This window comes from Nannobrachium achirus, assembly GCF_963921795.1.
Source record: "Nannobrachium achirus genome assembly, chromosome: 14".
Taxonomy (NCBI): Eukaryota; Metazoa; Chordata; class Actinopteri; order Myctophiformes; family Myctophidae; genus Nannobrachium; species Nannobrachium achirus.
In genome coordinates this window covers 23,309,272-23,453,450 of record NC_137821.1, presented here as the reverse complement: position 1 = coordinate 23,453,450, position 144,179 = coordinate 23,309,272, and the positions used below count along the sequence as shown (strand labels likewise).

The 144,179-nt window shown below is 41.9% G+C and overlaps 3 protein-coding genes across 3 annotated transcripts; 1 reads left to right on the top strand and 2 right to left on the bottom strand.

The window, feature by feature from the left end:
- Window positions 1-59,204: 59,204 nt before the first annotated feature.
- On the bottom strand, window positions 59,205-100,595 carry map4k2 (mitogen-activated protein kinase kinase kinase kinase 2). The gene is made up of 32 exons (XM_080742361.1): window positions 100,464-100,595; window positions 95,597-95,654; window positions 95,246-95,336; window positions 92,480-92,544; window positions 91,762-91,817; window positions 88,056-88,103; window positions 87,854-87,896; window positions 87,646-87,718; window positions 86,324-86,455; window positions 85,681-85,743; window positions 85,080-85,161; window positions 80,718-80,834; window positions 76,367-76,448; window positions 71,906-71,964; window positions 71,766-71,815; window positions 71,008-71,046; window positions 70,420-70,453; window positions 69,889-70,057; window positions 68,496-68,665; window positions 67,284-67,325; window positions 66,094-66,178; window positions 65,930-66,009; window positions 64,241-64,301; window positions 64,005-64,128; window positions 62,374-62,435; window positions 61,525-61,628; window positions 61,232-61,409; window positions 60,582-60,650; window positions 60,400-60,486; window positions 59,636-59,706; window positions 59,477-59,532; window positions 59,205-59,327 (listed from the first exon to the last, which is right to left on the bottom strand). Exons 1-32 carry the CDS (start codon window positions 100,554-100,556, stop codon window positions 59,240-59,242), a joined length of 2,631 nt encoding a protein of 876 aa, XP_080598487.1. The 5' UTR covers window positions 100,557-100,595; the 3' UTR covers window positions 59,205-59,239.
- A 1,093-nt stretch (window positions 100,596-101,688) lies between these two features.
- On the bottom strand, window positions 101,689-114,227 carry men1 (multiple endocrine neoplasia I). Its single transcript, XM_080742366.1, has 10 exons — window positions 114,156-114,227; window positions 112,462-112,966; window positions 111,774-111,982; window positions 107,804-107,935; window positions 107,584-107,624; window positions 106,883-106,970; window positions 106,183-106,319; window positions 104,293-104,437; window positions 103,861-104,034; window positions 101,689-103,284 (listed from the first exon to the last, which is right to left on the bottom strand). Exons 2-10 carry the CDS (start codon window positions 112,895-112,897, stop codon window positions 102,754-102,756), a joined length of 1,893 nt encoding a protein of 630 aa, XP_080598492.1. The 5' UTR covers window positions 112,898-112,966; window positions 114,156-114,227; the 3' UTR covers window positions 101,689-102,753.
- Window positions 114,228-115,660: 1,433 nt separating this feature from the next.
- Window positions 115,661-143,567, top strand: rtn3 (reticulon 3). Its single transcript, XM_080742379.1, has 7 exons — window positions 115,661-115,946; window positions 136,290-136,497; window positions 137,887-138,025; window positions 139,141-139,210; window positions 140,637-140,683; window positions 142,176-142,234; window positions 142,602-143,567. Exons 1-7 carry the CDS (start codon window positions 115,856-115,858, stop codon window positions 142,651-142,653), a joined length of 666 nt encoding a protein of 221 aa, XP_080598505.1. The 5' UTR covers window positions 115,661-115,855; the 3' UTR covers window positions 142,654-143,567.
- The last annotated feature ends 612 nt before the right edge of the window (window positions 143,568-144,179 follow it).

Here is a 144,179-nt window from a genome sequence, read left to right as displayed (position 1 = left end):
AATAAAAACATCAATGTGTTCAGCTTACTGTGGCGACGTGTGCTATTACTTTTTACTGCAATCGGCCAAATGGTGGCGCTGTAGGAAAAGCCTTCAAATGTGCAAACTTTGAACAGGTATAGCTCATGCTCTGTTTGAGGTACATCAACCAGATTTTTTTTAAAGTGAAACATTATTTTTTAATAATTCACTGAATATTGCAGTTTTATGCAAATTATTCGTTTGCCTCTAAATCATACATGCAAAGTTACACGTTCATGGCATTTGGCAAAGATGTAGAGGGTTAGTCCAAATATCACTGAAACAAATCTTATTCCAATTGGCCAAAGGGGGGCGCTATACGAAGCGTTTGAAATTTCAAACTTCAAACGGGCATAAGTCATGACTCGTTTTGTTTGAAGACATGCAACTTGCTTACACGCATGATTTGACTCAAGCGGAAGACATCTGTGTCTTTGTTAAGTAAGCTCCGCCCTTAGATTTTCCGCCATTTTGAGCAGTTTGTAAAACGCTTAAACCCGCGTTTATTCTGGAATTTTCGCGTCACGTGCACAAAGCTTTTTTTACATGAACTTTGGACCGATATCTAAAGATCTGTCAGATCGGATATTTTTTTAATTAAAACATGCTTTTTAAATAATTCAATGAATATTGCAGTTTTATGCAAATTATTCTTCTGCCTCTAAATCATACATGCAAAGTAACATGTTCATGGCATTTGGCAAAGATGTAGAGGCTTAGTCCAAATATCACTAAAACCAATCTTACCCCAATTGGCCAAAGGGGGGCGCTATATAATTTTGAGCAGTTTGTGAAACGCTTAAACCCGTTTTTATTCTGGGATTTTTTTTAGCAATTTGCATGAAACATTCTACACACAATCTAAGGAACTTTCTCTAACATGCCTATGAAGTGCACACAAAAAATATATATAAAATAATAATAATAATAAATATAGCTGCAAGCAGCGATAAAGTGGCCAAAAACACCTCAAATCATGAACACAGCCTGCGATGGGTGTGAAATCTTGGCAGGTGGTACAGTCTAGGGGTGGGTCTCAAACAGCCTAACAGCATACTGTAAACACAAGATAGTCAGAAACATGTCCACCTCTCTGTATCAGTCTGTAGTTTCCATCAACTGTACTTCTACTCTACCCAGACGCACAATCAAAACCTTTATTTAAGAGCCTGCATGGTCTCATTGACAGGTCTAACAACCCTTATCAAGAAATGTAGTTACTGAGATACTGTATTTGTTGAGTAAATTGAACCCAATAAAGATTCTCACTCCACTGACTGAGTGTGCAATGTACTGTACAGCAGATAAGTCATATTGTCCTAATCAGAATTCGATTTACATAATTCAATTATAATTACATTAACACAGTTGAATGCTGACAAAACTAAAGCATACATTTCTTTGATGTACTATAGTTGTTGCTGCTGTTACTGATATATTCTCTAATCCGATGCTGAAATGGTCATGAACCGGTTCCCAGTTCCCAGTGAGACTATACCTGAAGGAGGAGAATGATGGGAAATGTTTTGTTGGACGGCCGTGTAAACGCCACGCTGAACTGGATGACCTGCTGCAAGTTCTGCTGGGTAATGTTGAGACTGTGTCCATATTTTTATTGTATTTTTTTATTTTCATTAATTAATATAATGCGGTACTGGATCATACTACTACAGTGTCACACAAAAGTATCAAAAGTGGCTTCAAGCTTCTGCAAGCTTAAAACGCGGCACGAAGAGACGAGTTTTGACACACTGGTTGGGGTACAATGGTTGATGTCATCGTAGGTCCTGTCTAAATAAATCACAAACGCTAAAAGAGTAGGCTAATTATAAATAATGAACACATTTTGGTTTCCACAATGCTGTTATCCTCAACTCTCTTAAATCTTTCATAAATGTGTGTGGGATCATCAGATGAGTGTTTCTCTAGAACTGGCTCGCCTTGAATGGCAGCCATGATGTCCTATAATAAAAACAACAAACTAACATAGACAGCCCAGAAGAACCAAATACAAATAGTTTGTTTTAGCCTGCTTAAAATACCTGACGAATGTGGGGTTTGGCAGTGACATGACAGAACATTAAGACTACTTAAAAGTCAACTTTCTTTGAATTGATAACCAACTTGACAATGTTGTACGCACCTGTGTCACCTCAAGACCTAAGGAGGGATCCACCCAATACCTCCCCAGAGGAGCCTCTTGTTGGGAAAAAAAACAAATAGAGCAGGAGAGGGGAGTTTAGCCTTGGCCAGGAGGAGGAGATGGGCAGTGATTTGGCCACCACTGCCGACCCGGCCATCAGGAGGGTGTGGAGGGTTCACGGGTCGAAACACCTGATGATCGATGGTTACCACCTGAAGACATCAAATTTTCCTGGCCAAGGCTATATTCACCAAACATGAATGGAGGAGAAGCATCGTTAGATGTAATTATAATCATGATCTCAATGGCACTCCAAGGAGATGAAAACAGTTGCATATCAACAAGAGCCATAATACAGTGTAGACAGCTATGCTGTGTATAAAAAATGACATGGAACACAATGTTGACTATATTTAGTCCTTTCCTAAATCATTGCTACAGAGTCACAATGGGCAATTTCTTCAGTTTTTCTTTTTATTTGCAAAAAGTATTTGGGCATACTGTATGAGGGTTCCACCCGACATCTACAAAATACTGGTTCTGATAGTGATAATGGACAGAGGTTTACTGGGAGGAGGAAATGGTCTTGTCTGTCTTACATCTCCAGGTCGGCGTCGTTGAATGAGGAAGAGCTTCTGAGGAAGCTGGGCTGGACTCGAACCGTGACGGGACAAGGTTTAGTGGCTGTTCCAAGCCTGCTACTGTGTGTGCGCGTGTAATTAATTAGTCCTAAATGGTTAGTGACACATTTAGTTTAACACTAAGATGTGTATTGTACCTTTGCCTTTTTGACCCAACCTTGAAATCAAAGGTTTTATGGTCATGCTACATCACAATACCTGGTGGGCTTGATTTCTGTCTATAAAGATGTTACTGGTATATGATTTAAGGTTTGACATGTGACAGTGATAAACTTTAGAATGAACTCATTGACCGGAATCTGACTGCATAATCACTGACACCTTGGGATGTTTAATCCCAGGAACATGTGAAAATGTGTATTCAAATTATGTTACTTGAACAAACTTCATTTCATATTTAAACAATATATCATGGGCGGATGAAGGTTTTTCTTAAACCTATTTTCATGAACTGAAGTTATTGTTCCTATGGATGATGGGGTGGTAAAGTGATATTTTGCTGTGATACTTTGGGGGTGGGGGTGGGGGGGGGGGGTTGCTCATTGTCTACATCAGGGGTAGGAAACCTTAGGCATGGGTGCCAACATTGGCACAGGGGAGGGTGATCAGTGGCACTCTGGCATGAGTGTGAGAGAGATGTTTTTTCTTTTAAAATGAAATATTCAGTTGAATGAAGTCCCCTCACACACAATTTCTACATCCTGCACATAATTCTACATTCATTCAAACTCTCTGAGTGGGGAGGCAGTCTGGGAGATATAGGTTATTACTGTAATGATTCTAATGTCTAATGATCATTACATCCTCATAGCGTAAGTATTTTCTAAAGAAGAAGAAAAAAAATAAGTTGCTGGAAAGGGACTGGAAATCTCTCCTGAAACTGCTACCCCCCGCGACCCGATTCCGAATAAGTGGTTGAAGATGGATGGATGATTTATTCCATTAATAATTTGTTTCTTTTGATACATTTTTGTTAGTCATAAATAGTTAGTGATAGTGATACACATTTAGTTTAACACTAAGATAAGATGTACACAATATTGTGTAGCCTACATTGTTTGACCCAAATCAAAAGTGTTATGGCAAGCTTCATCACAATACCTAATAATTGTGCTCTTTATGGCTGGTATACGATTTAAAGTTTGACATGTGACAGTGACAAACTTTGAATGCACTCATTGACTGGAATCTGACTGCATAATCACTGACACCTTGGGATGTTTAACCTCAGGAACATGTGAGCTTGTCCTGTACATTCAAATTATGTTGCTTGCACAAACTAATTTCATATTTAAGCAATATATCATGTTGGGAATGAAGGCAACCTATTTTCCAAAACTTTATCTCAAATTGTATGTAAAACGGTTTAATTGTGGGCTCGCCTGAAAGGTGAGCACACTTTAGATATTGTCATTGTGGGCTCGCCTGAAAGGACCATTTACGCCACCCCCGCAATATATACATCAAAACGTGCGGCTCAGCCGGGAATGGTGTGCTATTACTTTTCTTTCCGATCCGCATTACCATGGCGACGTAATTGGCAAAAAACGAAAATTACGTTGCCATGGTAACGGATTGACTTGATGATGTCCTATAATAAAAACAACAAACTAACATAGACAGCCCAGAAGAACCAAATACAAATAGTTTGTTTTAGCCTGCTTAAAATACCTGACGAATGTAGGGTTTGGCAGTGACATGACAGAACATTAAGACTACTTAAAAGTCAACTTTCTTTGAATTGATAACCAACTTGACAATGTTGTACGCACCTGTGTCACCTCAAGACCTAAGGAGGGATCCACCCAATACCTCCCCAGAGGAGCCTCTTGTTGGGAAAAAAACAAATAGAGCAGGAGAGGGGAGTTTAGCCTTGGCCAGGAGGAGGAGATGGGCAGTGATTTGGCCACCACTGCCGACCCGGCCATCAGGAGGGTGTGGAGGGTTCACGGGTCGAAACACCTGATGATCGATGGTTACCACCTGAAGACATCAAATTTTCCTGGCCAAGGCTATATTCACCAAACATGAATGGAGGAGAAGCATCGTTAGATGTAATTATAATCATGATCTCAATGGCGCTCCAAGGAGATGAAAACAGTTGCATATCAACAAGAGCCATAATACAGTGTAGACAGCTATGCTGTGTATAAAAAATGACATGGAACACAATGTTGACTATATTTAGTCCTTTCCTAAATCATTGCTACAGAGTCACAATGGGCAATTTCTTCAGTTTTTCTTTTTATTTGCAAAAAGTATTTGGGCATACTGTATGAGGGTTCCACCCGACATCTACAAAATACTGGTTCTGATAGTGATAATGGACAGAGGTTTACTGGGAGGAGGAAATGGTCTTGTCTGTCTTACATCTCCAGGTCGGCGTCGTTGAATGAGGAAGAGCTTCTGAGGAAGCTGGGCTGGACTCGAACCGTGACGGGACAAGGTTTAGTGGCTGTTCCAAGCCTGCTACTGTGTGTGCGCGTGTAATTAATTAGTCCTAAATGGTTAGTGACACATTTAGTTTAACACTAAGATGTGTATTGTACCTTTGCCTTTTTGACCCAACCTTGAAATCAAAGGTTTTATGGTCATGCTACATCACAATACCTGGTGGGCTTGATTTCTGTCTATAAAGATGTTACTGGTATATGATTTAAGGTTTGACATGTGACAGTGATAAACTTTAGAATGAACTCATTGACCGGAATCTGACTGCATAATCACTGACACCTTGGGATGTTTAATCCCAGGAACATGTGAAAATGTGTATTCAAATTATGTTACTTGAACAAACTTCATTTCATATTTAAACAATATATCATGGGCGGATGAAGGTTTTTCTTAAACCTATTTTCATGAACTGAAGTTATTGTTCCTATGGATGATGGGGTGGTAAAGTGATATTTTGCTGTGATACTTTGGGGGTGGGGGTGGGGGGGGGGGGGGGTTGCTCATTGTCTACATCAGGGGTAGGAAACCTTAGGCATGGGTGCCAACATTGGCACAGGGGAGGGTGATCAGTGGCACTCTGGCATGAGTGTGAGAGAGATGTTTTTTCTTTTAAAATGAAATATTCAGTTGAATGAAGTCCCCTCACACACAATTTCTACATCCTGCACATAATTCTACATTCATTCAAACTCTCTGAGTGGGGAGGCAGTCTGGGAGATATAGGTTATTACTGTAATGATTCTAATGTCTAATGATCATTACATCCTCATAGCGTAAGTATTTTCTAAAGAAGAAGAAAAAAAATAAGTTGCTGGAAAGGGACTGGAAATCTCTCCTGAAACTGCTACCCCCCGCGACCCGATTCCGAATAAGTGGTTGAAGATGGATGGATGATTTATTCCATTAATAATTTGTTTCTTTTGATACATTTTTGTTAGTCATAAATAGTTAGTGATAGTGATACACATTTAGTTTAACACTAAGATAAGATGTACACAATATTGTGTAGCCTACATTGTTTGACCCAAATCAAAAGTGTTATGGCAAGCTTCATCACAATACCTAATAATTGTGCTCTTTATGGCTGGTATACGATTTAAAGTTTGACATGTGACAGTGACAAACTTTGAATGCACTCATTGACTGGAATCTGACTGCATAATCACTGACACCTTGGGATGTTTAACCTCAGGAACATGTGAGCTTGTCCTGTACATTCAAATTATGTTGCTTGCACAAACTAATTTCATATTTAAGCAATATATCATGTTGGGAATGAAGGCAACCTATTTTCCAAAACTTTATCTCAAATTGTATGTAAAACGGTTTAATTGTGGGCTCGCCTGAAAGGTGAGCACACTTTAGATATTGTCATTGTGGGCTCGCCTGAAAGGACCATTTACGCCACCCCCGCAATATATACATCAAAACGTGCGGCTCAGCCGGGAATGGTGTGCTATTACTTTTCTTTCCGATCCGCATTACCATGGCGACGTAATTGGCAAAAAACGAAAATTACGTTGCCATGGTAACGGATTGACTTGATGATGTCCTATAATAAAAACAACAAACTAACATAGACAGCCCAGAAGAACCAAATACAAATAGTTTGTTTTAGCCTGCTTAAAATACCTGACGAATGTAGGGTTTGGCAGTGACATGACAGAACATTAAGACTACTTAAAAGTCAACTTTCTTTGAATTGATAACCAACTTGACAATGTTGTACGCACCTGTGTCACCTCAAGACCTAAGGAGGGATCCACCCAATACCTCCCCAGAGGAGCCTCTTGTTGGGAAAAAAACAAATAGAGCAGGAGAGGGGAGTTTAGCCTTGGCCAGGAGGAGGAGATGGGCAGTGATTTGGCCACCACTGCCGACCCGGCCATCAGGAGGGTGTGGAGGGTTCACGGGTCGAAACACCTGATGATCGATGGTTACCACCTGAAGACATCAAATTTTCCTGGCCAAGGCTATATTCACCAAACATGAATGGAGGAGAAGCATCGTTAGATGTAATTATAATCATGATCTCAATGGCGCTCCAAGGAGATGAAAACAGTTGCATATCAACAAGAGCCATAATACAGTGTAGACAGCTATGCTGTGTATAAAAAATGACATGGAACACAATGTTGACTATATTTAGTCCTTTCCTAAATCATTGCTACAGAGTCACAATGGGCAATTTCTTCAGTTTTTCTTTTTATTTGCAAAAAGTATTTGGGCATACTGTATGAGGGTTCCACCCGACATCTACAAAATACTGGTTCTGATAGTGATAATGGACAGAGGTTTACTGGGAGGAGGAAATGGTCTTGTCTGTCTTACATCTCCAGGTCGGCGTCGTTGAATGAGGAAGAGCTTCTGAGGAAGCTGGGCTGGACTCGAACCGTGACGGGACAAGGTTTAGTGGCTGTTCCAAGCCTGCTACTGTGTGTGCGCGTGTAATTAATTAGTCCTAAATGGTTAGTGACACATTTAGTTTAACACTAACATGTGTATTGTACCTTTGCCTTTTTGACCCAACCTTGAAATCAAAGGTTTTATGGTCATGCTACATCACAATACCTGGTGGGCTTGATTTCTGTCTATAAAGATGTTACTGGTATATGATTTAAGGTTTGACATGTGACAGTGATAAACTTTAGAATGAACTCATTGACCGGAATCTGACTGCATAATCACTGACACCTTGGGATGTTTAATCCCAGGAACATGTGAAAATGTGTATTCAAATTATGTTACTTGAACAAACTTCATTTCATATTTAAACAATATATCATGGGCGGATGAAGGTTTTTCTTTAACCTATTTTCATGAACTGAAGTTATTGTTCCTATGGATGATGGGGTGGTAAAGTGATATTTTGCTGTGATACAACTTTGGGGGCGGGGGCGGGGGGGGGGGGGAGGGGTTGCTCATTGTCTACATCAGGGGTAGGAAACCTTAGGCATGGGTGCCAACATTGGCACAGGGGAGGGTGATCAGTGGCACTCTGGCATGAGTGTGAGAGAGAAGTTTTTCCTTTTAAAATGAAATATTCAGTTGAATGAAGTCCCCTCACACACAATTTCTACATCCTGCACATAATTCTACATTCATTCAAACTCTCTGAGTGGGGAGGCAGTCTGGGAGATATAGGTTATTACTGTAATGATTCTAATGTCTAATGATCATTACATCCTCATAGCGTAAGTATTTTCTAAAGAAGAAGAAAAAAAATAAGTTGCTGGAAAGGGACTGGAAATCTCTCCTGAAACTGCTACCCCCCGCGACCCGATTCCGAATAAGTGGTTGAAGATGGATCCATTAATAATTTGTTTCTTTTGATACATTTTTGTTAGTCATAAATGGTTAGTGATAGTGATACACATTTAGTTTAACACTAAGATGTACACAATATTGTGTAGCCTACATTGTTTGACCCAAATCAAAAGTGTTATGGCAAGCTTCATCACAATACCTAATAATTGTGCTCTTTATGGCTGGCATACGATTTAAAGTTTGACATGTGACAGTGACAAACTTTGAATGTACTCATTGACTGGAATCTGACTGCATAATCACTGACACCTTGGGATGTTTAAACTCAGGAACATGTGAGCTTGTCCTGTACATTCAAATTATGTTGCTTGCACAAACTAATTTCATATTTAAGCAATATATCATGTTGGGAATGAAGGCAACCTATTTTCCAAAAGTTTATCTCAAATTGTATGTAAAATGGTTTAATTAATTTGTGGCACACTTTAGATATTGTCATTGTGGGCTCGCCTGAAAGGACCATTTACGCCACCCCCGCAATATATACATCAAAACGTGCGGCTCGGCCGGGAATGGTGTGCTATTACTTTTCTTTCCGATCCGCGTTACCATGGCAACGTTACCATGGCAACTTATAATGTGAAAATGCAAAAAGTCACATTCAAGTATTTTTCTCTCGCAAACCATAAGGGCTACAGTTTCAAAACTTGGAGAGGAGATTCATAATAATTTTAAGAATGAATACAATAATAATTACAACACTCGGCCTCATGGTGGCGCTATAACGGCCCACTTTACGTTTTGCCCCGTAACTCTTGAACCGTAGATCGGAAAATTAAAATGATTTTTTCCCACGCCCATTTGCGCCAGGCTAGATTTTCCGCCATCTTGAATTTTCTCCAAAACACACTTTTTGCTCCTTTTCCTACATATTTTCTTCAAATGTCACAAAAAGTGGTACACATGATCTATGAACCCATGCAATGAACATACTCAAGGGATATTTTGATAGTCCATACCGTTCGTTCGTAACGGGCTTCCAAAGTTAGCGGGAGGGGCCCGTTTTGCAAACAATAGCCATAAATCACAAACAAATCATCGAGTCAACACTGAATTTTAAACACAGGTCGCGGGTGGCATACTCAACGAATCCCCAAAAGCATTTCCACTCGGCCTCATGGTGGCGCTATAACGGCCCACTTGCCTCGTAACTCTTGAACCGTAGGTCGGAAAATTAAAAATATTTTTTCCTTGGATTCCTTGGGTCAAGACGCATCTCCCCATATAGGCCCCGCCCATTTGCGTCAGGATAGATTTTTCGCCATTTTGAATTTTCTCCAAAACACTCTTTTTGCTCCTTTTCTACATATTTTCGTCAAATGTCACAAAAATGGGTACACATGATCTATGAACCCATGCAATGAACATAGTCAAGGGATATTTCGATAGTCCATACCGTTAGTTCGTAACGGGCTGCCAAATTTAGCGGGAGGGGCCCGTTTGGCAAAAAATAGCCATAAATCACAAACAAAAGTCGAGTCAACACTGAATTTTAACCACAGGTCGCGGGTGGCATACTCAACAGATCCCCAAAAGCATTTCCACTTCGACCTATAGGAGGCGTCACAAAAACGCGCCAAACGTAACCGTTTCGTGCCAGAGCGCGTTTTTCAGGGGGAACGACCCTCTCAAAACGAAACACAGACAACTTGGAGGATTGTCTCACCGTCCAAACCGCTACACAAGGTTGCACATTTAGCGAGCTGCAGGCACACTTGCAAAAATTGACTCAATTCTAGTTTAGTATATGGGTTGTCAAAGAAACGTGTTGTACATGCATTGAGTTTCTTTGAATCACTATAGCACTGGTCATGGGCCTGACAGCATCTGACACAAACAGAGAACAGAAGAATAAGCTATTATTAATGCATTCCTTATGTCACATGAAATCACAGCACAGATAATTAAGTGTGCCTGTCATGCAAAGCAATGGCAAAACACTTATTGTAATCCGCCATACTTATATATATATATATATATATATATATATATATATAATGTTCTGACAGAATTTCGGCACGTAATAACTGCTGCACGATTTACGCCACCGCCGCAATACATACATCAAAACGTGCGGCTCGGCCGGGAATGGGGTGCTATTACTTTTCTTTCCGATCCGCGTTACCATTGCGACGTAATTCACAAAAAACGACGCCCACAAACCCCGTTGACTTGGAATGGGGGAAATCTCGGCACGTAATAACTGCCACACGATTTACGCCACCCCTGCAAATACATCAAAATGTGCGGCTCGGCCGGGAATGGTGTGCTATTACTTTTCGGGAGAGTGTTTTCTGCTGGTGTTTCAGTCCGAGTGTATCAAAGGTTTCGTTCGGAAATGCGCACCGGGTGTGTGCTCAGTGTAGTGAGTGCCTATACCTAACCCTAATCCTAACCCTAACCTCAGTAAAACTATATGCCTAAACCCAACCCTAACCCTAACCTCAGTAAAACTATGCTTAAAACTAACCATAACCCTAACCCTAACCAGAACCGGTGCGCATTTCCGAACGCACCCTTTGATACACTCGGACTGAAACACTAGCAGAAAACACTCTCCCATTACTTTTCTTTCCGATCCGCGTTACCATGGCAACGTAATTTGTAAAAAACTAAGCTCAAAACCCCCCATTCTGAAAAAAAAAAACTGAAACTTTGGCCCCACATTACTCTGACATACTTTTGCCTAGCAACGTCACTTAAACTTTAAAATGCACACACAACTTTGGTCTTTTTCCAGCCAATAGGAATGAGCTGTAATTGATTAAGCCCCGCCCCCTCTGTAACAGGAAGTGCCCTTCGCCAAACAGGAAGTGCCTCTACATCTCATGAACCGTTTGTCGTACAGACGCGCGGATGGCGTCATATGACTTCATTAAGAGTCCTTAAGCTTAATTGGTGCTTCCTTCACCAAACAGGAAGTGCCCTTTGCCAAACAGGAAGTGCCTCTTTATCTCATGAACCGTTTGTTGTACAGACGCGTGGGTGGTGTCATATGACTTGATTAAGAGTCCTTAACCTTAATTGGAGCCTATTTCGCCAAACAGGAAGTGCCCCTCACCAAACAGGAAGTGACCCTTTATCTCATGAACCGTTTGTCGTACAGACTTGTGGGTGGTGTCATATGATTTGATTAAGAGTCCTTAACCTTAATTGGGGCCTATTTCACCAAACAGGAAGTGCCCCTCACCAAACAGGAAGTGACCCTTTATCTCATGAACCGTTTGTCGTACAGACTTGTGGTTGGCGTCAAATGACTTGATTAAGAGTCCTTAACCTTAATTGGGGCCTATTTTGCCAAACAGGAAGTGCCTCTATATCTCATGAACCGTTTGTCGCACAGACGCGTGGGTGGTGTCATATGACTTGATTAAGAGTCCTTAAGCTTAATTGATTAAGAGTTCCTTAACCTTAATTGGTGCTTAATTCCTTCGCCAAACAGGAAGATCGTCAACAGGATTACCATGGCCACCCTTCCAGCAGTAGCAACCATAGCCAATGTAATCCAGGATTGGCAGGTTACCAAGTACTGTAGATTTAATCATTTTACGGAAGTGCCAAAGGGCACGTTTTCTTCTGATTGCCGCCTCCGAAGCTATTTGAAGGGACAAGAAGATTGCTTAATTTCACATGGTCCACAAATCTACAGCAACACAATTGATCTGACTGTATCCTCGTTACTGAGGATGTTATTTGAACACATTTGCTCTAAATTCAATGTTTGCATGGCACTAAACCGAATTCAATATTCTATGGCTTAAGGTTAAACTGCATTCAAGTCTGCATGACTCAAGTTAACCTTAAATGCCTTGCGATGGGCCCGCTCTTGGGTACCATTGGGGGGTTTTGCATAGCGCTCGCTGATTTTGCTTAGGAACTGATATTGACATCAGTCATAAAGGATCAGCAAGTAGGCTTAATAAATTAACATCATACTGGAAAATTATGCTGGAAATTAATAACTGGGATTCGTTTTGAATCGAGAATTGATTCTGAATGATGAATCAAAGAATTGGAATCAAATTGGGGGATACCAAAAATATTAACAACCCTAATAATAATCACCATCATCATAAAGAAACTTTGGCAGTAAATCAAAACCAACAGGACAAGGGATAACAGAACACAACATATTGAGACAGTTCTTTCTGTGCCAAGTGCCAAAATGGCCCCAAGGTATTTGTGCCAGGATTTTGTATGTTTTTCTTTACTATGCAATGAAAAAAAATGATTTTTTTTATAAAAGATTTGGTCAATCAGACAAATGGTTCCAGAGATAGAGCTGTTTGAATAAAAAAAATCAAACCTCGGTTCGAAGTGGAGCGGTGAATCTGAGCAGCTACCCCCTTTGTGCACAATAGTGCCCTAGAAGCGCTATGTGTTCTAGATCTGTTTTTGATTCTACGTGTTCTAGATCTATGTTTTTGATTCTATATGTTATAGATCTATGTTTTTGATTCTATGTGTTCTAGATCTATGTTTTTGATTCTATGTGTTCTAGATCTATGTTTTTGATTCTGGGTTCTAGATCTATGTTTTTGATTCTATGTGTTCTAGATCTATGTTTTTGATTCTGTGTTGTAGATCTATGTTTTTGATTCTATATGTTATAGATCTATGTTTTTGATTCTGTGTTCTAGATCTATGTTTTTGATTCTGTGTTCTAGATCTATGTTTTTGATTCTATGTGTTCTAGATCTATGTTTTTGATTCTGTGTTCTAGATCTATGTTTTTGATTATATGTGTTCTAGATCTATGTTTTTGATTCTAGGTGTTCTAGATCTATGTTTTTTATTCTATTTGTTCTATATCTATGTTTTTGATTCTAGGTGTTCTAGATCTATGTTTTTGATTCTATGGGCTCTATTATGATCCAGGTCTTATGCCTTATGCCTTAACTTCTTTGCCTTTTTTTTTATATTTTGAAAAAACATTTTTAAATACTTCAAATGTTGATCTACATCTGCACGTTGTGAGCTTGCAGATCAGCTATTTGAAATATTAAAATAAATATGTCTATATAGTAAAAAAAGGCAAAGAAGTTAAGGGCATAAGACCTGGATCATAATAGAGCCCCAAGTGTTCTATATCTATGTTTTTGATTCTGTGTTCTAGATCTATGTTTTTACATTCTGTGTGTTCTAGATCTGTGTGTGTGTGTGTGTGTGTGTGTGTGTGTGTGTGTGTGTGTGTGTGTGTGTGTGTGTGTGTGTGTGTGTTTGTTTGTGCCTGCACAACAGCGCCCCTCCTTTAACTTGTGTGGCCACTCAAGGTATTGCCAGGCTACGGACATAGCCAGCCACATAGCCACATAGCCAGCCACAGACATACCTGTCTATTGGGAGCGCTTTCACCGCTCCAAAAAGTGTCCATCCACTAGAATGAACACACATTTTCTCAATCAGCTAAACGAGGGAGCCAACACACAAACAGAGAAACGCTGGTCATTTTGACATCTTTTTTATAGCCTTTGATCAAAAGACGTCAAAGACGTCATTGGCACACAGGGCCCATTGAAAAAAGATATGAGACGTCATTGGCATTGAGTGAACCTAGTCTACAACAAACAAGATAAAACCAAAGTCTGTCTGTATATGATGTTTCTAAAGTGAAGAAAGCAGCTAGATAGTGTTGTTAACATAACCCATGTTGGATGTTGAATACTCACAGACTACGAGACAGATGCACAGGACAAGCACAACACCACCTAACTTCATTTTAACTCTGAAGATGCTGTGATGTTGGAACCGGAGCATCTTATGTGGTATAAAGACCTTGGGGCGTGATCCCAGGCCATTGACGCCAATGTATACCCTTCAGGCCAATGTATACCCTTCAGGCCAATGTATACCCTTCAGAAGGGTACCCTTCAGGTATAAATTGGGTGAAATTGTTTGTCATACAAGCTCCATCATTTGCTCTTCCAAGAAAGGCTAAAAGAACAGAAAAACAAAGGAACACAGGTCATATTATGTTGCGTACACAATATGCAAAACGTGCAAACAAAACAAAACTGACCCCACAGCCGAGCTGAACCAAAGTTCGTTACATGGTTAAAACACAAGCAGAAAACAACAGAACTATTCATGAAACAAAACAATTCAAAACAACAAAATAAAAGACAACATCAACAGACAATATGCTTAGCATTACCATGTGGAAAAGTTAAAAACAAATTAGGTAAACTCAATGCTATAAGATGCAATGATGTGGATCGAGGGGCAGACTATAGAATCGAGGGGCCATGGCCATAAAAGAACGGTTACCCTTGGATGTAAGGTTTCACAAGCGCAGAGGTAGGACGGTGCTCTGTGCCGGTATAATGAAATACTATCTGTTGAAAATATTAATTTGAGTATTCTTTTATATGCTGATGATATTGCTCTGATGGCCGAAAATGAGTCAAATCTTCAAAAGATGTTGAACATTGTGTGCTTGTGGTGCAGTAAATGGAGACTTGCCATTAACAGAGAGAAAACACAGATTATACACTTCAGAAGGAAAGCTGAACAGCAGAGTAATCACAATTGTGTGTTTGTAGTAAGGGGATTTTATAAGATATTTGACCAATCTGCGAAGTAAATCGTTACCAAGAAATTTCTTCACCAATGTGTTTCTAAAGGTGTGTAATAATATGTACTAAAAGGTTGAAATTCAACTCCCGGGGGAAACCTCATAAAAAACTGATTTGAGTTTGTGTCCCATTAATTTACTATACAGGAAAACAATACAAAAAATAACTATGCTTTAAGTAGCATGTGAGGGGTCAAACTGGGGGTTTTCCATGATGCTGAATCCATTGCAAGCATTTGTTTTGTATGAAAAACATTCCTTGGGCTAAAAACGGACCCACAAAACGATGGTTTAGTGATGAATCATCACTTTTCACCGTTTTGTAGGGGCCATTTGTAGCCCACGGAATATATAGTAAAGTTATGGTCCTGTCCTGTATAGTAAAGTTAATGGGACACAAACACAAATCATTTTTTTTATGAGGTTTCCCCCGGGAGTTGAATTTCAACCTTTTAGTACATATTATTACACACCTTTAGAAACACATTGGTGAAGAAATTTCTTGGTAACGATTTACTTCGCAGATTTTCTTATGTTCCCCTTACTATTGGGTCAATGTCTTTGAGTTATGTCCCCTCATATAAATATTTGGGTTTTGTTTTTCATGAATTTATGATTTTTTCTGAGGGAAGGAAGGCTGACTCAGCTGGAAGAGCATTAGGTGCCATATTAAGTAAAACAAAACTGTGCCCTGATTTAGGTTTTGCTACATTTACCAAGCTATATGATTGTATGGTTTCTTGTATTTTATTTTATGCAGCAGGTGTATGGGGCTTTGAGGAGGCCACCGAATGTAAAAACATTCAGAGTAGAGCATTGAGGTGTTTTCTCGGGGTGCATAAGTATACCACTAAATTGGCCATTGAAGGTGACACAGGTTGGGAAAGCTGCCTTACAAAGCAGAGGTGTGAAATCATTAGACTGTGGAACCGCCTTACCCAACTGCCAGAAGGGAGGCTTACAAAAATTATATTTAATTGGAATAGAACAGAATAGAACATGGATAAGAGAAGTTTCTTTAATTTTTTCAATTTCTGACTTTCTGATTTCATGAATAATCTCCAATGTAATATAAATATGGTTAAATATAAATTGTCAATACTACACCAGGAGCAATGGAGGGTGGACACTTGTAAAAAAGCAAAGTTAAGAAATTATATCCAATTTAACCGTTGCCCAACGGGCAACGGTTTCTCAAACATTACTTCTGAGACTCCTACATTCAATCCCTCATCGCACACCCTCGGGCACAGGACTAGTATACTGTATTTACAGTACATGATTCACATTGTTTCAGGAAAATCACAATTAAATGTGGCATTTAAAAAGCAGTTCACTAGGAGAAACCAAGCATCAGACAAAAATCACACCCGTGTGAAGTGGAGCTGTGTGTGTGTGTGTGTGTGTGTGTGTGTGTGTGTGTGTGTGTGTGTGTGTGTGTGTGTGTGTGTGTGTGTGGATCATGTGTACCGTTTTTTGTGACATTTGAAGAAAATATGTAGTCAAAGGAGCAAAAAGTGTGTTTTGGAGAAAATTCAAGATGGCGGAAAATCTATCATGGCGCAAATGGGCGTGGCCTATATGGGGAGATGCGTCATGACCCAAGGAATCCAGGGAAAAAATATTTGTAATTTTCCGACCTACGGTTCAAGAGTTACAGGCCAAAACGTAAAGTGGGGTGTTATGGCGCCACCATGCGGCCAAATGACACAATTATTTTTTATTTAATCCTTGAAATCATTATGAACCTCCTCTCCAAGTCTTGAAACTCTAGCCCCTATGGTTTGCGAGAGACAAATAATTGAATGTGAGTTTTTGCGATTCCCATTATAAGTCAATGGGGAAAATTAATTCACTAATAAATTAATATCAATTAAACTATAGAACCTTTCTCTTAGAAAAGTAATAGCCCACGATTCCCGAGTAAGCCGTTCGATTTGACATATGGCGCGAGTGTGTGGTGGCAAAACTGTGGGACTAGTGGCGTGCCGAAGTTTAGGAAGTTCAGGCTACATACAGACACACACACAGACAGACACACAGACAGACAGACCCACACGGCCACGTATAGGGAGCCTGTGCTTCACACAGCTCCAAAAATAGGTTTAGGTTGTTTATCATAAACCCAAGAGTACGGTCATTTATGGGCGCATCGCATGCGTGGCATGGGATGTGCGGCATAAACGGACAAGAATTCAGAGTGCTAATGGTCATCTAAGGTCATCACTACACGCAAGCCCTAACAACATTTAGCTTTTGGTGTATGGTCGTTTATCGGCGTATCGCCACGTTTACTGGAAACTATGCCCGCCGCCATTTCTTCAAATTGGGTTTATATACAGTACCACCGTGGTTGGTAGAGGGGTCAGCTTGATAGGAGATGGGTGAGATGTTGGCACTGGGTGGCATGGCTGGAGTTACCAGTGGCTGGTTAGAGGTGGTTGATTGTCCTCTGCTTGGCCACACCTCCCGAACTTCAGTTGTTCCATCATTAGAAAACAGAAAAAGAAGGAAACAAAGGAAAACAGGTCATATTATGTAATAACATTGTCAAATATACATACCTTAAGTAGGTTGCCTTGGGAGCTAACAATTCCCAATGTGTTGATGTACACAACACATGGAGGGAGAGAGTATGCCCCAGGATACTGGGGAACCAAACCCACCCCTGCAGTGTCAAAGTCACTATTTATTTTCCTGGAAAATAATATAAAATTTTGCAGGAGTACATGTGTGCACTATGGACTCGTTGAACTAACACAAGACACTGGGTGGATGCTTGGAGCTACGAAACTCTGTTCCATGTATGGTCTCATGTCATACAAGCTCCTATCAGTTGCAGTTTGAAGAAACTTGGAAAGAGAGAAAGAGAAAAACATGGACACTGGACAGTGTGAAATATAGTGAAAGCATGATACATACATACATACGGTGCATGGTTGAAATAGCAGCAGATGTAATAACAGATGTACACGAGTGGCATAGTTTAACGCAAATGACAATTAAATGTGGCATTTAAAAAGCAGCAGGTATGATAACAACCATGAATATATACAGTCATACTTTATAGTCATATATATCCTACACAGAAAAAGTAATCGTGGGTGGTGGCCTGTGTCATCACGACAGCCTGGTGACAAGGTGGGCTCAGGCGCTCAGCACTGTTCAACAGTCAGTTGGAGACTGTTCAGAAATCTGGAGGTACGCTATGGCTTTGGAGACATCGGCAGGCGGTATAGAGCTGGCCTGGCCATGAGCCAAAGTTGAAATTAATTATTCATTGATAGAAAACAAAAACATACATGTACATTAAGTAGCCTACAATCTAAATGTTTCAGGTTTAATTATTCGTGTATTCACTATTCAGCTTTTGGGGTGAAGGAGAACTGGATAAATGGATCCGATGAGCCACAGGCACAGGGCTTACAGGAGAGGACTGTGCTCAACTTCATGCCTTCCAGGAGCGCTAATGCAAGCATTGAGTGTAGCCTGCTCTACACACGCACTAGCAGCCGGGGTCTTCATATCACTTCATGACCTTATTATGGCCATGAAGTGTAGTTTTATCAGACGTGTGGCTGCCTTTCCATTAGAGATGGCGTGAGAAGTTCTGTCATCCGTGAGAGACTGAGTAGAACCACCGCTCCTTCACTTGGAAAGGAGCCAACTATGGTTTATCCCTATTAGGCCCGGCACACACCAGAGAAATGTGTGAGTAACGTACACAAGCCCTGCACACACATATATACAGTAGATCCAGTCCTATTTTAAAGCCTGTGTATGCGGGGCTCGCATAGTCCTAGTGTTGCCGGTAACATTGATACGAATTGGATCTTTCCAAATACGCTGTGCGCACACAAATATGCATCCATCCATCCAAATAATGGATGGTTTGTCATCTGGCCTATAGCCATCTGATTCCTCTTTCAATTTCTAGCGCCGAAGTCAAGTGTCTTGTTAAATAAACCTCCTTCCAATAAAGGCCTTGCTGGTTGAGGCAAGTGCTGTTGAACACAGTAGAAGTGGTTTTACTGGTCCTCTTGATGACCACTGGAATGTGCTGGAAAAACAAAGTAGCAAACCTCAAAACTCATCCCTGTCAAGGTCTTTGTTTATCTTCTTGATATATGAGTACGTGTCAGCATTGCTGACTTGTTGAACAGGAACACAAGACACTTGAGCTGGGTGAATGGAACCAAGTATACATCAACAGAAAACAACAAAGAATTACAAAAGGCTGGCATCTCATTAGTCCGGCGTTCGGTTCGGGTCAGGGTTAGAGATAGTGTTAGTAAATGGTGAGAGTTTGAAACATCACGATCTGAAGGTTGTCACTATACATACATACATTTTATGTATGTTTTCAGGTTCTGGGGAACTAACTGGATAACTGTCTGGGACCGCATGGTTCATGGGAGAGGACTGCGTGCCCAGCTTCATGACTTCTGGGAGTGCTAACAAAAGCTACGCTTGGAATGATGCAGAATCCTGCTAGACAGGAACATTACATACTGTACTTGACGCCAAGAGGGATGAAGATTAACTCTATTTAGGACACACCCAATGACATAGCAGCCCCATTGATGTTCAGTTTATATCCAGATAACTTAGAGATTCTCGTCCTTTGATGCTTATCTGTGACCATCATCACACTTGCATATTAACCACTTAAGCTCTGTTTTATAGTTTGTCGTATAATGGTGTCACACTGCGAAAATAATCAATCTAAGCTCTCGCAATTTTCTTTTTAACAATTTTAGGAAATATTTGCCTATAATGATATGTACTAAACGTGGACACCAGGTTAAAAGTGGTTATTAATGTAATTGGTTAATACAGGTTAAAAGTGGTTATTAATGTAAGTGGTTAATACATTTGCTAAAAGATTATGGAAGCTCACCTGAATCAGAATCAACTGAGGTTGTTCTCCTGGCACCAGAGTGCCAGTGAGTTGAGCTCATCTCTGTATCAGACTCATCATTGTTGACATTCTGGCTTATCACTGTTGTATCATCCAACTTTAACATAATCTTATCTTCTACTCAGACCTTTGTGAACACCAGACAGTTTTCAAGTTGCTCGATTCAGAATGTATATATGTGATATTCATTTTTATCAGACAACCCTTTTTATACAAAGTAAACCCATTGTAACTCCATTTTAACCATAGGCCTACAGTATTCATCAAAACACCCATCTTGGTTCTGGTGACACATGCTGCCCTCTTATTACGTGAGGGTGCCATGTTTTTTGTATTACTTTTTTCGTATATTTTATTTACATTTCTTATTGTATTTAGTTTATTTTTATTTTCCAAAAAGACATTACAAATTATATGAAAAAAGTAGTTGAAAAAACATTCCCATCTGTCTATCCAGCCATTTCCTGTCTCTCTCTATTATCACTATGAAATAAAGGCTTGAAAATATAAATACAAATATAAACAACAGGCACAAAATGGAGAAATTAAGTGGCTTTGTCTGAGAGAAATACCCTCTCTCCTTGTGCACTCATATTGACTCATACTCAGTGGAAGCATTTCAACAAAAAAAAGATGATGTAGCTCCATGAATAATGAATGAATAAAACAACACAAATATCATTGCATTTGTTGTGTTTTTATTAAAAACTCATACAGTGCCATCCGGCCACAAGGGGTGCTAGAGTGCCAGAAATTTCTCCATAGACCTTCTTTATAGCTTTCGTCGACCCTCTCCCAACTGGCTTGTGTTTTCACTCCAGTCAATGCTATGGGTGTCGAGAGGAGGAAGCTAGCTGACACGTAGCCAAAATGCTAACCCATTTAGAAGCCCGATCTAAAGCTATTTCAGCCGCAAAAAACTTTCTCTTTGGGTCTGGGGACACAATCCGGAGAAAATCCTGTCTAAAGATGTGATTTAATATTGGAGTGGGCGGCGCGATGCGGCCGTTAGCGCGAATACGGCCCGTGGATGGCCGAGTCTAAGTCCCGGCCAAGGATGGACGTCTAGACCGGGGCTTCTTTGAGGCCTCCGATAAAATAATTCATTTTATTAAATATCCCGGACATGTTCGGGATAGGCACCCTGGAATACGTCGCGCCGCCTACAATGAACATTCGGTGAACATTGGGGGGGGTCTATACTTTATTTTAAACCATTTTCAATGGAATAAATCGTCGGAGCATCTAGCGTCTCTCGTTGGTGAGCGCTGGGCGAGCCGGGACCACCCACGTTGCTCCAAGCAGCTCGGGGTAAGTAAAATAGCAAATAAAAAATTGTTTTTGATCCCGAATATCCCGAACATGTTCGGAATAGGCACTTAAAGGGTTAAGAGGAAGACACCTCAGAGCCAATATCATGGCTTCATTGCTTTTGACAGCGGTCGCTGGGAAGGTTCCTATTCTCTGGATTGTAACCTGCACCGGCGAAACATATGGCCGCTTTCCTGTCGCAGTCACAGACAAATTCTGCACATGGACTGTTGCCATCACCTAAATGACAAAAGAAAAAAAGAAAAGCATTAGGCAGCCACGACTGTCACATACCAGCAATGGCATATTGACAATAAAGTATACATTGGGTTTACAACGAGAGGTCATAGCATGTTGGTCAACCTTGTAGCTGTCAAGTTTGGGTTCCGATTATTTCCACACGGCACATAGAACTTTAACTAATATTCTGTCAATCACATAAAAATTTGTCAAGGGAACATATAGAAATATTGTATATTGTATATTCTGTGGCCTGTTTCCGGTTAGATTTTGTTACAGAGTCTCACTTGCCAATTAACAACAAAATCAAGAATGTCAATAGGCAAAAATACTCACTGGGACAAGTAACAGTCTTGGTGGCCTTATCACATTGGAATTTGTATATTTTTGTATATGGGTTGTCTATGATAGGCCAACATCCAGGGTGTTGCATTGCATCACCATAACACTTGTCATGGACCTGACAGCATCTGACACAAACAGAGAACAAACAGAGGATTAAGCTATTATTAATGCATTCCTTATGTCACATGAAATCACAGCACAAATAATAGGCAATCTCCCGGCTATTTCTCTAGTGTGAGGCAGCTTGATGTTCAAAAAAAATACACCCTCTGGACATGATGCAAGTATTTCGCAGGGACTTACCCGCAAACCCTTGATACTGAGGGCCCTATTTTGATTGTCTTAAAGGGGAGAACCACCCGTTTTCAACATTGAACTATGTCATTAATATACCCTTGAGTTGTTATGTGGAAATAAGAAAAAAAGTCTTCTGTGTTGCCTAGAACTGGAGGATTGATTTTGGGGTTTGGCTTGCGAGGTACACTGTGATGTCATCATCACGGTGTACTTTGACACCACAAGGCCACTGAGCTAGTTACTGTACATAGTACAGTATGTAGTACAGTATAGGGAGCCTTGCCGAGCCATGAGGCCAATAGGGCAGGAGCCCATCTCCTGTTTCTGTGTGAGGCAGGTAAGTACACCCCCATGACACTAGTATGTCGCAGGGACCTACCCAAAATCCAACCCTCGATGCTGAGGGCCAAGCAGGGAGGGAGGCATTGGGTCTCAGGGCAGACACTGTAGTCTCTAATTTGTTAAACTAAGGATTTGTCATAATTCTGTTACTGTATACTATACTGTGCATAGTATGCATGTGCTCCCAAAAACTCATAGCCTACAGAAGATCAGACAACAAATAAATACTTAAAACAACAAGAAAGCAACATACTGTAACACATCTTTGTAACATTTACATTCCCATGCCACCATTAGTTGTCCTTGAGTGCATACCTGTCAAGGTCATCAACAGGCGTACCACCGCCACCCTTCCCACAGAAGCAACCATAGTCACCGAATTTCACGAGTGGCAGGCTATTCGGTATTGTGCATCTAATCATTGACCGGAAGTGCCAAAGCGCACGTTTTCTTCTCCTCGCCGCCTCTGAGGCTATATGGGAGGACAAAGAGAGAGGTGACTGCACTTTGTTAACAAGTCTTTAAATGAGAGATAACAGAACCAACAGACTGAGACAGTTAAAATAAACCTTGTCTACAACAAGGTAAAAACAAAGTCTGTCTGTAACAATGTGTCAGCAAAGTGAACAGAAAGCAGCCAGATAGTACTAACAACATAATCTATGTTGGATGTTGAATACTCACAGACTAGGAGACAGATGCACAGGACAAGCACAACCCCACGCAACTTCATTTTGCAGCTCAAGAGGCTGTCATATGGATCCGGAAACATCTTAATAAAGAGCTTAATTGAGGCGTGGTGCCAGAGTGATGACGCCAATGTAAACATGTGCACATGTGTGTTTTGTGTGTGTGTGTGTGTGTGTGTGTGTGTGTGTGTATGTGTGTGTGTGTGTGTGTGTGTGTGTGTGTGTGTGTGTGTGTGTGTGTGTGTGTGCGCGCGCGTGTGTGTGTGTGTGTGTGTGTGTGTGTGTGTGTGTGTGTGTGTGTGTGTGTGTGTGTGTGTGTGTGTGTGTGTGTGTGTGTGTGTGTGTGCGGTGCACGCATGCGTGTGTATTATGCACGTTTGTGCGTGTACCTATAGCAGCTCTATTATACTTTATAATTTATTTTCTTGCAAATGTCATCTATTTATTTTCCCCCATTGAAACTTGACCTGCTAATAATGTATGTAAATTAGATAAAGTAAGAATAAGGTGTCATAGTGGAGACTTTGACTTCCATTATAAAATGTATTTGAAAAGAGTATTAACATCTGTGTGTGTGTGTGGGGGGGGGGGGGTGATGGTGGAGATACTTATGCCTGCACACGAAATGTGCCTGCGATCTGTTAGGACACACAGACATATGGTACATGTCATAAAGAGCCAGGATTGACCTGGGAACCTGCTGATGATCACAAGTGATGATAGAGAATTGACCATTGGTTATAGTGAGGCAAACCTTTGTCACCATTCAGGACAGGTAGATGTGCTGCTGAAAAACATCAGTTCTCCGGGTAGGGTTGCCAATAGAAATATATCTAATAGATAGATCTATGTTGCCAACTACATGAAATTCAAGCTGTAATAGGCCTAAGGCCAGTTTCATCGTACACGTGTGCACTGTTAAGTCGCTGATGTCATACAAGCTCCTAGCGGTTGCAGTTTCATGAAAGTTGGAAAGAGACAAACAGATAAACATGGACAGTGTGAAATATAGCGATAGCATGATATATATATATATATATATATATATATATATATATATTAGTGCTGTCCGAGTTAACTAAATTAATCGCAATTAACTCACCGTTTTGTTAATCGCGATTAATTATTTTAATCGCAATTAATCGCATATTTACAAACATTGGCTACAATATCGGCTATATTGGCTACAAGGTCCATCCCTGTTGATGTAACAAAAAATACAAAGTAAAAATAAAGCATAAAGGTGGACACAACAGTAATCATATTAAGTCAATTTAGCAGATCCTTATACCCATCAGCTGCAGTCTGTTTAATGCAATACCATTATGATTTATTCAGGTTTTTAATTGATTTCGAATAAAAGATTGACATACTTTTGCATAAATCCAGCAAATATTTCCGCTCCCAAGTTAATAGGGCCACAAAAGACTTGAAAGATATCCCTCTAAGTTACATTGTAACCTGATAAAAGCTGATAACTTATTTGCGATTAATCGCACGATTAACTACATAAATCATGCGATTAATCGCGATTCAAATATTTAATCGTTGGACACCACTAATATATATATATATATATATATATATAGCCTATACGGTGAATATGGATATATATGGGAACTAGACCAGGTCAACCTGGTTGTGCCAGACCCCGGTTCTGCCAACCCTCTGGGCCTATACATTTAATGGTACATTTATAGGCTGTCTGTCCCTTTATAGGCTGTCTGTCCCTCCCTCATGTCATCATCATTTGTGACATCATTGTGACCAAATATAGAGAAAAGTCTACCACCCGACAGACAAAGCAAAAGGTTTTGTCTGTCGGTCTGTCCCTCCCTCATGTCATTGTGATGACATGAAGGCTTTGTCTGTCGGTCTATCCCTCCCTCATGTCATCATCATGTCATCATCATGACCATCTATGGAGAAAAACAGGACAGACCGACATTTGCTTATGTAGGCCTACCCATTTCATGGGTCTGGCAATAACATGCAAGGACTGACAAATACAGAGATCTCCATTTATGGCTTTAAAAGGGACAAGGTCTGACAGACACATGCCCATATATGGGCATATATCAGTCACATCAACGGTGGCATGTAGGTTTCGAATTCTAAACGTGAGGTTCTAGTTTTTTTCACCATTTTAGAAAATGTTTTCCCTATGATATGCCTACATGGACGCCAGCTAAACGTGGTTAATACATTAGCTAAAAGAGTATGTAGCTCACCTGAGAATCAACTTTATTGTCACTGCAAAAAAGTTTTCCTCATTTCAGAATATTTCCAGGAATTGCATGTACCGTAGGAACCCCGAAGCTCCATCATTTGCTGTTCCAAGAAAGGCCAAGAGAATATAAAAAGAAGGAAAATAGGTCATATTATGTTATGTTAAACAAATGTCAAATATACATAAGTAGAGTAAGTTGCCTTGGGAGCTAACAGCTCCAATCATGTGGCTTAAGGACTATTACAGCTTGATGTGCAAGCACTGAACCCCTGGAGTGAGAGTATACCCCAGCTAATAATGATACAGTACACACTATGCAAAACATGCAAACAAAACCCATCCCTGTGTCAAAGTCATCATTATTTTTCCTGACATTTAGGAGTACATGTGCGCACTGTTGACTTGTTGAACATGAATACAAGAACAAGACACTGGGTGGATGGAGCTCAACTCTATTGCACGTTATCATCACATGTCATAAGCTCCTTTGCTATTCCAAGAAAGTTGGAAAGAGAGAAACAAAAAACATACACTGGACAGTGTGAAATATAGCTATATACATGCTATATAAATACTTTGCATGGTTGAAATAGCACCTAGACAAGTGCAATCTGAAGGTCAACAATATTTATCAGCTTTGGGGATGAAGGTGAACTTCATTGGCGGTCGCAATAAATATGTGTGTGTGTGTGTGTGTGTGTGTGTGTGTGTGTGTGTGTGTGTGTGTGTGTGTGTGTGTGTGTGTGTGTGTGTGTGTGTGTGTGTGTGTGTGTGTGTGTGTTGCTTAATGACAGCGTTTGTGGGGAAGGTGATGATGCTCCGGAATGTATTTTGTACGGAAGAAACATTCGACCGCTTTCCTGTCGCAGTCACAGATACATTTATCACATTTACTGTTGCCGTCACCTAGATGACAAAAAATTAAAAACAAGAAGATCATTAGGCAGTGTCACATACCAAAAATAGCAGATCTACAAACTTGTAGATGACAAAGTATAAATCGGGTTTACTACGAGAAGTCATTGCATTTCAAATAGCTTCAGCCAGCTTCTTCAGAAACTTGGTAATGGAGAAACAAATAAGTAAAGAAGACTTCACCGTGGTTAACGTAGTACTTAGTACATAGTACTGTAACTAATATTCTGTCAACAAGTGAATCATGGGAAGAACTCCCTGTTAATGTCATGTGGGTACATAGAAATATTGTCCACAATTTCTAAGCTTATACAGTATGTTCTGTGGCCTGTTTCCAGTTAGATTTAGTTACTTAAGCCCCTTTTCCACTGACATGGCCCAACACCACACCACTCCACACCGCCCACTTGTGCTAGGTTTTCCACTACAAGGACCTGGGTAGAGTGGTGTGAAAGTGGTACTAAACATGGTACTAAAAAGTATCCAATCCAGAGTCTGATTTAGGCCAAACACATCATAATGACTGATCATTCACTGACTTTTCATTTAGACCACCAGCATACAGTATAGTTGTAATACATGATAATAGATTCTATTGTGTTATAACCACTATTATAATCTATTATAGTGTATTATAGTCACAGTTTTATAATCCATTATAGTGTATTATAATTAGGTTAGTTGTAATACAATTTTATATTGTATTATAATCACAGTTAAAAGGGTCAATTTGCTTCTTGCCGATAGGGGTACTTTTGTGTAATGGAAAATGTAGATAATTTAAATGGTGCGGTGTGGTGTGGTGTGGTGCAGTGTAGTGTTGTGTAGTGTGGTGCTAAAGCTGCAGTCAAAAAGGGGCTTTAGATATCACATGCATTTAACAACAAAATCAAAGAGTGTCAATAGGCAAAAATACTCACTGGGACAAGTAACAGTCTTGGCGGCTTTATCACATTTGTATTTGTATAGTTAAGTGTGCCTGCCATGCAATGGCAGAAAAACGTATTAAGTGTGCCTGCCATGCAATGGCAGAAACACTTATTGTACTCGCTCAGGAAAACTTCGGCACGTAACTAGTGCCGCACCATTTACGCCACCCCCGCAATATATACATCAAAACGTGCGGCTCGGCCGGGAATGGTGTGCTATTACTTTTCTTTCCGATCCGCGTTACCATGGTGACGTAATTGGCAAAAAACGAAAATTACGTTGCTATGGTAACGGATTGACTTATAATGGGAAAATGCAAAAAGTCACATTCAAGTATTTTTCTCTCGCAAACCATAAGGGCTACATTTTCAAAACTTGGAGAGGAGATTCATAATAATTTTAAGAATGAATAGAAAAATAATTACATCACTCGGCCTCATGGTGGCGCTATAACGGCCCACTTTACGTTTTTCCCCGTAACTCTTGAACCGTAGATCAGAAAATTAAAATATTTTTTTCCCTGGATTCCTTGGGTCAAGATGCACCATATAGGCCACCCATTTGCGCCAGGCTAGATTTTCCGCCATCTTGAATTTTCTCCAAAACACACTTTTTGCTCCTTTTCCTACATATTTTCTTCAAATGTCACAAATATCGGTACACATGATCTATGAACGCATGCAATGTGTTCTATATCTATGAATCTGTGAAATCTTGCAAGCACATTCCCACTAGGTCAAGGAACAGATGCCACCCTTCTTACATTGGCCTGTTATAGCGCCACGAGCGGGTCAACTTCTACATAACACATTTTTGGAACAAAATGCCTCAAATCAAGCATGCAGCGTCTGATTGCGTCAGTAACGTCAAAGAGAGCACTGCTTGCGATCTTGACATTTTGTACTTTTATAGCCATTGTTTTCTGGCTTGAAGCGAGCCCACAATTGTTTCGAAGGAACAATATTTTCTAGTTTCTTTATCTATCAGACAGTTCTCCTCAAAACTTTGGCACCTTTCTACTCCTACATACTTAGACAGAAAATGAAAATAAAAACATCAATGTGTTCAGCTTACTGTGGCAACGTGTGCTATTACTTTTTACTGCAATCGGCCAAATGGTGGCGCTGTAGGAAAAGCCTTCGAAAGTGCAAACTTTGAACAGGTATAGCTCATGCTCTGTTTGAGGTACATCAACCAGATTTCTTTTAAAGTGAAACATTATTTTTTAATAATTCACTGAATATTGCAGTTTTATGCAAATTATTCTTTTGCCTCTAAGTCTAAATCATACATGCAAAGTTACACGTTCATGGCATTTGGCAAAGATGTAGAGGGTTAATCCAAATATCACTGAAACAAATCTTATTCCAATTGGCCAAAGGGGGGCGCTATACGAAGCGTTTGACATTTCAAACTTCAAACAGGCATAAGTCATGACTCGTTTTGTTTGAAGACATGCAACTTGCTTACATGCATGCTTTGACTCAAGCGGAAGATTAGATTAGATTAGATTAGAGTTTATTTGTCATTGTAACAATACAGTACAGGTACAGGCACAGTTTCATTGTCAACGATCAACTCATTTCCAAAGTACAGTACACATACAAGCACCTTCACAGTACAACGAAATGAATTTGTGCATTTAAGGGTGCACGGCTGCTGCCATTGAACGGCGCTGCCAGACATCTGTGTCTTTGTTAAGTAAGCTCCGCCCATAGATTTTCCGCCATTTTGAGCAGTTTGTAAAACGCTTAAACCCGCGTTTATTCTGGAATTTTCGCGTCACGTGCACAAAACTTTTTTTACAAGAACTTTGGACCGATATCTAAAGATCTGTCAGATCGGATATTTTTTTAATTAAAATACATGCTTTTTTAATAATTCAATGAATATTGCAGTTTTATGCAAATTATTCTTCTGCCTCTAAATCATACATGCAAAGTAACATGTTCATGGCATTTGACAAAGATGTAGAGGCTTAGTCCAAATATCACTAAAACCAATCTTACCCCAATTGGCCAAAGGGGGGCGCTATATCATTTTGAGCAGTTTGTGAAACGCTTAAACCCGTTTTTATTCTGGGATTTTTTTTTAGCAATTTGCATGAAACATTCTACACACAATCTAAGGACCTTTCTCTAACATGCCTATGAAGTGCACACAAAAAAATATATAAAATAATAATAATAATAATAAATATAGCTGCAAGCAGCGATAAAGTGGCCAAAAACACCTCAAATCATGAACACAGCCTGCGATGGGTGTGAAATCTTGGCAGGTGGTACAGTCTAGGGGTGGGTCTCAAACAGCCTAACAGCATACTGTAAACACAAGATAGTCAGAAACATGTCCACCTCTCTGTATCAGTCTGTAGTTTCCATCAACTGTACTTCTACTCTACCCAGACGCACAATCAAAACCTTTATTTAAGAGCCTGCATGGTCTCCTATTGACAGGTCTAACAACCCTTATCAAGAAATGTAGTTACTGAGATACTGTATTTGTTGAGTAAATTGAACCCAAAAAAGATTCTCACTCCACTGACTGAGTGTGCAATGTACTGTACAGCAGATAAGTCATATCGTCCTAATCAGAATTCGATTGACATAATTCAATTATAATTACATTAACACAGTTGAATGCTGACAAAACTAAAGCATGCATTTCTTTGATGTACTATAGTTGTTGCTGCTGTTACTGATATATTCTCTAATCCGATGCTGAAATGGTCATGAACCGTTTCCCAGTTCCCAGTGAGACTATACCTGAAGGAGGAGAATGATGGGAAATGTCTTGTTGGACCTGCTGCAAGTTCTGCTGGGTAATGTTGAGACTGTGTCCATATTTTTATTGTATTTTTTATTTTCATTAATTAATATAATGCGGTACTGGATCATACTACTACAGTGTCACACAAAAGTATCAAAAGTAGCTTCAAGCTTCTGCAAGCTTGAAACGCGGCACGAAGACACGAGTTTTGACACACTGGTTGGGGTACAATGGTTGATGTCATGGTAGGTCCTGTCTAAATAAATCACAAACGCTAAAAGAGTAGGCTAATTATAAATAATGAACACATTTTGGTTTCCACAATGCTGTTATCCTCAACTCTCTTAAATCTTTCATAAATGTGTGTGGGATCATCAGATGAGTGTTTCTCTAGAACTGGCCCGCCTTGAATGGCAGCCATGATGTCCTATAATAAAAACAACAAACTAACATACAGCCCAGAAGAACCAAATACAAATAGTTTGTTTTAGCCTGCTTAAAATACCTGACGAATGTAGGGTTTGGCAGTGACATGACAGAACATTAAGACTACTTAAAAGTCAACTTTCTTTGAATTAATAACCAACTTGACAATGTTGTACGCACCTGTGTCACCTCAAGACCTAAGGAGGGACCCACCCAATACCTCCCCAGAGGAGCCTCTTGTTGGGAAAAAAACAAATAGAGCAGGAGAGGGGAGTTTAGCCTTGGCCAGGAGGAGGAGATGGGCAGTGATTTGGCCACCACTGCCGACCCGGCCATCAGGAGGGTGTGGAGGGTTCACGGGTCGAAACACCTGATGATCGATGGTTACCGCCTGAAGACATCAAATTTTCCTGGCCAAGGCTATATTCACCAAACGTGAATGGAGGAGAAGCATCGTTAGATGTAATTATAATCATAGAACTCTGGGCAACCAGTGACTTCCAGGAAAGTTTGGATGGAAACCGAGGAAGATTGGTGACGCTGGAGAGACAGATGACCACCAGGAAGAGCCTGGCGTGGGTGTATGAGGTTAGCAACCACATGCACTCGCGAGAGGGCACCAACTCAAGCTACAGACATTTATACAGATACCCCCAAAGTCTCCCGAGAGGGGGGAGTATGTGAGACTCAACAATACAAACATAACGGTAACAGCCCTTAACTAATCACAGCTAACGAGATGGCTCACCGAAACAACATCAGCTGGGGAGAAATTGGAAGTAAAGTGTCACTGCGAGAACATCTGCAGGAACAAGCCAGGACCAAGTGTGGAGAAGAGGGGTCACAGGTGCAGCGCACAACTTGGTTGGTGAGTTGGTGAGACGAAGGAGAACTCCAGGCAGGAATAACCTCACAGTACTGGAGAACTCTACGCACCTGTGTCACCTCAAGACCTCAGGAGGGACCCACCCAATACCTCCCCAGAGGAGCCTCTTGTTGGGAAAAAAACAAATGGAGAGGGGAGTTTAGCCTTGGCCTTGCCTTAGGAGATGGGCAGTGATTTGGCCACCACTGCCGACCCGGCCATCAGGAGGGTGTAGCGGAGGGTTCACCGGTCGAAACACCTGATGATCGATGGTTACCCCCTGAAGACATCAAATTTTCCTGGCCAAGGCTACATTCACCAAACGTGAATGGAGAAGAAGCATCGTTAGATGTAATTATAATCATGATCTCAATGGCGCTCCAAGGAGATGAAAACAGTTGCATATCAACAAGAGCCATGATACAGTGTAGACAGCTATGGTGTGTATAAAAAATGACATAGAACACGATGTTGACTATATTTAGTCCTTTCCTAAATCATTGCTACAGAGTCACAATGGGCAATTTCTTCAGTTTTTCTTTTTATTTGCAAAAAGTATTTGGGCATACTGCATGAGGGTTCCACCGGACATCTACAAAATACTGGTTCTGATAGTGATAATGGACAGAGGTTTACTGGGAGGAGGAAATGGTCTTGTCTGTCTTACATCTCCAGGTCGGCGTCGTTGAAGAGAAGAGCTTCTGAGGAGGCTGCGGTGGACTCGAACCGTGACGGGACAAGGTTTAGAGGCTGTTCCAAGCCTGCTACTGTGTGTGCGTGTAATTAATTAGTCCTAAATGGTTAGTGACACATTTAGTTTAACACTAAGATGTGTATTGTACCTTTGCCTTTTTGACCCAACCTTGAAATCAAAGGTTTTATGGTCATGCTACATCACAATACCTGGTGGGCTTGATTTCAGTCTATAAAGATGTTACTGGTATATGATTTAAGGTTTGACATGTGACAGTGATAAACTTTAGAATGAACTCATTGACCGGAATCTGACTGCATAATCACTGACACCTTGGGATGTTTAATCCCAGGAACATGTGAAAATGTGTATTCAAATTATGTTACTTGAACAAACTTCATTTCATATTTAAACAATATATCATGGGCGGATGAAGGTTTTTCTTTAACCTATTTTCATGAACTGAAGTTATTGTTCCTATGGATGATGGGGTGGTAAAGTGATATTTTGATACAACTTTGGGGGCCGGGGGGGGGGGGGGGGAGGGGTTGCTCATTGTCTACATCAGGGGTAGGAAACCTTAGGCATGGGTGCCAACATTGGCACAGGGGAGGGTGATCAGTGGCACTCTGGCATGACAGAGAGAAGTTTTTTCTTTTAAAAAGTCCCCTCACACACAATTTCTACATCCTGTACATAATTCTACATTCATTCAAACTCTCTGAGTGGGGAGGCAGTCTGGGAGATATAGGTTATTACTGTAATGATTCTAATGTCTAATGATCATTACATCCTCATAGCGTAAGTATTTTCTAAAGAAGAAGAAAAAAATTAAGTTGCTGGAAAGGGACTGGAAATCTCTCCTGAAACTGCTACCCCCCGCGACCCGATTCCGAATAAGTGGTTGAAGATGGATGGATGATTTATTCCATTAATAATTTGTTTCTTTTGATACATTTTTGTTAGTCATAAATGGTTAGTGATGGTGATACACATTTAGTTTAACACTAAGATGTACACAATATTGTGTAGCCTACATTGTTTGACCCAAATCAAAAGTGTTATGGCAAGCTTCATCACAATACCTAATAATTGTGCTCTTTATGGCTGGCATACGATTTAAAGTTTGACATGTGACAGTGACAAACTTTGAATGTACTCATTGACTGGAATCTGACTGCATAATCACTGACACCTTGGGATGTTTAAACTCAGGAACATGTGAGCTTGTCCTGTACATTCAAATTATGTTGCTTAAACAAACTAATTTCATATTTAAGCAATATATCATGTTGGGAATGAAGGCAACCTATTTTCCAAAAGTTTATCTCAAATTGTATGTAAAACGGTTTAATTGTGGCACACTTTAGATATTGTCATTGTGGGCTCGCCTGAAAGGACCATTTACGCCACCCCCGCAATATATACATCAAAACGTGCGGCTCGGCCGGGAATGGTGTGCTGTTACTTTTCTTTCTGATCCGCGTTACCATGGCGACGTAATTGGCAAAAAACGAAAATTACGTTGCCATGGTAACGGATTGACTTATAATGTGAAAATGCAAAAAGTCACATTCAAGTATTTTTCTCTCGCAAACCATAAGGGCTACAGTTTCAAAACTTGGAGAGGAGATTCATAATAATTTTAAGAATGAATACAATAATAATTACATCACTCGGCCTCATGGTGGCGCTATAACGGCCCACTTTACGTTTTGCCCCGTAACTCCGTAGATCGGAAAATTAAAATGATTTTTTCCCTGGATTCCTTGGGTCAAGACGCATCTCCCCATATAGGCCACGCCCATTTGCGCCAGGCTAGATTTTCCGCCATCTTGAATTTTCCCCAAAACACACTTTTTGCTCCTTTTCCTACATATTTTCTTCAAATGTCACAAAAAGTGGTACACATGATCTATGAACCCATGCAATGAACATACTCAAGGGATATTTATTTTGATAGTCCATACCGTTCGTTCGTAACGGGCTTCCAAAGTTAGTGGGAGGGGCCCGTTTTGCAAACAATAGCCATAAATCACAAACAAATCATCGAGTCAACACTGAATTTTAAACACAGGTCGCGGGTGGCATACTCAACGAATCCCCAAAAGCATTTCCACTCGGCCTCATGGTGGCGCTATAACGGCCCACTTGCCTCGTAACTCTTGAACCGTAGGTCGGAAAATTAAAAATATTTTTTCCTTGGATTCCTTGGGTCAAGACGCATCTCCCCATATAGGCCCGCCCATTTGCGTCAGGATAGATTTTTCGCCATTTTGAATTTTCTCCAAAACACTATTTTTGCTCCTTTTCTACATATTTTCGTCAAATGTCACAAAAATGGTTACACATGATCTATGAACCCATGCAATGAACATCAAGGGATATTTCGATAGTCCATACCGTTAGTTCGTAACAGGCTGCCAAATTTAGCGGGAGGGGCCCGTTTGGCAAAAAATAGCCATAAATCACAAACAAAAGTTGAGTCAACACTGAATTTTAACCACAGGTCGCGGGTGGCATACTCAACAGATCCCCAAAAGCATTTCCACTTCGACCTATAGGAGGCGTCACAAAAACGCGCCAAACGTAACCGTTTCGTGCCAGAGCGCGTTTTTCAGGGGGAACGACCCTCTCAAAACGAAACACAGACAACTTGGAGGATTGTCTCACCGTCCAAACCGCTACACAAGGTTGCACATTTAGCGAGCTGCAGGCACACTTGCAAAAATTTACTCTGTCAATTCTAGTTTAGTATATGGGTTGTCAAAGAAACGTGTTGTACATGCATTGAGTTTCTTTGAATCACTATAGCACTGGTCATGGGCCTGACAGCATCTGACACAAACAGAGAACAGAAGAATAAGCTATTATTAATGCATTCCTTATGTCACATGAAATCACAGCACAGATAATTAAGTGTGCCTGCCATGCAAAGCAATGGCAAAACACTTATTGTAATCCGCCATACTTTATATATATATATATATATATATATATATATATATAATGTTCTGACAGAATTTCGGCACGTAATAACTGCCGCACGATTTACGCCACCGCCGCAATACATACATCAAAACGTGCGGCTCGGCCGGGAATGGGGTGCTATTACTTTTCTTTCCGATCCGCGTTACCATTGCGACGTAATTCACAAAAAACGACGCCCACAAACCCTGTTGACTTAGAATGGGGGAAATCTCGGCACATAATAACTGCCACACGATTTACGCCACCCCTGCAATATATACATCAAAATGTGCGGCTCGGCCGGGAATGGTGTGCTATTACTTTTCGGGAGAGTGTTTTCTGCTGGTGTTTCAGTCCGAGTGTATCAAATGGTTCGTTCGGAAATGCGCACTGGGTGTGTGCTCAGTGTAATGAGTGCCTATACCTAACCCTAATCCTAACCCTAACCTCAGTAAAACTATATGCCTAAACCCAACCCTAACCCTAACCTCAGTAAAACTATGCCTAAAACTAACCATAACCCTAACCCTAACCAGAACCGGTGCGCATTTCCGAACGCACCCTTTGATACACTCGGACTGAAACACTAGCAGAAAACACTCTCCCATTACTTTTCTTTCCGATCCGCGTTACCATGGCAACGTAATTTGTAAAAAACTAAGCTCAAAACCCCCCATTCTGAAAAAAAAAACTGAAACTTTGGCCCCACATTACTCTGACATACTTTTGCCTAGCAACGTCACTTAAACTTTAAAATGCACACACAACTTTGGTCTTTTTCCGGCCAATAGGAATGAGCTGTAATTGATTAAGCCCCGCCCCCTCTGTAACAGGAAGTGCCCTTCGCCAAACAGGAAGTGCCTCTACATCTCATGAACCGTTTGTCGTACAGACGCGCGGATGGTGTCATATGACTTCATTAAGAGTCCTTAAGCTTAATTGGTGCTTCCTTCACCAAACAGGAAGTGCCCTTTGCCAAACAGGAAGTGCCTCTTTATCTCATGAACCGTTTGTTGTACAGACGCGTGGGTGGTGTCATATGACTTGATTAAGAGTCCTTAACCTTAATTGGAGCCTATTTCGCCAAACAGGAAGTGCCCCTCACCAAACAGGAAGTGACCCTTTATCTCATGAACCGTTTGTCGTACAGACTTGTGGGTGGTGTTAAATGATTTGATTAAGAGTCCTTAACCTTAATTGGGGCCTATTTCACCAAACAGGAAGTGCCTCTCACCAAACAGGAAGTGACCCTTTATCTCATGAACCGTTTGTCGTACAGACTTGTGGTTGGCGTCAAATGACTTGATTAAGAGTCCTTAACCTTAATTGGGGCCTATTTTGCCAAACAGGAAGTTACCCTTTATCTCATAAACCGTTTGTCGTACAGACGCGTTGGTGGTGTCATATGACTTGATTAAGAGTCCTTAACCTTAATTGGTGCTTCCTTTGCCAAACAGGAAGGGCCCTTCGCCAAACAGGAAGTGCCTCTATATCTCATGAACCGTAAAATGATACATTTAATCATTTTACGGAAGTGCCAAAGGGCATGTTTTCTTCTGATTGCCGCCTCCGAAGCTATTTGAAGGGACAAGAAGATTGCTTAATTTCACATGGTCCACAAATCTACAGCAACACAATTGATCTGACTGTATCCTCGTTACTGAGGATGTTATTTGAACACATTTGCTCTAAATTCAATGTTTGCATGGCACTAAACCGAATTCAATATTCTATGGCTTAAGGTTAAACTGCATTCAAGTCTGCATGACTCAAGTTAACCTTAAATACCTTGCGATGGGCCCGCTCTTGGGTACCATTGGGGGGTTTTGCATAGCGCTCGCTGATTTTGCTTAGGAACTGATATTGACATCAGTCATAAAGGATCAGCAAGTAGGCTTAATACATTAACATCATACTGGAAAATTATACTGGAATTTAATAACTGGGATTCGTTTTGAATCGAGAATTGATTCTGAATGATGAATCAAAGAATTGGAATCAAATTGGGGGATACCAAAAATATTAACAACCCTAATAATAATCACCATCATCATAAAGAAACGTTGGCTGTAAATCAAAACCAACAGGACAAGGGATAACAGAACACAACATATTGAGACAGTTCTTTCTGTGCCAAGGGCCAAAATGGCCCCAAGGTATTTGTGCCAGGATTTTGTATGTTTTTCTTTACTATGCAATGAAAAGAAATATATTTTTTTATAAAAGATTTGGTCAATCAGACAAATGGTTCCAGAGATAGAGCTGTTTGAATCAAAAAAATCAAACCTCGGTTCGAAGTGGAGCGGTGAATCTATGTGTTCTAGATCTGTTTTTGATTCTACGTGTTCTAGATCTATGTTTTTGATTCTATATGTTATAGATCTATGTTTTTGATTCTATGTGTTCTAGATCTATGTTTTTGATTATATGTGTTCTAGATCTATGTTTTTGATTCTGGGTTCTAGATCTATGTTTTTGATTCTATGTGTTCTAGATCTATGTTTTTGAGTCTGTGTTGTAGATCTATGTTTTTGATTCTATATGTTATAGATTTATGTTTTTGATTCTATGTGTTCTAGATCTATGTTTTTGATTCTGTGTTCTAGATCTATGTTTTTGATTCTATGTGTTCTAGATCTATGTTTTTGATTCTGTGTTCTAGATCTATGTTTTTGATTCTATGTGTTCTAGATCTATGTTTTTGATTCTAGGTGTTCTAGATCTATGTTTTTTATTCTATTTGTTCTATATCTATGTTTTTGATTCTAGGTGTTCTAGATCTATGTTTTTGATTCTATGGGCTCTATTATGATCCAGGTCGTATGCCTTATGCCTTAAAGTTGTACCATGTAACTTTTTTTATAAAACAAATCTTAAAATGGTCCTAGCTGTTAAATCGCTAAAGTTTTAGAACCCCCACTCCGTTATTTTCAGCTTCTAAAGCCTTCTCTTTATATGTTTTCTATGATCCCTGCCCGGGACCCGTTTTCGCGGAAAAATTGCGTCATCACACTACCGGCCAATCACAGCGAGGGTTATACACTGCCGGCCAATCACAGCGCAGAACATACACTGCCGGGCTCTCTGGTGGGTTTAGGAAACACGCCTTCAGGAAGTACACTGCAGTGTTTACACTGGAGGAGTCTAGCATGTAACTCTCCAACCGCTGCTCGTAGAAGGACACGGGAGACCTCATTGAAAGCGTCTCGGCGAGGCGAGGCGGACGCGGTGGTCTGACGGCCCGGTCCGCGAGCGAAAAACGGACGAAAAAAGCAAACGCGACCGCGGTTTGCTATACTGCTACAGACCACCAGTTGAGCAACTTACACAGTATAGCTTTAACTTCTTTGCCTTTTTGGAGCTGTGTGAAACACAGGCTCCCTATACGTGGCTGTGTGGGTCTGTCTGTCTGTCTGTCTGTCTGTGTGTCCGTATGTAGCCTGAACTTCCTAAACTTCGGCACGCTACTAGTCCCACAGTTTTGCCACCACACACTCGCGCCATATGTCAAATCGACCGGCTTACTCGGGAATGGTGGGCTAGTAACTTGCTAAGAGAAAGGTTCAATAGTTTAATTGATATTAATTTATTAGTGAATTAATTTTCCCCATTGACTTATAATGGGAATCGCAAAAACTCACATTCAATTATTTTTCTCTCGCAAACCATAGGGGCTACAGTTTCAAGACTTGGAGAGGAGGTTCATAATGATTTCAAGGATTAAATAAAAAATAATTGTGTCATTTGGCCTCATGGTGGCGCTATAACAGCCCAGTTTACGTTTTGGCCTATAACTGTTGAACCGTAGGTCGGAAAATTATTTTTACCCTGGATTCCCTGGGTCAAGACGCATCTCCCGATATAGGCCACGCCCATTTGCGCCAGGATAGATTTTCCGCCATCTTGAATTTTCTCCAAAACACACTTTTTGTTCCTTTTCCTACATATTTTCTTCAAATGTCTTAAAAACCGGTACACATGATCTATGAACCTATGCAATGAACATACTCAAGGGATATTGCGATAGTCCATTCCGTTCGTTCGTAACGCGCTTCCAAAGTTAGCGGGAGGGGCCCGTTTTGCAAACAATAGCCATAAATCACAAACAAAAGGTCCAGTCAACACTGAATTTCAACCACAGGTCGGGGGTGGCATACTCAACGAATCCCCAAAAGCATTTCCACTCTGCCTCATGGTGGCGCTATAACGGCCTACTTGTCTCGTAACTCTTGAACCGTAGGTCGAAAAATTAAAATTCTTTTTTCCCTGGATTCCTTGGGTCAAGACGCATCTCCCCATATAGGCCACGCCCATTTGCGTCAGGATAGATTTTCCGCCATCTTGAATTTTCTCCAAAACACACTTTTTGCTCCTTTTCCTACATATTTTCGTCAAATGTCACAAAAATCGGTACACATGATCCTGGGTGACCAGAGAGGTGCTGTTGAGTCTAGCCTGCCCTGAGCATCAACTGCAACACACACACACACACACACACACACACACACACACACACACACACACACACACACACACACAGCTCCACTTCACACGGGTGTGATTTTTTTTTATATTTTGAAAAACATTTTTAAATACTTCAAATGCTGATCTACATCTGCACGTTGTGAGCTTGCAGATCAGCTATTTGAAATATTAAAATAAATATGTCTATATAGTAAAAAAAGGCAAAGAAGTTAAGGCATAAGACCTGGATCATAATAGAGCCCCAAGTGTTCTATATCTATGTTTTTGATTCTGTGTTCTAGATCTATGTTTTTACATTCTGTGTGTTCTAGATCTGTGTGTGTGTGTGTGTGTGTGTGTGTGTGTGTGTGTGTGTGTGTGTGTGTGTGTGTGTGTGTGTGTGTGTGTGTGTGTGTGTGTGTGTTGTGCCTGCACAACAGCGCCCCTCCTTTAACTTGTGTGGCCACTCAAGGTATTGCCAGGCTACGGACATAGCCAGCCACATAGCCACATATAGCCAGCCACAGACATACCTGTCTATTGGGAGCGCTTTCACCGCTCCAAAAAGTGTCCATCCACTAGAATGAACACACATTTTCTCAATCAGCTAAACGAGGGAGCCAACACACAAACAGAGAAAAGCTGGTCATTTTGACATCTTTTTTATAGCCTTTGATCAAAAGACGTCAAAGACGTCATTGGCACACAGGGCCCATTGAAAAAAGACATGAGACGTCATTGGCATTGAGTGAACCTAGTCTACAACAAACAAGATAAAACCAAAGTCTGTCTGTATATGATGTTTCTAAAGTGAAGAAAGCAGCTAGATAGTGTTGTTAACATAACCCATGTTGGATGTTGAATACTCACAGACTAGGAGACAGATGCACAGGACAAGCAAAACACCACCTAACTTCATTTTAACTCTGAAGATGCTGTGATGTTGGAACCGGAGCATCTTATGTGGTATAAAGTCAAGACCTTGGGGCGTGGGGCGTGATCCCAGGCCATTGACGCCAATGTATACCCTTCAGGCCAATGTATACCCTTCAGAAGGGTACCCTTCAGGTATACATTGGGTGAAATTGTTTGTCATACAAGCTCCATCATTTGCTCTTCCAAGAAAGGCTAAAAGAACAGAAAAACAAAGGAACACAGGTCATATTATGTTGCGTACACAATATGCAAAACGTGCAAACAAAACAAAACTGACCCCACAGCCGAGCTGAACCAAAGTTCGTTACATGGTTAAAACACAAGCAGAAAACAACAGAACTATTCATGAAACAAAACAATTCAAAACAACAAAATAAAAGACAACATCAACAGACAATATGCTTAGCATTACCATGTGGAAAAGTTAAAAACAAATTAGGTAAACTCAATGCAATAAGATGCAATGATGTGGATCGAGGGGCAGACTATAGAATCGAGGGGCCATGGCCATAAAAGAACGGTTACCCTTGGATGTAAGGTTTCACAAGCGCAGAGGTAGGACGGTGCTCTGTGCTGGTATAATGAAATACTATCTGTTGAAAATATTAATTTGAGTATTCTTTTATATGCTGATGATATTGCTCTGATGGCCGAAAATGAGTCAAATCTTCAAAAGATGTTGAACATTGTGTGCTTGTGGTGCAGTAAATGGAGACTTGCCATCAACAGAGAGAAAACACAGATTATACAATTCAGAAGGAAAGCTGAACAGCAGAGTAATCACAATTTTGTGTTTGTAGTAAGGGGATTTTATAAGATATTTGACCAATCTGCGAAGTAAATTGTTACCAAGAAATTTCTTCACCAATGTGTTTCTAAAGGTGTGTAATAATATGTACTAAAAGGTTGAAATTCAACTCCCGGGGGAAACCTCATAAAAAACTGATTTGAGTTTGTGTCCCATTAATTTACTATACAGGAAAACAATACAAAAAATAACTATGCTTTAAGTAGCATGTGAGGGGTCAAACTAGGGGTTTTCCATGATGCTGAATCCATTGCAAGCATTTGTTTTGCATGAAAAACATTCCTTGGGCTAAAAACGGACCCACAAAACGATGGTTTAGTGATGAATCATCACTTTTCACCGTTTTGTAGGGGCCATTTGTAGCCCACGGAATATATAGTAAAGTTATAGTCCTGTCCTGTATAGTAAAGTTAAGACACAAACACAAATCATTTTTTTATGAGGTTTCCCCCGGGAGTTGAATTTCAACCTTTTAGTACATATTATTACACACCTTTAGAAACACATTGGTGAAGAAATGTCTTGGTAACGATTTACTTCGCAGATTTTCTTATGTTCCCCTTACTATTGGGTCAATGTCTTTGAGTTATGTCCCCTCATATAAATATTTGGGTTTTGTTTTTCATGAATTTATGATTTTTTTCTGAGGGAAGGAAGGCTGACTCAGCTGGAAGAGCATTAGGTGCCATATTAAGTAAAACAAAACTGTGCCCTGATTTAGGTTTTGCTACATTTACCAAGCTATATGATTGTATGGTTTCTTGTATTTTATTTTATGCAGCAGGTGTATGGGGCTTTGAGGAGGCCACCGAATGTAAAAACATTCAGAGTAGAGCATTGAGGTGTTTTCTCAGGGTGCATAAGTATACCACTAAATTGGCCATTGAAGGTGACACAGGTTGGGAAAGCTGCCTTACAAAGCAGAGGTGTGAAATCATTAGACTGTGGAACCGCCTTACCCAACTGCCAGAAGGGAGGCTTACAAAAATTATATTTAATTGGAATAGAACAGGTAACTATCCATGGATAAGAGAAGTTTCTTTAATTTTTTCAATTTCTGACTTAAATGTATATTTCATGAATAATCTCCAATGTAATATAAATATGGTTAAATATAAATTGTCAATACTACACCAGGAGCAATGGATTTTTAAAGATGATTATATAACGGAATCTTATGTTTTATTTAACTTAAAGAGAGGACAGCGGTCCCTCTGTGCCCAGTTAAGAACTGCATTACCTCTGGCAGTTGAGTTGGGTAGGTATACTGGTATTCCTGAGGAGCAGCGTTTGTGTGTTCTTTGTGATTTGGGAGTTGTGGAGGATGAGTTTCATTTTGTTTTTCACTGTCCACTGTATCATGACTTAAGAAATTCCTTATTTGAAAAAATGCAAGCCAAAAATCCAGATTTGTTTTGGATGTCTGAATGTTCTATGTTACGCAAGGAAGTTGTTGTTTTGGCAAAATTCATAGAGAAGGCGTGGCAGTTGCGTTGGAGAACATTGTACCCCTAAATAACAGCATGGACTATTAATGGACTATCAACTATCTTCTTAAGCATTTTTGTTTGTGGTGTATCTTGGTGTATGTATATATTATGTTTGTGAGTGTCTTGTAAGCCCATGTGGGCTAGGCATCATTTGGTGCAGGACACATAAATAAAAATCTCTATCTATCTATCTATCTATCTATCTAACTATCTGGACGAGATGAAGGCGTGAATGAATAGCCATCTCCAGTTGATGACGGGAGAAGTCTTAACTGAAAAAAAGGATGGTTTTAACGATGGAACTGATATGTTGATTGAATTTGAAGGTACTGTCTTAGTTACACCAAGGTTTTTGGCAGATGAGCGCATATAAGGGGTGACAGTGTCCGGGATAGTGCAGGGTGGGATAGTGTCATGGTCAAATAATGATTTCAGTTTTATTTCCATTAAGAGACAGAAGGTTTTTTAACCATCCAGGTTTTTACATCCTGGAGGCAGGCGAGCAGTGACTGGAGAGAGTTAGTGGAGTTTGTTTTTATGGGAAGGTACATCTGGACACCGTCAGTGTAGGAGTGAAATGAAATGTTATGTCTATCAAGATTGACCCTAGAGGCGCAATACATTCAATCCCTCATCGCACACCCTCGGGCACAGGACTAGTATACTGTATTTACAGTACATGATTCACATTGTTTCAGGAAAATCACAATTAAATGTGGCATTTAAAAAGCAGTTCACTAGGAGAAACCAAGCATCAGACAAAAATCACACCCGTGTGAACTGAGCGGTGGTCGTGGAGGCTGCGCAACAGCAAAACAAATATATAATAATAATAATAATTATAATAAAGAATATTAAAAAAATATAAAAAAAAATAATAACAATAAAAAAATATATATATATGGGGGGGGGGGTGCTTGCTTGCGTGTGAGAGAGAGAGCCATCCATCCATCCATGTCACTCAGGCCACCACTGGTATTGCAGTTGATGCTCCGGGCAGACTAGACTCAACAGCACCTCTCTGGTCACCAGGGGTACTTAGGCTACATACGGACCCACCCACATACATAGACGGACGGATACACACACGGCCACGCTATGGAGACGGTGTGACCACCGCTCAAAAATAGGTTTAGGTTGTTTATCATAAACCCAAGAGTATGGTCATTTATGGGCGCATCGCATGCGTGGCATGGGATGTGCGGCATAAACGGACAAGAATTCAGAGTGCTAATGGTCATCTAAGGTCATCACTACACGCAAGCCCTAACAACATTTAGCTTTTGGTGTATGGTCGTTTATGGGCGTATCGCCACGTTTACTGGAAACTATGCCCGCCGCCATTTCTTCAAGTTGGGTTTATATACATTACCACCGTGGTTGGTAGAGGAGGAGTTGTCAGCTTGATAGGAGATGGGTGAGATGTTGGCACTGGGTGGCATGGCTGGAGTTACCAGTGGCTGGTTAGAGGTGGTTGATTGTCCTCTGCTTGGCCACACCTCCCGAACTTCAGTTGTTCCATCATTAGAAAACAGAAAAAGAAGGAAACAAAGGAAAACAGGTCATATTATGTAATAACATTGTCAAATATACATACCTTAAGTAGGTTGCCTTGGGAGCTAACAATTCTCAATGTGTTGATGTATAAGCACAACACATGGAGGGAAAGAGTATGCCCCAGGATACTGGGAAACCAAACCCACCCCTGCAGTGTCAAAGTCACTATTTATTTTCCTGGAAAATAATATAAAATTTTGCAGGAGTACATGTGTGCACTATGGACTCGTTGAACAAACACAAGACACTGGGTGGATGCTTGGAGCTACGAAACTCTGTTCCATGTATGGTCTCATGTCATACAAGCTCCTATCAGTTGCAGTTTGAAGAAACTTGGAAAGAGAGAAAGAGAAAAACATGGACACTGGACAGTGTGAAATATAGTGAAAGCATGATACATACATACATACGGTGCATGGTTGAAATAGCAGCAGATGTAATAACAGATGTACACGAGTGGCATAGTTTAACGCAAATGACAATTAAATGTGGCATTTAAAAAGCAGCAGGGATAACAACCATGAATATATACAGTCATACTTTATAGTCATATATATCCTACACAGAAAAACTAATCGTGGGTGGTGGCCTGTGTCATCAGGACAGCCTGGTGACAAGGTGGGCTCAGGCGCTCAGCACTGTTCAACAGTCAGTTGGAGACTGTTCAGAAATCTGGAGGTACGCTATGGCTTTGGATACATCGACAGGCGGTATAGAGCTGGCCTGGCCATGAGCCAAAGTTGAAATTAATTATTCATTGATAGAAAACAAAAACATACATGTACATTAAGTAGCCTACAATCTAAATGTTTCAGGTTTAATTATTCATGTATTCACTATTCAGCTTTTGGGGTGAAGGAGAACTGGATAAATGGATCCGATGAGCCACAGGGCTTACAGGAGAGGACTGTGCTCAACTTCATGCCTTCCAGGAGCGCTAATGCAAGCATTGAGTGTAGCCTGCTCTACACACGCACTAGCAGCCGGGGTCTTCATATCACTTCATGACCATATTATGGCCATGAAGTGTGGGTCATGACCAAAAGAATAAGATCGCGGATACAAGTGGCCAAAATTAGTTTTATCAGACGTGTGGCTGCCTTTCCATTAGAGATGGCGTGAGAAGTTCTGTCATCCGTGAGAGACTGAGTAGAACCGCCGCTCCTTCACTTGGAAAGGAGCCAACTATGGTTTATCCCTCTTAGGCCCGGCACACACCAGAGAAATGTGTGAGTAACGTAAACGTTAAACGTTAAAGCCTGTGTATGCGGGGCTCGCATAGTCCGCGCGCCTGGTGTTGCCGGTAACATTGATACGAATTGGATCTTTCCAAATACGCTGTGCGCACACAAATATGCATCCATCCATCCAAATAATGGATGGATGGTTTGTCATCTGGCCCATAGCCATCTGATTCCTCTTTCAATTTCTAGCGCTGAAGTCAAGTGTCTTGTTAAATAAACCTCCTTCCAATAAAGGCCTTGCTGGTTGAGGCAAGTGCTGTTGAACACAGTAGAAGTGGTTTTACTGGTCCTCTTGATGACCGCTGGAATGTGCTGGAAAAACAAAGTAGCAAACCTCAAAACTCATCCCTGTCAAGGTCTTTGTTTATGTTCTTGATATATGAGTACGTGTCTGCATTGGTGACTTGTTGAACAGGAACACAAGACTCTTGAGCTGGGTGAATGGAACGAAGTATACATCAACAGAAAACAACAAAGAATTACAAAAGGCTGGCATCTCATTAGTCCGGCATTCGGTTAGGGTCAGGGTTAGAGATAGTGGTGAGAGTTTGAAACATCACAATCTGAAGGTTGTCACTATACATACATACATTTTATGTATGTTTTCAGGTTCTGGGGAACTAACTGGATAACTGTCTGGGACCGCATGGTTCATGGGAGAGGACTGTGTTTTTTTGATTGATTGAAGAATTTATTAGAAGTTTGCAATAGAAAAAAGTACAGTTTCATGACAGTACAAATCACTGGTACAAGGTCAACTAAAAGGAGATCCTAGAAAGCCGAGGCTTATTTCCACAGGAACCACACTTTAAGTATCTCATATAATATTGAAAGACAGACGGATAGAACATACTTTATCTAGGATAATATCAGTTTCAAAAGCATAACATCAAATACAAAGGCAGAAAAGAAAGAAAAAGGGGGGGGGGGGGGGGAGTCTATTTACAAGTCTCGGGTGTGCCCAGCTATGACTTCTGGGAGTGCTAACAAAAGCTACGTTTGGAATGATGCAGAATCCTGCTAGACAGGAACATTACATACTGTACTTGATGCCAAGAGAGATGAAGATTAATTCTATTTAGGACACATCCAATGACATAGCAGCCCCATTGATGTTCAGTTTATATCCAGATAACTTCTCGTCCTTTGATGCTTATTTGTGACCAACAGTTTTCATCATACATAGTACATATTAACCACTTAAGCTGTTTTATAGTTTGTCCTATAATCAATCAATCAATCAACCTTTATTTATATAGCACATTTACACAATCGAAATTGACCAAAGTGCTTCACAGTAAATAAAATATAAAAACACCAGTAAGACTCCCTAATCGGGAGATAAGCGACCGTTGGTCGCTTATCTCCACAAATAGGCCAAAAGTTTGTTTTACCAATATAAGAGTTGGTTGCTAGGGTAAAAAACATGGTTGCTATGGTAAACAGTTGGTTGCTAAGGTAAAAAAGACATGGTTGCTATGGTAAACAGTTGGTTGCTAGGGTAAAAAAATGGTTGCTATGGTAAACAGTTGGTTGCTAGGGTAAAAAAAACATGGTTGCTATGGTAAACAGTTGGTTGCTAGGGTAAACAGTTGGTTGCTAGGGTAAAACCATGGTTGCTAAGGTGGTTGCTAACGTACACTAACAGACCAGCAACAACAGACTGTTGCCACAGCAACGTACACAAAGGTTCATACTGATGTCAGCAGTGTGATGTCATACTGATGCGGAGATATGAGCAGGGCAAAGGTGTGACGTGTGACGTGACGGACAGCCGGTGGAGGTTTTGATACTAAACTGCGACCTTACGGTCGCAACAATAATAATAAAATATAAGAACATAAGAAATACACAAGATACATCAAATATGAATACATAGGCATAACAACCAGCAAGGTTAAAAATTAAACAATGCTTAGCCATCATGGAACATCGAAGGCCAGTGAGAAAAGGTGGGTTTTGAGGAGGGACTTAAAAATCTCGATGGATTTGGCAGCTCTAATAGGGTGTGCCAAATGTAGTTCTAAGAGCGGACATTTCTTGGGTAAACACAGCCTTACACAGGTGTTCTGATTAGACTATAGCATTAGTTCTATGCGATTGTAGTGATGCGCAGGAGCGGGAATCGAACACCACTCTCCCACTCGCCAGTCCGACACCCAAACCACTGTGCCAATAGAGCTGAGCTCGATTGGCAGGGCGTTTGCGGGTCGGTTTATTGGCTGGGGCTACAATCACCCCCTCGGTCTTTGGAAGCGCGTCCTCGCGCTTCACACTTCACGCCGCGGACCACCGCACACGACGTCCCTCATGTCCCTCACGCAAGGATATCGCTCCTCATCCTGCCGACAACGCCAGATTGTAGTGATGCGCAGGAGCGGGAATCGAACACCACTCTCCCACTCGCCAGTCCGACACCCAAACCACTGTGCCAATAGAGCTGAGCTCGATTGGCAGGGCGTTTGCGGGTCGGTTTATTGGCTGGGGCTACACAATCAAACAATTGAAACACCTGTGTTTTGACCCAAGAAATGGCCGCTAAGGACTACAATGACGTAGCCGCTGGCACACACTATATGGGGAGGGAGACCGTTCCACAGCACCGGGGCCGCGACTGCAAAGGCACGGTCACCTCTAGTTTTCCGGGTTATGTCTGGTGGAACTGTCAATAGTGACTGATCAGCAGATCTAAGTGCTCTGGGTGGGTTGTGACGGTGTATGAGTTCGGACATATATGGGGGGGCAAGGCCATTAAGGGATTTGAAGGTGAAGAGAAGAATCTTGAAGTCGATCCTTTGTTTAATCGGAAGCCAATGGAGAGAGATGAGAACTGGGGTGATGTGGTCGAATTTTTTGGTGCCGGTAAGAAGGCGGGCAGCTGGGTTTTGAACTAATTGGAGGCGTCTAAGTGCGGTTTGGTCTGTTCCATAATACAGGGCGTTACAGTAGTCAAGTGAGTCTAGTAGAGATAAAAGAATGTATGACGGTTTCAAATTGTTTGGCTGGGAGGTAGGGACCGGGTTTAACTTTAGCAAGTAGGCAGAGATGATAAAAACTGGTTTTGACAACGGCACTAATCTGTGTATAGAATTTGAAGTTGCAGTCGAATATGACGCCGAGGTTCTTTGCGCTGGTGTGTGAATGTTGGATGTGAGAGGGCCCAGGGTGTTTACAGGAAGGGTGGGGTTATGGCCGAAGATGATGATCTCAGTTTTATTGTCATTTAGATGTAGGAAGTTGGCATCCATCCACTTTTTTATTTCATTGAGACAGTTAATCAGGGGGTCAAAGGAGTTATTGCTGTTGGGTATGAGAGGCATGTAGATTTGTACGTCATCAGCGTAGCATTGGAATGATATGTCATGTTTGGAGAGGATGGGGCCGAGGGGAAGCATATATAATAGGAAAAGTAGGGGGGCCAAAATGGGGCCCTGGGGAACCCCACAGGTGAGAGGAGCCTCTGATGAGTAGAATTCACCCACCTGGACCGAAAAAGTCCGATCGGTCAGATAAGATCTGAACCAGGATAGGGCCGTCCCGGAGATGCCCACCTGGTTTTCCAGTCGAGAGAGCAATATTCTATATATAATATAATGGTGTCTATATATAATATAATGGTGTCACACTGCGAAAATAATCAATCTAAGCTCTCGCAATTTTCTTTTTAACAATTTTAGAAAATATTTGCCTATAATGATATGTGCTAAACGTGGACACCAGGTTAAAAGTGGTTATTAATGTACGGTAATTAATAAGTGGTTAATTCATTTGCTAAAAGATTATAGAAGCTCACCTGAATCAGAATCAACTGAGGTTGTTCTCCTGGCACCAGAGTGCCAGTGAGTTGAGCTCATCTCTGTATCAGACTCATCATTGTTGACATTCTGGCTTATCACTGTTGTATCATCCAACGTTAAAGGGATATTTCACTTTAAAAAAACATAATCTCATTTTCTACTCAGACCTTTGTGAACACCACAGACAGTTTTCAAGTTGTTCGATTCAGAATGTATATATGTGTTATTCATTTTTATCAGACAACCCTTTTTATACAAAGTAAACCCATTGTAACTCCATTTTAACCATAGGCCTACTACAGTATTCATCAAAACACCCATCTTGGTTCTGGTGACACATGCTGCCCTCTTATTACGTGAGGGTGCCATGTTTTTTTGTATTACTTTTTTCGTATATTTTATTTACATTTCTTATTGTATTTAGTTTATTTTTATTTTCCAAAAAGACATTACAAATTATATGAAAAAAGTAGTTGAAAGAGGAAGACACCTCAGAGCCAATATCATGGCTTCATTGCTTTTGACAGCGGTCGCTGGGAAGGTTCCTATTCTCTGGATTGTAACCTGCACCGGCGAAACATATGGCCGCCTTCCTGTCGCAGTCACAGACAAATTTTGCACATGGACTGTTGCCATCACCTAAATGACAAAAGAAAAAGAAAGAAAAAAAGAAAAGCATTAGGCAGCCACGACTGTCACATACCAGCAATGGCATATTGACAATAAAGTATACATCGGGTTTACAACGAGGGGTCATAGCATGTTGGTCAACCTTGTAGCTGTCAAGTTTGGGTTCCGATTATTTCCACACGGCACATAGAACTTTAACTAATATTCTGTCAATCACATAAAAATGTGTCAAGGGAACATATAGAAATATTGTATATTGTATATTCTGTGGCCTGTTTCCGGTTAGATTTAGTTACGGAGTCTCACTTGCCAATTAACAACAAAATCAAGAATGTCAATAGGCAAAAATACTCACTGGGACAAGTAACAGTCTTGGTGGCCTTATCACATTGGTATTTGTATATTTTTGTATATGGGTTGTCTATGATAGGCCAACATCCAGGGTGTTGCATTGCATCACCATAACACTTGTCATGGACCTGACAGCATCTGACACAAACAGAGAACAAACAGAGGATTAAGCTATTATTAATGCATTCCTTATGTCACATGAAATCACAGCACAAATAATAGGCAATCTCCCGGCTATTTCTCTAGTGTGAGGCAGCTTGATGTACAAAAGAATACACCCTCTGGACATGATGCAAGTATTTCGCAGGGATTTACCCCCAAAACCTTGATACTGAGGACCCTATTTTGATTGTCTTAAACGGGAGAACCACCCGTTTTCAACATTGAACTATGTCATTAATATACCCTTGAGTTGTTATGTGGAAATAAGAAAAAAGGTCTTCTGTGTTGCCTAGTACTGGAGGATTGATTTTGGGGTTTGGCTTGCAAGGTACACTGTGATGACATCATCACGGTGTACTTTGACACCACAAGGCCACTGAGCTAGTTACTGTACATAGTACAGTATGTAGTACAGTATGTAGGGAGAAATAAATCATTTCTTAAATAAAGTAGTAGTAGTGTAAGCCTTGCCGAGCCATGAGGCCAATAGGGCAGGAGCCCATCTCCTGTTTCTGTGTGAGGCAGGTAAGTACACCCCCATGACACTAGTATGTCGCAGGGACCTACCCAAAATCCAACCCTCGATGCTGAGGGCCAAGCAGGGAGGGAGGCATTGGGTCTCAGGGCAGACACTCTAGTCTCTAATTTGTTAAACTAAGGATTTGTCATAATTCTGTTACTGTATACTATACTGTGCATAGTATGCATTCAAGTGCTCCCAAAAACTCATAGCCTACAGAAGATCAGACAACAAATACATTCTTAAAACAACAAGAAAGCAACATACTGTAACACATCTTTGTAACATTTACATTCCCATGCCACCATTAGTTGTCCTTGAGTGCATACCTGTCAAGGTCATCAACAGGCGTACCACCGCCACCCTTCCCACAGAAGCAACCATAGTCACCGAATTTCAGGAGTGGCAGGCTATCCGGTATTGTGCATTTAATCATTGACCGGAAGTGCCAAAGCGCACGTTTTCTTCTCCTCGCCGCCTCTGAGGCTATATGGGAGGGCAAAGAGAGAGGTGACTGCACTTTGTTATTAATTCACATGGTCCACAAATCTACAGCAACACAATCGATCCTCCTTACCCTGTCTGACTGGATCCTCAACTGAGGATGTTATTTGAACACATTTGCAAAAGGTAAACAGACGTGTGTGAATTGCATGAAGTTCATGTTGACCTAACGTAGGCTATGTATTATTTGCAAGCTGAATGAAGCATCACTGCAGGGCATGGGAGTCATACGGCTCAGCTGTAATCAGCTGTCATTCTGTGGATTGCATTTATCTAGCCTGGGATCAATAACATTTTTGGGTTTCTGATCCGGGCGGGAGGGGAAATAACTACCGTATACGCCATGTTGTAGTCATCAGGTGGCCAGAACCACCGGTGCCGTGCCTAGTTTCTAATTGGTTCAAATAGAGGGTATGCGCGTGACATCAACATCATACCCGGAAGTTACGCGGGAAAGCCTACTAAGTGGCAAAAAACTACTTACTGGCCTTGACAGCCCATACATCCAAACAGAAAAGTCCTATCTGATTGCATTAAACAATGTTAAACGACGTTAAACTCACTTTGCCACTCACTTTGCCACTCGATTTGCCATTCAATTTATGCATGCGCATACCCTCTATATACTGTTGTTTTGTGTCTTTTCGTATCATTTGTAAGTTCATCTTTTATTCTAATTCGTAGCAGGACAAGCGAGAATAAACAAATTGATTTGCATTATGTGTTCGCGACGCAAATTGGATCCGACCACCAGAACCACTTTTTTTCCTAAACCGGATCACATGGCTCGATTTAGAACAAATACCAGGCTTTCCTCCGTGGTGAAAAGTCTGGTGATGCGAGGCTACTTTCAATCAGCCATGCTCTTCACAAACCAATCACGCCTCATTCCCTCAGCAAGGTGGTCAGTTTGAATACAGCTCCCTCGTACACTGGATCTCTGCTTTTCAATTGCTGCCACACACTGCTGCAGTGCAGAGATTGCCTACACTGCCCCAGTCTCCACCTTAGAGTCTGAGTCTTGCATTACTCAAACATTTAAACTGAATGTTACTGAAATTCATGTGTGCATGGCTCTAAAGTAAACTGAAATGTCAATGTTCTATTGCTTTAATGTAAAACTGCATTCGAGTTTGCATGACTCAAGTTAACCTGATTGGGTACCTCTGGGAGGTTTTGCATAGCGTTCCCTGATTTTGCTTAGAGAAATTTAGGGAACGTCTTAAGAGCGGAGCCATTAACACCGAGTTCAACTGTATTCCATTTGTTGCAATAAATGGTTAAATCTACTTGTAACGTGAATGTTCATGACTGAACTGATATTGACATCAGTCATAAAGTATCAGCAAGTAGGCTTAATAAATCAAAAACATCAAATGATAGACATTTTCAGATCAATGTCTACACTACAATGTCTTCAAATTACTGTAACTGGGATTCATTTTGAATAGAGAATTGATTTTGAATGATGACCCAAAGAATTGGAATCAAATTGAATCTGGGGATACCAAAAGAATAGCAATAACTAATAATCATCACCATAAAGAAACCATAGCACTAAAGTAAATCAAAACCAACAAGTCTTTAAATGAGAGATAACAGAACCAACAGACTGAGACAGTTAAAATAAACCTTGTCTACAACAAGGTAAAACCAAAGTATGTCTAACAATGTGACAGCAAAGTGAACAGAAAGCAGCCAGATAGTACTAACAACATAATCTATGCTGGATGTTGAATACTCACAGACTAGGAGACAGATGCACAGGACAAGCACAACACCACGCAACTTCATTTTGCAGCTCAAGAGGCTGTCATATTATGGAACCGCGGAACATCTTAATAAAGAGCTTAATTGTGGCGTGGAGCCAGGTTGATGACGTCAATGTACACCTGAAGGCAAGGCAGACAGGAGAGGTTGTACTACTACTACTACAGTAGGCCTATTGCACACACATACTGTACACACGCTTAAAAAAACATTCACAATCTGTCCAATGTACAGTATTTATTCATGTTGAATTGCACGAATATTTTCTGAACCATCATTTGCAATTGTTAACTTATGGATAGGGTTCTGCCTTGGCATGCGCACATGTGAGTTTTGTGTGTGTGTGTGTGTGTGTGTGTGTGTGTGTGTGTGTGTGTGTGTGTGTGTGTGTGTGTGTGTGTGTGTGTGTGTGTGTGTACTTGCTCTTATAGTGTGAGTGAGTGTTGTTCCTCCAGTGTGTCTATCAAGCCCGCCTCCAAGGCAATGCTCAGAGGTTAGATTTACTCTACACCTTCTGTAACTGTGTACACACACACACACACACACACACACACACACACACACACACACACACACACACACACACACACACACACACACACACACACACACACACACACACACACACACACACACACACACACACACACACACACACACACACACACACACACACACACACACACACACACACACACACACCTCACTGTGTTTACATTATGTTTTAAACATTCCAATTCCTTCACATGTGGTAGTGTATAGGTCTATTGTGTATAAAAAATGTAGGCCTATTGTGTGTGGAGAGATTTCCTGGCTTGGCATGCAATTTCAAAACAGAGGGCAGGAAGAGTGCAAAGGCTGAGAGGGGAAAAAAATACCCTAACCATTGGACTGTTTAACTATCTAACAAACATCTTTTTTGTTAGACTTGGCATGCATGACAGATATTTCATGTCAGTTAATATTTTATGTGGGGACAACATTGTGGTCCAACAACTGTTGGCCAAAGGTGGACAAAGTACTTAAGTAGCCTTACTTGAGTCAAAGTATAGATATACTCCTGGACACATATTACTCAACTACAAGTGGAAGTTGCCATGTCAATTTGTACCGTTGTACTGTTAAAATACTTAGATTTGTAGTTTATACTTTTGAACACTTTACTCAAGCTCTGTCAAGTGCTTTAACTCAAGCACTGTCAAGTACTTGGGATCGAGTTCTTTGTCCACCAGTTATTATAGCACAGACAGCAAGTCTCCATGTAAAATTAGGGCTGTCCCAGACTAAAATACATCTTGTTAATTGTTTCCTCAAGCAGTCAATTAGTTACGTTTCTCTCCCATATGTACAGCCCCTATGGTACAGCCACAGCTTGTCTGACCTTCAGACTATGCTTATTGGTCTGTCACAGTATTCTAAACTAATTGGACTGTGACACATAAAGGACACTAGGGGGAGCCAAAGGTCAATAAATGGCTAATCACGACCTAGAATAATATTGAAAGGTTGTGTTGAGGTTATGGACACTCTGGACAGGTGTGTTTTGTCTGTTACAGTTTTGAACAAAAAAAGCTATAGTATGACATGTGATATATTTTGAACATTAGAGTAATTTAATAATGTTAGGATGATGTCTTTCATTACAGTATTGTATGCACTTTTTAGCGACAGTATGATTTCTGGCTAAATGGTACAGTAGTGTGAAGTTCTGATAACTGTACAGTATGACATAGGCCTAAATGACAAACATATTTTTGACAAAATAAGAGTGCATGACTTTTCTTATGACAATGTAGTGACAGTTTGGGTGTTGTAGGCTATGGGGCGGTCAAAAGCGCACATAGGAGTAACCAGGGCTGCCAACCCTGGAACCTCCTTGATTTTTTTTGACCACATCTCCTTCTGGACATTTCTCCTTCATTTGGTATCAAACTCCCCCTCCAAAAAAAATCACCAGAACACAGAAAATTGCATCTACAAAATATGTAAAAAGAAATGTCTGTGGGAGGACCCCCAGACCCCCACTCGGGGTGGGGGGTGTGGTCAGTGCATGCAATCATACAGAGATATTCATTTGTAAGTGAATGAACGGTTATAGAGGGTATGCACATGCATAAAATGAATGGCAAATCGAGTGGCACATCGAGTGGCAAAGTGAGTTTATCGTTGTTTAACGTTGTTTAATGCAATCAGATAGGACTTTTCTGTTAGGTGTATGGGCTGTCAAGTCCAGAAAGAATTTGTTTTGCCACTCAGTAGGCGTTCCCGCATAACTTCCTGGTATGATGATGATGTCACGTGCATACCCTCTATAATTAAAGATGGGTATTAAATCGCTTCCATCATCAAATCAATTTCTGTAACCGTATTAATGGCTGAAATTACATCCATCCAATGCTGTCAAGCAAGCCTGATAAAAGTATCAAACTCACAATATTCACCAGAACACAAGGTCTATAATAATAAGGTATTTATTTGCTTGGTGTGGATCAGGTATCCTACCTTGCATAATGAGAAGATCTTTTCTCTGTCGTCCTGTCCTTTGAGGTCTCCAGGATCTTTTCATCTGCAGCTGTTAGCAGGAGGGTTTCAGGGTGGTCCTGTGATGTCCTACTCCTCAGTCGTTTCTTCATCGACTTTAAAGTTGACACTCAACTCATTCGAATAGCCACTCCTGGTCAAATATTACTCAACACAAGTTCTAGTGCGGTATGCTATGTCCAAAAAACAGCTCCCGTAGGATTTTTGTGCTAATATCATTTTCTGATAGTTTGGACCCTATAGAACCAAGATCTGCAAAAAAAAAAAACGATATTAGCAAACAAACCTATGGAAAATTGGGGATACATAGCCGAATAGGGCCAAAACTGAAGTGACCCGCCCCCAGGAAATGAGGGAGGGGTATGAAAATTTGAACCCCGTCATTTTCTGATAGTTTGGTCCCTATAGAAGCCAAAACAGCAAAAAAATCTATTTTAGCAAAGAAATCCTACAGGAATACATAGCATACCGCACTATTCACTTAAAGTACTGGAGTACTTGCGTAGCATTCAAAATTACATGCTTTTAAAAATACTTTCGAATTCAAGAGTACAAATTAAGATGTAGACATTTTCCCCAAAAAGAAAAGAAAAAGAAAATAGCAGGTACTTAAATTCCATCCTCATGTCGTTTCCTAGCACCTTAGCCTCTGTGCGAGGAGGCGAGGCGTGGTGGACCTAGTCTACAAGTAGAACAATATTTGGTTCCATTTGTACACTCTCAGGGTTCCCGGTAATACTGAGGATTTTACGATGTATATCGGGGTCCCAGAGATAAAAATCGTATCAAATGGTCCGTGGTCAAATGCATATCAAACTGGAGGAACGTGAATTTCAATAGTTTGATAATCACTGCTGTAAATTCACCACCATGCTGTCCTACCAAGGCACTTGGGCATGGGCAGGTCCTTCTCACGTAAAATCTTGAACCTTGAATAACAGAAACATGCATACGTCACTATTATCAGATTTGGCATTCTTTATTAATATCCTTCTGTTTTAAAACGTGTTTTTCTTATTCTATCCTGATATAGTGTGAAAATATCGAGCAACCAACCAAGACAAATGGCTTGTATGTGTGAACGTACGCAAGAACGTACCCAATTGAAAATACTGCAGCAATGAGAAAGCACTTCAACATGCCTAGTTTCAGACAAGATTAGAACAGTTGATATGTCATAAATAAGACTTAAAATTGACAATGATTACGAAGCATCTTCGTAGGCGTAGTTTCATCTTTGTAACATAAAAGTATTGAAATATGAACCGTTATCTTGTTTAAAGCACAATGCCAATAGATTGTTGAAAAAACGTATGTGTGGGGGGGAAAAAAGACGGTTTACAGACTGTAATGTACAGAAACAAATGTTATTGACTTTACAGGAGGAATGTACGCCAAAATGGTTAATCACCGCAACTCTAAACGTCATAAGTGGGTGTGACGCTTTTATTTGGACAACTTACCAAACCAAATTCATAAGGCTTGGTTCCTCCATCATCTCCATCTATGGCAGGGGTGGGCAACTTTGATGATGGCGAGGGCCACACTATATTTCCACCTTCACTCCAGAGGGCCACATTGCTACGTCCTACTTTGTCATATCTCATACAAAAGAAGCAAAAATAGCAGCTCAAAACGCATCGCATCGTCTATTTTTGCCTCTTTTGAATTGGAATCCTGAATTATTTTTTGTTATTTTTTAATTGGAATCCTGAAATGTAACATTTTGATTCAATTTCAAACGCATTTAGTTAGCCTAGGGCTATATACTCATGTTAACTTCATGAACCTAAATACAAATACATTGGACATAAAAAAAAATACATTTTAATACTACTATACTAGTCATTAAGCTACTAATATAGACTGATGGAATTACATTAAAGCAGCTCATGTTTGGAATTATATATTATAACAGCTGAAATCAATAATATATCAGCATTCCGGTAATTAACCTGAGGGCCGCATTAAGTGAAGGTGGGGGCTGCATGTGGCCCCCGGGCTGCCAGTTGCCCATGTATGATCTATGGCAACGTATGATTTGGCTCAAAGGATGAAAAAAATATTAGCTTCATGGTGAGTCTTACAAACTCCCCCTCAGAGCCTCGATGCATTTTCAGCCAGACAAGAATATTCTCTAAGAGATTACGACAAAGTGGCAACAAGAACAAACATATAATATATCAAATAGCTTTGTGCACATTGTCTTTCAAGTATATCTCAGGGATGAGTGAGTGTTACATCTTTTGTCCTCTCTTTGGACGTAAATACTGCCACACGCATAATTATCACAATTCCGATACAGTGGAATTGCAATACAATTGTAGTCAAACAAATATAATTAGAATTTAGTAGCACTCAATTTCTATGACGTTGCTTCCCAGTGTTGTGCATTTTTTTGGGAGTGCGCAGAAACCTCGTATCTCCATATTTAATCTTTTAAATATATACTTTTTTTTTCATAGATTAATGCCCTATATTTTGTACTTTGAAGTATAATAGTGTCGCACGTAAAAGTAGCTAAACAGCCAATCTACAAGCTCACAACACAAAAGTATTAACAAGAACTTGTGACTAATAACGACATTGAATCTATTGGAACACAGGTTCTTTTCACCATTTCCTGAAAAGTAACGGTTCTGGACATACAAGGTTTTTGCCTGACAGTGCCGATTTGTGTTTGAGTGGCAATATCAATGGCAGCACAAGCCACAATACTTTTGCTTTTGTGTTTCCGGTCTTTGAAGTCCACTTCCTGTTGCTGTCTGGAACCGCTGCTATCCCAACTGCATTATGGGTAAAGGGAGAAATGGGAAAAATACGCAATAGAGGCTTAATAGCGTGTGTGCATCCACAAGTTAGAAACTCACAAGTAAGCATGTTGAAAAGTCTCTTAAAAAAACAATGACAAACAAACTAGTCCTTCCAGAAACACTGCCATTTCATTCCACACAAGTGTATGGATAGTGTGTGTTGAACTGAATTCTGTTTCCCTTTTGCCATACACCAGTGGTTCTCAAAGTGGGGTCCAGGGACCCTCAGGGTTCTGTGAGGGGGTTCCACATGGACAATTAAAGCTCTGTAACTCTGAGAGTGTACAAATGAAACCGGTTCCATGTGTACACACTCTCACAGTTATGGGGGTCCTTGAAATTGAAAGGTTTGAGAACCAATGCCACACACAACCGAGTGTTCGTGGGGTTCATTTGGGTGTTGGTCCAGCCCACACAACCTTTAGTGAGAGTGAGGGCTCGCTTTGGCCCTTCTGAATCCATTGCGTATATCCGTGTTTCACACCGAATTTTGTCTTTAGCACGGCCAGCGTCTATTTGCTCCTTCCCTTTCTCCCTCATCTATTTTCTCAGTAGCTGCTCTCATGTCCAGTCAGGATGTAGAGGTTGCTCAAAGCTGAGGGGTCCTCTGTGGGTGTGCTCTGAAGGACAATGTCCCTGTTGCAAGGACAAAAAGACAATGATTTTCAATATCAAGTTGGCATAACTCATCCAGGATGGTTTCCAGTGAATTCCCATGTCTCAAAATAACACCACCACATTTCAGCACTACTTGACATTGGCACATAAATCTATACATATTGTACCTGTTGGTTCCCAGAACTCGGAATACTCGAGTCTCGTCTGTGATCTCTTGAGTAACCTGCAAATATGTGTATATATTTATATGAAGTCAGATTATTTTTAATGTCTCAATAACACACACTCATAATAATAATACACCCTGGAAGAAAATCTATGCTCACCTCATTCGAGTGTAAACTCCTCCCTTTGAGTCCGTGTTTCCAGAAAGCCAGTACGCTGTCCTGTAAACAAACTACCAAAATACAAGCCAGTGTAAAAGAACTTCGATTAAAACAGTTACAGTAGATGAACAGACAACATTCTTTTAGCTATAGTGACCTCACGCCCTAGTACAGTGCACGTGAGCCAAAAGGGGAAGGGAGTCGATGTCACGTGAGTGTGTTACTTGAAGGCGCACACAAAGGTACTTCTTGTGTGGATTTGGCTCCTTTTTGAGGCTCAGGAACTTGAGAAATGAATATTAGGACATCCCATCTTCATTTTTCAACAGCTTTAACCATTATTTTATGCTTTAACTATTAAAAAATAGCAGATATACAAGCTCAAAGGCTATTTTTTGAAAAAAATAAAAATAAATTGAATTTGTAATTTGTAAAACAAATATTTGCTTCTGGGGGTACCCCGATAGATGATATTTCGAGTTGGGGGTCGGCGGCCAAATACATACAATTCTTGGGGTCCTTGACATGAAAAGGTTTGAGAACCACGGACATAGAAACATGCATTTTTCAGAAACCCTAGCAGTATTTAGAAGACAAGTTTTCAACATTTTTCAAAAATAGCAGATCTACAAGCGTGCAGCGCTTGTAGAGCTTGTATACCTGCTATTTTTTTTAATACCGGTAGTTAAAACATAAAAGTTACAGTTGTTCAAATATCACAGACAGTGTGGTGTGTTCTTGTTTATACACAGAGAGATCTGTACCTAACGTTTCAATGGGGAAGTCAAAGACCATCTCAGAAGCCAATTCTTTGCTCGGGATTCCTTGTAGGTTCACAATCTTAACGGTTTCTGTGAAACAAAGACAAGGACGCATATACAGTATATTAATTAATATAAAAGATGGCAGGCCTGCTCAAAAGGTCCAGTTAGGTTTCGTGACTCACGTTTTAGTGCAATGAGAACAGTGTCTCTGTCCAGCTGGGTCACCTGCACTGCCCCTACTGGTCCACTGTCTGGAGACAGAGAGCAATACAGAGAGATCAGAAGTTAATATAACTAATCTATTTAATTGATTATGAAAAAATAATCAATTTTAATGAAAGAATACATTTTGTGGGGGAAATAGAAATTGTTGTTGTTTTTTAGGGCTGCAATAGTTAACCACTTTCACCCCAATCTGGCTAGCCATCGTCGTTAAAGAAAAGGGAACGCCCACCCGGTCTGTCCCTTTCACCCTGTCATAGGCTTACACATTTTCGACATGTCATTATAGGTAAAATGCGTTGTGAGCTTGTAGATTGTCTATTTTGGACATTTTTGGGTAACACCATTGTATGACGAAGCATGAATAGTTGATCAGAAGATCTATTGGAATTATTTAGCGCTAATTTGTTAATATAAATACGCTTCGATTAAAATGTAATCTCTAAAAAAAAACAATTCATAGTTGCAGCCCTAAATGGGAACAGCTCCCAGCCCTTAATGGGAACAGCTCCCACTCAACAAAAATAGCATGTCGATTTAACTGGAAAACCTTTTTCATCAGAGCATAAATCAATCTTTAGAAAGGCATGGCTAATAGCCCACCCCATACCTGGAGTAGAATTAGGTGTGCCGTTCAGTTCTACGATGTCAAACTTGAGCTGCTGGCTGCTGGGGGTTTTCCCATTGGCAGTGTCTCTCACCCCCACACAGAGCTGTGGAAACTCATCCGTTACCAGCACCAGCAGTTCAAAGATGGGGAGCTGCTCTGGCAGACTCACCGCTACGTTCTGGATGTTGAAAAAGAGGCAAAGACAGAAGGAGGCTCAATCGAGGTACACAGCATACAAAGCAAAATATGAGGATTTACTGATGGAGTGGAAAATGAAACAGCTCGGTACTGACCTTGAGCTGCATGAACTTTTGGAGAGGCTCATACCACAGGAGAAGAACTAGGCCAGAGGGAACAGCGCCGCACAGGAATGTACTGTCCGTGTAAGGGTTTCGTGCTGAGAGAGACACAAAACACTGAGGGTTTTTGGTATTCTCATAATGTGTTTTGCTGTATCATAATGCCACAGCTTGTTGGTAATATTGTAATAACCATTAAAGCAGCTCATCTTCTGCTATTTGATTACAGTTGTGACGTGATTAGGTGGTTCATGATGTATTGCGCGTGCGACATCGACACACATTATGAGGATTACATTTTTGGAACTTAACAGTAGTGTTAGTCAACTGATGGCAAATGTTAAAACGGTTCTGCAGGGTTAACAAACATCATTGGGATTGGTATTTAAGATACTCAAAGGGACAATGCCCTCATACCGATCAAACTACTTAGACACCCATAGCCACAACTGCAGTAGGTACTGCAGTAGCTCATACAAATCAATCACTGCCTTTGTTGTACAACAGTGCAGCCACACAATTAGGGGTTCCCTATGCAGGAAAGACAGTTCAACTTTTCTGATAACCACACCGCTGCATAACTTGAATGTTTAGACAAACTTTGTCACAATGTTATTTGTGATGCAAGCCTACGGTATATGCAATTATAATTTGGTGGTGGATGTGTGAATTTGGTGCAGTTATTAGCCAATAGTCTCCATACAGATTTGGAAATGACTAAACTCTTTTCTATACTTCTGTAGGAACCCTGCTCTTCTTACAATCACATGTCGTTTGCAGCCAAGTACTGTGCTTGAATGTGAATAAAGGTTCATTCAACATGACCAGCTCTCCTGTACTTACCTACACTGCATCTTCTACAGCCTTTAGTGTCGGGTATCTTCACAGATATGGCATACTTCCTGCTGATGGAGACAATAGAAAGAAACACCTGGAGTCAAGACGTGAGCAGGACTCTTAACTTTTATGACCATCCTCCTGTTAACATCCCAATATACAATAAATAATAAAAACATAAAATAAATGTGCAAAAAGAGGAAAAAATGTGCAACAGAGGCACAAAAAATCAGTCTGCAGCCTGCAGGTCCTCTCTGTGGACACACCTGGTAGGCCTATAATTAGGCCTACATCTTGTCTTTGTTCAGTAACACCCTGAAGAAGGCGTTTGCCGAAACGCGTTGGTGTTTTTTAATAATGTTCTAGCCCATTTAAAAAAGGCATTTTATTGTTAAATCCACCTGAGTGCCTGGACCTGGATTTTTGTGCCTCTGTGGCACATCTTTTCCTCTTTTTGCTCATTGTATTCCCTTTCATGAGCACCGGTGGTTTGAGGGACACCAGTAGCGCTCCTGCTATCTTCTTTCTCCATAAAATAAATGTGTCTTAGTTTTTCTACATGATCATACTTAAAAGTATTGGTTTGAGATACAGGTACCAACTGTCTTTGTGGCACATATTAATGTTTCAAGCAAGTTTTTCGGGTACACAATCTACAGTATGCTCCAGAAACCTAGGACTCAACCCCAGGCTGAACGGCTGGATCCTGGGCTTTCTGTCAGAGCGACGCCAGGTGGTTTTTTATGGGCTTCAATGCCTCCTGCATTATGAGTCCCATACTCTTCTACATCCACGACTGTGTGGCCACGCACAGCTCCAACTTTACGAAGAGATAGGCCAAATCACTGACGATGAGTCAGCAAACAGCTAAGAGCTCAAGATCCTGCTGATCGTGGACTACAGGAGGCCGGACCGAGAGCACACCCCCATCTAGATTGATGGCACCACAGAGGAAAGGGTCAGCCACTTTAAATTCCTCAGTGTCCACATCACTGAGAAACTCACCTGGGATGTACACACTGAACAAGAGGAAGAAGAAAGTACAGCAATGCCTCCTCCACCCCAGGCATCTGAAAAAGATTGTCATGGGACCCAAGATCCTACGGGTCTTCTACAGAGGTACCACAGAGAGCATCCTGACTGAACGCATCATCCTGGTATGGGAACTGCACTGACCTCAACCGCAAAGCTTTGCGTAAGGTCGTGAGGACCCAGCGCATCAGTCGATGCAAGCTTCCCTCCATTCAAGAAATACACAACACAGTCAACAAAACCTAGGCTTATTAGAGACCCTATAGCCTATTAGCCATCCAAAACACAGTTTCAGATGCTGCAGCCACTGGCATAAAAACACAAACCAGGGCAAAACTTAAGGAACAGCAGAAACATTACTGTCATCATTGTCCAATGATTGGCAATGATTTGTTTGTTGTGTGCGTGCGTGCGTGCATGCATGCGTGCGTGCGTGCTTGCGTTTATAAAAATGGCATATTATGATGTGGCTTAGGCTTGTCGTGTACTGAGGTGTCTCTGGATACGTACAAACCAATGGAGCTGGTTTAACCTGGGTTGCATCTCTAGCTATCAACTGTCTCTCAATCAGCTGAACTGTAAAAGAAAGAAATAAAGTGTCCTACCTTGGGCTGATCCTCTCAGTGAGGCGGTTGTGGCCGAGAGACAGGCTGCCGTGTTTCTTGTGTACATGACCTCTCTGCTCAAACAGCCCTGACAGACTGTGAGAATACAGTTGTGACGATTTCCCTGGTCGGAGGAAAGGAAAGGTGGAAAAATACAGCGTTGAGAAGAATTCGAGCATGACTTTAGTATTTTGTGTTGTTGTTATGATAACGATTTCACTTGAATGGTCTTGTACCTGATACAGACATCAGAACGTTGTTCATAACATAGAGCCACGTACACCTCTGGGGCAGCAACTGCAGGAAGGAAGAGGTTAACATGAAACAATGTTAGGAAGTTTGGTAGAACCCTGGGTTGTAAAGAACTTGGACTTGATGTCAATTATCTTCTTGATCTGTTGCTTCTGTTGCTTTTGTGCTCTGGGAGGAAAGAAAGTGGAAGCAAGATCATTCACTCTCATTGCCTGGCAAAATAAGTCTCAAAAATACACTTTAACACAAACAATGCAGATGCTAGAAAGAATAGTATATGGTACTTGATTTGAGGGAAGTGAAATGGTTGTAATTCATGGAAGCAAAAAAGACCCAAAGTTCTGCTTGTGGTGATGCAGACTGTATAGGGAAAGAAATTACAGAGGCACTCAGTCTTCAGGTGAAATAAAATGCTACATTTATTCTTGGGCAAAGCCGCAGAGATTTCGACTTTTGGACTTAAACAGTGTGTTTTCTGGCTGTAATTCATGTTATAGTACCATTGAGAAAAGTTCTCTTGCACAACACGAATCGATAGTGTAACAAGAGCGATAATGATGAAATAGGTGTTAAATAACCTTTTATAAATATGGAACCTGCTTTGTTTTAATTTGTTTACATGCTAATAGTGCCATTTGTTTCATCATACAATGAGAGAGAATGGAATCACTGCTTCTGGTTCCTTGATCACAGTGCTTAAAAGCAACAGATAAAGATGAAAGATCATGGCTATTACCTATACAACCCAAGGTTCTTTTCTTTCCTTTTTTTTTCTTAACCTTTATTTAACCAGATAAAAACACATTGAGACATGATCTCTTTTTCGAGTGTGACCTGGCCAAGAGGCAGAAATAAAAAATTACACAATCCTTGCTTACATACAAGACATCACAACAAAAATAGAACATCCATGATACACAAACAGATACCTAAGAACCCCAAAAATACAAAATGTACACTAAATAATAAATGAATTTGCAATTCACAGGTAGCAGTACACGCACAGTGTGCCCAATGTACCCAAAGGAAGAGCTCACAGAGCAGAGTGTTCTACCAAACACTTTTAACAAGATACGGTACATACATTTCCTGTATATGTATGTCAGGTAGAGAAGAGAATGGGCATTCACACTGGACATGAGAAAAATATTCGCTTCGCTAGTAGCACACACTCTTGAGTTTGAATGAGGCTCAGGATCTTTTTGCGTGTCATCCGATCTCTCTGTTATACTATCTAAAAAGAGGCTTTATAGCAATGGCTCTTTCTAGCTTTTCTAAACGCAGGTGACTGAAAGAGGCTTTTTTGCCTGAGGACCAAAATGCTGTAGGCATGTTTCTCTAATACATATTTTAATTCCAAGTATAGACAGTGTGCAAGATGAGTCTCTTTGTTTATTCTGAATGCATTCAGGCTCTCTCCTACTGTCACTTAGGGTTTTTAATAGTGTAGGTGTGCAAACAAAGAACCTAGTTTATTTAAGTTAAACCTCTGCCTAATTAGACCGTTGCAAAAATAAAGACGCATTACCAACACAAATTCCTTAGTCAATACAAATTATTCTGGTTGTGCGTCAGTGAATGTGATTTAACTTGTTCAGGTAGAAAACTGCTAGCAGCACCACAGCCATTAAGAAACCTTAAGTAGAAACAAATCTGTTAAATATTTGTTTTACCTTCTCTAGTGTGTCTTCATGAAGCTCATTGAGGTTGAGTATATAGACGCCCTCCTCTGCTCCCAGAATTAGGTACTGATCTAGGGATGAAAATACAACGCTTGAATTCATTGCTCGGTCGTCAGGATAATTCCCCTTGACGGTAGTGATGGCATTAGCTTTACCTTTCGTCTTGGGTAGAATCCAAGTCACTGCGCAGTGGATTTTCAGGGGGCAACCGTTGAAGACCTTAGAAAAGCATGCTCCCATCTGCAAAACCCAGTATATCAACGTTGTCACTCAAAGTTATTTAAGGTAGGGCCGTAGGGCAACAGATAAAGTAAATTACTATGAATATCTGTTGCTTCAAAAAAATAATTATATTGAAAAGACTGGAAATGATAAACGTTCTCCATAACTGCTGAAAAAGCACCTGTCTGGGTATGAAAAATCATGGCATCACAAGAGGAGGAAGTTGCTAGTTGTACATACTGTACTGACTTGGTATACAATTGGCCTCTAAAATAATGTGCATTGTTAAATATGAAATTAAAAGCATATATACACAATTATTTGTTTATAGGGAGCTTGGTTGAGGTTGGTTGATGTCTTCCACTCCCGAGCAGTCTCCATCTAACTTATAAGTATGTTCACACTGGAAGTCTGAACATAATAAAACAACAAAAATCCGCTTCCAGGGGATTTTTGTTGATCATATTTGAACTACATTCGTAGGTGGTTTTAAATGCGAATCAAATTTGGTTTCTAAATTCAACGGACACCAGACCACCAGATTTATACTTTGTTGTGTGACGGTATCGCTCAACGCAAATAGGCGATCTACAAGCTCACAACACGTTGCATCCTGAGCTTGTACATCTGCTCGGCAAGCGACACTGTCGTATAAGTTAAGCATTATTCACTCCTATGTGGTTATGTTGTTACCAAAGCAACCAATGCTGGTCGACGATGGCGGAATGCCCAAACCTGATCTGATCACCAAATAACAGTGTGGTCTGTCTGTCTGTCTGTCTGTCTGTCTGTCTGTCTGTCTGTCTGTCTGTCTGTCTGTCTGTCTGTCTGTCTGTCCGTCCGTCTGTCTGTCTGTCTGTCTAGTGTTTTGCCCTGTTCTTGATGAGTGTGTTCTTTCAGGTCACTTAGCTTGTCCATTATAATATGGTTTTAATAGACCTGTCTCGCTGGTTCCATTTTCATCAGCGAGGTGATTTACTTAATGAATTATCTGCAGGCTGTATCATGCATGATGAGAATGACAATTAGTCTGAAGCGCAGGAGCGTGGTTATGTTGCCGTTAGGTTGTCATGGCCTTGTTGCAGTAGGTCAGTTTGCTGTGTGTTAAAACCTCCACACTTACATGGACTTGAGGGGTAGGAGGGAGTCCATGACAGTCAGCTCTCTAGAGATTAAGACAAGGTTACACACAAGAAAAGAAAGGGAGCTAGATTAATAATTATTGTGTCACTTCAACGTTAAAATCTCACACATGGTCAGTTTTAAAAGGGTCAAAACTGAATCAGTAGAACAGGTTATTAGGTTAACAATTCACACGTTTATTGATGTTGTTGAATATCTGTTTCTTAACCAGTGGGAACCAAAAGGTTGTGTGATAGGCCCGAGAGAGTATTTAAAGATTCAGTGTTTTGTTGTTGTTAAAATAAGTGTTAAATAGCTCTACAGTATACTGATAGTAATGTTCGTTCAGTAACAGAGGTCTCCCAGTCTCTCCAGCTCTTTAGTAAAAAAAAAAAAAAAAAGCATTTTATGGTTACAATTAGAAGAGAGAACTCATACAGGATAAACAAGTTAAATTGGAAGAGATTACACAAATAAATGAGCAGACACATTTTTAACTGGATATAGGATACCATAAAAATGTAAGCTGATAAGTGGGTGCTCTCTCCAGATTGGCTGAACTTGGCAACCCACCCGAAAGTATTTTCTGTTATTAAAGAAATGGAGAGACGTGAAGACCTGTTTCTGTTACTCTATAGCAATGATTACTATCAGAATTTATAGCTTTAACCTTTTAACAATAACTTCACCTACACCTTTAAAGTTATACCATGTAACATTTTTTATAAAACAAATCTTAAAATTGTCCTAACTGTTAAATCGCTAAAGTTTTAGAACACCCACTCCGTTATTTTCAGCTTCTAAAGCCTTCTCTTTATATCTCAACGCCTTGCGCTGCGAGGCGTTGTGAGCTTGTAGATCGGCTATTTTCGGCAAATAGGTTTGGTGTAGAGGTAAAAAAAAGAGCAGACCAAGTACATAGTAAAAGGTCAAGTTTACAAAATATTGACAATTTATGTGGTTAAATGTCTGAAAATACACATTAACATGAATCCAACATAGACTGATGACAGTGCTGTATGAAATAGATGAAAATCTCCATCACACATTTATACAATATGTAGAGGGGGTCCCTGATTCATCTCTCTCTCAGTTAAGGGGTCCTTGGCTTGAAAAGGTTGAAGACCCCTGATCTAGACTTATACTTCCCAGTGTGTGGTACTAGTTGAGAACCACTGCTCTGTCAGAATATAAACATCGCTATGGAACTTACAGAGTCCTCAGTCTTTTTCCTCAGCGTGCTCCACTCCGGTGACAGGGGAGTGTCCCTTTTTGGAGAGGTAACCGGCCCAGCCGTCTTCCCCGTGACAGCTCCCTCACCTGATAGGCAGGGGTCACTGCATCGCTGCACGATGTCCTGCGTGGCTGAACACCTGGCCAGGCCTGGAGGGCAAGTGGGAACATGGACTGTGAGACGATTGGTATTCAGACACTCGCCCCAGCCCTTTCAGCTGTGATTATGTCATACTTGAGGGGTGGGAAACACCTAGCCACAGATGCATCTTAGATGCTATCTGCTTTTAAGTTACAACACCCTCCATCGACAGCCCTTCCATGAAACAGATTTGGTTGTATTCAACAACGCTAAACTCTCCAATTTTGCACCTGTACAGATTTTTTTATCCTCTTTTTGGTTATCCTCTTTGTCTCTTATCAAGATTTGTTTGAAAAAAAAAAAAAGAAAAGAAAAACCCATCATTGTCAAATTCTGTGCAGTTCTGAGCACTCATTTTCAATACATCCTACTGCCTCCTGCATATGTGCAATTTCAAAACAGGTGGTAGGCAGGACGATGAGTCATTTACAGCTTCAGGCTAGGAAACCCCCTTCCTGGCAGGGAGCAAAATGGCTGCCCTGTGGACGTGGCCAATTCCAACAGATTTGGCATTTTAAGCAAGGGGTTCCACCAAACAATTCCATGACAAGGACCCCTAAATAGCCCTAGTCTCTGGCTGTGGCCCTTCTGTCCTCGTGTAATTGTTTTTAAAATACAGTAAAATAGCTACATTTGCCACAAGCTCTCATGTTGTGAGACGTTATGAGCTTGTACTGTAGATCTGGTATTTTTGCTATTTCTAACAAAAATACATGACATGTGTGACAGTGATGAATCACTAAAATTTTAATTGAACATGTTGTATGTGAGGAGGAGGTCTACATCAGTGGTTCTCAACCTGTGGGCCGGGTCCCCAAATAATTTTGGGGGGTCACCAGATGATTAACTTAATGTGAAACATTGTTTTCTCACTCAACAGTAAACAAACAAAGTTTAAGTGTACAGAGGGTATCTGCACTTTTCTAAAGTGACAGTTTAAGGACCTTTGAACATCTCTAAAATTACAAATTAAACATTGGCCAAATTGTCATCCATTAGAGGCAGACATTGTGAAAATCACCGATCTACATGCTCACAGTAGACCGGCTATTTTCACAATAGAACCCTGTTAAAACGTTTTGCCTCAACCCCAGTTAAAATGTGATTATTCTGGGGGTCGCGGACTGAAAAGGTTGAGGACCACTGGTCTACATGGTGGGGAGGTGGGCTGAATGTGTTGTATGTGAGCAGGATGTCTATATGATGGGGAGGTGGGCTGAATGTGTTGTACCTGAGGAGGAGGTAGAGTTGCTCATGAGGGCGGAGTCAGGCCCCAGCGTGCAGCTGGTCAGCGCCGGGTCCTCGTCCTCCGTGCTGGACGTCAGGTTCAGCGAGCTGAAGGCAGGCAGGGACGCAGTGGTGGGACTGAACAGACCACTCTTCCTGCCCCCATTACCCCCCTGGAAGACAGCGCTATACGGGTCACGTGAGGCCGATTTCACAACACTTTGCCTTCTAAAATCAGTAGTTCTCACACTTTCCAGACTTTTCAAACTTTTTTGAAAAAGAGCAGATGTGTCATGTCTTTTGATATCCCCCCTCTGGTCATTCATTTTGTTTTATCCCTGGTTCTGGTCAGATCGAATTACATAAATACATGTCTGAAATGCTTGATAATATATCAATTTAACAAAAAAAATGCAAGTATACATATAGGTTTTACATGAATGAATGGGTATGACTATGAATCATGATTACACTGGGAGCACTTTGATGATGTCTGTATTGATGGGTTTGTGTATTGATGTAGTTCACCACTCACGTCAGCAGAGGGCACCCTCTTGATGGTCAAACTCCTGAAAGGCACAGAGAGACACAGCAATGTCCCGATCAAGCACAGACCAAGTGGATGTGCAGTAACCAAAAATATATATATATATATATATATATATATATATATATATATATATATATATATATATATATACATGTTCAAGGATTCAAATTGATTTGTAACTGCCGAGCGATGACATTATGATGGGAAGCGGAACGGTCAAGCAGAAACAAACGGCAAAACCAACAACAAAACAAGCGCAAAAAAGCCAAACATTAAAACCAGTGGGTTTGTGTTCAAAAAGCTCTCCTTCAAATTGATTCATTCATGATAGCTGTGTGGACTGAATTTGTATGTGCTAGGGAAAGCATATGCACACACTCACACACAAAACCACTGATTATGTCAAATTAAAACATGAATATCATTGCCATAAGCCTACCACAATCCCATAATCACAAGGAAAGTGCTTAATGTTTCATAAATTAATGGGGCATTGTAGGGACAGGGGTAGACGAGGGGATACAGGATGACGGTGTTGATTAGCGGCATGGGGAGTGGAGTTGTCATTCCTACCTCAGCTGCAGAGCTTGCTCCACACATTCCAACAGGCTCCTGCAATAGGAACACCTGATGTTTATCTGCCTATGGGCCGAGGGGGGCTTAATATGGGGCACCCTGCTCTCTCACTGATGGGTCTAACCGCCCAATGCACACATAGAAGCCTGATTTATACCTGGGTCGTGCGATGAGCTTGTAGATCGGCTATTTTCGACGAGCGGCGCCGGCGCGCAACGATGTATAAATGATACAGAATGATCTCACATCAAGTTCCCACGGTGAGAACTGAACTTGGGAAACATGCTTGCAGCTATGTGTTCTTTCGAAATCTACAACAAAAAGATTTTAAGTTAGATTCCCTACATGGAATTGATCGTCCTAATGTACATATAAAACACCGCTTTAAATTGTTTCTAGTTTTACAATTTTATACAGTTTTATTTGTATTTCATTTGTTTTAATGTTTTTTAATGTGAAACTACATGTATGCTGTTGGCTTCTTTGTCCAGGGCCCACTTGAAAAAGAGACTGAAATCTCAATATGGTTTGACTATGGTAAAATAAATAAAATCGGGCTTGAGTCGTATACAGAAGCACACTGTGGATGGTTGTCATTGTATGGTCTTATTGTATTGTACCGATTTAATTGGGGACATTTCTTTTAAGTTGTGTGTTTGCACTGCAATCACTGTCTGTTTCTTTCAGCACGGTCCATTTTACTGTGTGATGATAATGGAGAAAGAATAGTGGAGCAATGAAGATAAGGCTCTTACGGGGAGTTGTCTTCATCTGAGAGGCTCCAGTCGTCATCGTAGGAGCCCTGCTGAATCGTAATTAACAGAGCTTTAGCATTTTAAACATCCTTTTTGATTTAGCTTAAAAATATATATTTTCTTTTTTCAGCGACTCTTACCAGATCAGGATACGGCTCTGTGACTTTCCTTAACGGAGGCCCAAACTTCACTTGGTCAACTAAAACACAAGATGACACATTGAATATTCATGTTTGCACTTTGTTTCTGATGCTCATATTTTAAGCATTACGACTTCTAGCAAGTGCCATCATAGATCACAGACACACAAGTACTTCAACATTACAAATGTAGATCAGTGATTCTCATCCCTTTTCATTTCAAAGACCCCCAGTTTGATTTACATTAGGCCACACATAATATTATGATTTTATCTCAGACACTGTAAAATTCTCAGTGTTAATTTGCTAATAACAAAAGGAACCAAATGGTTCCATTACACTTTCAGAGTTACAGATCTATAAGGGTCCATTTAGTTCTTAACTAGCTTGGGACCCCCTGGAACCCGCAGGAACCCCCTCAAGGACCCGTGGCCGTCCCAGGACCCCACGTTGAGAGCCAGTGCTGTATAGATAATATCAAGGAAGATCAAAGAAGGAAGGGACACTGACGTCATTTTAGGCTCCATGGCCATCCGCCATGACACTTTGGGTGGCGGAAGTGGCACCGGAGGTTCGGTGAATAACATTGCGTCTATGAGCTTCGGCTGCGACAGCTCATGAACAAAAAATAATTCTGAACGATAGAGACCTTTATAAAACACTCAGCTCAGGAATATAAAAGAAAACATGTCACACATTGTTTTGTGCTGTGTTGCTTTTCGGTGAGTACACTGTATAACATTATAGAGGCATCTAAAGAGCACAATTTACGTTTCTGAACAAGATAGTATCGCGAGACTCTCCACCATTCCCTGTCTGGAATCCAAATCTCGCGATAGCTCCGAGACAGAAACGGCCGCCGCCGCTGTTCAGCTGCCTCAATAACATTATGTACCGTGCACATCGAAAAGCAAGTGATTGTAAAAATACCTGTGATATGTCTTCTTTTATATTCCTGGAGCGATTATACAACAAAGGTCTCAATCGTTCAGAATTATTTTTTGTTCATGAGCTGTCCCAGCTGAAGCTCATAGACGCCAATGTTATTCATCAAGCTTCCGTTGGCAAGTTCCGCCACCCAAAGTGTCATGGCGCATGGACCGTGGTGTGCCAACTTCCGGGTGGTTTCCTCTCCTTCTTTGATACTTCTTGGATAATATAAGGAAGAGGAAGTGAACAGGAAGCTGTTCTCAACAACTTCCTGTTGTGCTCTTCAGGCTAGAAGGGTATTTGAAAATGTAATGTAAAATATCTGTCAAATATATTTTTGAATTTCCATTTCTGCAAAGCAGCTAGCTAGCTAGACTTCGACTAGTTTGGCTCCCAGTAGGAGTTGTTTACACGCCTACACAGGTGAAAGGCTGGACATGACGTGATATTCTCTTTGATTTTCCACTTTATTTTCGGAGTTTCCGAGGTACAGGCTGTTAGGCAGAGAACTGTGGGAGCCAACATGTCTGTCTCGAGAGACTATTGGGACGGGGTTCTTATTCAGAGAAGAGGAGAATGCTGTAAAAGCCCCATCTGGGGTTGTTTTTGACATAAATTAGGGATTGTGTGGTTTGTCCCAACCACTAAATAGCCATCATTGTGTCACTGAGTCAGCACTATGGTACAGTGGCCTTCAGGCAGTCCGCTCTATGACACACACCAGCCCCAGCCTCAACCCACAAACTACAGTTAAGTCCTCAGTGTTAAGTTATGTTGTTATGTTTGATTTGTGGATGTAAAATCATGCTATTTGGGACTTTCTTACCCACATCTTAAATAGAAATATACTGTAGGTCTGTTTTAACAGAATTTCTTACAAACATTACCAATGTAAAAACAAAAATCTATTACAGTTCCAAAATGGGGCCTCCTATTCTGGGGCGGACATTCAGTGAAAATAGCAGATCTACAATACACAGATTCACAACATGTCACATTGCGAAGCCTTGTGAGCTTGTAGATCGGCCATTTTCAACAAAGAGATATACAGTAGGGAGAAATACTAAGCCTGGCATTGCCAGATCGATCACTCGCACAACGTTCTCTCGTTCAGAGAACGTGTGAGTGATCCTATGTGATCAGTCTGGCAATGCCAGGCTAGGAAATACTAGCAAACCAATCTAGATTTCTGAGGGACCCCGGGCAGCTAAGTATAGAAGAAGGAGTTTTTATTTGTCATTACTCATACAGGTAAAAAGAAGCAGAATGCAATTTTGTGAGGTCCACAACGTACGGTGCTAACAAGAATGACAGTAGTATATAATATTATAACATTAATAAGAATAAGAATAAACAAATACGAAGAAGCCAAGCATAACATAATGAGGGTAAGGGGGGTACAGTACATTTATGTACATAAATGTGCACTAATCAGGTATAGCCATTTAGCTGTAGAAACACATATATATTATTTATATAGGGTTTAAGTGGTTAAGACACACCACTACCAAACGGTACTAAATGATTTCACTTTGGACACAACTGATTAGCAGATGAGTTGATTGCTATCGATCAGCGCTTGCTTTTCCCATCGCTGTGGGGGGACATTGTCCAACCACTTACTAGCAATCATCGTGTCTCTAATGAGTCAGCACTATGGCACACTGGGCTTCAGGCAGTCCTGTCTATAACACACATCAGCCCCGGATCTACGGCCACAATCCAAGTATGGTATGGCTTAATTCATTAAGACCTGAGGCCGATTCTAAAATGCCTTCTAAATCGGTAGATCTTACACTTTCAAAATCTAAAAAATCTAAAATGACAAAGATGCTTTCCCAGTTTTAAAGTTGAGTCCAACACACATTTCTTGATCCCGCAAAACGACCACTTGTGATATATAATGACAGCAGGATATTTTACAGTTCATCAATGAACCCTATAGTCCAAAATGACATCAGTGCACTGGAACAGCAAACTTCACTTGGAATTGAATAATTACAAAGATCTATATATAAAAACACAAATGGAAACAAATCTCAATTACCCCAAGCATATTCCTATCTGTTATGTTCAAAAGAATCAATCTGCACACGGACAACATAATGTATACTCCAGTACCGATCTGTTAAAGGCCCATAATGGCCGATAAGTTCGGCCGACTGATATATTGGTCTGGCTCTACTCAGACCACCCTCAGTGTGAGTCCTTGGGGCTGTTAGTGGGTACTGCACTTCTCTATACATGCCCATGTCTAAATATGTGTCACTTGTCCTCACTGAAGAGTGGACTCATTGTCCACTAACACGCCCTGTGGTCAGTGCTGTAATCTCTGTGATATGAATCGGAACAATAGCGTCTCAGTCACTCCCGAATCACGGCTTCCCTCATGGCCCTCTCTTGCTGTCCTGCTTGGGCCTCGTTCCAAGCCCCCCCCCCCCTATCCCACATGTATGGACGCACTGGACGGGGGGCCACGTCAGAGGATGGCAGCGAGAACATGGCATGTGCGTGTGTGTGCTGGACAGTGGCGGCTCTATGTGCGCTGGGCGCCTTCCCGAGTGACCTCACGGCGCTCCAACTGTCAACGTGTGCGTCTTGTGGCAAGAGGCCCCACGTGTGTCATCGAGCAAGACCTTAAGACTGGTGTTAACCTCAGCTTCCTAGGTTACATGCACAAACACGTTAGCCACTTGTCACACCACAAACACACTCACTACAGTGCATTTCTAGAAACTAGTATCTATTTGGATTACAGGCGACGGGAGAGATTCAGGCAGTGTGTATGTGTAATAATTGTGCGCTGATTTCTAATGCGGGTATATTTCATACCGTCAACAATCTATGTTATATATCAACAAAATGCTTCATAAAACAATGTTGGTGTAAGAGATTCACTGGGAAAAGCTCTTGAATGTGTAAACTGGTGGAGAGAGATAAAGCGCAAGCCCACGCGTGCATGTTTGTGCGTGCGTGCAGCCTGCCCATGGTTACTGGGTGGAGAGAGAGGATGTGTGTGACAGCGAGGCTGCCTATGACAGCTATAGGTAGGGCTGTCACAATTATTACATAATCATCTAATCGTGATTATTTGACATTATCGCAATTATTTTGTCATAATCGTCATAATCGTGAATGTTGAAAAATGTCAGAAATAGTGGAAATAGCAGATCTACAAGCTCACAACGCGTAAAATGTCATATCGTGACAGCCCTAGCTATAGGCGAAACTGCTCAGCGAACAGCTTCCTAAGAACACTGTCGGCATAAATAACTAAAAATATACAGTATTTGCACGGAGATGGAGTATCAAACTAAGATGCCAGTAAAATGCAGCCTTGAAAGTCCTTTCATTAAATTGTGTGTGCAGGGACTGGATCTGAGAGAGAGAGACATAGATCTACTGTATGACAAGAGTTGAGTTAAATTAGCTGGTCTTCCAGCCTGCAGATGGATATTTATTATGTCAAACACATATTTTACCGCGACCAAATGCCTAGTCTTGTGTGTGTGTGTGTGTTATTGTGCTCACATTGCTCCTCAGAAAGAGTCCTCTCCACAGGCAGGTGTTTTTTCCCTGCTGACCGGATCTTGTCAGGAGCAGCTTCCCCAATCTGTAAACACAAACACACACACACACACACACACACACACACACACACACACACACACACACACACACACACACACACACACACACACACACACACACACACACACACACACACACACACACACACACACACACACACACACACACACACACACACACACACACACACACACACACACACACACACACACACACACAGCCTTGTAAATCCTTGCGAAAAATTAAGTCCAATAAAAACTTCCATAGATTACTGGGATCTGGGAGAGACACTGGAAACCGGCCTATAACAGTCCATGTTGGTAACTGTCTCGGGGCCCGTTTATTTTATTAAAAAATAACTGCATTGCAGCACCAATGCAAAGAGTTCAGGGCGGTCCTTCATATTGGGATGGTAGTGTATCAGGTTTAGCTTCCAAAGCAGTAAGGCATAGGATCTGCTGTTCCCAGTCCCCAGACATACAGTATCGGGAGGCAGAGATCTCTGATCATCTGCCTACACAAGACTAGTGATTGTTTGACTGACTGACTGACTCCTCATTGTTGAAATATGCGTGTGCGACTCCCTCAGTTCACAGTGAACATTTCCTTGTTTAGCTTTTCCCAACAAACTCAACATAGAGCCATATCGTCGTTGTCGGGTGGAAACCTTGTATGTCCAAAACCGTTCGTTTTGCATTTATCGTTTTAAAAATGAACTAAACTAGTGAAAACAGCAGATCTACAAGCACAAAACGCCTCGCGGTGCGAGGCGTTGTGTGCTTGTAGATCGGCTGTTTTCACTACTTTTGTGCGACGGCCTTGTATGATGAAGCAGGGCTTTACCTTGTGAAAGAACTTACAAATTTGAAACTTGGAGATACGAGGTTTCCGCCCGACAACGACGATATGCATCTCCATGTGCCTATTTTATCAGATTTTGCACTTTGTTTCCCTGTTAGTGGTCTCAGCTAAATGTATGTAAATAAACCAATATTATCAAACTAATATTTAGTTTCCCCTCAAAGTCTCCCTCACTCTGCATTGTGGAACAATGCAGCTGTCTGGGTAACTGCACTGACACTGAAGTCCAGTCGAGCAACAAAGTCCTCTGTTAGTACGTACTTGGCATTGGCAAGACAAACGCATTCACATAGAATACAATGATTCATTTTCTACAGAATGACTAAACTTCCAGTTTACCAATCCTGCCTCCAGAACAGAACAGAGATTAGAGAACTGGTCTGGTTTGTCTATTTACTTATCCATCTGTCCTACAGTATTTTTGCTATTTTGCTACTTAGTTGGCAAGAGTGGAGCCAAGCATTCTTGGCTCTTGTTTAATCTATTTGGAATACGAGATGACTGGTGTTTGCACCATCATGCCAATTCAGATAATGTCAAGTAAGTTTATTTTGATTAGTTCTCGTTGTGTTGTCTGTGGGGGAAACACATTCCATTTGATCTTCTGATGATGAGTGGGGTAGGATGCAATTGGTAATAGTATGTACATAATGTACATATGAGCTGTATTCCACATAGTAAAAAATCCAGAGTGTGTAACTCTGAGAGGGTAAAAGTGTCTAGATTTTACATTACATCAGTAGCATGTCCTGATGTGTCTGTCTGTATAAAAGAGAGATGTGGTATAATCATAATATACCATGGCTATATGAAGTCTGTCTTTTTGTTCAGATCTATGCAGTCTGAGGCCTGGCTGTTTTGTCCTTGCGTACATTCACATGTGTCCCTATCCAAATCAGGTTCTCCAATAGCCTCTTCTTTCCTTTATAAATTCTTCTTCTTTGAATATTTTTTTATTATTATGATTTGTCTATGATTGTCATGACCCTCATAGCCAATGTCACTATTTATTAAGTGAAATAATGCCATGGTTTAAATGTTGAAATTCACATAGGCTGGATTGATTCTTTAGTTTTTTATTTTTTTCCCCCCTGTCCATTAATACTCACTGAATGCCACCCTTTATTAACATTCCCTGCCAGGCCCGATAGTCCCGAGATTATTCCAATGTCTTTCCCCGCCAGGCCCGATAGTCCCGAGAATTAAAAAAAAAAAAAAAAAATCAAAAAAATGTTTTTTCAAAAAAAAAATTTGACCCCAAAAAAATGGAGTAGGCATGATAGCAATCGCGAAATTGCATGTTTAACCCCCATAGCAACCCCATCTTTCAAGTATGGCAGCCATTTTGGCAGCCATCTTTGTTAAACATAGTGGCTGTTATCTCATGAATGCCTGAACGGATTTCCATTCGGATTTTTTTGTTTGAAAGCTGTGAGCAATGTGGACACACGTGGTGCATTATCTAGGCATGGGTGTGCATGATCCGTGCACACCCAATTACATGGAAGTCTATGGAGACGAATGGCAGGTGGGAGTACGGAGGTATGTTAAAATGGCGGTCAATGTGTTAAACATCTACAAAACTGGTGCCATCCATTTTGTTTAATTTTACCTTTTTATGGGGGCCAAAATCATATTTTGTACTTAAATTACATATATAAATCTATGCTTCTATCGAAAGCCACACTACCCCTCTTACAAAGGAAAAAATGTATATTTATATATATATATATATATATATATATATATATATATATATATATATATATATATATATCCTATCATTAGATTTGGGCTTCAATAGAACATGTGTAAGATGTCTTGATCATTATGATATGTTTATGCTGTCAATGGGACTCTGTGTTCTCTAGAGTGCAATGGCCTTTGAAAACCACCAGGTGGTGGTCTCCTACTATCTGATCGACAAATAGAAGAAGGAAGAGACACGTCCATTTTTTTTTTGATCGGGGCCTAGTTGTTTACATTTTGGCCAGGCCTTTTTGCTAACATGCTATAACACTTCCGAGCCCTGGCGATCGCTATCAAGGGCTCGGATCGCCAAATGGATGGCACCAATAGAACGGTGGCATTTTTAGCTTTCGAATGAGTACTTATACTTCGTCGTCTGGGAAGCACGGGAAGTGTATAAACGAACGTTTATTATTAACGTTAAGGTGGCCGGAACCAATGTTCGGTTATACCGGTTTTCCCGTCGGACTGTGTTCACCGGTGCTACAGTCAAATCGGTCCGGTCGCTCCGGTCACGGCTAACGGCTAACGTTTAGAGCGATTTTTTTGAAATTACAATTATGTTATGAAAGATAAAACTTTTGATTAATTAAAAAGACGTAAAGTGCGTATATGGCACTACAGATCAAAGACGTGCGTTTACGGCGTTCAGTGAGTTAAACTGAACAGGAGCCAAAGACCGGGGCTAGCCAGGAGGACACATGCTGCCAAGGGAGACGGATGTCACGGTGTGGGTGTAAGCCATGTTGTGAGAGACAGGTATTGAACACACTCACACTATGCGTGTACTGACGCGCTAAGGTGAATTAGTTCCGACACGACACAGCCTTACTGTAGCTAAATGCCTAGACAATGAGTATCAGTTAATAGTCAGAGCCACGATCAGATAATAACATTACACACACTGGAATGATTCGGCTGTGACAGTAATTCTTTTAAAAAGGCAATAACTCAGCCCAGCCCATTAGTCTAGATGGAAAGGGGGGTGCGCGCTTGGGATGGATTTTTTTTCGCCACCTGTTTTTCTTAATCCTTGAAGGGTATATTTCAAGATTCTGCCAGGTACCAAGCTGAAATATGTTCTCATGGGATTCATTTTTCATGATTTCTTGCACCTAACCATTCACTTACTACAGTATACAGGTGAAAATAGACCCCCAAAAAAATCTTCTTTAAGTAGCATGTGAGGGATCTAACTAGGGGTTTTTCATGATTCTGAATCAATTGCAAGCATTTGTTTTGCTTGAAAAACCTTCCTTGGGCTAAAAACGGCCCCCACAAAACTATGGCTTTGTGATGAAAAGTGATGAGTCATCACTTTTCACAGTTTTGTAGTGTCCAAGATTTTTTGGGGGGTCTTTTTTTCCTGTAAAGTAATGGGTAGGTGCAATAAATCATTACAAATGAACACCATGAGAACATATTTCATTTTTGGTACCTGGCAGAAGTTTAAAATATACCCTTCAAGGATAAAATTAAAAAAACAAGTGGCAAAAAAAAAATCCACCCTATGTGCGCGGACCCCCCTTTCCATCTAGACTACATGGTTCATTGTCATTATACTGCGTCACACCTAAGGGGGTTGTTGGCCCGGTGCGAAGGTGTGATACAATAACATACAGCACCATGGGCTGGCATGAGTTGTTGCTTGACTGCACCAGGCGTCTGTCTGTGTGCTGACCTCCAGCTCGTTGTCGTCCATGCTGTGATGCGTGGTGGAGTGGAGCTCGGGGTTGTTCGCCATGTCCAGCAGCTCGATCACCAGGTTACGGGTCAGCAGCTGAGTCACAAACGGATGCTGGAGGAGGAAAGGAAAAAAAAGAGTGTTTACTGGTGTTTACTGGAAATTAATTACTTTTGTGCATTTATTTTAAGACCTGGAATAATTTGATACTTTAGCCATTGAAAAATAGCAGATATACAAGCTCACCGCGCGGCACTCGTGCCGCGCTGCGAGCTTGTAGATCTGCTATTTTTTGAAAGATCTTGAAAATGTGTGCACATTTTTCAATATATATATATTTTTCAAAGCAAACGTTTGTAACTCAAATATTTGCTTCTGGGGGGGGGGTCCCTGGAACAACACATTTTGAGATGGGGGTCCTTGGCCAAATACCTGTAATTGTGGGGGTCCTTGACATGAAAAGGTTTGAGAACCACTGATTCAGAGGAAGGATTTTGAAGTCGGGTCAAAGATCAGGTCAAAGATATTCAAAGACTTGCACACGTGTTCACGTTTTTTTTCTCCAAAAATAGCAGATCTACAAGCTCACAGCATTGTGAGCTTGTAGATCTGCTATTTTTCAATAGTTAAAGCATAAAAATAATAGTTAAAGTGGTTCAAATCTAACGCGACGCGGGCACGTTCCAGGTCTTAAAGGCTTAACCCAGCAGGTGAATGCTCTGATGGCTCAGATGAGGGTAAGGGGCGAGGGGTGGGGGGTTGAGTGTCGTGCTCAAGGACACCGACAGTGACACGTATCTGAAGGTCGAATCGGTGACCTTCTGATTCCCAGGCGGCCACTAGTAGCCACTCATCTACAGCCACCCCTGAAGGGTTGATGGGCGTGACTCGCGACCTTGGACACGGCAACCTCGATTTGATAACATCGCTCTGTAAAATGTCATGTCTAACACAATGTAAAATAAATAATGTACTCTGAAACTGGACCCTGAACTTTCTGACCAACAGACCTCAAACTGTCAGGACTGGCTGATTTAACATACAGTACTCTAGCTCACTCTAGCAGCAAATACGTTTGGCCTCGGGCCAATTTATTCTTTTTCTAAGCCATGCAACAAACCACTTCCTTATACAATAATAACTAGACTGTGTGGTGGAATTCAGATCAATCAATAATCATGAGAAATGAGGAGACAAGACAATGTATATTAGGTGGTGGTGTGGTCAAGTTTATATATAACATGATATCATGGACAGAAGTACAATTAACACTCTGGGCAGTGGTAAAAGAGTTCTGCCCAGAAGAATGGTCAAACACTAGAGTTATACTGTGGCTTCAAGGCCTCTGGAACAGGCTGTACCATAACAAGATAGGCTTTAGCAAAACAATAGTTACTGAGGCCTACTGAAGGCCTCTCGACTCCTAACTATCAAGTATTAGTATCATCATACTGTACAGACCTAGATATTAATATAATCAATGAATACATGATCTACTCTATAACGTCATACATAATCAATCATGATAAACTCTAATCTACTGCAATTGCTATAAATGTTAATAAATAAAGAGGTGTGTGGTATAACTATACTCATAGAAATGCATGTGGAATCAAATGTTACAGCCAGTTGCCTACAAAAAGGCTTGTATAATCATTTTGTGCAGGCTCCATCCTTGAATGTGGCACTTGTAGGATATTTAGTCAATCAAAAAAACACTCGAACAAAAGCTCTTTCACATTTCAAGGTCTCTTTTAGAAAAGAGAAACCATGTATTGGGTAAGGCATTGAAACACTGTTTTGGTTCATTTTTTGTATTTTATGTGAGATGTTTTTCATTAAAAAAACAAGTACGTCGCAAGGATTTACCCTCAATCCAACCCTCGATACTGATTGCCAAGCAGGGAGGTGGTGGGTCCTATTGTTGTAGTCTTTGCTATGATCCAGGCAGCCAAAGGATTGAACTCGACCTCCGAATCTCGGTGCGGACACTCTAACTACAGGGCCACTGAGCTGGGCTAATGACATGGTACTCCAATTACAACCTCACAAAACCAAGGAAGCGACAGTGGATGTCTGAAAGACCAACAAAACCAGACATGACCAGACATGACCCCATCTTCATCGACGGAGCAAAGGCTGATCTTGACAAGCTTCAAGTGCCTCTGTGCTCACATCACTGAGGATCTGAAACGGTCCCCAAATACCGTCTCTGTGATTAGAAGGCCGAACGTGGATTTTAGTTTTTGAGGAGGTTGAAATGGGTCCACCTTGCCAACTTCTACTGCTGCACTGCGGAAAGCATTAGAACACCATGCATAACAGTGTGATATGGCAGCTGCACCCTCGCTGATCAAAAGGCCCTGAAGCATGGAACTGAGTGCACCCAGCTAACCTCCATAAAGGACATCTACCGGAAAATCGTCTTCACCACCCATGTAATGGACTGTTCAAAACAGTGCCAAGGGGAACGCCGGTACCAATGTCTCCGGGCCAGAAGCACGAGGCTCAGAAATAGCTTTTCTCCCAGGATCATATCAACACTCAACTCTAACCTCATTCTCTAGGACCTTACTACTGAACTACTATGCACTGGCACTTTACTAGTATGTGAACAGACTGTATAATAACCTGGAAGAGAAACGGTCATGCACTGTCACTTTACCAATAATAGAATGGACTGAGAAAATTGAAACTGGAATAGAACTGTCATACATTTATTATGTAAAATCAATCATGGACTGTTAATGATTAGTCTCGCGTAGCCAGACAACTATTCCACAATCTCTGAATGCTATATGTATATAGAGTCTGGAACAGCAGCTCCCGAACGGCGAGTATCGAAAACGGGCATTAACATTAAAAAATATATATTTTAAAATGTCATTTCTGCTAAGCAGCAAGCTAAACATGCTTATATGATTTTTATTTATATAATGATAAATATGTGTGATGTGAGACGGAAACGGAAGTGACGTGGGGGCTTCACTTCCGCTTCATCTCGCACTCACCGTTTCTATTTCCGTCTGCCAGACTGTATGCTGGGAGCATTTGACCAAATCGCGGAGGCAACAGTCTGGCCACGCGAGACTAGTTAATGATTGATGAATGGACTGTGATAAAAGTGATGTGGCATGGCCTGCACCGTACCTTTCTGTATTTCTGTGGGTGAGTGTATAGCTCCTAGTGAATGTCTTGTTTTTAACTCTATCCCAGTTTTTCTTTTTCTTTTTTTTTTTATAAATTGTACATTCTGTAATGTACTTTTGTATGTTGTCTGCAGTGCATGCTGACAAATAAACTGAATTGAAGAGCCGGTGACAGGGTTGCGTAGGAGGAAAAAGTCCATTCCTCTTTTGTCAGCTGATGAAGGTCAGACACACTCAAACAACGTTTAATAAACGGTTCTATTCAAGTTAGGACGACAGTGTGTGGGAGTTTTTCCTTCCTAAATCTCAAAAGCAAAACATGGTGCTACTGCATGTATGAATCTAGCGTCTCCTTGTGTGGGATATCACACATCACTCTTTGACCTCCAGCCAAATCCCTTCCACATGTGGTTCAGCTCATCCTAGTAAAGCAGAGCAACCCAAACTATAGAAAGTGGGTGACGGGGCACCCTGGGGTGCCGTGACGGCAGTCCAGGGGTGCCGCGAGATCATTTGATAATATTTGGAATGTATTTTATTTTCCCCCTTGGGATAATAAAGGTATCTATCATATCTATCTATTTGGCCACTTGGACACAAAAATATTTAGTATCATTTTAAACTTGAAGTACAAAGTTATTTTCAGTCAGTTCTAACCAAAATGGCTATTATCTCAATGTTTTCTTCGCAACATAATCACTAAAATATCGTCACTGTCGGGCAGAACCTCGTATCTCCAAGTTTCAAATGTGTACGTCTTTTGGTAAAGCAAAGCCCTGCTTCATCATACAAGACTGTCACACAAAACTAGTGAAAACAGCCATATTTATGGGGTGCCCTGAGACAAAAAAGTTTAGGAACCCCTGCTATAAAGTCAAGTAGGTCGGGAGTGGCTTATTGCCGGTATCAGCTGGTAACACGCGGGAGTCTGTCCCCGTTACAATGCGCTAGACCCCTGGGAGATGGACTGCTGAGGTGGACACAGGCGCCACACCTACCATCAGCTCCCAGTACTTGCCGCACGACTTGCCAAGCCGTGCTACTCATATGCAGAGTTGGCGGTGACCGGAATCGAACCCATGACCTTGCAGTCCAAAGGCGAGAGCTCTACCGAGCTACCCGGGCACAAGAGCACACTCATTGTCTTCACACTGTAGGAGAGAGAGCGTTATGGACACACAACGATGATGAACAACGGGAGGAGGCCCACCTGCAGCAGGGTCTCAGCTGAGGGTCGTTTGCGTGGGTTTTTAATGAGCGCCATCTTCACAAAACTCTGGAACGCTGTGGTCCTGCAGAGAGAGAGAGGGAGAGAGAGAGAGAGAGAGAGAGAGAGGAAGGGAGGGAGGGAGAGAGCAAAAATGGATGAGGGGAAAAAAGGAAGGCAGCCAGGAAGTGTGAGCAAAGGGAAATTCAGGCCACTGAAATGTTTCTCCGCAACTTTGTAATGCTTCATTTATTCTGTTTTGTAGGGCGGTGTTCCATGCCAGAAAATAGAAGATCTACAAGCTCACTATGAGATTGTTGATCAGCTATTTTCGGCACGCAACGCTGCCGTACGCCAAAGTACAAATCAGGCTTAAGAAGAGGGAGGGTGAGGGAAAGCAGAAGACAAATGGAGATGGCCAGAAAGACAAAGTACAAAATGGGTGGCGTGTGAACATGATTAATTACAAACCAGGAGAAGATTAATAAAATATAATGAGCCCTATCACCCAAACACAGGAGAAGCATGCATTATGTATACAGAGAATGGCAGGGGAAAAGAGTTATTAACATAAGAAATGTGAAACAGGGACACTTAATCTCACCACTTGCTCTTATCCTTTAGTCTGGGAGGTTGGAAGTTGCTCTTGGACATCAACATGAGGGCTCTGCAACACAGTTTTAAATGTCACCACACTGGGAAAGACGTCTCAATGGTTTATACTGTGTACTGGAGCTGGAAACGGAGCCAGTCAGCCAAAACGTTACACAACAAAACGTCTCTCTGCTCCACATCTATCTACCTTGACACTGGCTAGATTGTACCAACTCCTCCGGCCAAATATGGCTTTATGAGTCCCCCCACGTTCATAACGATTAACATTCCCCCCTCCCCGCTTTGAATTCTGGGCCTCGTGCCAACGTGTCACAGCGGACCCCCACCCACCACCCGGTGTTTATTAGCCGATAGAGGTCTGTCATGATTCATAAGCTGTGACCTGTCACGGTACCTGTCAAAGCATACAGGGTTTGATATCTGGAATCGCCTTTTTTTACCCGTATTTGGCAACAGTTGTTCTCCATACCAATCCCTCTCTTTTTCTACCTTCAAATAGCCTAGTGGACTGGAGCCAGTCACAGTGTGTGTGCGTGTGCGTGTGTGTGTGTGTGTGTGTGTGTGTGTGTGTGTGTTTGTTTGAGGCTCTGAGCCAGTCTTCTGTGCTGAGTCAGAGCGGCTGCTGATTTCACCTCATTGGGTGGAGGTCAAACATGGGCGGCTGGAGCTCCGCCAGTTCGATGGCAGTGATGCCCACGGCCCAGATGTCACACAGGTGGTTGTAACCACCCTTCTTCTCCACAGCAGCCACTTCTGGTGCCATCCTTGGTTGGTAAAATGCCAATGAGAATAAAGAAAAAGAAAAAGAAAATCAAAGAATATGAAAAACGATTCTAGTTGCTAAATCTAGCCCTGTGCCAACATTCAGAACACTGCCAGTAAAATGTGAACTCACCAACACTCCATATAAACAAATCAAGGGCACTTATATCATCAATATACATTTCCAGAGCATTGCAAATATAGCTGGTTTTGTATGCGACCAATGTACAGGCCAATATTATACAAAGAAGTCAGTTAATACATTAGGTACAACTACCATCGTCTTCGACTCCCACTATGATTCTTCATACCCGGACAGCTGTGTTTTCTGTAGTTACGGAGAATGATTCTCATTTTTTTTTTTTTTTATATAATTTTTATCCCGCGATTTTGCAACCCATTTTTCACCCAGTGCCAATTGTCTATGTAATCCTGGGCTCTGCTCTCCCTCTGCCGCGCCTGGGGAGACAACGGACTGACCTCATGCTTCCTTCAATGCATGAGTACTCCAAGTTTTTCACCTGACAGGGGGGATTTCCCCGGGATGGACGTAGCACGTGGAAGGAACACGTTATTCCAACCAGTTCCTTTCCCCTCCATCAAGCGCCCCGGCTGGCCAGGGGAAGGCATTATTGAGACCAGGATTACTGCATGTTTTTGTGAGGGTATCAACCCTAGGAGACACGGGGAGAACATGCAAACTCCACACAGAAAGGCCCTATTGCCGACCCCACCTAGGGTGTAGGCGCTGATGACGCGGAGGGAGAAACACGCCCCCAGCACCCACATCGTCCCCCGGCGGGAATCGAACCCAGGACCTTCTAGCTGTGAGGCGAAGCGCTAACGACTGCGCCACCGTACCACCTGAGAATGTTTCTCATTTTGAGTAATTTCCATGTCATTCTCTTTTTGAAGCAACTGCTATTGTTGTCTAGATATGGACTAGTATGTAAATATCAGAAGCTGTCCCTTATCTGTTGAACCTTCCTTTAATGTGTTCATTTTATAATCTATGAAAGTGTAAAAATGGACCCCACAGGGGAATTTACTGTGTAATGTAACCCTGCACTGCATTGCATGTGTGCAATTCGCCATATCAACATCAGAAGAGTGTGTAAAGAATGGGGGGGAAATGCTATTATTATTATTATTTTCAGTGTCAGGCGAGGTCCCCCAGGAACATTCATCTCACCAGTAGGGAGTCCCGATGAAAGATTTCCGCTTGGCCACAGAGGCGCTGATCTCCGCTGCCACGCCAAAATCAGCTACAGCGGGGAGACACATCTAATAAGACAGTATTTTTGACCTACTATGATATTGGGCGAGTGGCGTGTGTGTGTGTGTGTGCGTGCCTGTCTGTGCGTGCATGTGTATGCAAGCACAATGCATAGATTACTGACCCAGTTTCACGTCTCCTCGCTCTGTCAGAAGGATGTTCGCTCCCTGTGGAGAGAACACAGAGAAGCGAATGTGAGCCCGGTTTCATGGGCTGATGGATGTGACACACTCACTCACACACCCAGAAATACCAACAAAGGATCTAAATGTAGACCACAACTTCAAGTAGTACCCTGGTGGGAAAAAGGAGGAACATGACTGTACCTTTATGTCTCTGTGCATTTTGCCAGTTTCATGCAGATGATACAAGCCCTGGAAAAATCATAATGTATTTTTAATTACCTCATATCATCATACAGAACAAATATGAACATCATCAATAACTAATAATATTAGCTGAAATAATGTGTCCCTGTTCTCTCTTGGGGCTGCTGTTCTTGGGGTCAGAATGAGACACTAAGGCGCCCCACACACACACACACACACACACACACACACACACACACACACACACACACACACACACACACACACACACACACACACACACACACACACACACACACACACACACACACACACACACACACACACACACACACACACACACACACGCGGGGGGGGGGGGGGGGGGGAACCACCGCTCAGTTCACACGGGTGTGATTTTTTCTATTCAATGTCCCACGTTGCCATGATAACCATAGACTTCCATGTAATTGCGCAATTGTGTAAAAAGTGCACGCCCATGCCTAGCTGATGCACCACGTGTGTGCACACTGTTCACAGCTTTCAAACAAAAAAATCCGCTTGGAAATCCGTTCAGGCATTCATGATTTATGGGCCATTATGTTTTCTTCAGATGTAAACAAACATCGCTGCCATGTTTGAAAGAATGGGTTGGTATGGGGGTTAAACATGCAATTTCGCGATCGCGATCATGCCTAATACATTTCTGGAGGTCCAAAATGTTTTTTTTTTTTTTTTAAGATTTTGAAAAAAAAAAACGTTTTTTTTTCAAAAACGGCCAAAACTCGGGAAACTCGGGGTTGGCACAGCATTGGTACCAATACAAACTCGGGAAACTCGGGGTTGGCACCAGATGTGTTAAATGGACACTTGACTTTTCTAAAAAATCCCTTAGTCATTCAAATGTTCCACTGCCACCCATCACCATGGTTCACAGCCCCTAGGGATGGGACGATATGAAAATGTCATATCATGATTATTGTGACAAAAGAAATCGCAGTTTACAATATTATCGCGTTAATCAAAATCCATTATTCTGGGGCGGAACATTTGCTAAAGAATAGCCGATCCACAAGCACTGCAAATAAAAAGTGAATTGATCCCATTGCATGATGGAGGACGATATCACGATAAATTAAATCTCCACAATACCATTATCATAAGTGTTTTTCTATCACGATAAACTATAATATCGCTTATCGTCCCATCCCTACCCACAACCCTGATCCTCACAACCAGCCAGGCGAGGTGAGGAAGCAGCTCTCCGGAATCAGCATGAACAAGGCCAGTGGTCCAGACAACACTGACTCCAGGGTGCTCAAGACATGTTCCTGGCACCTGCCAGCAGCATTCCTGCACATCTTACACCTCTCCCTGTGCTTAGGAAGGTGCCCCAGCTCTGGAAGACATCCTGCATTGTACCAGTATATCCAAGAAAGAACGCACTGGTGCTCTCAAAGACTACAGACCAGTCACTCTGATTTCACGTCATGAAGATCTTTGAGAGACTGGTCAAGCAGCACCTGAAGCCCCTAGTCTAGTGGGTAGACACAGCAGTTTGCTTATCAGGCAAACATTGTTGTGGATGATGATACCATCACCTACCAGCTCCACACTGCCTACACACACCTGGAGAGGCCGGGCATCACTTTGAGAGTCATGCTATTCGACATCTCCAGTGTCTGGCTTCAACACCATCCAACCACACCGGCTAGCTGCCGGTGGCCCCAATTTCACCGTCACCTTTCTTATTCACCAGCGTCTACTCCTGACTTCCAGGAGAATGTGCAACCTATACAGAAATTCTCTGATGATTCTCTGATGTAGTGTGGTGTGACAACAACAGTGGTGGGAAAAAGTACTCTATTTCTTTTCAAGTGAAAGTATCAATACTGCAATATAGGAAAAAGTCCAGAACTACAAGTAAAAGTCCAGGTACTCAAAATGTACTTGAGTAAAAGTACAAAAGTATTGGTATCAAAATGTACTTAAAGTATAGGGGCGCCTGCTGGCCTACTGGTCCAGGCGCATACCACGTAGGCATTGCCATATAGGCATTGATGACTGACGGCGTCGCCGGTTCGATTCCCAATCTGGACGACCTTTGCCGCATGTCACTCCCCATCTCTCCCTCATTTCCTGTCAGTCTACTGTCCTATGCAATAAAGTCATAAAAAGCCCAAAAACTAAAAAAAGTACTTAAAGTATCAAAAGTCAAAGTACTCAAGTACGCAAAATGTCCCATTTCAAGTTTTCAAATGTATATAAACCTTTTGGAAATAGCCGATCTACAGGCTCACAATGCAACCCATTGTGTGCTTGTACAGTAGATTGGCTATTTTCAAATGTCAGAAATTAATATAGGGCTGAAGTGGGTAATGTATGTTTAGTAATAATAATCAAAATCTACAAAGTAAAAATAAATGTAAAAGTAAAAGTACAATATTTGCCTCTGAGATGTAGTGGCATAAAAGTATTATCTTATCTCCTTAGTCCTGTTGTCTTGTTATATTGATTACTATCTGTTGGGCTAACCTGTATACATTTCACTACATTTTAGAAATTTGCTTTTTTAAATTGTACGTGACAAATAAAGGTTGATTGATTGATTGGTACTGAGAATTGGTTACTTTACACCACTGGACAACAGTAACCTTCAGGTCAAGAAAAGAGCAAGGAGCTGGTGGTGGTGGTGGACTGTCTACCAGCATAGCAAGAAGAGGCCCCTGACTCTCATCACCATCCATGGGGATGAGGTGGAGATGGGGGGAGGGATCTGGTTTCTAATAATATCAACACAAAGTACACTAACAAACTGAACATGCTGTTGAGGAAGGCTAGCTCTGTAGTTGGGGTTAAAGTGGACAATCTGGAGGATAGGGGAGGATGAGGAGGAAGCTAGAAGCCATCCTGAGGAAACCTTCTCTAATGGACACCTGCTTAGTTTAAGTGTAAACGTTTCACTGTAGATAGACTGCATACAAATAGGCCATTCATAATGTTGATGAAAATGTAAACAAATAAGTCATACAGGGTATTGAGAAGCAACAGATGTTATGTCGCTGTACTCTGTTATTCTCTGTTATGCAGTAGAGCTATATTTAGCTGTATCTGGCTAGGTTAAATGCTACTTTGCCCTACTGTGGCTGGAAACACAACAGTATGATTCAGTTTCTCAGCAGCGCGTGTATATTCCCGAACTGTCTGGCGGTCTGAGCCCCAGCACGATGAGTCTGGCTTGCAGACAGTGGACATAAGCTGGGAGGTGGGAGAAATGAAATCCCAAAACGTCAGGGGTGTCGCACCAAATTCTGGGCCCTGGGTATGAGGTTTCCCTGCGGGTTCAAACTGTTTCATGTCAAGGACCCCCAAAATGACATGTATTTGGCCACAGACCCCCTATCTCAAAATATGTTGTAGAAGCAAAATTTGAGTTACAAATGTTCGCTTAAAAAATACATATATTCAAAGATTTTCACGACTTTTCAAAAATAGCAGATCTACAAGCTCACAGCGGGGCACTCGGTACTGCGCTGTAAGCTTGTAGATCTGCTATTTTTCAATAGCTAAAGTATTGAATAATTAAGGCCCCTCCACCTTGGGCCCTAGTAACTCAGTCCCACTCCCCCCCCCCCCCCCCCCCCCGCACGACGAGTCTAGCCTGCAGACAGTGGACATAAGCTGGGAGGTGGGAGAAATGAAATGAAATCCCAAAACGCCTTACCTGGAGGGTTTCTCTGCAGACGTAGGCAATCTGCTTCTCCTTTAATGGGCCCGTCACTGTGAGGAACACTTTGATTAATGGCCAGTACCCACACAAGAGGAGGACAAAGTATGGGTCTACAGGTATACAGCTATTCCCAAAAATAGAACGCAAATGACTCTTTAGAAATATAAACTATCCTTGGGTGGTTGTTGTGAGTCAGAAACAGAAACAGGTTTGCTCATCATGTAACCTCACATCATGTATGGCTTACGTGTCCAGCATACTATATACAGTACGGAGAGTTCAAATAACAAAGATAATCTAGCCACTGTTTCCCAACCAGTGGGCCGGGGCCCATTTGTAGGTCACAGAGCAATTTGTATGGGTCATGACTAAAATAAAAATATATTATTATTTAAAAAGTAATAATAATAATAATAATATATTTTTTTAAAATAATTGTATGCATTTTAAAAACGTGGCGCAAAGCGACACGTTGTACGCTTGTTAGATATGCTGTTTTCACAAGTTTGGGTCCTTTTTTAAAGTGCGTAAATAAGTATATGGAAGAGTTTACTTTTAATTTGTAATAATAAAAACTAGATCTGTTCGTTCGGTTGGAAGATTAACTAAAACCGTATAGCACAGTCCATAGATATGAAGAGAGAGAGAGAGAGAGAGAGAGAGAGAGAGAGAGAGAGAGAGAGAGAGAGAGAGAGAGCTGTGTGCTTTTTACCCTGGTAAATGTCCTGCAGTGACCCTCCACCACAGTACTCCATGCAGATCCACAGCTTGGTGTTCCTGAAAAGAGATGCTCAACTTTATCTGTCTGTCTGACACATGCACTGCTTATTGTCCAGTCTTAACCAAATAAATCCTTTACTTAGACGACTGGGTCCCCCAGGGCTCTATAGATGGTTCGCTACTTTTTCCCTCTATTCACACAGGTCTCTATACTTGGCCTTTGCCTTTTTTCCCACTCTTCGCCAAATATCTCTGTCAAAAATAGCCAATCAACACAACAATCTCAACAAGCTTATACAGTAGATCTGCTATTTTTGTCAAAGTTCACCCCAGAATAGGGACGCTAGGGTGGAAGTAAGGACATTCCGCCCAAAGCTCTGATTATCGTTGCTAGAGGCATTTTTAGAAAACGGATTGCAGCAGAGGTTTGTGTGCTTTATCAAAAAGCCCACTACAATCTGACCTTGAGCTGGCAGAGCAGAAACCAGAAAGTAGCAAACTGGATTTACTGCAATTGAGAAACAACTAATAGGCTAGAGACCCAGTCCATGGTACCACATGGTGTTGGAGAAACATGCCAAATAGGGATGTCACAATTATTACATAATCGTCTAATCGCAATTATTTTAGGTAATTGCAATTATTTTGCATAATCGTCATAATCGTTTCCATGTTGAGAAATGTTAATATAGTTTCAAACACTTTCAAAAAGTAGTGGAAATAGCAGATCTACAAGCTCACAACGGGTCGCAATGCGACGCGCTGTGAGCTTGTAGATCGGCTATTTCCACTATCAATGTTCTTTTTAAGTATAAAGTTGTCAAATATGCAATGTCAGTCATTTCTTTGTGTATTTAGGTTATGTGTCATAATTGCCATGAGCAACTTCAAAGCTCAAAAGCCAAACAGAAATGTAATTGTCAACGACAAAAACACAATTAAATCGTTAATCGCAATTATTTGAGTGACAAGTAATCGTCACGTAAAATGTCATAATCGTGACAGCCCTAATGCCAAATAAAACATCTCACTGGTGAGCTGCGATGCAGAGTAACTTCATCAGGGACACACAAGTCACAAAGAGTGGGAAAGGAATTCTGCACACAGGGGCAGTGGCGTCAGGAACTAAGAGACAAACTACATATTCATGTCTGCCAACAATCCAAGGAATGCCACAGATCTAAACAGCACAGCCTGAAAACCGGGCATGTTAAAGCCCTTTGCACACAGGACGGTTGTGTTTTTTTTCGTTTGCTGCATGAATAAAACGCATTGGATTTGGTGTGCAATGCTGTGCGGAATCGGCGCTGCAGATCCCAAAAGGAGTCATAAAAAGAGTGATGAGTTTTTTACCGCATGCGACAAGACGCACAAATCGAACTGGGTTCGATCGAGAAAAAAACGCACGGCCGCAGCCACTCGTCGCACGGCTAATTCGGATCCGGTGTGCATGAGGTCGTAGAGACTAGAGAATCATTGTTTTCTTTTAAAAAAATGAAATTGTCCGTTTTATCCGTGCGGATAAACGCGCCTGTGTGCAAACAAAGACCTTAAGAGTTGCCAATCTGATTCCCCGCACCAAGTACGCTAGAGCAGTGGTTCTCAAACTTCGAAATTTGAAGGTCCTCGCTTAACTTTGACAGGGTACAAATGGAACCAATAACAGGTCCATTGGTTCCATTTGTACACTGTCAAAGTTACAGACTTGTAAGGTTCAATTTAGACCCCCAGAAAGGAACCTAGAGAGTCCCTGAAATCCACTTTGAGAACTACTGCGCTAGAGGCAAGACCAATTCTGACCAATGGACACTTTTTTGATTGGCATTGTACTGATTGCGACCAAAGGTCGCAGTTTAGTATGTGAAACGGCACATGCTGACCTACGGTCTATGGGTTTGCAGCTCTGACATCACTGTGATGTCAGGGGAACCACACTAACAGAATCCCTTTGATGCTCATATATGGAGTTCCCTGATGTTATCAATATTAAGCCCATAATGGGGTCTCCATATATGGGTAACTGGTCCGATATACATAACTGGCCAGATGGCCAAGACATGGGCAAGGTCGCTTGTCGCCCTGGGGCGTCTTACTAGTTAGTATTATTATTTGTGTCATGTTGAGATAACGGTGAGACACTTACTCTTGTTATGAGCGGTGGTAAACCGCTCCTATACGTGGCTGTGCGTGTGTCTGTAGCCTTTTTCCTCAGCGTTTTGCCATAGCAAAATGTGTGTACGTAGCATCATGTATGTCATAGCCTTTTTCCTCAGCATTTTGCCATAGCAAAACGTGTGTGTGTGTAGCATAGCCTGTACATCCTAGACTCAAATCTGAAGACGTTATGCAAGCACGACCACCGCTCACTTCACATTGGGTGTGATTTCTTTTTTCATACTTTTACCTGTAACTTTGTATCCTTGACTGCATGGCTGCCTCTGGACAACAGATTTTTCCTTGTGGGATAATATCTATCTATCTATCTATCTATCTATCTATCTAGCTAGCTAGCTACACGTAAAAAAATAACAATTTCCCATGGCCCTGATCAAACACTGCCAGAGTGCTTTTGAGCAAGGCATACGCAACCCCCAACTGCTCCAATTGGACTGCTCAAGCAGTAGCGTAGACTATGAAGTCACTTAGGCAGCCCCCCTGGTGGGTGAATATCTGAGCTCTGCTGAGAAAGAGCACCTGTGTTCCATCGCAGCTCCCGCGCTAAATAAAGGTTTTCAAAAAAGAAGACGCGATACAGCACCTGTGATAGCTGCCGAAGTAGGCCACAATGTTTTTGTGCTTGCACTCCTTCATCATGGTAATTTCCTGCTGGATGGACGTGATGTCATCACCTGAACGGCAGATGATTGGTCGATTAGAGATACCACATGTATTCAGGTGTTTGTTGCATTCAGCATTCTTGAGTCACATAGCACACGGCGCAGTAAATGCAACCTATAATCACAATGTGACTAACAACAGTTTGTGAGCATTCTGAGCAAGTCGTGTGTTATGCCCGATTTATACTTGGCTATGCGCCGGACGGTGTATGTCTGCTATTTTAGGTACGAGACACCATTCGCAACCAAATATGAATCAAGCTTTAGCTTACCAGGATCCAGCTTGACAATCTTGATGGCTGTCATTTCAGAGGTCCTGATGTTACGTGCCTGGAAAGGATGAGAGACATAGGATGTTTTCTTTGGTATGAACATGGCTTTGATTTACTTCTGAATCACTTCTCTTACAATCTTTAGAGATTGATAGCCAGTGTTTCTAGTGTTATTATGGGGAGCTGCTTGACATAACACCACCATTCCCAAATGATGCCTCTGTGAGCCCAATGTCATAGGAATCGTGACGATTCCTATGACGATGACGATTCAATCGTTTCACCTGTATCTGGCAACAGCAAACCTTTGCAGCAATATAGATCTAAAACACATATTTCAAACGCTTCAAAGCCTGTAATATGAAATATTTTCATGACAAAATTATCAGAAGTATTATAGTAGCGCTAGAATTCCTTTTTTTTTTTCAGGCCTTGATCTTGACCACTGTACCACCATGGCATATCGCTAGAATTCCTTGTTATTTGATCCATATAGCAACAGCATCAGATGGGTTTTCTTCATTCCAAGCTTGTAGCTTTGTCATTGTCCCCCACTATCACGATTCTGGGCATCCCTCCAACTCCGTTATAATTGGTGATAAAAACTCTAAGATTAGTTTCTGCAAGTCATCTCACCTTGGCTTCCACCTTGGCACTGATGCTACTACTGCAGTTACCAGGGTTATGATTGAGAACACAGAAACAGAATGCAAGTGACAGGGCCAGCTCAATGTATGGCAGAATCATTGACTGAAGAGGTTCACCAACTGACATATACAGGGTCGTTGGCAAGACACAAATATCCTAGTCAGTTCACCTGATCGATCGGGAACAACAAGTGTTCCAAGGTGAATAGCATAATTAACCAGTTAAACCCATAAGTAACCACTTTTCCCTCCTCTACACCAAATCTCTTTGCAGAAGTAGCTGATCTAGTAGCTCACAAAATGCCACTTTGTGACATGTTGTGAGCTTGTAGATATGCTTTAGTATTTTCACGTAATGCTTGCCCCAGAATAGGGATGATAGGGTTAAAGGAAACCGTGTGAACATAATATACATTGCACATTGAAGGCAGGCCTTTTGTGATTAATGTATGTGGTGACGTGCATTTTCATCCCTGATCCCTTTCTGTGATAAACCTGCAGGATATGACAATGCTTAAATCATAGACTATGACTATGACTATGGCTATTGAATGGAATATGCGGGGAGATTGTGATCACGATGAAGCTGCACTGCACGCTGTTGTGACATGTGGTTAGCTGTATGTCACAACGGCAGAGGGAAGGCGGCTTTGGATGTTGTTCAAACGTGTGTATGCTACGCTCACAACTTCCCTCGTTTGTGCAGGGAGCATCAATTATCTCCTTCCACGGGCCATTCACGGGCCAAACACTGACGTGACGTCAGGCAAGATGCTTTTTCACTGCATCCACAACAGCCGTGGCAGTAGCCAATGGGATAACAAGGACGCCTAGACAAAACCTGTAGCTTGGCTACATCAACTTCCTGTTTTCTTTCCTGTTATACCACAGGACTTCCTGTGACTAAAGTGACAGTAACGTCTCCGAGAGAGGTTTTTTAGGCGGCAAAGCCTGAAATAACAGCACCGGGGTAAAATACAATGGGGGGGTAGGATGGAAAGGAAACTTCACTGAACTTTGATCACACTTCTATTCTGCATGATGCTATGATATCTTAATGTATGTGTGGGCCATGAGCCAATGCTACAGTGCAGCTGCAGATATATTGTACGTAGTTAAATGCTTACAGTAATAGCTGTAGCAGCAGAGTCAGCATCAATTTGTAAATGTTATACATTAGGTTACCTACTTAAGCTGTAAATAATTTGTATTTGACAAATAGCTGAATAAGAAAAAACTCCACACACACCGTCTTCAAATGCAAAAGGGGATTTAATAGGGAATTACAACGTTTCGTCGTATTTAGACCTTCATCAGGCAATCTTTGAAAGAAGTGCGTGGAGTTTTTTCTTATTCAGTTTACCGGACCATTGTTTACTTTGGTCTCTCCTCGCACCTGTCGCTTTTGTAGGTGTGCAAGAGTCTCTCGTTTCATTTGACAAATAGCTAAAATACCTTGTCTCCAATCTCACAAGTGCGTTCCGCATTGGCGACACTTGAGCTTTAGATACTATATATATATATATATTTTTTTTTTTCTTCTCTTCCTCCCTTGAAAAGTTAAGTAAAGAAAGGGGGGAAGGGTTTCTTTCACTGAGGTTGACGTGATAAGAAGTTCTCTCAACTGCTGATGAATACTGGCTGTTCTTTAGTCTCCCAATCAAGGAAGGGAGTGATTTAAAGTCGGTCGGGGACCTCACATTTTCTGCTCTATGGGTTCTTAATCCTACTTCCCACCAGACTATAAATCACTCTCTGATTGAGGGTCTAGAATTAAAAACACAGTATTCCACAGTTGAGAACTACTTAGTGGACACATTTCATGTTAACCTCAGAGGACGGAGCTCTCCCCCTGCCCGTATTTACTACAGCAGTGGTTCTCAAACTTTTTAAATCCAAGGTGTTCCCTTAACTCTGACAGTGTACAAATGGAACCAAATGAGTTACAGACTTGTGTGGGTCAATTTAGACCCCTTAAAGGAACCTAGGAAACCACCCTGGAAACCACTTTGAGAACCACGGTACAGTATGTACTGTGAATCTGAAGAGGAAGAATGGGGCAAGAGTTTGAGACTTCATTTACTGTTGGATTAAAGGTGAGTTGGACGGGTTCCTGTCTGGGAACCTCTCCACCCTGACCCTGAATTAATAAAGCGATGTCAGCCGGGTCTCCGTGGCTGTGAAAAGCATGCACTTCTTCCTGTCTGTGGTCACACTGCACCCAACACCTGTCACGTTTTATCACACATATTACCACCATTTCTTCCTCTACTGTCTGTGATCGACGCAGTCACTCGGAAGGTGAGAAACAGGATAGTTCTTTGCCGTTCTGGGCCCTATGGCAAGCTGTCACACTAGTCACTCACTACTTCATTGGATAGAAAAAATCTACAAAACAGGGCATCCTCAAAGGGCCCCTGCCAGTTCAGAACCTTTTCCTAGGTTCTATTTGGTACCAGTGGTGTTTGAAAACACAGAGTTACTTCACAGTACTTCATAGAACCTTACATTTACGTCATATTACCGTATGTAAATACGTAAATGTTTCCCCCCAAGATTCACGAGGAAAACATATATTAACTTCCCAGGACAGATTGAAAATAACGTTATACAACTTGAACCCCAGTATAGTGGGGGAATAGTGGCCAAAAATAGCTGATCTACAAGCTTGTAGATCAGCTGTTTTTGGCAAGAAGATTTGGCGTGGATTGAATAAGTATAGAGTGTCTAAAGTGGTTAAACTGAAGTCGTGATATTGATAAGTATTCTGCGGCACCCGCGGACTTGCGTCATTCATGGCACCCTTGGGTGCCACGGTCGGCGCCCACTTTGAGAACCACTGCTATATGGGGTCACACTCTTGAGCCTGTGAGCCATTCCTGTGAACAATGGCCATCTAATGGGACTCCATTGAGTGCCCACAGACCCGGTCACATGTCCAGTGGTTTCACCCTTGGCTCCTGGTATAGCTCCGCAAGCCAGGCGGACGTTGGAAGGGAGAAAGAGGTAGTGGGAGGTGATAATGGCCTATTGTCTTTCTGCAACAGTACTGTTTCCCCATTCACAGCAAGCACACGCGCACACACACACACACACACACAGGACAACGACACCAAATGCCACGTTAGTTCAAGACTGGCACAGGAGAACTGCTCTAAGTGAAGATATGAGCTGGCATCATCATCATCTGTTCCTGTCATCTTCCGGCTTCTTAACCATCAATGTTCTGGGGTGAAAATTAAGAGAAAATAGCAGGGCTAAAGCTCTAACAACGCGTTGTTTCGGTCAAGAGTTTTGGTGTGGAGAAGGACATACTGGAGGATATCGAGCCCTGGGGGCCCAGAGTGAACTAAGTTGAGGGCCTGGTTAAAAGAGACATTTTTCTCTTCCCTTCGCAGCATGCGCAAAGCATTCAGGGAGGGCGGATTTGCAGCACAGGATGTTTGCATCCTCAGGCTCTTATCACAAAGTGAGAATAGAAGTCATTTGAAAGATTGTATACAGTGGCACAGATTAAAAACATAACCATGAACCTGTGAATCTAATTTAACAGGCACTGTGCCCTCTAAACACTTTTCTATGAAGAGGGCACAGAGAAAGAAAGGGCTACACTCTGCTCATTGGCACAGCTATTTATGGTTCATTTCAATTCACAGAAGCCCCCAAATCTGGTCAAGTCTTGAATGGCATTGCAATAAATAAGCAACATGACCAAAGTGTATTGGCTCTACAATAATGTTTTGAACCTACTGCATATAGGCTTTTAGAGGGCTTTGCAATATTGTCTTGTCTGATTTAGGCTGATAAAAACATTTAATAAAAGCTCACACAGGGGACTAATCACAGCCTATTGAGTCTTACATCTATAAGATATATTAAGATTCTTCAATGGTTCCAAGTTCCAACATACATTAAAACAAAAACACATTTGACAAATGCACCAGCCAGGATGGCATACCTTATATTAAAATTAGATGATACACTGGCATCACTAGCAGGCACTGTCCTTGGGCAGTAGGCTATTGTATTATCATGGACAAATTGTAATGCTAAAATAAATTGTGTCACCTTGAACAGTAAATGGGAACAGTTTGCTGACACATAAAAACCCCAGGCCTGTCGAGGTGGTTATGTAGAAAACAAAACAAAAACACAGGGGAGTATTAAAGAAGGAAGGGGCTCTGCTGCTACTGCTCCTCACGACGCTGACAGACACTCACCTTGAACACATCTCCGTACGTGCCGCACCCGATCCGATGAATTAATTCGTAGTCGTCCAAGGGGTCCAGAAACGACACTCCTATCGTCTCCATGCTTTGATCTGCGGTATCACGAAGCTGATCACGAACCACTTATCATCAATGTGACCACCGGAGACCCCGAGAGCTCAGAGAGCTGACTAAAATACTAACTGGAGCTAATTGGAAATTACGATTGAATGTCGATATGTATGCGTCTAGTTTCCAGACACCAAATAATCCGCAGTTCTTTCCTGTCATTCATATTCGGTCCGTCTCTCCAACTCCGATCAGTCCGATGATGAGACGCCCCCACACAACACAACACCTCGAGAGAGCGCGCGGTTCCTCGGCATCGAACACGAACTCAACTCTTCCCGGCTGGCGTTCCACTATTTGCGCTGCGCATGTCATAAGAGCTAGCTGCTCTCTCTGTGATGTGAGTGATAACACACACCAGTCTCCAGTTCTGTAGTCTGGACCACCCCCTTATACATGAACTCGTTTGGAGTGGACCACAACCGAGGATAATAGAAAATAACGTTTTTTTTAGCCTAGATTTCTGTTCACATTTCTGCTCATTTGAATATAAAATCTGATCCTTTTTCGGTTGACTTCAGCTCTGAGATCCAGTCCCTTTTGCTCAGGCACACATACTTGCCTTTTTTATGCAACTGCCTCAAGCCAAATGACAGGGTAATCAAATAACTAATTTAACAGCTCTCATCGTTTGGAGCCCTTGGTTTATATTTTTTTCATTCCAGTGCTGGTTTGTTTTGACTTTGAGTGTTACTTAATTGTAATAATTAAATTGCAATAATCATTGAAACTTTAAGACTACAATTTAATGTAAGACTAAAGTATGAAGCACACAGCACACTGTTGCATCACAGCGAAAAGGTGCTCCTGGGTTCAAACCCCAGCAGGGGTCTGTCTGTCTGTGTGGAGTATGGTGGTTTGTTTGCGTGAGTTTCCTCTGGGTACTCCCACACCAAAACACAGGCATTCTATGTACATAGTCCTGCCATTGTCCTTGACCAAGGTCAAGGCTGGTCCCCAGGGGCCGCACTGTGGCTGCTCACAGCTCCTAAGTAGACAGGACGGGTCAAATGCAGGGGCCAAACTTACCCGAGGGGATAATAAAGTGTATTATAACATAACTCTATTATGAGTCATAAAACCAGACTAAATCACATTTTCAGTTTATTTTTATTACTTGCAGAATACAAAAACACAAGTTAACAAGCAAGAGAACAACGTAGCAAGGAGCCACATCAAGTGATTCCCTTTCAACAGTGCATGGTCTTTCTGGTCATCTCTAATCATTAGAAATAGATCTACCTCAGCTATTCTCAAAACTAAAGGCCACCTAAATTAGAAAATAACAAAGGCAACTTAAGGCAACATATAGCTAGCGAGAGATAAGCTGACGATAGAGTAGAAGTGGACAATGTTACATGGTAACTATTCCTAAATTAAACACTTCCAAAACGCTTCAGTCAAAATGGATGAATTCAAGACAAAACATGAATTTCAGAATGGTTCAACTTTCATATTTACATACTTCTAGAAATATATGTCATGTTGCTGAAGGTTCCCGTTGCTTTGGCTTCCAGAACTATTCACAAACTCAATGAGAGGTCAGTGTTTGGTAAGCAGCTGACCGCCCAGTGGAACAATACAAATCAACAGTGACTGAATGTTTACAATCAATTAATGAGGCACCACTGCCCAGAAAAGCTTATAGTTGTTTTTGCTTTGTACTGTAGCCATTTTTGAATTACAAAGCCTTTAAAATGAAAAGGTGAGTAAATCTAGTCAGTTTTATTGTGAGGATAAAGGAATCCGAGCTTATTAAGTATATGGAAGGAGGAAAATATTGTACTGTTTTATGTAACTGATATGACGGGAGTAGAATTTCTAAACATTTCTAAAATGTTCACGAACAAAAAGATATGGGGATGTGTTATTCTGTGAATGTGTGTGTGTGTGTGTGTGTGTGTGTGTGTGTGTGTGCATTGCCTTTCACAGTACAACGGAACAACGTCCTAGAGACAGTTTTAGCAACTCCCACATCACCCTCCAGCCTGTCAGTCTAAAAAGCAGTGACTCTCAAAGTGAAGTTCAAGGACCCTCCGTGTTCATTGAAAGGGTTCCAAATGAACCTATCAATAACTCCGTTGTGTGTACAAGTGGAACACCCATGTTGTTCTATTTGTACAACCAAGAGTTATGAGGGTCCTGGAAGTTAACAAGTTTGAGAACCACTAGTCTAGAGGGTTTTGCGTTGGCGCTTCATGAAGGACATGGTGTAGTCTCCTGCCTGCGTGCTCTTCTGCCTCTTCATCTGGACCTGCGACTGCGCCGTGAGCTGCAGCTTGATGGCGCTGGAGTTGACCTTTGCCGCGCACAGCAGCCCCTTCATGCCTTTCATCTTCTCGCTCTGGAAGGACACCACAGGACCCCCCGTTGGGCTCGCCTGATGCTGGGCCGTGGGGGAGGACGAGGGGGAGTCCGAGCTGGGAGACTTTGTCTTCGCCTCTGTGTCTGAGGAGGCCCGGAGGCCCTGGGAGGACCGCCGGCGCCCGCCCGCCTCCCCTACCTTCTTGGGCTGCGCGGGTGGCTGGCTGGGTGGGGACGTGGAGGCTGTGGAGGAAGGAGGTGGTGGCGTAGAGCTTTGGTCCTCCAGCTTGGACTCCCTCCTGGGGCCGCGTCGCCTGCCCTCCCGAGGGTCCTCGCTGGACTGGTCGTCATCATCCGGAGTCTCCACCTCTTTGATGACGATGGTCACCTTCTGACGCACCTTTTCAAGCAAACACAAGTACGCCAGGTAACTACCAAACTAAGTGAGATCACTAGTTCCCCACACACTACTCAATTTAACTCATACCCCGCCATTTGTAAATACCTTCGTACTCTCATATGCCTCTGTCTCCAAAGACTTCCATGTAATTCATAGTGCACTGGTAATGTCATGTCCATGCCTAGATAATGCACCACGTGTGTGTACATTGCTCACAGCTTTCAAAAAAAAAATCTGAATGGAAATCCGTTCAGGCATTCATGAACTAGCAGCCATTATGTTTTCCTAAAATGTAAACAAAGATGGCTGCCATGTTTGAAAGATGGGGTGGCTATGGGGGTTAAACATGCAATTTCGCGATTGCTATCATGCCTACTACATTTTTTGGGGTAAAAAAAAAAGAAAAGAAAATTCAGGACTATCGGGCCTGGCGGGGAAGGACATTAAAATATTCTCGGGACTATCGGGCCTAGCAGGGAATGAGTTAAAACATAGTTCATCATTCAAGAGATTTCATGCATTTATCTCTGCTCTTCCAGAGGACCTGGAGCCAGTAGTGTGTTCTCATCTCCTCACCTGTGCATCAAAGCGGCTGAGGGACTGCACCAGGTAGGTGGCCCAGCCCACGTGGAGAACGGGAGTGGGACTGCCCTCCTCCCACTTACAGATCCCGTCATAGAAGCGCAACAGGTGGGCAAAGCATTCAGAGTCCTCGAGGGCAGAGAGCGCCGCAGCCTGCTTGGGCTGGTCCTGAAGAGGGGGGAGGATACAAAGGAAAGAAAAAAAAGAGAAAGAACGATGAAGAGGAAACTGATGAGAACAAAGTTAAATACAATTAAAAACCCTAAAGAACTCGTCTCAGTACGTCAGCCCAAAAGGCATTGGCTGTGATAAATGTCATTAGGAACGCATTGGGGAGGAATAGACTGGGACATTAAGATATATGATATTAGTGAGAAGAGTTTCATCTATTATACAACAGTCCGGGAACGGGGGAGGAGTGATTACCTTGTTAGCTCCATCTCCACCCTCTCCTCCCTCTCCGGTACTCTCAGCAGCAGCTGCGGTCTCCTTCAGCAAGGTGGGGATGACGTCATTCGCTATGTCAAAAAACTCTTTGTAGATTTCCTCATCCTCTCTGAAATAGTTATATCTGAGGAGAGGTAGAAAGAAAAGCGGTCAGATAATGATGAGCGATCTGTATAACTTGGTGTAGTAGTGCATAGACGGAAATAAATAGTTCTAAAACTGTATTTCACACCAAAGGAAAAGTCATAGTAGTTTATGATAATGACGAATAGTGTACATTCAAAGCGATTCAAAAATCTACACGAACACACAGAATTAAGGGAAACCCTCCGAAAAACAAGGAACACATTATGTATTAGTTCTCTGTCCACCAAGTCTCACGGAGGTTAAGGCACTTTCATTCCTAATTGAGGAACCTGCCGTATATTGAGTTTCTAGATGAACGGTTTAAAATGAGTATCAAGAACCATGGCCTTGCTCTGTCAGAGTCTGCAATCAAACAATATGCTCCGATAGGAATTTCAAAACCACTGTACCGGTATATATTTTGGTGAAGGGGGTTGCCCCTTCGTTTGTTTCTTACCTCTACACTAAAAGCTGTTAGCCAAAAATAAACGTTCTACTAGATCTAGCCCAGAGTAGGGACGTTAGGGTTCATGTGTGTCGTAGAACCCTGCTTATTTCTTTTTTTTTTTACTTTACACCTCTCGTCTACGTCTTTTCAACAGTTAGTTTTTCTAGACATTGTGCACAGAGGGGAGCTGAAATTGAAGGATTTGAGAACAATGGGGGGGACAGGAAAAGGCACAGGGAGGGAAAGGGAAGCTGATTGATGGGAAGGGAATGTGGGCGTTCCAGCCTGTTCTGTTCCCTGCTCTCTGGTCAGTCACTCACTCGCCATATTTTTAGCACTGCAGACAGTGTGTTTAATAAAAGGGGACGAGAAGGCAGGTTAACGGCACCCACGAGGAGCAAAGAGCCAAGGATGGAGAGTTGAGCGAGGCTTCCTGGCAAATCTTTAGGCCAACCACACCCTCCGTTACATAAATCTGAGGGACTGGGAGGTTCCTGCTTTAATATGGCTGAATTGTGATATATACGCACACAGACACACTAATATATATATATATATATATATATATATATATATATATATATATATATATATATATATATATATAATTGAATCATTTGTTAACTGTTGAACCATTATGTAATACTTCAGTAGTCTTTACACAGTGCATTCCAGTGAGGATAATATTTAACGTTTACAGTATGTGAGCACTTGCTGATTAAGGGAAGTTTATAAAAGAAAAAAGAAAAAGGAAGGAAGCCTGATGAATGCAGTTTGAAGCATCTAATTGGCAAGTCAAAGCCCCTAAATAATAGTTTGAGAACATGGCGTTGGAAAGGTTCCATTTACCGCCATCTGGTGTTAGCCTAATGAAATAACTTCAACTGTTCGTGACTTTATTTCACAAAATACCATTATACAGCCTCCTATAAAATAAAAGGGGTAAAGGCAACTAACGTTGAATACAAAAATATATATATAATAAAATTCTTCTAAAGACTTAGAAGAACAGAAGAACAGCTAAAAGTGAATTTGGAGCCAATATTTTGAGGTTCTTTTTTAAGATTTTGACAATACAATAACTGACAATTAGTACATACTGTAACTAATGAAGCATAATGTATTTGGAGTCAATATTTTGAGTAAGTAAAACATCAAAGTAGAAAACTATGATGCAACTCATTATTTCTAGTCCAGCCTTCCACCTCCAACAGCATAAAATGTATTGCGTGTGATGTTGGGCAACAAAAAACGTCCAATCTACAATCTATAGTGTTTGTCAGTGTCAAACTTACTCTTGCATGACCTGGGCAGCCTCTGCCCATGATCCTAAAGCATCCCGGACATTCCTATGTCTGTAGTGAAAGCCGGCAAGGTACATGAAGGGGTAGATGTGCTCGTTGTTGTAATATTTCTTCGCAGAGTTCACAGCCTGGCAAACAACACAAAAACACACTTTTTTACCACATATCGCTGACTGACCATTTCAACTAAAAGTAATCAGGGGGAATGTTTTGTTTAGTTAATAAGATTATATAGCAAATACAAATTATGTTTAAATAATATCAAAAACACAGCCATATATTTCACTGCAAGATAATAGATCTTGAAAAACTAGACCAGGTCAACCTGGTTGTGCCAGACCCCGGTTCTGCCAACCCTCTGGGCCTATAAATGTAATGGTACATTTATAGGCTGTCTGTCCCTTTATAGGCTGTCTGTCCCTCCCTCATGTCATCATCATTTGTGACATCATTGTGACCAAATATGGAGAAAAGAGGGAGGGACAGACCGACAGACAAAGCCTTTTGTTTTGTCTGTCGGTCTGTCCCTCCCTCATGTCATTGTGATGACATGAAGGCTTTGTCTGTCGGTCTATCCCTCCCTCATGTCATCATCATGTCATCATCATGACCATCTATGGAGAAAAACCGGACAGACCGACATTTGCTTATGTAGGCCTACCCATTTCATGGGTCTGGCAATAATACTGACTTTGAGGTGAATATTAAGGGGGTTCTCTTTGCCAGGGATGGGATCTTGGTCCTCCAGGTCTGCCAGGGTGCCCATGGCCATAGGATATCTGTGACGTAACACAGTTAGGAGAGCAAAATAAAACCTCATTCACAGTGAGTCAATAATAAGGGATTAGTCAAAGAATTAAACATTCCATGACAACTATGGGTACAATAGACTTAAAGGGGAAGACCACCCATTTTCAATATTGAACTATGTCATTAATATACCTTAGAGGAGTTGTGTGGAAATAGAAAAAAAGTTCCCCCCCTTCTGTGTTGCCTTGAACTGGGTGATTGATTTTGGGGTTTGTATTGTAAAGTACAATGTGTGATGTCATCAAGTTGTACTTTACAATACAAACCCCAAATCAATCCTCCAGTTCTAGGCAACACAGAAGAGGGGGAACCTTTTTTCTATTTCCACACAACTCCTCTAAGGTATATTAATGACATAGTTCAATATTGAAAATGGGTGGTCTTCCCCTTTAATACTAATAACCATTCTTCATATCCTAACATGGCTGCAATGGTTGATTATTTTCTTAGCGAAATAGCGATCATTCTATTGCTTACGTTTTGCAGGCATTTCCCCACTGAAAATCAATGAATATATTCAAATCGATTAGTTCAATTAACAGTTGCAGCCATATATCCTAATGATAACAAGCAACATCTCACCTTTCAAGGTCTCCGCGTTCATAGAGCAGCCACAGCAGTTTCTGCATAGACAGGAAACCATTCACACAAACAGAACAAGATTAAATGACAGTGACATAATCATCCAGTGTAGTAATTCTTGCTCGACTGGACATTGTGGTGATGTGGTCGGTCCTGGCAGAGTCTTCTATCTATACGCAGCAAAAACAATGACACCATTCTATTTAGAGGTTAGGTTCACCTGTTGTAGCTGAAGCAGCTCAGAGCTGTCAGTGTGCAGGTCCAGTGAAGGGTTGATGGCACACACCATGAAGGCCACCTCCATGTTTCTGTTACACTTCATGTAGGAACCCTTCAGGTAGAGCCAACTTTGCTATAGAAACACAGTGCATCAAGTGAATAATGATTATTTTGGAGGGGATATAGCACTGTAATGACCATATTGCCGTTTGGTTTATGACAATACAGGCATTGGAAATAGACTTTAGTGTTGAGTCTTTAAGGGGACCTTTAAATATTATGCTTTATGTATGGTGAAAATGTATCAATCCTAGTCATGATTTCAAACATTTCAAAGAATATAATCATTAGTAACGCAAACGGATAAGGAGTGAACAAGGTGAGAAGGATGCATGAGCAAGAGAAAGAATCTGGGTTTGGGGTAGCGTTGTGTACGACTGTCCACAATCCAAAAAGAAAACTCTTCTTGGGACAGATTCCCCCACCCCAACCAACACCACCTAAAAAGACCCATAAGGTATGTTTGCCACACTAGACAATTCGTCTCAAATGAGAACAAAGTCATTTAGGTTGAAAATCTCCCACATTTTCCTTTAAGAATAATACCTCAGCTGGCCAACGATAAATCAAAAAGACAAGATCATAGTCTGCCATCTTTGTGATAAGTACTGTAGTTTCGTCTGCATGCTCATTCTCCAGTGAAGTGTGTGGCTGCACTGCAGAGCCCTCTCTTGATCAAAGTTTACATTTAAACAGCCAGTGGTGTGAATAACAGATCAATGGCAAATTACTGTACATTATTATTAACTTTCGATGATATAAACCATTGTAAAAAGTAAAAATTTGTAAAATAATGAATAATTTAATATATAAAATAAAATCAGTTTTGAAATATAAAAATCAATTTGGAGACTGCCAAGAAAAAACGTAAAGGCAAACTCATCCCTATTCTGGGTGTCTGTCTGTCTGTCCTGTCTCTCTGAGTATAAGGCTGCTGGCTTGGCTTCACTGTGTCATTATCACATCACAGATGTTCTTCGGTGCATGTGGGCTAATTACAATGTGCCAGCAAAACATGGCTGCCCTTGTTTACATTACATTGTGGCATAGAATGCACTTTGCATGACCTTTCTGTGCCTTCTTGCAAACATCCCATAGAGGAAACGTACGCAAATTGTGAGATCCTTTAACCCCAATTTCAACCTCCAATGTCGGCTGTGAACAGCTCCTGTCCAGCTGCACTTAATCACCTTATCCACCTCCAATGCATAATCTCCTCCTAAATCACGCACAAGAGTAAATTATAGGACCCGCTTTGTTGAAAGATGGTTCCCTTTCACACACAAACACACGTCATAATGACAGTGTAGCAAGCAGCCTTCTGCCCTGGGGCGACGGTCATACCCCCAGAATCCTCTAGAAAGCCATCAATCTTTAGCTTTTAGTTAGGCATGCATGGCACCCTTTCCCTTCGAGTAGGGAATGCAAGACACTGGCCCAATTCCAATGTCCTCCCTAAGCCCTTCAGAAGAGTGTTTCATTCATGACACTTTACATCACATTTACCGTAACACTCTTTACTGTTCTTATTTACAGTCATTGCTTTAAAGCAATGACTGTAGTTGTTGATTATTATTATATATAATACATTAATCTGTTAATTTCTGTTAGGATTATGGGTTAATGTTATTCGATTTAAATTGTATTTCCATATTCTGTACTTTTCACTGTACTTGCGTTTCTGACCAGAGGCACCCGCAGATGACAGTCACTAGTGTAGTGAAGTCTAGTGCTATGGTCTAGTGACTGTCTGTTTCCTGGTTCTCTTTCACAAGTCGGACTTTAGGGTATAGTTTAGTAGTTAGGGGGGTATTGTTTTGGTTTTAGTCGAATATATTACATTTTAGTAACCTGACTTTCGCCAGATGGTGGCAGCATTGCGTATATAACGCTCTGCTTGTACCATCTGGGCTCGCTCCGGCACAGTTGATAACACTCGTAAAGTCCCGGGCCGGACCAATCAGCGGCAGCTATGGGCGGGCTCTGAGCGGCTCTGAGCCAATAGAGTCTGATTGCAGACCACGTGGAAACCCAGGAGGCGGATTCTGGGTGCAACGTCATGCAGACAGGCCAATATGAGTGGTTGGAGTTGGCACTCCCAGACTGTGATAGAAACGGCCACATCCAATCACCTGCTACAGAAATTCAAAAAATGGCCCGCCCCTTACATCGAGTGTGCCCGAGAGAGCCCAGATGTAAGGCAGAGCGTTACGCACTGCTGCAACTATCTGGCGAAAGTCAGGTTAACATTTTAGTATTTTAGCGATGGGTTGTTGTCTCGTTGACTCGTTCCGAACAGACATGTGTTTACATGCCGTGACAGAACGCTGTGGGCTGCTGTGGACAGCCTGTCGTCTGACACAGTGGTGGAAAATATACTAAAATGTTTTACTTGAGTAAGGTATCAATACTGCAATGTAGAACCACTCTGTTCGAGTAAAAGTAAAAATAGCCGATCTACAAGTTCACAACTCGTCGCTTCCGCGAGATCAGCTATTTTCTGTGCATGTAAATGTTGTGTGTGCGCGCACTGTCACCACACACACAGAAACACAGAAAGTAGCCAACAGTGCTGGCTTCCATCCCTCTGGCTGTCCCCGCGGATTAAATTAGACAGCAGGACGTCACGCGGTAAACAGCCCAGCTGAGAAGTTAAAACCATGGATACGGCTGTTAGTAAAAGACTTGCACATTTTTACTGGTAAATACACAATGGAGTTGTGGAATCTTTATCATTTTACCACCTGCAGTGCCTAGTTTTAATTATGGTTTCCGAAATGCCACAGCAATGTCCACAGCAAGTGCGGACAGCTCAGTCTTGTGGCTACTTTCAGAATATAAATATATGCACGCATTACCCCGCCCCCTCGCCTCACAACAACAGAAAATCACGCCTACATTTTAGATTTCTTTTAATAATCTGAATTCTGATAAAACAAATAAAGAGGCTGGGTTCCTCCCTCTTTATACCCCAACTTGAACACGCACGTTGACTTTGGCTAAGTCAGTGAGTCAGTCAACGGATCCCTCACTTTCACTTCAAATAGGCATGTATCACTCACTTTCACTTTGAGTAGGCACGCATCACTCTTTCATTTTGATTAGTCACTCCCACCCACCCAGCCAGGGGGGAAAAAAAGAATCTCACTGGACCTGTAAAAAATAAATCGCATCGTGATCTATTTCATGGTGGGTGCAGTGACGCAAGTCAAGGGGGTGCCGCAGATTACTTTGATCATATTTGGAATTTATCAATATCACTTAAACCCTCTACACTTAGTAAGACGGACCACCGTCTTCAACAATGATACTAATTGATACTAATTGTCTCTTAGGGGGAAAGATTTACATACCGTAATATGACATAAATAAGGTAATGTGCTATAAAGTGACAATGTGATTCAGGGATGAAAACTTTATTTACAGGGGTGACCTGAGCCAAAAACATTTGAGAACCACTGATCCATTTGAGAATGTTGCAGAAAGGTGAGGTTTGCATATTATCTGAATCATGAAAAGAAAATCCAGGGATAAATGATTGCCAGTGCTGCCATCTACAGGCTGAAATGTTCACCCTGTTGAACACACTGCAATCCTGCAGTTTGAGATAATGATCATGGCAGCCTGCAAAGGTTAACACGTGTGTGGAGGGACTACATGTAACATTACCAATGACAAGAGAAACCCAAAGGTGCCCATAATTAAGCCATATGACTCACAACATTGATCTTTGACCACCACATTGCTCCATGACAGATACTGAGTTCGAAATCTGACATTATGAAGTTTCATGACCTTGTGTTGTCAGTTGACAAATCACGATGATAGCGTATTGAGTCATCGAGGACAGAGTGTGACACAGACACACAGACAAACACTTTTCACAATCGCTCCATGTCTCAACCCCTTACCCTCTCATTAACTCCTGCTGAGACAGTTTGTCCTCGCCTGTCCTCGTTACCCTTGCCGTGCCAGGTGACCTCGGCCGTTTCCTCTCCGTTCTTGCCAAAGATGACCCAGGCATGGTCCTCAGACAGCGCCAGGTGGACGTCCTTCAGGCCCAGTACCTGGCAGGCTGCCACTACTGCAAACGCCACTCCTGAGCTGTCCAGCTTGGTGCCTAAAAGAAATTAATGTAAAGCGATTAACCACCAATCTTTGAACGCTAGCATCCCTACCTATTCTGGGAAATCGGTGAAAATAATTCACAGATTATTAAATCTCAGCCGTTTCAGCTAACTGAAAATTGTATATAGAGGGGAATAAAGGAGGGGGCCAAGGATAGACCCCTGGGAAACATAGGCAACAGAGAATATAGGGTTTAAGTTGTTTAAAGTTGTCATTTTAGATTTTTGTGTTATAAAAGCTCACAGCGCGTCACTTTGTGCCACGCTGTGAACTTACATCTTACGTACATCTGCTATTTCTTGTTTTACTTTTTTGAAAAATCTTGAAAGTGTGTTGCACTTCTGATTTAGAAGGCATTTGTAGAATCAGCCTCAGGCCTTAATACTGTTATTATGTAATGCATTAACAGTCAACTGGTGTAAAGTAGACTTCCACTATACGGCAGTGACCGTGATGGAGGTCCTACTGTACCTGTGATGAGACTGAACAGGGACTGGATGTGGGCCCGGTCCTTGAAGTAGGAGCGGCTCAGGCTGTTCCAGATGACGTCTGACACCTTCTTCACCAGCTCCCTGCTGGAGCCGCCGGCAGGGCGCCTGTACTGGGACAGGTCCACCGCGCCGCGGATCTGCGCCGTGAAGCGCTCGTGAAGCGCCGAGATCATCTGCAGCTCCACCGTGGGAAAGCATGAGTTGGGGCAGTCCGGCTCGAGCGGCTCGAAGCGGACGCCGGGGACGTTTATCGGTATGACCCGGTTCACGGCCAGGAAGTGCTCCACGAACCCCAATACGAGGGAGAGGAGCGAGAGGTCCGGCTCGGCCTTCCGAAGCTCAGCGTCGAACAGGCGCACCACGCCGTCGATCCCGCGCAGGGGGAAGTGCTTCTTCTGAGCCGAATGTAGCCCCATGTTGTCCACTCACTGGTCACTTGAAAGGCGAGTGTTTGTGAATGTGCTCTCTCTGCTCACAATGCAGTGCTGAGTGGTAAACATTCATGTAAAAAAGAAGATACCGATTATGCCTTCACCCAATGACTTACGCCTACTGAACACATACATAGGCCTGCGGGTTCTCCAAATAAATGTGTTAAATTTTGTATTCAGCAAATGCTGTCTGATAGTCAGCAAATCTATATATACACACACACACACACACACACACACACACACACACACACACACACACACATATATATATATATAAAGCTACATGCATGTATATATATATATATATATATATATATATATATATATATATACATACACACACACACACACACACACACACACACACACACACACACACACACATATATAAATACACGCACATATATATTTTCATTATTTATTGATTTCATTTTTTTAAGCACACTATATGCTATCATAAAGGCTACACATAAAGGCTATAAAGGATAAAGTTAAATATAAATATATATTTTTAAATACTATACATAACTATGACATCTATGTGATCTAATGAGGGGAACAGAACAGCATGTCTAGTCAGATGGATATTCAAGAGGAGACCTTGACCTGCAGTCTGTTGTGTAACTTGATGGTTACATGAACGGTGCACCGTTAACATGGGGCGAGAGAGAGAGGTGGGCGGGGCGCGCTGCTGCTGCCAGCACTAAAGTAAATACGTGCAGTGAGTCAGACCCCAAGCCTTAGAATAAATATAGATAAACATGTACTTTCCTGCTTATTTTTTTACTCGTATATAAAGAACGAATGGACAGAAAATGAAAATATACCCCCTACAATGAGCCAGACAGTTAGCCATCCTGGAAGGAAGGCTGACGTCAGCTAACGTGCTAACATGAGCTAACCAGAACCCGGCTAACATATACGCAGAGCCTTCTGAATGAAAATGAAGTGACGGCTCCATCAAATGTTCACGCAGCAAGATATTAAACATGCTTTAACATGGATGCTGGGCTAAATTGGAGGTAAAATTCAAAACAGCCCACCAGAGTGGCTGGCTGCGGGGACTATATAATTAACTAGCCAACTAGCTGCTAGTTAGTTAGCCCCGGCAGGGCCAATTATGAAGACACTTTATTTATAACGGGAAACTATTTAATGTCTTCAAACCTTCCGGGTCTCTGTTTTAACAAAATACTGGCTTATATGAAGTAATAAGACCAGTGCGCTGGTTATTACGTACCGCTCTGCTCACAGCCGCAGCAACCACATGTTTTTGTTTGTGTCTCCCTTCTTTTTGCCGCGCGGTTCGCACTGTTCGAAGAAGAGTTTGGGCGCGTCGCGGAGTGCGTAACTGTGCGCCCCGCAGCAGATCTGACAACCGCAACGAGGTCACGTTAGAGCGGCGTTGGTCCCATCCCGGCGTTGTTCGATCTGGAGAGCTGCGGCGCCGCCTTTTTCGGATTGCATGCGTGGATATGTAGTTCAGGGGCCCGCGTTCAAAAACATGGCCAGCAGAGGGCGACATTGTAACGTGACATGATGGCATCAGATACGCTGTTTATGAAAACATTAAATAATGAAAACTGAAGATGTATGAGCTATACTCTGTGAAATTATTACATTTTAAAGTGTTATGCAAAACGATTAATGTGTTGTGCAATCTTAATAGTAGATTGTGGTTTGTTTTCAACAATAATTCCCATCCAAAATAAATCGTCGCAAGGGTTTGCAATGGACCAGCCCCCTGTACCAATCTAAGGCCTATTATGGATGGATGGTATTTATTATAACTCTAATAATAAAAAATGTGTCTTCGGGAAACACTCGTTGACCATGTCGTTGACGGGTAAACCTATTTATTTTAGTGCATTTTACGCGATAGCATAATATTAAGAGACATTTGGCAATTTGGTGCTGGCCATGAAATATGCTATCTATTCTAGATCCCATGGCTTGGAGGGCAGGAGGGAGGGTCCCACTGTGATTGGCTAAATGGTTGTCAGGCAACAACAACAAAAAAGGGCAGGAACTTTAGGCAACAATAATTATAAAGCAATGAAATGTTGCCGCTTGTTATTTAAATGTTTGTTTTGCACAGCATTATACAATCATAAAAATATTAGAAATTAGAATAAAACAAGTAAATGTATTTAAGCATGATAGAGAGTGTGTGAATTGAATTGAATCGTGTGTAGTAGGCCAACACAATGAGTTTTGGGCTGCCCACCATGACATCCGAACTGCAACTGGCCAATCATAGACGTACGCGGTCGTCCCTGCGGGCTATGGGTTGGTTCTTCAGACTCACCCTGATATCTCCCTTATAATTCTATGGATATCTCCTTTTAAAAATGTTTATGTTCCATCCAGAGGCATAATTTTAGAAAGACACGTGGGGTGGCAAAAATGGTTACCACTTTATAGCCTAATTTCTAAAAGAGCGAAAATAGTGGATCTACATGCTACAGAGCGTGTATATCCACTGTTTTAGCTATTTGTTTGAGGGCAAAAAGAGAAGATTATGTTTGAAGATGTTCCAAAATTGGGATGCCACGTTGAAAGTGCTTAATAAATGAGTGTTAGGGACTACTATTAAGCATAAAATAACTGAATTTTGAGGTTAACCGTGAACACTAGGGGGTGGCAATCGCCCTGATGTCCCTCATGCCCCAAATGACGCCCCTGGTTCCATCCACACAGAGCCCGCCTTGTCTCGCGCTCTCAACAGGAACGGTCAGTGCTCGCTCGAGACGTGCGCGTGGAAGGTACTCAGAGAGAAGCAACGCTGCGTCCCGCTCTTTCTTCTTGGGGGGGAATTAATCAATAACAACGAGGAAGTAAACCGTAAAGAGGACCATCGTCGTTTTGCCGACACACAAGTGCAAACAAACGCATCATATTTTTTTCTTCTTTCGTGTACGACTTAAACTAAAGAACAAAATGGATCCAATGACTCAGTCCACTCAGATCTCTTCGTCACAAGGCACAGACGGCCAGAACTCAGCTGCTGCCTCAGTAAAGCCGTCCGCCGGTAAGACGGTAGACGATGATTTGCGTGTTTTGTTTGTTATATAAGAGACGCTTTGAATTGTATGCTATGCCAGCCAACACGTTCCTACAAACTTGCATGCATGCAAATGTTTTTTACGCAGTACCAAATAGTGTGTTCTTTGTATGTGACTGACTATGTTGCTCTGGTCCTTAGCGTTCTCCATAACGCTGTGTCACCATGAGCCCTTCTCGTCTGTAGTCAAAATAAAAAAATACACTTTCGCTACTCACCAAAACATACAAAGACGGTTCTGTTGTAAGACTAGTCTCCTTGGTGGGAACACTCGGAGCCCCCATCTCACGTCTAAAATACACTTTTTGACCAGAAAAGACAAACATTCAGCGGAGGTTTTACCTACTCCACACCGCCCTCTACAGATCTCGCCAATAGAAAATCCCATTGACCAGATTTTGCCTTCCGGTGAACCGGTGAAATATTTTCTTTTCTGGCTAAAAAAGTGTATTTTAGACGTGAGGTGGGGGGCTCAGAAGGTTCCCACTAAGGAAAGTAGGCTTTCAACTCCCTAAAGACGCATTTGTTTTGGTGAATATAGAAACTGTCTTTTTTATTTTTGTACTACAAACGAGAGTACGCAGCTTTTACTGCGGGCGCAAGGGCTCATCGGTGACATAGCGTTAAGGAGAACAGAACTACCATAACGCTATGGACCAGAGCTAGTGTCTACTCTGTGTATATTATGTGTTAAGTTAAGTATGTCATGTGTTGGCCGTTGCACCGGTTGTTAACGTGCGTATTACCTGATGAACAAAAGGAGGAACACCTGTGGTGAACTTGGACAGTACTCAGGTTAACAACAGGACAGGCCGTGTTGTTGTCGTTGTGTCAGTAGTAAAGTGATCTATCTATCTTATCATCAGGAACAACTGTGTTGTGGGTTGAGTTGCTTGCTGTTCTTCCCCGGGTCAGCTTTCACGGTAGAGAAAACCACAAGGCTGTGGAAAAAAAAAAAGGAAGTTGCCATCAAATCCAAAATGTGCAAAGACTCAGAGTGAAAGAGAGAGCGCATGTTTAGGTTGAGTCATCGTGGTCTTTATGTAGTTAGGCCCTGGGCAGGGTTTACAACCAATCCCCGTACATAACATCCCCATAACGTAAACGCTACTGGCTCTAATCTATGTTTACACCAAACGTTGACTTCTTGGCATGAACACTGTGTGATATTTTACGCGTTTTGTTGAAATGACTTCATGCCGCGACGGCGGATGTTCTGCACTGCAGAGGCAATGAGGCATTGTTATCCGTGTGATACCTACATTGGTGACCTGTTGAATTCTGTGACGCCCACGGCCCGTGTTAGCGATTTTCGCCAAATTCAGCGAACAATCCGAACATGAATGATCTTATCCAATCGCAAATGTCATAAACAATTCCATAGAATTGGAAACTTGTGGTTGTGTGAAAAGGTATGCTCTTTAACCAGCCTTGTTCTCAGCCACACATAAAATTGACATCCACACACGGAACACACTTGATGCGTGAATGATGCGGCTGGAATTTGTTGTTAGCTTAGTGTAGTTACAGTCATGACGGGACGGCTGTTATCGAACATGATGAAAAATGCTTGTCACGCTCGTATCTGTCCAAGAGCGTATGTATGCGGGAAAACCACAAAGCGGCGACCTCTTGAGGCACAGAATTTGACGAGTCACACATTTTGGTGTACACATGGCAGAATGAAGGGAGGACCTCAGAGACACCTGCTATCCCCCTTGTTGTGTGGGTGAATGGTAAACAGACTCTAAACTCCCCCTACGTCGATATTACAAAAACAGACCCTTAATAATTTGCTCCACTACCAATTTCATTAGCTGAAAACACTCATTTACAGTGTTGCTTGTTTAATATCTAGATTAAGGGCAGCGTAAAGGAAGATAAGGTATGACAACAAAGGGATACACTCTTGACTGTTGCCTCCCAGGATATAAAATGACGTTTATTGTCTAGCAGGGTGGGGCAGCAGGGTCCCAGACCCCACCCCAGCATCTGGAATGCTGTTTGATCTGAACATCACCCACACTAGACATGAACTGTAGTATATTTTCTCTATATGATCATATGATGGCAATTATGTCCATGCTTATTGAAAAGGTTAGTAATGCTTTATAGAATTATACTTCCTATCATATGAGCTAAATATCCCGGCATGTCAGACTGCTAGCTGTGAATATGTTTGCTTGGCCGTTGGCTCTGACAATAAATCATAAATGTATGGAAATGTCAGGCTATTGTCAAATAACAGCATGATTTGAAAATGCCATACATTTTCAAATTTTTAGAGAAAAAATAACGCACATCCTCCTGTCTTCGGTGCTGAGCTATAACTGACAGTGCAGTAATACTAAATACAAAACAAGGTAGCCCGCACTCACTTTTCGTACTGAAGAAGACCTCACGGTCGAAACGTCTATTTTACTTGCTGCTTGCTAAATAAAAATTGGAGCAACGAAAAGTGAGTGCGGGCTACCTTGTTTTGTATATACATTTTCAAATTCTCATATAAATAATGGCCATTACTATGTATCGTTTGTAATTTTCAAAACACAAATAATGATTTTATCGTCTCTTTTTAACTGCTTGATATTAAGAATCAAAAGACTAGCTTCAGTGATCCATTCTATTGTCTATCTTGCTTGCCAACCTTGGATGCCTAGTGAGGTACCAGATGGTTTGGGCTGTCTCTGCCACTTTTTGCTGCCGATGAGCCCAATACACTTGAGTGGCAAAGCGATGAGTGCCTCTGGCCACAAAGGGAGTGACATGTTTCAAATTGAAGACCTAATTTCTTAAACTACATTGGCAGCAGATGTTCAGAGGATGTTTTGGTTTGGAAAGACATCTTTCATGCTTCTATTTCCAGTGCTTATGTTCCTGACTGGGATCAGTTTTATACGCGATGACAGTGCCAGTTTGTACGTCTATGAGCAGATAAGTACTTGCGGTTAAAGAAAACATGTAAATGTTTTAAGTACACTCACAAGTCAACTGTATACACTTGAACATTCCAGAGCAATAACACAGGTAGCGGTAGTTGGTACTTGGTAGCTTCGTAATAATAAGCTAGTAAAGTCACATTAATTTAACAGGAGCAAGACCAAACAATTCAACAATGTTCTTCCTCTGGGCTGTTCCTCCCAAGGGGAAGTTAGTTTTGAGCCAACTCTCCAGTAAACTTGACTTGTTGAGCATGATTGCTAATGACTCCCAACTTGCCTTTCCATTTGGCCTGTTCTAGTAGGCTACATGTATGTGCAGTCAACACTCACAACAGGCTATTTGATTTATCTTGGAATATTTCGTGTTTTGTAATTTGTATATCTTCCAGTACAAGTACAGCCATTAATTAAATATGTGTTATATGTATGTACCAAAAAAAAAGGAAATGGGCCCTGACAGTTAATGTTCATGTCATTGTCACCTAACCTCACCTCACAAGTGCTAGGTGGTACAGACAGTCAAAGGCCACTTCCCAATATGACTCGTACCTAAAAGTCCAGACTTTGCTATGAGTTGGTAATGCACCTGTTGTCATTAGCCAAGGCCAGATGCAGAAAACATTCTCTGTTCAGTTTGGCTAAGAAAACTTCACAATGTAAAAAACAGGTTAAGATTTTCAGATGAACATTTTTAGGCTGTGATCAGAGCCATAATTTGTCCAAGGAATGATCGAGGGCATGTAGCAGGAGTCCAGACGCTGATATGGCTGCCCTAGCTTCAATAGGAGTCTGGAGAGAACATGTAGTTCTTTTGGCTTTCCTCTCCCTCTCTCAATTTCTCTCTCTCACTCTCTCTCTCTCTCTATCTCCTCCCTCTCTGCGCTGGAAGCTGACTATAATCACTAAGGTCACTGAGTCGGGCTGAGACAGCAAAATAACCATGAGGGGTTTTTGGTGTCATTACTGGACAGTGCCAGCACAGGGACAGAAATGGTAGGCGTGACTGAGATGACAGTAAACCCCCCCACCGCGACTCTATCATTAACTCCATCGGGGGCATTTGCCCCACTCACCCACCCTCAACTGATTCTCCCAGACTGGGTAGCTTGAGGCAAAGTAGCAATGCAATTGACCTCTGGTCGTGCCTGGCCATGACTGATAAGTCACAGAAGAACCACAGTGTGAGCTGCTGTGATAATGAATGGACATTGAACACTTGTCCCTGAATGACATGCCTGATGCTTTCCACAATCACCAATCGTACATAAAAACAAAAAACATACCTAGGTTTCAAAACAGAGATGGGATTGGGAATATAACTAAAAGTATAAATATTTTGGGGCCTTTATTTGTTGCTGTAGTAGAGATGGACAGGAAACGGAAAGAGAGAGAGATGGGGAGATACATGCAGTAAAGATCATCGGGAATGGGACTTGAACCCATGACGCACTGTCAGGCTACTCAAGAGCCTAGGTGCCTGGACCGCCAGGCCAGCAGTGCGGGAAACTGACCATTAACTATTATTGTGACCTTCCCCAACACAGTTGGTAGAAACAAATTGTGTATGTGCGTATATATGTGTCTGTCTTTTACGTGCACTGGGGCTTAAGTGTCTAAAGTATTTTCACACTAACCATTTTTGACATCTGGGTGTGGTAATGAGATGGCTGAGCCGTTGGCATGAACCTGAGAGGAATGCTGCAACACAAGGGCTCGCCAACCTGTCCAGCCTGTCTAAAAAAATCACACCCGTGTGAACTGAGCGGTGGTCGTGGGGGGGGGGGGGGGGGGGGGGGGGGGTGTGTGTGTGTGTGTGTGTGTGTGTGTGTGTGTGTGTGTGTGTGTGTGTGTGTGTGTGTGTGTGTGTGTGTGTGTGTGTGTGTGTGTGTGTGTGTGTGGATCATGTGTACCGATTTTTGTGACATTTGAAGAAAATATGTAGGAAAAGGAGCAAAAAGTGTGTTTTGGAGAAAATTCAAGATGGCGGAAAATCTATCATGGCGCAAATGGGCGTGGCCTATATGGGGAGATGCGTCATGACCCAAGGAATCCAGGGAAAAAATATTTTTAATTTTCCGACCTACGGTTCAAGAGTTACAGGCCAAAACGTAAAGTGGGGTGTTATGGTGCCACCATGCGGCCAAATGACACAATTATTTTTGTGTGTGTGTGTGTGTGTGTGTGTGTGTGTGTGTGCGTATTGCAGTTGATGCTCAGGGCAGGCTAGACTCAACAGCACCTCTCTGGTCACCCAGGGTACTCAGGCTACACCAGAGGCTACATACAGACAGACCCACACACACCGCCACGTATAGGAGCGTTGTGACCACCGCTCAAAAAAACGTCCATGCCGGCGATATGATAGCCAGTAGCCACTCCCGCTTGATAAACGTGCAGCTCACACACACACACATCTTAAGCCCTTAGTCACAGCTCCAGACGTTCTTCAAATGCTCTCTCCTGCCTAAACCATTAGACATATGGGTTGGATCGTTGCTACAGTGAGGTAGCGGTGGAGTGAGTAGGGAAGCGAACCCACTGCACTCCTGAAGTGCCCTCGGGCAAGGCCCAGAATCTCCCTAAACGTGTTCTGAGGCACGCTGCTCTGCGGCTTGCCCTGTGCTATGATGTACGTGCACATGCAGGGTTGTTGGCAAAAAGAAGTTTCTCTGTGTGTGCTCAATATGTAGACGCAAAACACAACCACGAGCTCCTCCACACTGTGGAGGCTGTTGAGATGATTTTGCTCTACAATGGCAGACATTGTTTAAAAAAACAAAATAAAATATCACGAGGTTCAGAAGTGAGTCAGAAATGTGCAAGGTTACATAATTCCCATCAAGTGAGGGCAGTGTGGGTGTCCGGGCCAGCATCTGGAGGTAACAAAGTAGACCATGGGAGAACAATTTAAGAATTTCACCGGAGGAAAAGAGGAACAACAGTCCCTTTTAAGTGGTATGATATATTGGTAGATGCTATTGCAATAGTTTAATTGCTATGTCATTAGTTGTAAGTTGTCTGTTTTTGTGTCAGTCCTGCCTGCATAGCAAATGTTATATGCATGTGTTAAGAATTTGCTGATGGTATATTGTATATATGGAGAGTACCGGTATATGCATGGGGTGGAGTGAATGTACAGTAAGTGTTTTTGCAGTATTTGATATGGAGTTGTTACAGCTGGATAGAGTAAGTGGTTTTGATTTATTTACGGTAAATGCCTTTTAAGAATGGGGGGGTGGTGGAGGATAGGACTTATTTTCTACTTTTGTAGAATGTTCATTCTTCTGTCCTTTATTTTTTCAGATTCCTTTCTTTCCTCTTCGCCTGTATCTCTCATTCAGTCTCCTCAAGGCAAGTGTATGGTTCTCTTACGCTGCTCGCCTGCTCTTCTCCCTCTCTCAACCTTTTTTATCTCTCTCCCTTTCCTGTCTCTCTTCTTGCTCGCTTGCTGTAATGCTCTCTCCATCCCTCTCTCTAGTGCCCCTCTCCTTCTCTAGGCCAGACCATGGAAATGTTTAAAAAGGGCTTGCACAAATAAATAGATTAATAAATACATTACTATGCTGCTAATCCTAACCTGGATGCAATCCTTATCCTGACTGCTGTTACCCAGCCCTCCTCGTAGAAGGTTTGTAACAGCAGCCCATCTGCTTCCAATGCTCGTGATCCTTGACAGCTACACTGGGGCAGCATAGCTCCACCGTTGTTTTCCAGCAGCATATGGTACTTGTAATTATTTCAACTCTCCCCAACTGGAGATTAAATATAAAAACATAAATGGCCGACCTGAGGCCTTAGTGCAAATTTAGTTTACACGTGTAGAATACACACTCTCTGTGTGATGTAAAGGTTTGCCTTAGCCAAGTGCATTAGAAGCACTTGATCCTTCAATCTATTTGCGTTGTTGCATTGAATAGCCATATGCTTTCATTTTCCAATAGATCAAATTTTAAATGACAGTTGTATATAGCCTCCACCTAGCATCGCATGTGTAACACGCATGATTAAAATGTAGTTTCTTCCCCATTTTGACACCCCCTGCTCCCTGTTCTTACCCATTTCCAGTATAAAGAATATACACAAATGAAAAGACAATGTAAAACCAAGTCCCAACAGATGATGACAATCTGATCCATTTCAGTCCTTGCGGCCTGCTAGCTGGCATTATTTAGGTCAGCAGCGCTCACGGTAGGATCCAATATAATCCCAAGATTGCCACCTTATTTTAAGAAAGCAGGGAGAAGTTCAAGTTCACTTCGCCAGGAAGCAAAAAGCTAAAAATGGATCAAGCTGTTGCCCCAGGGGGAGCCTACCTTTCATCTAGCCACAGTGTCTGTGGGTATATATGCCCCCCAAAGCCCCTGTAGCGGCAACCAGGCCCTGGAGGACGAGCGGCACTGGTGAGGGATCATCTGCCACCCAGGGGTTTTGTGTCTTCCACTGCTGCTTGCCACCTGCTTATGGCTTCTTCTTAGGCTCTCTGCATGTCTCACCTCCACGCTGGAGCTTAAAAAGTAGGGTTTCTTTCATCTAGCAACTGTCTGATTTTGTTGCCCTTTTGTTTTCAGGTTCATTTGAGTTCACCCCAAAATGGCATTTCTTTTCCTATTGATTACCCAAACCACAGAGACTTGAATTCATGGATTTGGCCTCCCTATGGAGACACAAAGAGTCTCATCAAAGCTTAGGAATGTGACAAAAACCTAAAGACTATCCATGAATTCAAGTCTCCATGGGGTGAGTAATCGATAGGAGAAAGTCATTTTGGGGGATGAACTATCCCTTTAATGTTGCCTACCACAACACCATTTTCAAAGTCTAGGCTGGAACATTTGCTTTGTAGATAAACCATAGTTGATAGCAAAGTAAATGGATTGTCACCAAATGAGATACAGTACGAAATACGTTGTTTGGTGTACATTTTCCTGGCATGTTTTAGGACTACTCAACCTCTTACATGGTAAATGCCAATAAATCTAAATCTTTCTATCCTGATGGTAGTGTTTCCAGAAGGATATGCCTTAATTGATTCAGTGAGTGTTCAATTAATTAGCTAAGTAATTAGAATAAAATCAAAACATTTTTAAGTTAATTAAAGTATTGTGTTGATGGGAGAGCGGCGCTTTCAGTGATCGTCCATGAGTGAAATACTGAATCATACAGATGTCCTTTGATATTTGCTAGTGCCAAAATAAAGGCTTTAATAAGTATCCTTGTTAGGTATTGGACTACAATTCTCTCTAAAAACGGCTTCAGTCTGCCTTGGCATAGACCCAACATGTCTGGAAGCCTGTCATGGGTCATTCTCTCACAGAAAAGAATATAGTTTGGTGTATTGTTCACACTGGTTACTGCTCAAGCACAAAAAATGTTCTCATTCGATTCAAATGTGGTGACTGGAAAATCAAACCATTCTGCCACCACTCCTATGGGTGGAGTCATTGCCATCCTGGGATAGGTCACTGACAACATAATGTCATTATGGTGAAAGTGATCAATCAAAAGATAAAATAAATGCCAGTAAATCCAAAACAAAAGGTTGGATGGCTCTAAGCCAGAAACAGTATGTAACAATGAAGTTATTTGAATGTCCCTCATTTCCTTTTATCTTACATATAGTATATTGAATATGAATGTATGGGTGAAGTTAAACAATGACAGTCAGAACTACCATATGAAGTCCAAAGGTAATCTCACTCTCAGGGCTTATCTCACGTAAGACGTATAGTGTTCATCACTAATTAGAGATGATGACACGACCGTGCCCTGTGGAATTTGATCCCGTATCATATTGACTCACCTGCTCTGCAGAAAAAAGTGCCTGACCTGTGGATTGCTAGGCTTTTATCGATAACAGATACCAGGGCTTTGTCAGCTGAATGTTTGTGAAGCACAGTATCCTGCCTTGTACTAATCATTTAAACATTTTACGTTTATTTATTTTTTCAACTATTTGCACTTTTAAAATGACTCCCCTGAAGTGAAAGTAAATTTCACGGAGTAGTCAGTGTTGAGTTATTGTCAGAGAGTTGATAGAGAGTAGATTTACAGAGGATCAAAACTCATTCATGGACTGATTATGGCAGTCATAACAAACTTTGAGAAAATGTGCCTCTAGCCAGACATCTGCTGCCTAGGCAGTAGGCACGTACTGTAAGCATCATTCTGGAAGGAGGCCTTGGCAAAGGCAGTCAGTTTAGCAGGAGGATTTGCCAGTCCATCAGTCTTTTTTATGCCCTTCCCAGATAGTTAAGTGCACACAACTCCACTCAACTCCAATTACTGCAGAGAGCAGTGGTTACATAAGAGACAAGAGCATGGAAGTTACAGACCAGTGATGCTTTCATTAGGAAGATGGCACATGAACAGTGAGCTAGCACAAAACAAGATTGCTGACCGCTTTATCTGAATCCTGCTCAAAGGGAGCCTCGTCCTTGGTAGTATGGGTTGGAGTCTTAATAGTTCTAATCAAGTGACATTTCCTTTGGCTTGTGCCTGGGGTGCAGTAGCTGTTGTTTTGGAATTTGTTTACCAGTGTGCAGCCAAACAACTACCATTGCTGTCTGCTAAATGGAAGGTCCATTCATGTGGCCTAGTTTGAACAATGCATTTTACTGTGGCTATGAGTGAGAGGGGAGGCGGGGGTCCCAACTAAGACAAAGTGCACCAGTCAGTCAGTTGTGCACCCATGGCAAACAAGTCCTGTGAAGGGCCACTACAGTGGCTACGAGGTCAGCCTAACCACACTATTAACACAGGGTTCACACCAGCAGACAATAACAGCGCAGGAAATATATTCAGTAATCTGTAATCTGTCAAGTTAATCGTGATATTTGAAATGGCATAATAGTTTAATCTTGATCCTTTTGACATTTGGGTGGACAAGCAATAAGTAGCTCTTGGCCCCCCAAAACAGATTGTCCTATCTGCTTTACAAAAAATAAAATAAAAAATGGTTTACCTGATTTGAATGTTTGCTCAAAGTTGAAGCGAAAATTCACCCGTAGCTAGTGATTGGCTTGTAGAGGTTGAGTTGGGCAGCTGACGCACACCTCCCAATATAGCTGCCGTCACGGTCGCTTGACACTGGGTGTTGAAAATGATGGGGGCGCCTTCAGCATTGAAAGGGAAGGGATCATGTAATTATTGGAACAGTTGCTTGGAACATCTTACGGACACAGAGCCCCGAGGATCCCCATGGCACTGCATCACAGGCAGGGAGTTCCTAGTACCATTGAAAAAACGGACTCAAAACTGTCACCTCGGCTATGGCATAAGGAAATGGTGGAAATTTTAGTGCAGTGGTTCTCAACCTTTTCAGGCCACGACCCCCAAAATAATCATATTTTAACTGGGGACCACCCCCCCACCCTGACGAGCACTAAGAGTTTGTATAACGCGGTTCTATTGCATCTATAGCAGATCTACATGCTCACAACGGCGTCAAATTGTCACTTTAGAAATGTGCAGATGCCCTCTAAGTTGGTTTGTTTACTGTTGAGTGAGAAAACAATGTTGCACATTACGTTAATAACCTGGGGACCCTCCCGAACCACAGGTTGAGAACCACTGTTTTAGTGCTCAGATTGTCAAGGCAGAGTAGGCCGTATTATTTAGAGACCAAGAGACCAATCCCACACCAAGACATTGTTCAGTAGCCACTAAATGGGTACTCTCTTAATTCACTTGCGGTATGTGCTTTAGTTACATGTTCTGTTGATTAACAATGAGGAAAGGGGGCCTACTGTATTTGTACAGACTCCAACTGTCATTGTGGGAAATGTGTGCTTATTTATTGTCTAAATGCAGTTCAGGAGTCAAAATTAATTGTAAAGAACATTAAATATACTTTTTGTTTTCTAGTGTTGTGGTCCAGGATTGAACATGGTTGTTCTGAAGGTCTTACATTTGTCTGCTTTCAATAATTGAATTTGTGCTTAGCTGCTGAATTATACAATACCCAATTGAATATATTCTGGAGAAGGGCCCTTTTTTAATTTGTTTTGGGGCTTTTATGCCTTTATTGAAAGGACAGTAGACTGACAGGAAATGGGGGGAGAGATGGGGAGTGACATGTGGCAAAGGTTGTCCGGATCGGGAATCGACCCGGCAACGCCGCCAGGCATCCATGCCTATGTGGTAATGCCTAAGTGGTATGCGCCTGGACCAGTAGGCCAGCGGGCGCCCCTACTCTTTTAGTTTTCAAATGATGAGATTTAAAATGGGACATAATACACACTAATTTGACTTCTGGAGTTATAATAGCTAGATATTTCCTTGACCCGTTGAAGGTAATGTGTAGTATACAAGTGTTTCCTTTTTTGTTTTTGTTGACTTAACTTCCCAGACAAGCATTAGATTTCATTTCGATTTTCACATTCAGTTGTGATATCCTTCCTCTGTGCTCTCTGTCAAAGGCATCTTGACATGAAGTGACTACTCAACAGCTCTCTCAAAGTCATTCATGTTACACAGAGAGAGGCTCTTGTAGAGAGCGGGCTCAGGTGGAATGATGTTAACTCCTTCTCTCCATATTTAAACCCAGCAGATGTATTTTCTTCTTTTTTATCCACAACTTTTTAGGACATGACCTGATGGATGAAACGATGACGATAAAACAAAAAATGTCAGCTCTCTGACATTGCTGAATCTAAACTAAGCATTGTTGTACTTTGAGAACGAACCAGGACTAAGTTCCATGGTATGAAGCCTCTAATAAAAGTAACTAAGTTCAACTCAAATGAAATGAAATGAACAGTACCAGATTTAGGAATCTCTTTAAAATCAAAAGCCGCTGGGAATAGTTGACACTTCAACCTTCTCTCGTGCATATGTAACTTGTGACAACAAAACGCACTACTCTAAAACCATATAAAGATTAGTGAAGAGACCTTCATCCATAACAATACAGCAATTTACACTGTTATCAACTTATTTATTTTGTTTGAAGCTGCTTCATTTTGATCATGTGAATCATTCTTTGTTGCCCCATTGAGTCCTCAATGGCAACATTTTGTAATGGTTCAGAGCAGCATGCACACAGGTAGATGCCATTCATTAAACCAATATTACTGTTTCATGACGCAATGCATGACTGCTTGGGCTGTAACATTAAGGCCTCACTAAGTTATACTGGAAGTGCATGGGACTTGAGTGTCTGTGACTTTTATTCCCTCCTTTCTCCTATCCACCTCTGCTGTCTCTGCATGGCAAGGCAGATAAGAGAGTGGTCCTGGGCTCTGACAAGCCCTCTGACGGTGTGGCCACCTCCCTTCGATATTCTTCACAACCAGGCTCGTTCTCACCTGGGAATTATGGGAGTGAAGCAGGGCCGCCTGATGGACAACCAGATTCACCAATTAAGCTGCTTCCTATATCTGAGAGAATAAAGGCTCTGGAGTCTCTTGCTGCCAAGAAGAAAGAACCAGACTTTAGGAGCGATGGAGGTTTCTCTCACTTTAGAGAACGAAAAGTCTCTCACGACTTTGAAAAGTCTCCCACGACTCCCACTGAGCCAATCCCCTCATCTGTCCATAAGAGAGGTGGTTCTGGAGGTTATGGGGGCTCTGGAGGTTCCACCGATGTGGAGTCACCAGAATCTCCATTTGAAGTCCTTGGAGAGTCACGACAAGTCACTGAGTTTGAAGACACAGCAGACTGGATGCGGGCCCATTTACCTCCAGTGCCAGACTTTGATGATGCTGTAGATTTAAAAAAACGCACCCCAGTGTCAGAGAAGAGTGCTATTACCAAGGACGTGAAGGTGGGAGGTATAGTTATACCAGATGTCCCTGCCGCTTTTGCAAGCGTCCCTGATGCTTTCATGGACTCTCCCATTGAAGCTCCAAAATTGAAAGAGAAGTTCAATGAACCGCCAAAGCAGCAAAGCGAAGAGGAGGAGGCAGAGTTTGACATTAGCTTTTTACCAACTGCCTACATGTGGGAACAGCAGGAGAAATCTGGTGCCCAGGCTCCACCAAACCTGGACTCTGAGCTCCCTGTTTCTCCTGCCCCTCCTGCAGGCTTTGGCTCCCCATCTCCCCCTCCTTCCCCACCTACTACTGTTGATGCAAAATGTAAGGCTTTGGAAGCCAAGAAGAAGACCCCATGGGGTGCAGATAGCAGTGAAGTGGACAGCTCAGGAGACTCGGATGATACTGTCATCGAGGACGGAGTCGCTATTTCGTCCTCTTCTGTTCCAGGACACTCAAAGGACCCTACTCCGAAAACAGCCCTTCCAGAGCCCTCCCTCCCCACTGAGGAAATGGCTACCACACCAGCCATCCCTGAGAAAAAACCAATGCAGGTCCCAACGATCAATGTCATCGAGACGGATGAGCCAAATTATAGTGATGAGGAGATGGACCAAGAGGAGGAAGATGAGGGCTATGAGGTTGTAAAGGACCCGTCTAACAAAGTCCCTCAAGCTCCCGAACCACAGCCAGAGGTGGCTAAATCCGAGTCAACCAGGACCTGCCCCTTAGAAACAGAATTAATGGGAGGATATTCCCCCCCATCCTCGCCTGTGGAATCTGATGCCGAATGCTCTCCCGAACACAAGATCCGTAAATCTGAACCTGGATCAGACCACGAGGCCAAGGCTGATGAGGTAAAGAATGCTGCAGTCTCAACTGCAACAACTTCGGATTTTGGTCAAGATGAGAAATTGCAGATGTCCTGCACAGAGTCAAATGACAAACCTTCCCCTTTCACTGCCAAACCTTCCATAAGAAACGAAGAGGTGGAATTCCCAAATAATGACGACGAGTGGTCGGATGACGTGCAAGATATTCTAGTCAAACCTGGCATTACTTCCCAGGGTACAGCTCAAGACACCCTGTCTAAAGTTGGTGAAGACATCAACATGGATGTCAAACAGGGTTACATGATGGATGACGTATATGACAGACAGATGACATTTGATGATTATGATGCAGATGTACCCTCTGCCTTGGACGACGACTTTGACAAAGACCTGAACCATGCTCACGACACCTCTTCTACAGACTCACAGATTCATATTGGATCACTAAGTGCAAACACCACAAAATATGATGCACCAAAGGGCTCTCATGAACTGGACAACATCACCTCACTGGGTGATGAGGATTCCTCTCCCAAGGGAGGTCCGCCATCTCCAAGAGAATACCCTAAAGACCCGTATTCCTGTTTCCAAACTGAACCACCGAGCAGCATCAAAGAGAACGTGAATGACTTTTCAGATGACGTGACAAATAGAAAATCCCTTCCCCCACAGAAAATTTGTTCAGACAGCCAGAACGACACCAAAGCAGGACACCGTACACCTGACACAACTAGTGGCCTAGAAAGCATTGAACCTGCCACCGATAGTTTTGTGGATTTCATGAGGGAATGCCTCAAGTCCAGACAGGATGAAGACCCTGGTGACCTCCGCCAAGCTCTCGCCAACATCGAGTACCCCAAATCAGACCAGTCCCACCCAACTGTGGTGCTGGATCTCGAACAGGAACGCCTCACCATCAGTGCTCTCAAAGAGCTGAGCAGCAGTCAGGAGGACGAGCAACCAAGTCGGAAGGCTTCAGACGAAGCTGACCCCAACAGCACATCAACACAGCAGTCCTCCTGTACCTCGACTGCCAATCCTCCGCCCCGCAAATATTCCAAAGAGGTAGAGGTCATCGAGGAGTTGGTGGCCGAGGCCTACTACCTTGCTGAGCATGTTTTGACAGCAATACTAACCCACTTCTCAGGTAACACTTTCCTTCCTCTGGGCTGTAGGCCTGCTAACCTCTCATGCAGACACCTCAAAAGTACTTAACTTGGTCTCCTTAGTTAACTGCCTGTGATCCTACTCAAAATGTTTGAATCCCTTTATAGCGAATAGGGCTGCATGTATTTGAAGAGCAGGCTAAACCTATACGTATCTATTGATCATAACGGTAATGGCAGTTCGTGAGAGAGAACTTTATGGCACACCAAAGCTGTAGAGGTTACTCAGGTCATAGTGACTCTGCAAGGGCAGTAGTGTGTCACTAATAACACAGGAGTCCCCCCCCCCCCCAATGCTTAAGACTCTGACCCTTTGTCCTGCCCTATGTCCTTAGCTGTTTGGCATTGGTGGGTTTTTAGACATGGTGTATGAGTGTCTGCTTGCTGGGCCCCTTGACATCAGGCAGCACAGTCCATCCTCAGTGTCAGGTTTCTGCTTTGATGCAACTTTCCACAGCACTCTGCGTTTTGTCGGGAGATGACCGTTGGTGTGAGATTAGACATTAGATGATTTTTTTTGTTTTTTAAATAGAAGTCAAATCATGAATATATCATGCTGTATTACATTTTTATGTTATAAATGAGAGTCAATCCCAAATAGGGAAGTAATTCTAAATTAATCGGATGTTTGTGAGCCTTTGGGCCTCTTTAATTATTTTGTGTGATAACGTAGAGGCAGGATGTTAACTTAGCTAATTAGCTTGCTGCCCTAAAGAGGTTTTGGTCCTCCCCTGACCTCTCCTCCTCATCATGTCTCCTTGAGCCTGTGTAAAACGATATGTCAGGAATATGAGAACCGTTCCAATCATAATGTGTTGGGAGCCAATTTGTGGACTGCATGCTAATCACGTCAGTTGGACAGGGCCTAGTGTTCAGAGCTATAAATGTATAGCAGCTGGAACTAGTCAAACCTATGCACTGCCAGTGCCAATACACCCCCTCCCCACACACTGCACACAAAGGAAGGGAGACACATGCACAGAGGCTGGTATGCAGACAGTAATCCTGATTCCTGACACATGCAGTGTACGTACATAGTAGTACATGACCAACACTTGGCACATCATGGAATTTGTGGGCTGGTCTCTCAGGCAACCAGAAACTAGGGGAAAGAGTACTTCAGGAGCCCCACAGTGAATGGGTCAGTTTTGACACGTTTTCCTTTTGTCAAGACGTGTCCAAGTTTCTCAGCCTCCACTCTGTTACTCTGTGTAGGCTATAATGACTTTGTTCTGTTGAAGGAGCTCTTCTGGTTTGCTGTCCTAAGTCGTTGAGTCCTCTCTCCCTCAGCCTGTGAACCTCAATGCTATTTTAGTCTCCTCTCTGCAGTGCTGTTCTACAACTCTGTAGGTTATTAGGCGGGGTATGCTTGGTTAGGTGAGAGTTTATTTCATGGGGCGTGCCTGTTTTAGCTGGATAACGTCCATTGTTAACACTACTGGCCAACTTACATTACGCCATACTACCATGTTGCTCACTGAAGATTCCAACTATAAATTGAGCATTAAGATGAGACTTATAATGTTTTGAACCAATCTGTATGGTACTAATTATTCTAATTAAATGAACTCATCTGCAGTGTTGGAGGTGATCTCTATTCTTCCACAGAGACATCTTGACACCAGGTGTTGGGTAGGACAGCGACTGGTTTAAATTGGAAAAAAGAAAAAGTAACTCTTAAAGTTATGTTATTGTAATTCGGGCATCAATGCAATACAAATTACCTCTGTCTCTGATGTGAGAGGGAGACAACGGACAAAACTACCGCGTTAATGCTGCCTCGCCATACCAGTTCCCAAGAACCCACTTGGCCACCATACATTCTGCTGCTACACCTTTTAAAGTTCTAGAGTTGAAATTGACGTGGCCCATTCAACATAACATATCTGTGCTGGGTGGGACCACATGTGGGAGAATCATGTGAATACTTGAATCAGACTTGAATCTGTCACACTGCTGTTTGTAATCACCTATGGCATTTGACTCTTTGTAGACAGTATTAATCCCATGGGGGGACAATCCAGTTTCAGCTTCACCCAGCTGATGGCTACTCAGATGGTCATGCTGAGTCACTGTGGGGGGGGGGGGGGTGAATCTGTAAAGGATTTAGAGGTTTAGGTGTGGCTATGTTTTAAAGAGGCCACGCACAAATAGACGTGTGTGTGTGTATGTGTGTGTGTGTGAGAGAGAGAACATGCACACACACTCTTCACACTATGCCCATACAGCCACAGACACACATTTTACAGTAACAGGCCTACGGAGGCTGAGCGGTGCCTGTAGCTTTAAGAGCTACACACTGCACAAGCAAGGTAGAAAGCAGGCCACTGCGGCTGCACTGCCACTGGGACCTCCCGATAGATCTGGGGCCTCGGTAACGCAGAGAGGGAGGGAGCAGGGATAATGAACGAGGTCCGTCAAACGCAGGCTGCCTCCCTGTGGGTACCAGCAAAGCATGCTGGGAGGGGACTTAGACCCCTGCAGTGCTGGGTGAGGAAACCCCGCTCATGCTCTCATCGCGAGCTCAGCAGCCAGCAGCAGCAGAAACAATGGATGCAGAAAGAGGGTGCTCTGTGTTTTTGCTCTTGTTTCAACGACGGCACAACAAGCCTATCAGGGATGAGTGTTCTTCTTGAAAACAACTTTTTTTTCTTTCTCCCCGCCTACTTGACACATTACACATTCAGGAATCAGGACATTATAAATACTTTATATTTTTCCAGACAGAAGATACACATTTTCTTATCAATTATGTCGGACATCATTCCGTCTGTGGTGCAAATATTTTATTGTACATTCATTTCATTTATCATTTAATTAAACGGTTTGTATAGCCTTTCATTAAATTGAGTTTTTCCCCAATGATCCACAGATTCCATACACATTGTCTATATCGAGAAGTAAGCCTTCTCAATTATAGGTTAGCTTAGGTAAGCCAAACCTAAGCCTGTTGGCTTAGGTTTGTATTGAAATACAATACATTGCTGCCACATTGACGTATGGGCAATAATTATATATATAGTTGATGCCATTTAGTTTACAAGTGAACATTTCTATTCGCTTCTGTTGAAATACCCTGCAGAAACTGAATAGAAATACATTTCCCTATTCTATTGCTAATAAACGATCTCCAAGGAATATTACGTTTCTATTCCCAATTAGACATCATAAATGCTCATTGCCCGTCTTGTTGTTAGCCACCGAGCAGCTGGTAACATACGGTCATATTGATTGTAGTTAGCTGCCCCATTTTGACAAGCCATGCCTGAGGTGCATCGCATGCTGCAACTCTAGTGTGTGCTGTTCATTACTGCGTGGTGGTGATGTGTGTGTGTGTGTGTGTGTGTGTGTGTGTGTGTGTCTGGGGAGGGGGGCGAGGCTGTCCTGCATGCAGTGGTGGACACCGTACTCAACCACAGTACTTGAGTTGAAGTAGATGCTCTCGGTCAAATATTACTCGACTACAAGTGAACGTTGCTCTGTCAAATTTGTACTTGAGTTAAAATTTGTTTACAATACTTAAGCGTTCAAAAGTACAGTAGCATGCATTACATTATTATTATATCAATGCATTGCTGTATGAAGATGTAGACATGAATAAAATAAAAATGAAATTAAATAATGGTGATAATAGCTGGGTGAAAATATATATATTTTTTCGATCACTCACCCCACGGAGACTTGAATTAATAATGTACTTTTTCCCTTCCTAGTAATTCAAAATGTACTTTTTCCCTTCCTAGTAATTCAAAATGTACTTTTTCCACTTCCTAGAAATTTTGTGGATTCAAAAGTACTATATGAAGAGTAGTAGTGGAGTGAAAAGTCATAAATATCACAAAATACAACTCAATTAAAGTACTGATCATTTTTTTTTTTTTTTTTTACCTAAATACAGTACTCGAGTTGTCCACCAATGCCTGCATGTCACAGTTAGTACCAGGCAGCTCCCGGTCCATTTGCCAGACTAGTAGTGGGCTTTGCCTGTGTGTGGTGTGTTGCCCGTTTGTGCTTCTCCGTCTACTGTTGTGCACATCGGTGCATTTGGTCAGCGTGAGCACTTAACAGTACATGTGTGCGCAACCACACATTCATGCCATCCCTTTATCTGTTACACAGTGTGTGAGCTCAAGTGTGGATTCATAGGGTTTGAGCTTTTTCTGCCAGACGGACAGAAAAGAGGAAATCGACAGAGGAGTGCTATCAACATTTCAGAGTCTGTAAGCTCTTTTTCTTGGTTAGGAGCCCAGTAGGGATGGGACGATAAGCGATATTATCGTTTATCGTGATAAAAACGATTTAATTTATCATGAAATCGTCCTCCGCCATACACTGGGATCAATTCACCTTTTATTTGCCGAGCTGCATATCCAGTACCACTTAAACCCTCTATAATTGGTAAAAGGAACTTATAATATACGTACTTGATGCAGTCTTTTTTTTTTTCACTCTCTATCAAATGTCTTTGCCAAAAAATAACCGATCTACAAGCTCACAACGCGTGATGGATGTTGGGGATATCTTGGTTATCACGATAATATCGTAAATCGTGAAATCTTTGGTCACAATAATTGTGATATGAAATTTTCATATCGTCCCATCCCTAGAGCCCAGCCTGCCACCTTGTTGTCAGAAATGTTGAACTGGACGGACACACACACACACACACGGACACACACACACACACACACACACACACACACACACACACACACACACACACACACACACACACAAAGGGCAAACGGCACTTTCGTTCTGAGATAGTGTGTGAGATCGCAAAATATAGGAAGAAAAAGAGAGTGGGAGAGAGAGATTGCATGAAGAAAGGGAGACAAGGCGAGAGATACACAAGGCCCTCTGTGCTGCCATAGATTCATTGGAACACACGGGCCTGCAAACCCCCTGAGGCATAGATCCACGTGGTACTCTGCATAGGTCTTTTTAGCTTTTTTAAATGCCCCTCTGCACTACACACGCCGGAGGATGTATAGGAGAGCCCCCGCACCACCACTGACTGCATTACATAACAGCCAAGCACACACAGGCTATCACTTATGCATGTACGGACTCCTTGCAGACATGCAACACAAAAAACACGTAACGTGGCCGATAACGTGCCCTGAGACGCCAGAAGGGAGCCGCGGTGCGTCGTGTATTATTCATGGCGTTTCATGGGCTCTGAGGTTTGAGATCATCTCGATGGCTACAGGTCCTGTGTGCTCCCACTCATGTTTGTTTTTACAAGCGCACGTGGAGAGTATGTGCGTTTCTGTTGAAATATACAATTCAGGTTCCTTTGCTATGTTTTTTTTATCTCCCCAACCAATCTTCTTCTGGCCTTAAATCGCAAACAAACGCATTCTTACACTTCACTCTATTCATCAGAGTTACTGTATTTTAGCATTTTTCCGTTCTATTTTTCAATTAATTAATTCTATTTTAGATTGAAACTCTATCCATTTCCTGTCACCGGCGGCTGTAAGGACCCAATTTCCCGCTCCCTCTTTGAAATCAATAAGGGTTTTATCTTACGTATCTCATCTAATCCCACCCCTCACCCCATTCCCTTCCTCCATCTTTCTCTCTCTCTCTCTCTCTCTGTCTCGGTCTTCAGTCATCGACCTGATACACTGGCGGGACCCCAAGAAGACGGGCGTGGTCTTCGGCCTGTCCATGCTGCTGCTTCTGTCGCTGGCCGCGTTCAGCGTCATCAGTGTGGCGTCCTACCTGCTGCTGGCCCTGCTGTGCGTCACCATCACCTTCCGCATCTACAAGTCTGTCGTGCAGGCCGTGCAGAAGTCCAACGATGGACACCCCTTCAAGTGAGTAAAGGTGGTGGTGGGTCGGTGGCCAGGGAGATGTGTGAGAGCGGGAAGGTGTCACCGTTTCTGCGGTGTCATGTTGTGAAGGGAAGACGGTACCTGTAGCTACAGTACAAGTGCGCGATACAATGTGTAACCAATATAAATATGGCAAAACGGTCTCGCTACAACAAAGTGTTAATGGTCTGGTAAGAATAAAAACAATAAAATAAGAAGGCTAGCTAGCTCCCTAAATAACACTCGACAACAGACAAAAACGTCTCATTGTATTTAATTAGCTTTAATAACATGGTTAGAATTTACCAATCAGATTGTCTGAAGATTATCTTTGTAGAATATGCAACAAAAGTTAAACCTTATAATTTGTCCTACTAAATTTGACTACAGCACGCAGAAATGAAATTGAATTTGTGTTTTTAACCCTGGACTCCCACTGTTTCAGTATCAAGCACCTCTTTGAAGTGACATGCTTCTAAAAACCTCTCTCAAACGGAGTGCGAGGGCCTGCATGCATGGTGGCGCATGATATTACACCCGTCTGAGCGAATCAGTTTCTGCTACCTTTATTTATAGAACAACCTTTATGGTTGAGCCAGAGCCTGAGGGGAGCACTTATTCAAGTACACAACACAGATTGGAAAGCAAAGAAATCTGATTAAGAACATCTTATTTCCTATTTAAAACAAAGGGAAATTAAGAATGGAGAACCTAAATGGCAAGGAAGGAGGAAGACCATGAAAGGAAATCCGCTTTGTTTTCTCTCAGTTACTCACCAGGTGAAGCCTTAAATTCATGCAGAACGTTTGTGTGTCGCATTCCTTCACGGTGAAGGAAGAATCCAGACAAAGAATATACTTGATGAATTGAAGTTCATTGGCTGCAAAGATTAAGAACAGCAAAACTATAAAATAAATAGTTTGTAAGCTCTCAAATAACTCATGTCATATATTCTAGTGTCTTCCATCCAGTCATATCTTCAGTACATCAAAAACACAGCAACGTAGCTGAAACGTTTCTATTTAGGAACACTTTCGGTGTAAACAGTCTCACGCATGAATGAGGAACGCACCTGCATGTGGGGTCACGAGCTGAGTTCACATGCATGTGCACAAACTAAACCTATCCGTGTATTCAAGGCTTCACGGGGTGAATAACTGATGGGCGGGGAGGAAAAGTCCTTTTGGGGTTGAAGTATTCCTTTTGAAGTAAATAACCTTAGATCAAAGAAACGGATTAAATCGAGTAGCTTTGTCATGGTATTAAATAATTAGGTTGGATCCAGAGCAACTCCAAACCAAAGTGGATGGTTAGAGTGGGCTAATTATTAACGTAACAATTAACACATAGCCGGTTAACCTCATTTTGTATTATTCCCCTCCTCCTCCGCAGAGCGCTGATGGATAAGGATGTCAGCATTGCCCCTGAGACCTTCCGCAAGCACGTGGACAAGAGTTTGACCTACATCAACCGAGCCCTCAAGCAGTTGAGCCGCCTCTTCCTGGTCGAGGACCTCGTGGACTCCCTGAAGGTGGGCATGGCCTCAGTTAAACCAGACGGACGCAAAGACTGGACCACAGTCATTGCTCAGTGTCATCCCCCATTTGACCATGCGATCGTGTTTGACTGCTGCACACGTTTCTCTGGCTACTGTTGACAGCAAACTATTACCACTCCCCCTCTCTCTCTCTCTTTCTCTTTGGAGGTGTCTGTTGCGCAGCAGTCTTTTTATAACTCTCCCTGCACAGCGATGAAGCTTTAACGCCTACAACCTTCATCGTAGGGTTTGTAATACTTAGCAGTTTTTCACAACAGCACTCAGTAACGTGGGAAAGACAGGAAGGAGGTCGTCATTATAATTAGTTCTTTATATCATTGATTTTATGCAGTGGTCCTGTGGGAACCAAACCAATTTGTACGTTGTTTTCTATTCAACCAACCAACTAGTTAACTAACTGCTTTGGATCCATGTCAGATTTGTCGACTGGAGTATAAATTGGTGATAGACTATAGTGTGAGTTCCCAGGACCAGAGTTGAGAAACACTGATATAAGACACTGTTCAGGAACAGGGATTAGCATCATCAGATACTGTATCTTCAGAGGGAGGGGAGAGGAGAATGGAGGAAGAGAGCTACAGTACTGAGAGAAGCAGTGCTGCCGTTTAATGGCAGCGGTAGGAAGCTAACTACACATACCAAGCAAGCATCGAAGCAGTGCGACAGTCTATCCTAAGTGCAGCCAAGTAGAGATAATACTCTGTGCAGTCACAAGGATTTCCGAGCCCATTCTATCAGCAGTTCACATCCCAGCCCTCCTCTCCCCCCTCAATTCCTCCCCTCTTAAGCCCTTTGGCATTAGCCATGTCATACTCACTGCTTTGCTATATTGCTGCAAATCCTTTTGATAGAAATGTGTCAAGATTTAATTGCGGTGCCTCGTGGGGATTCACATGATGCCACGCCACATCGTTTCTGAAGATATTGTAGTTGTTAAAGATGGCAAAAAAAGAATTGTGTTTGTTGTTGTTTTTTTTTTGCCATATTGTAATGGGGGTGTGCAGCCAAAGGATATGGCTATTTGGGGGTCCTCGGTTTGGGAACGGCTGGTTCTAACTCATGCTCACTTTATTGTTTTCCTCTCACAGCTGGCTGTGGTCATGTGGCTGATGACATATGTGGGAGCTGTCTTCAACGGGATCACCATCCTCATCCTAGGTAAGGCCCCAGGGGACTGAAAGCAATTGGTGTAAACACGATGGCAGCCTAACCAACTAACCAAGAGCCTTAGCCTGGCTGTATGTTTACATTTTACAATGATGCACAATGTGTGTATTAGATCAGGGGTCTTCAACGTTTTCAGGCCAAGAACCCCTTAGTTGAGAGAGAGATGATGCAGGGACCCCCACAACCTTTTCAGAGATTACACATAGTTTCATTGTTTGACAGCACAATCCTCAGTATATTTTGGATTCATGTCAATTTCAAATATTTAACCACTTGAATGTCAATACTTAATTAACTTGACCTTTCATTCTGTACTTAGTCTGCTCTTTTTCCCCTCTACACCAAACCTCTTTGCCGAAAATCTGCTATTTTTTGGCTAAAGTTCTCTGAATATAATTATGGACGCTAGGGTTCAAGTGGTTGATACAAAAAAAGAGAAACAGTTTCTATTACACTAAGATTTAAAGTAACAGTTGAATCCAGAATACACATTGACATTTACATGTGCAGTTTAGGGCATGCCAAAAGTACTTTACTCTGAGGATAAGGCATTATGATTTATGCTTAAACAGCAGCACATTTTAACATTGCAAACAACTCGATGAGGCTTTTAAGACCCCAGGGTGTTGTAAAAGGGCCGTCGGGTTCATTTAGTCCAGTGCTGTCAGCCTTTTAACCGGGGCTGGAGAGCCAGATAAAAGGCAGTAAGGGGGTTGGAGTGGTTGCTGCCTGGCTGCCCAGACTGCACCATCATCAGATGGACGGTCAGCTGTGTGTTCGCTCAGCCCCGCCTAATGGGGCCGTTCCGCCATGTTCCAAGACTGTCAACGTGCGTTCGCTTACTGTAAGTGCAGCTTTGGCACGTCCCTTTCCTGAACACTTAACTGATCGATCTCACGTTCTGACTCTTCTTAAATGTTATTGCTGCACCCTGTGAAACATCCGTGTGAAAGTACATCATGGTTGCTGGCATGTGCAATGCATATACTGTACGTAGTTAGTGTCAGGTGGAAACCTGACACTAACGGTTTATCTTTTATCCTTTTTTTAAAAACCTTTAAAAATGTGTGAAAATAGCCGATCTCTCTTGTATGATGATAAAAAAACAGAGCGTTGAAATGTAGAGATTTGAGGTTTCTGCCTGACAGCGACATACTTTACAATGTATTTATGAAATGTTTTTAAGACATTTATGCTTCATTAGATGGTATAACAAAGAAGGCGTTACATTGGTAGCGGTGTCTTGAGCTGGTATTCAAGTCACTGGACACTGTGTGTGTGTCCATATTTGGCCATAATCTTGTCAGGCTGGCACACAGACAAGACAAACCCGTAGACACTTGAACTTTATGTGTTAGATTCACACACAACAGACAACACACTTGATAACATCTCTCTCCATTCATCTTCTGTCCAGGTGACATCCTCCTCTTTGCCGTTCCCCCGGTCTACGAGAAAAACAAGGTAAGACTGCGGTCTTTGTGTCAAAAACTGATGTGCTTGCCTCGCAGTGAATCAGAAAACCCTTCCTCCAGTGGCAGCAGTGACATCATAGTGCTGGCGGCAAACACCCATCAGCACTCGCTCCTTTCAGGATGAGCTCACTGAATGACTAAAGCCTTTATCGCACACTGGAGCCTATCGTTGCCATCTTGTACCCAGCAGCATAGATAATGCAAAGTCACTGTGCCAGTAACAACAAGATGAATGTCACCGACCGTAACATTGAATAAATGTCATTGGCCCCCATTCATAAGAAACGGGATCTTCCATCGGTTGAGCCAATCGCGCTGAATTTGATACCGGACTGCTTTCATTTAGATGGGAAATCTGGTCTCTCGGGGATGGAGTTCAATCAGATCCGAAGAACTCATGCCGCATTTGGTTTTGAGTTTCTGTGTCGATGCATGTGTGTGCAGAATATAAAAATCACACCCGTGTGAAGTGGAGCTGTGTGTGTGTGTGTGTGTGTGTGTGTGTGTGTGTGTGTGTGTGTGTGTGTGTGTGTGTGTGTGTGTGTGTGTGTGTGTGTGTGTGTGTGTGTGTGTGTGTGTGTGTGTGTGTGTGTGTGTGTGTGTGTGGATCATGTGTACCGATTTTTGTGACATTTGAAGAAAATATGTAGGAAAAGAGCAAAAAGTGTGTTTTGGAGAAAATTCAAGATGGCGGAAAATCTATCATGGCGCAAATGGGCGTGGCCTATATGGGGAGCTGCGTCATGACCCAAGGAATCCAGGGAAAAAATATTTTTAATTTTCCGACCTACGGTTCAAGAGTTACAGGCCAAAACGTAAAGTGGGGTGTTATGGCGCCACCATGCGGCCAAATGACACAATTATTTTTTATTTAATCCTTGAAATCATTATGAACCTCCTCTCCAAGTCTTGAAACTCTAGCCCCTATGGTTTGCGAGAGACAAATAATTGAATGTGAGTTTGTGCAATTCCCATTATAAGTCAATGGGGAAAATTAATTCACTAATAAATTAATATCAATTAAACTATTGAACCTTTCTCTTAGCAAGTTACTAGCCCACTATTCCCGAGTAAGCCGGTCGATTTGACATATGGCGCGAGTGTGTGGTGGCAAAACTGTGGGACTAGTAGCGTGCCGAAGTTTAGGAAGTTCAGGCTACATACAGACACACAGACAGACACACAGACAGACCCACACGGCCACGTATAGGGAGCCTGTGCTTCACACAGCTCCAAAAATAACTGACTGAGTGACTGTGGTACAACTATTGACCGTGACTGATGTGTGTAAATTCTACACAGCACAATCCTCAGTGACTAAAAGTAAGTGTAGAAATTGATCCGTAATGGTTAGTATTTACACTGTCACAGTTGAATCATCGCTGAGGATTTTGCTGTGAAATACCTCTACAAATGTAGTGTCTTACCATATAAAAATGCATCGTGTTTGACTCCTCCCCTCTCTCTCTCCTCTCCTCTAGACCCAGATCGATCAGTACATTGACATTGTACGTACTCAAGTCAACTCCACAATGGCCAAGTAAGTGAAGCTATTTACCAGTGCGTCCACCGTGCGTCTGTGTCGTACAGTGAAAATAACCGATCTACAAGTTCAAAACGTGTTGCATTTGAGATGCGTTAGATACAGTATAAATTAGCTATTTTTGCCATGTGACACTCTCTTACAATTAAGTAAAAATCTGGCTTTACTCAAGATAACAAATTACACAATAGCACACATTTCTAAATTGTGCATTCTACACAAATACAAGAATACGTGTAGAAAAGATCCTCCCCTTCAGCACATAAAGAGAGACACACATACACACATGACAGATATACTGAGAGATCCACATTCATCATGATGGTAACATCATATTTGTCCTGTTTGCTCTTTTCCCCCCCAGGTTGCAAGAAAAACTCCCCGGAACCATGATGAAGCGTGGCAAAACGGAATGATCTCCCTCCCCACCCCCCTGACCATTATCATCTTCATAATCATCTTCATCCTAAACGTACCCTTCACTGCCCTTTAACCTCCTTCCCCCCTGTCCTCTCCCCCTGTCCCATATCTAACCCCCCATCCATCCATCCATCCTCCAACCACGTTACCGCCCGCCACCCCACCGCACTGAACCAGCTAGTACAAGAAAATAAATCTGAGCTACTCAATATTCAATGTAAACTACTGCAGAGCTTAACTACAAGCATTAGGAGAAGAAAAAAAATACGTGCACCTGGGCAAGACAGGAAGGCGCGTAGCTGGCGGAGGAAAAGGATAAGATGCTGTGACCGGTTGCCTGTCTTGGGTGTGCCACAGTGTGTAAAAAGATAAATAACAAACAGAGGCAGGGTCAAGTGAACTAGACTGAATCTATGACCTGGTTTGTGAAGAGCACAGTGACAGAGGGGGATGTGCGGCATTTTACGTTTTACAAAGATGGGTGTTTGTCTCGCAAAAAGCAAATGTCTGTACTTTTAATGACACATTTCTCTGAAAGTAAAAGGAAGACACAGGCTAGAAAATCTGGGGAAAAAAGAGAAAACCGTAAAAAAAAAAAAAAGGAAAATAGAATAAATAACCTTTTTAGGTGTAGTTGTGGCTATTCTTTCCCTGCTCTCTCACCCTTTACAACAGTTGTATTAATAGTATGAATTTGTTTGAACAAAAACGGAAGCGAAGTTTAGTTTTCGGAAGGTGAGACTGGGTTTCCTCTGTTACTGAGTGGCTAGTTATTGAGTTATGGGTTATATATATTTTTTCTGTTCACCTTAAAGACACTTATGTATGTAAGTTTCTGCAATGCACTGAAACCATTTTCTTTTGTTCTCAAAGCCCACGGAGCAGGTTGAAATAAAAGGATTGGAACACCGACACCAGCTGTGATAATTTGGTCTAGTTCACTCTGTCTTTTGATTTGACATGCATTTTTGAAATGTTTTTTGTACATATACACCTTAAGCCAACACCAGGCACTCTTCTCTGCTGTATGGAAATAGGTTAGCCTCGCTTTTTATATAAAAGGAAGAACCTCCTCCCCCTACACTCCTTACAGCAGGCATAACTCAGTTTTGACTCACTTGTTTAAGTCGTAATATATTGGAAGTCTCACTTTCACTTGTACATTTTTATTATCACTATTATCTCTATTATTACTATTATTGATATTATTACCGATAGAATGGCTGCTTTGACTCCGTTAGCTTCTCGGCAGCAGCCATAAGCTCCATAAAGTGTCATAATGATTCTTAACATTAATCTTTGACTGGAATGACATGGAGAACATGAAGACGTTGCATCTGGTTTTAGTGCTCTTGGTTTTCTTTTTATTCAGATGCCATGAAGCGCATGTAAGCTGGAGGAGAAAAAAAAAAGAAAAACGTTTTCATCCTTTATCTAGGCTGTAACATATTCTTGACCCTGTTTTTGTTTATAAGATTATTATTACTTGTAATTGATTGCTTCAGTGGTGTTTATGGATTCA

Bases quoted from the DNA above. Each gene is read 5' to 3' on its own strand.
- map4k2 (XM_080742361.1), bottom strand. From the start codon at position 100,556: ATGGAGACGATAGGAGTGTCGTTTCTGGACCCCTTGGACGACTACGAA. The intron at 87,719-87,853 runs GTCAGTAATCTA...TCCCCGCTGTAG, and splicing joins GCGAGGAGACGTGAAACTGG to CTGATTTTGGCGTGGCAGCG. The intron at 64,302-65,929 runs GTAAAACAAATA...TCCTTCCTGCAG, and splicing joins ATGAAGACACACTAGAGAAG to TTGCTGCCCCAGAGGTGTAC.
- men1 (XM_080742366.1), bottom strand. From the start codon at position 112,897: ATGGGGCTACATTCGGCTCAGAAGAAGCACTTCCCCCTGCGCGGGATC. The intron at 104,438-106,182 runs GTAAGTTTGACA...ACCTCTCCTCAG, and splicing joins GCTGCCCAGGTCATGCAAGA to ATATAACTATTTCAGAGAGG. The intron at 104,035-104,292 runs GTAATCACTCCT...CCCCCTCTTCAG, and splicing joins GTGGAGATGGAGCTAACAAG to GACCAGCCCAAGCAGGCTGC.
- rtn3 (XM_080742379.1), top strand. From the start codon at position 115,856: ATGGATCCAATGACTCAGTCCACTCAGATCTCTTCGTCACAAGGCACA. The intron at 139,211-140,636 runs GTAAGGCCCCAG...TCTTCTGTCCAG, and splicing joins GATCACCATCCTCATCCTAG to GTGACATCCTCCTCTTTGCC. The intron at 140,684-142,175 runs GTAAGACTGCGG...CCTCTCCTCTAG, and splicing joins CGGTCTACGAGAAAAACAAG to ACCCAGATCGATCAGTACAT.